Source organism: Pan troglodytes, chromosome Y (genome assembly GCF_028858775.2).
Source record: "Pan troglodytes isolate AG18354 chromosome Y, NHGRI_mPanTro3-v2.0_pri, whole genome shotgun sequence".
In the NCBI taxonomy this organism is placed as follows: Eukaryota; Metazoa; Chordata; class Mammalia; order Primates; family Hominidae; genus Pan; species Pan troglodytes.
In genome coordinates this window covers 19,431,165-19,575,343 of record NC_072422.2, presented here as the reverse complement: position 1 = coordinate 19,575,343, position 144,179 = coordinate 19,431,165, and the positions used below count along the sequence as shown (strand labels likewise).

General features: G+C 38.5%; 2 pseudogenes; one reads left to right on the top strand and one right to left on the bottom strand.

Moving 5' to 3' along the window:
* On the top strand, positions 2,509-15,692 carry LOC100615813 (PTPN13 like Y-linked pseudogene; annotated as a pseudogene).
* On the bottom strand, positions 74,891-138,134 carry LOC100608902 (centriole and centriolar satellite protein OFD1-like; annotated as a pseudogene).
* Positions 138,135-144,179: the final 6,045 nt, after the last annotated feature.

The window sequence follows — 144,179 nt, the reverse complement described above, 5'->3', positions numbered from 1 at the left end:
CTGAAGCTTGTGCATGCATGACGAAGTTCTTGTGCCACAGTTTTCAGCTCCGTCAGGTCATTTAAAATCCTCTCTACACTATTTATTCTAGTTAGCCATTCATCTCATCTTTTTCCAAGGTTTTTAGCTTCCTTGTGATAGATTGGAACATGAAACTTTAGCTCAAATAGGTTTGTTATTACCAACCTCCTGAAGCCTACTTCTGTCAGCTCATCAGATTCATTCTCTGTCCAGTTTTTTTGCATTGCTTGTGAGGAATTGTGATCCATTGCAGAAGAAGCACTCAATTTTTAGAACTTTCAGCTTTTCTGCTGTAGCTTCTCCCCATCTTTGTGGTTTTATCTACCTTGTGTCTTTGATGTTGTTGACCTACAGATGGAGTTTTGGTGTAGATGAACTTTTTGCTTATGTTGATGCTCTTCCTTTCTATTTGTCAGTTTTCCTCCTAACACTTAGGTCCCTCAGCTGCAGGACTTTTGGAATTTGGTGTAGTCCACTGCAGATTGTGTTTGCCTGGGTGTCACCAGCAGAGGATGCAGAACAGCAAATATTGCAGAACAGCAAATATTGCTGCCTGATCCTTCCTCTGGAAGCGTCATCCCAGAGGGGCAGCTGCCTATATGAGGTGTCTGTCAGCCCCTACTGGGAGCTGTCTCCCAGATAGGTTACACAGGGGTCAGGGACAGATGAGAGGAGGCAGCCTGTCCATTCTCAGACTTCAAATGGCATGCTAGGAGAACCACTGCTCTCTTCAGAGCTGTCAGACAGGGACATTTAAGTCTGCCAAAGTTGTCTGCTGCCTTTTGTTCAACTGTGCCCTGCCCACAGAGGTGTAGTCTACAGGCAGTAGGCCTTGTTGAGCTGTGGTGGGCTCCACCCAGTTTTAGCTTCCTGGGTGCTTTGTTTACCTGCTCAAGACTTAGCAATTGTGAACACCCTTCTACCAGCCAGGCTGCCACATCAGAGCTTGATCTCAGACTGCTGCGCTAGCAGTGAGCAAGGCTCTGTGGGCATGGGACCCACCAAGCCAGGCATGGGACCCACCAAGCTAGGCATGGGAGAGAATTACTTTGTCTGCTAGATGGATGCTAAGACCTTGGGTAAAGTGCAGTATTTGGGCAGGAGTGCTCCGTTTTTCCAGGTAGTCTGTCACAGCTTCCCTTGGCTAGGAAAGGGAAATTCCCCGACTGCTTGCACTTCACAGGAGGGGTGATGCCCTGCCCTGCTTCAGCTCATTCACTGTGGGCTGCACCCACTGCCCTGCCAGTCCCAGTGAGATGAACCAGATACCTCAGTGGGAAATGCAGAAATCACTGATCTTCTGCATTGATCATGCTGGGAGCTGCAGACTGGAGCTGTTCCTATTTGGCCATCTTGGAACACCCTCAGAAAAAAATAGGATGCATTTTTAAAGGTTTTTTTTTTTTTTACTTTTTTTTTTTTTTTTTTTTGAGATGGGGTCTCATTCTGTTGTCCAGGCTGGAGTGCAGTGGTGTAGAGAGTGCTTCCTCCACACACTTCCCTGTCCCTTTCAATCAACTGGCTGTGAGATCACTGAAACCAGAGATCTCAGGTTCAGGACAGGCCCAAGTGGGGTTGTGGCTGCCCGTCTGCATTTCAAGGTCACTGTGTGGCACAGTGAGGTCTTTGGCTGCAGAAAAAGGCGTTGTGTTTTCTGAGGAGGGCTTGGTGAGTTGATTTGAGAGACAACACAAGCGCCAAGATTTGGAATGTCCCAGGTTAGTGTTGGGGAAACCAGCCACATAAGACCCAGTGGGTACCCCGAAACTGGAGGAGACAAAGGTGTTAGAAAGAGACAGAATAAGCACTTAAAAGGTAGGTCCAGGGCACCAGAGCATTGGAGACTTGCTCATGGCCCGGAGCTCTCAGGCTCCACCCAATTTATTGGTTTACAAATTCTTTGTCCTTAAGGAGATGGGAGGGGGAGGAAGGAATAAGGAAAAGGATTAAGCAGTGAAGGAGAACTCATCAGCCATTCAATAAGATGTATAGCACTGGTGGTTTCTGTGAATTTCCTTGAGCAAAGGCATGTGTCTAAACTACTTAAGATCTTCAACTTATCGTGACTGAAATGGGTGGGAGTGGGTTTCAGGAGGAGCCAAGATGTTTTATTATATTCCACTGCTTCAAGGGAACGTTATCTTCCTGAGCAACCAGTGGAATGCCGCTGAGTGGTTATGCTCTGGGGGCATAAATACATGAAGGTAATAAGGAGATTTTTCTTCTCAGAGGCCGCCCATGGCTCCCCATGGGTGTCTCATACCGGGGAGACCAACTTAACTGGCACCCCAGAAACTCTGTTTCCCACAGTTAGTAATTATGGGTTGTTGGTTTAGACCAAAGATAGGGCAAGAGATGAACAAAGAATATTGGGGTGCCCCTGTGGTAACAGCATTTTCCAGCCAGCAGGCCTGCTTTACCTGCTGGGAAGAAGGATGTACCTCAGAGTCCCACAAAACCTCTTCTCCCATCTTATCTCTTTTAGAGAGACATGAATAAAATGGGCCTCAACAATCCCAAGAGACCACTCAAGGACAATGGGAGCCACTGGGCTTGGCTTTCTACTTTCCTGGAGACAAGACAATTTGAATGCCACTGACTGCCAGGTACTGTCATCATATGGGCCATGAGACCATCTCACCTGTTCAGTACCCCTCTACATTTTAGTGGGGACTAGGACATGGAATATGTGTAGGGATGATAGTGCCCTATCACTGGGATCAGGACAGACCACAGGGAAGGGGAAGCTGCCAGCAAGGAGCCTGGGTCAGGAGCCAGGTTTGGGAAGCAGTTTCCTCTGACCCAACACTTGCTCCTGCAGCTGGACACATTACCTAAATTTATGTCTATTCTGGAGAATGGGGAAAACAGACTTAGAAAAAGACACCTGTAGGCCGGCCACCTAAAGACAAACTCAGCTGTCATTGTGGTGTGTTTATTTTTAGTATTTTTTTTCTTTTGCTTTTCTCATGTTTCTGCTACATATCAGTACTTTTTTGAGCACCCTCCCTGCACTCTGTGATCTTTCCTTGGTGAGGAGGATCATTTAAGAATAAGAAAACTGGAGGCTGGCCTGCTGTGGATCTGTTCTACATTTAGGGCTGTCCTAAATCTTGTCTGGCCTTCACACCATGTGCACATTTGCTCCTCCTTTCCACATACCATTAGGATATTAGCATCTTTCTTGACACCTCTTGGGCCTGCTTCCATTTAGATCCTGCACTGCCCAGGTATGTGTCCCTAAGCAGGTTCATGTGACCTTACACCTGTAAAATAGAGATGGTGCCAGGACCTGCCATGGGGATTTTTGCAAAGCTTAAGTCAGGCTGGTTGTCAAAAGCCTAAGAGTACAATTGAGACACAGTGAGCATTCATGAAATACCAATGCTTTATTATCAAGTGCTGCCTAATAGTTCTTGAGGATCAACCATCATTTAATCCCATAACTATTAAGCTCTTGATAATTGTTTTCCTATTTTCAATACTGGAGAACAACACTTCGTTGAAGGTCATTGTAAATAAAGTGCTAATATATTATCAGTTTCCAGTAATAAGCTTTATTAAGCGCCTCAAGGGGGCCAGGTAATTCAGAGCCTGACCCAAGTCTTTGCAGCCACAGGGAAAATGGTAAAGGCATGTAATTTGTTATATCCTGGGGTCCACAGCCACCAGTAGCCAAATTGAAACAGGAACCCACATTCCTGAGCTTGGCTTCAGTTTCTTTCCAGGTCCTACTGCTCTGGCCTGAGAGAGCCTCTGCCCACCAAAATACGGTGTTCTCTGTTTCCCACAGGCCACTGCAGGGTGGCAACATGTACCAGTAGGGGCCCAACCATGATGTCGCCACCCTTCCCCTCATCTCTCCTGCTCATTACCTCTGCCCTCTGGCTGCTTGCAGTAACATGATGGACCCCTCTATGGCTGCACCTGCGTCATGGCTGGTGCCTCTAGCATTGGCATCCTCCAAGAAAATTTCCTTCCAGACTGTGCAGTTGGTCTACAGCTAGTGGCTGGACTTCATGATGCACTGTAGACACCTCTGTGGCTGTGTCTATTGATACCCTTGCTGGTGCCTACATGTGGATCTGCTTTGGACAGATCTTGAGTTTTTGAGCTGGATGTGGTGATTACTTGAGTCTTGTTTGAGGGAGTGGAAGTGTGGGTAGAGCTAGGATTTTCTGCTGGAATCTGTGGTGTTTAATTAGATGTGGAACCAGTACCCTGGAACAGAGAATCTTCCTAGAGTCTCTGACACCACAAATTACTTCCCATATATTTTATTTTGAAAATAAAAATATATGCACATGACTGAAAAATACAGAGATGAGGCAAGGGTAACTCAGAAGGAACTGCCACCATGTGCACCTAACCCTAGTCCCCTGAATTACCTGTTAACACCTGGTACAACAGAGGAAGGCTGAGTTTCTTAGACTTCCGACCTTTCCTCCACCCTCACACAATGATAGAAATATCATGATTTTAGTTTCTTTCTTAGTTATCATTGATGTTGAAAGTAACTGTAGAGTATATATATATTTATGTATATATTTTTTCAATCCAATGCAATAGAATCTTGTGACTTTCTTCTTGTAGGAAGTATATTGGCACTTTGAATTCACCTACATTTCTTGGTATTCTATGGGTATATACATATTTTTTCTTTAGCTTTCTCTTTTCTTGGACTTTCTAATTGCCTTTTCTTCTTTCTTTCTATTTAAAATTAAATTAAAATTAAATTAAATTTAAAATTAAATTAAATTAAGTTGGAACTAAATTAAAATTCAAATTAAATCTCCTTTTATCACATCCTTATCATCTTCCCTCATTTCTAACCTCCCATCTGAAAAATCACTGGTGGACACCTTCCGTTTTCCTGTTCCTATCCCACCAACATCTCTCTAGGCCTGGGGTGGAGCTGTCATTCCCAGAGCTATTATAACTGCCTCCCTGGGTTTTTACATGTCAAAGGCTATTTCGCTACTGCAACTATGGGACAAATCTCCCAGAGAGCTAACCACTTTTCTTAGGTTTATTTTGTTAATTGTATGTGGTTTTGAAATATTTTTTAGATTCTGCCTTCCAATTTTTGAGAGTTACGCATTTTAAGAGAATTTCAAGCCGTTGTTCCTAATCTCTGAATTTTCCTATTATCTTCCTAAATTTTGTTATTTTTCAGGGATGCAATATTATATACTTCTCTGAGACTACGGGGAGCATGTGTTCTGAACTTTCCTTGAACAGAGGTCTTGAGGCCAGAAGGAAGAAGGATCTTAAAGACTCATTTCTCTGGAGGTGAGTTGTCGGTTGATCATATTTGCCTTTGTTTGTTTTTTTGTTTGTTTGCATTTTTTAAAAACTGTTGATCTCTCACGTTTGCCTCTGTAATTAGCATTAAGGCTGAAATGGGGATTGTCACACGCTCATTTCACATTGGGACAAGAGGAACTGGCCTTCAAACCAGGGGCCTACAAATGGGAAGGATGATTTCCTCTGGGAATCCCTAAGCTTCCTTCTTTCCTCTGCAGAAACCTTCACCTTCAGTTGCCCTGCTGCTTCCTTGGCATGGCGATGTTCTTCCTCCACTTGCAACCTGATCACACAACTGTGGACATTGTTCTCATGGCTTTTCCCTTCTCTTTGTCTTGAAGAGAGAAGATGCAACCCGTTTCTCTACTATGGTGGAATCAGAATGTCCATATTAGAACTTTAACATTATTTCCTCTACATCAGAGGCCACATTGGCTTCTGCCTGAAAGAGGAAATTGCAGAACACAGACACAAGGATGGGAAGGTCACATTGACATATAAAGTTCCTGAGGGGCAGCTGGGTATTGTGTTAGGTGGTCACTCTTCTGTGCAGGAGGAAGGACTGTGTGAGCCTTTCCCAAAGGCCTGTTCAGTGTCTGAGCTCAGGGCCAACTTAATTTCAGTGTGCAGCCTTATAGATTAGGAAAACAAAATAATCTGCCTCATCGGGTCTCCTGCCCAACCTGATTCCTAGCTCTGGATCATGATTGCTTATTTAAAAACAGCTTTGTTGGCATGTGATTGGCATATGGTAAACTGCACCTGTGTAGATGGAAGAACAGATGGTTTCTCCATGTCAGTATTTCATTCACCACAAGGCCAGAAGTGTGATGAAGGTTATGAAAACACATCTTCCTCCCATCAATAACGATCACTCCCTGGCCACCCTAGGACCACAGATCTGCTTCTTTCACTAAAACCTTGTGGGTATTTTATAGAATTACAGGTAAATACAGTATGTACTTGGGTCTTTGTGCATCGTTCTGATCTGGCTTCTTTTATTCAGCAGAACTACTTTCAGAGTCACTCTGTTCTGAGTGCATCAACAGTCCGTTCCTTTTCATGCTGAGCCACATGCCATTGTATAGATGTGCCACAGCTTGTTCACCCTTCTTCTGTGTATGGGCATTTGGGCTCCTGGTTTGGGACCATTATGTGTAAGGATGTCATGAATATTTATCTATGTATGTAGCCTGTGAGCTTGCCTTCATTTCTCATGGTTCATTCCTAGGAGTGCAGTGGCCACATCTTGTCATGGTAGGTATGCATTGACCTTGTTAAGGAATCACTGTCCCTTGTGCTAAGTGTTTGGTCCATTGCCTGCTTTCTCTCTTGCTCCCTCTGATTTAGTCATACAAACCTCTTGTATCCTTCACCCTCCAGGGCAATAACTTCTTAGCATACCGCCCTTTCTTTACACTTGGAATCACCAGCTCCTTCTTCATGTGCTGGCTCTGATTCCCTCACTAAATTTGCCTTCTGTGCCCCATGTGTGACCCATTCCCATTGATACATCCTATGTATGAGAGGGCTTTGGGATAAGAGACTGTTTCTGATGAGTATTGAGTACTACAATGGCTCTGAATGGGAGAAAGATGACTGGGTGGGTCTTGTCAACCATTGTGCCTGGAGCTCATCTTTGTTGTTACAAATAAGTCTGGGTGCGGCCTGGGCATATGTTCAAGTACTCGCAAACCTTTTCTAAATGACAACTGGAGACCAGGCCATGGGCTGGAATGTGAGTATGAAGTTACTTGGAAGCTGTGTGATTGAAAGTGAGTCACTCAGTCACTGGATCCTGGCATTTTTCTCTACATGTGGGACTACCCATACTTTGCAGAGTTGCTGTGAGTTCACCTGAGTAAGACACCTGCACGCAGTTGTGCTCAGAAAATGTTAATTTCCCTTTATTGAAATGGAACAACCCATGGATATTATGTGCTGAGGTCTGGATCACAATAGAGGATGATACTGAAGACCTTGTAAACCCTGAGGAGGCATCACTGATCACTGGGTGTCTGGAAAGGCAGCAGAGAAAAAGTGGCCTGGAAGTGAAATTGGCCAGTGGGTTTGTTACAGTTGGTTAAACAGTCATGAGTGGGGCAGGAGCGGGTTCTCCACATCCACATACCAGGAATGTCAGGCCATCGGGTGATGGTTGGACAGTTATCATATTGCTTCTCTAAAAATAATAATTTAGTGGCTGGGGCCAGGGATAGCCTGATACACAGCTGGTAACATTAAAGTGTTAATTAAACTCACATGCCAGAGAGGAGGGAAAAGGGCGTCCCATAAAATCTCAGACATTGGATGACTGAACCCAGGAGTGCACATTAAGAGACAAAATGGTGGAGTATGACTTTCTGGGGTCACCCCACCAATAAAAGGGAGGAAGCCTCAGATGGGCATACATATAACTGCTTAAACACACTGTCTATACTTACTTCCCAAGGGTAAGGAGGGCACTGTGCCTGTGGGCAGCCCACCCTAGGGGAAGAATCATGGGAAAGGGTGTACCAGATGCTGGCGGTAGGCCAGCCTAAAACGTCCCAGAAGGAAGGTTAATGGCCACACTTCTTCAAGTCACCCATTTGGATCTCTTTCGAGTGCAATTTTCATTCTTTCCTGCTCTAAAGCTTTTTAATAAACGTCCACTCCTGCTGTGAAACTTGCCATGGCATTTTCTTCCTTCTTTATGCCCACCAGTTGAATTCTTTCACCTGAGGAGGCAAGAATTGATATTGCTAAAGACCCGGATGGATTTGCTGCCAGTAACTCAGATACTTTTCACCGGTAACAGGTCTAGGAGCTGGTGGACATAATGGCTGGAGTATGTGTCCAGAATGTGCCTGCTCAGGCCCCAGGCACTTCTGGACTGTGGGGGGACTTGAACCCCAGGTTAAGGGGACACCATGGAATGAGAGCTCAGCCTGCTGATGGAATACTGGGGATAGGATATTTTTTACTGAGGTAAATCCCCTACCTATTAAGGAACTACTACCCAATCTGTCCTCTTTCTGACCCCTGACAATTAGCAAATCTGCTTTCTTTCTCTATGAAATTACTTATTCTGGACATTTATATACATAAAATCATACACTATGTGACTTTTGTGCTTAGCTTCTTTAAACACAATGGTTTTGCAGTATCTTCACATTGTAGTATGAGTGTCTCAATCTTTTTATGGCTAGATATTATGCCATTGTATAGGTATACTACATTTTGTTTTCCTAGTATTTGTTCGTGGACATTTGGTTTGTTTCCACATTTTAGTTATTGTGAATAATTCTTCTATGAGTATATGTGCACACACAGTTTTGTTTGAATACCTGCTTTATATTTGTTGTGTATATACCCCAGGTGGGGGGGATTTGCTGGTTTCTATGATGGTTCCATGTTTAGCTTTTTGCAGAAACACCAAACTATTTTCCACAGCAGATGAACTATTTTACTTTTGTTTTTCTCCATTTCCACGTCAACCCTTGTTCGTTCATGGTTTTTAAATAATAATAATAATAATAATGGGTGAAAAGTGGTGTCTTCTTGTGGTTTTGATCTGCATTTCCCTGAAATAAGTGATGTTGAGCTAATTTTTATGTGTTTGTGTGTGTGTGTGTGTATATCTTTGGAGAAAAGTATTTTCAATTTCTCTATCATTTTTTTTAATTGGGTTGATTGTCTTTTTGTTCTTGAGTTGTAAGAATTTCTCCTATATCCTGGATACTAGGCCCTTACCCTTATATATGACTTGAAAATATTTTGTCCTATGCTGTTGGTTTTCTATTGACCACCCTGAGAGTGCCCTTTGAAGCATGAAAGATTTTAGTTTTAATGAAGTTCAATTTATCTATTTTTTCTTTTGTTTTCTGTGCATTCTCTGTCATACGCAGGAAACCATTAACAAATTCAGTGCCAATAAGCTCAGAAAGATATGTTCGACATCATTAGCCATTAGGTAAATGGATATCTAAATCACAATGAGATTATCACCTTAAACCCACTAGAATGTCTTTTTTTTTTTTTTGAAAAAGGGAGAGTTGGGGAGTATGTGGAGAAAATGGAACCCTTGTGCATTGCTGGTGAGAATGTGAAATGGTGGTGGTGGTTGCACAGTAACATGAACATACATAATGCCACTTACCTGTACACCTACAAATGTTTAGATTGGTAAATTTATGTTATGGTTCTTTTACCACATACCAAAAAGCCTTCCTGAGAACTAGGCCTGAGATAGTTCCATGTGGAAAGAAAAGGACCCTTTTCTCTCCTAGAGTGAGTAGAAGCCTTTGTTTTTTGTTGCTGTCGTTGTTTTGTGTTTGTTTTTGTTTTGAAACAGAGTCTTCCTTTGTGGCCTGGGTTGGTGTGCAGTGGTGTGGTCTCTGCTCACTGCAAGGTCCACCTCCCATATTCATGCCATTCTCCTTCATCAGCCTCCTGAGTAGCTGGGACTAAAGGTGCCCACCACCATGCCTGGCTAATTTTTCTATTTTTAGTAGAGGTAGGGTGTCACCGTGTTAGCCATGATGGTCTCAAGCTCGTGACCTAGTGATACACCCAACTCAGCCTCCCAAAGTGGTGGGACTGCAGATGTGGTGAGCCACCACATCTGGCTGAGTAGAAGCCTTCTTATCATGCTTGTACTACACACTCCTGGCTCTTCCACACACCAAGCATGACCTCACGAACCAGAGGCAGTCCAAGTCTAACTGGCCCATTTGTATCCCCTTTCCAACATCCTATTCCCCTATTCAACTCACTCTCTTTCCCCTACAAACCACTGTACATCACAGGTCTGCTTACCTTCTCTGTAGACATTTCTATAATGTCATAGAAATATGATCATAAAATACATGATCTCTTCAGACTGGCACTTTTTGTTATTATTGTTTTCTCATTATTCTATAATTGCTGCCAAAAGAAGCAGGCATGTGTTGTGCCACAGAAAACTGATCATATTCTAAGCTCTACTTAGTAAAAACTAAAAAAAAAAGAAAGAAAAAAATATGCTGGTACATATTGTCGCATTTATCCTGTTATTTTTTTTAATTCATGATTTCTACAATGAATAAATGGATGAATAAAGTACACAGATATTATGCTTTGCCAGTCCAGCTGAACATCAAGCTGCTTACAGACTACAGGCAAATTATTGCAAACAGTTTTGACTGTGGCCCCAGCCAGCTAGTGAGACTTGCATTTATTCAGTAAGGATTAATTGACCAAGGCTCTAGTTAACACCACTAAAGGGTAATTGACAGTGTGGACTTCCCAGTTAGAAAGCAATTTAGCACTGTGCTAAGTCAAATATTAGTCTTAGGACCACATGACTAAGCAAGCTACTTAGGTAAACACCCCACATTCCTTTGCTTCTACTCTAACTTATTTAACTAAAGGTAAAAGGCCATCCTGTCTAATATGGTGAAACCCCATTTCTACTAAAAATACAAAAAATTAGCTGGGCATGGTGGCAGGTGCCTGTAGTCAAAGGTACTTGGACTCAGGAGGCTGAGGTGGGAGAATGGCAGGAACCTGGGAGTTGGAGCTTGCAGTGAGCTGACATCGCAGCACTGCACTCCATACTGGCCAATAAAGCAAGACTCTCTCTCAAAAAAACAAAACAACACAAAACAAAACCAGTATTCATCACTAAAAAAATTAGCAAAATATAAAGACCAACAACACTATGAAGAAAGTGGATCAATTAATATGCAAAATAACCAGCTAGCATTGCCATGCCAGGATCAAATTGACCCATACAAATATTAACCTTAAATGTAAGTGAACTAAATTTGCCAATTAAAGTACACAGACTGACAAATTGGATAGAATCAAGACCCTTTGGTGTGCTGTATTCAGGAGACCGACATCATGGGTGAAGACACACATAGGCTCAAAATAAAAGGATGGAGGAATATTTACAAAGCAAATGGAAAGTAAAAAAAAAAAAAAAAAAAAAAAAAGCTGGGATTGAAATCCTGCTCTATCCTAAAATGACCACACTGCTTAAAGTAATTCACACATCTACAGTGATCTGATCTTTGACAAGCCTGACAAAAACAAGCAACTAGGGAAGGATTCCCTGGTCTGGGAAAACTGGCGAGCCATATGCAGAAACCTGAAACTGAATCCCTTTCTTACATCACATACAAAACTTAACTCAAGATGAATTAAAAGACTTAAATGTAAAACCTAAAACCCTAAAAACCCTAGAAGAAAATCTAGGCAATACCATTCAGGATATAGGCATGGGCAAAAACTTCATGACAAGAAGGCCAAAAAACAATTGCAACAAAATCCGAAATTGACAAATGGGACCTAATTAATCTAAGGAGCTTCTCCACAGCAAAAGAAAATATCGTCAAAGTGAACAGGCAACATACAGAATGTGAAAACATTTTTTCAACCTAACTATCTGACAAAGGTCTAATATCCAAAAGCTACAAGGAACTTAAAAAATTTTATAAGAAAATAAAAAACAAACCCCAACAAAAAGTGGGTAAAGGATATCAACAGACACTTCTCAAAAGAAGACATTTAATCAGCCAACAAATATATATAAAAAAAGCTCAGCATCACTGAGCATTAGAGAAATGCACATCAAAACCACAATGAGATACTGTCTCACATCGGTCAGAATGGTGACCATTAAAAAGTCAGGAAACCACAGATGCTGGTGAAGATGTGGAGAAAAAGGAATGCTCTATGCTGCTGGTGGGAGTGTAAATTAGTTCAATCACTGTGGAAGACAGTGTGGTGATTCCTCAAGGATCTATAACCAGAAATACCATTTGACCCAGCAATCCCATTATGTGGTATACACCCAGAGTATTATAAATCATTCTACTCTAAGGAAACATGCACATGTATGCTTATTGCAGCACTATTTACACACAAAAAGACATGGCACAAACCCAGATGCCCATCAATTATAGACTGGATAAAGAAAATGTGGCACATATACACGATGGAATACTATGCAGCCACAAAAATGAATAAGTTCATGTCCTTTTCAGAGACATGAATGAAGTGGAAACCGTCATTCCCAGCAAGCTAACACAGGAACAGAAAAGCAAACATTACCTGTTTTCACTCATAAGTGGGAATGGAACAATGAGGACACAATGGGGCCTGTCAGGGAGTAGGGGGTAAGTGGAAGGAGATCATTAGGACAAATACCTAATGCATTCAGGGCTTAAAACTTAAATGATGGGTTGATGGGTGCAGCAAACCACCGTGGCACATGTACACCTATGTAACAAAACTGCCTGTTCTGCACATGTATCCTAGAATTTAAATTACAATAAAAAAAAAGGCAGGTTAAATGAAAGACTAAATAGTATCCACGAATTTATGATGACTCCCTATTCGGTTTTTACTTAATGCTTTTTCTGTGTTTCGTGTCTGGAGGAAAGCAAAGTAACAACATATTGACCCAAACGTTTTAAAACAACTTAATACAAAGGGGTTGGAGCAAATTCTTTTATCTCTTTATGAAGACAAGTGTGAGTTAAAAACCAACTCTCCTAATGCTTCTCAGTGCCTCAAGGTGCTTAGGAAAAAAAATAAAACTTCCAACTTAAGGATACTTGGCAGCTTCCAGAACTTTAAGGAAAGCCGAGAAATAAAGTATCCAGCTTCCGGCTCTTTCTAGGAGAGTATGCCTAGTGCCTTCAGGACCCTTGGACCTTGGAGGAAGAGCGGAGGTGGGGTAGGTGGGGGCGGTCTTTGGAGCCACTTGCCGCTCTGGCAGCCACTGCTGCTCCCCATGGGACGGCTTAGAGTCTCAGCCTTCAGCAGAAGCAGCAGGCTTTCCGCAAGCAGTGTTTGGTGTGCCTGCCTGTTTTCCATCTCTGTATCTTCCTTAGTGATATATCTACTCAGGTTTTTACCTTGGAATTGGGTTGCTTATCTTTTTGAGTTTTAGAGTTTCTGCATATGTTGTGCATACAAGTCACTTTTCAGATAAGTTTGCTAAATTTTTCTATCTATGGCTGTGGCTGGTTCTTTGGTTCTTTTTTTTTTTTTTTTTTTTTTTTTTTTTTTTTTTTTTTTCTTTTTTTTCTGAAACGGGGTCTCACTCTGTCACCTAGGCTGGAGTGCAGTGGCGCGATCCTGGCTCACTGCAAGCTCCGCCTCCCGGGTTCACGCCATTCTCCTGCCTCAGCCTCCCGAGTAGCTGGAGGTGGAGTCTCATTTTGTCACCCAGGCTGGAGTGCAATGACCCTATATGGCCTTACCGCAATCCCCACCGCCCAAGTTCAAGGGATTCAGACTCCTGGCTCAGACTCCTGAGCAGCTAGGATTACTGGTGCACGCCAGAACTCACAGTTAAATTTTTGAATTTTTCCTAGAGACGGGGTTTCACCATGTTTACCATGCTGATCTGGAATTCCTGTCCTCAGGTGATCTGGCCGCTTCGACCTCCAAAAGTGCTGAGATTACAAGCTTGAACTGCCATGCCCAACAGTAACAGAGTGTTTTACAGAGTAGACATTTCAACTTTCAATAAAGTTCATATTATCCATTTTTTTTTCTTTCATGGACTTGCTAATAACTCATCACTAAACCCAAGCTCATGAAGATATTTTCCAATTACAACTTTGCAGTGAAAAAATTTAATGTGTGGGTATTTTTGACTAATTTTTTTAACTGTAAAATTTGTGTCTATGTTCATTTGTTTCCGTATAGTTTCCAGCTCCTTTCTTGCCACTTGTGAAAGAGACTTATTGTTTCCAAAGGACATTCTTTGCATTTTCGACAAAATCATTTGACTTGGGCCTGTTTTGGGGCTGACTATTCTGTTCCACTTATCTGCTTGTCTATTAAATCATGAATGCCACACTCTTGTTTATTACATTAGCTTTAGTGTAAGTATTCATATCACATCTGGCATTGCACTTCTTCAGTCTTATTTCATCTATTCTAGGTTTAGGAAGAGTTGTTGATATATTTACCTGGAATTTGATTGGAATATAGCTGAAATAATAATAAATGTGCTTCTCCAGAACAAGAAACATCTCTTTATTTATTTACTTTGTGAGAAGGAGTTGTGTCACCCAGGTTGGTGTGCAGTGGCATGATCTCAGCTCACAGATTCTCCCACTTCAACGACCCAAGTAGCTGGGACCACAGGCATGCACCACCAAGCTCAGCTTATTTTTTTTGTATTTTGGGTAGAGATGGGCTTTCACCATGTTCCCCAGGGTGGTCTCCAATTCATGGGCTCAAGGTATCTGCCTGCTGCAGACTCCCGAAGTGCTGGGATTACAGGCGTGCAACAACGTGCCTGGCCTGTCTGCATTTACTAACATTTCTTTTGATTTCTCCCAATGGTGACTCATTGTTTTCTGAATGAATTCTGCATATTTTGTTACAGTTATACTTAATGGATTCAATTTTGCGGGTAGTATTGTAAATGGTGTTTTAATATTTCAAAATCCAATTATTTATATTCATTATTGCTGATATAGAGAAAATCAATTGAGTTTTGTATATTGACCGTCTTCTTTGCTTCCTTTTATCTCCATTCAAGATATGGGAAGGTTGGCTGTATCTGACTTCCGCTTCATGAGATGACCGCCTGGATTAACCCACCCCAAATTTCAGAGATTTTCCAAGGCTACCACCAGAGGGTGCACGGAGCTGATGCACTGAGCCTGCAAACCAACTCTCTGAGAAGCAGGTTATCTTCACAGTGCCTCGGACAGAGCTTCCTTCTCCTCAGGACACTCGAGAGAGGCCGTGGTTTCAGGGCAGTTGGGGACATCTGTGGCCACGTTCATGAAGAAGACTAAGCCTACTTCATCTCAGGACCCACCCAAGAGTGGCCGTGGCTTTTGGACACCTGGGGTCGGGTCCACCATGAGGATAAAACCTCCTTCTCTTCTGGACATGTCCAGGAGTGGCCGTTGCTACAAGACATCTGGTGCTACGACCAGGGTGAGAATAAGGACGTCTCCTCAGGACCCTCCCAGGAGAGTACATGGCATTGAGACATCTGGCTGCCAAGTGAGGAAAAGACACCCTGTCTGCAGCACCCAGAACTGAGGAGGGGCACTGCCCTGGGCCTTACTTCCCAGACCTGGCCTCCAATTCTGACCTTACAAAAGTGTCCCTTGAGTGAGGCAGTGACCACGCATTGTCACAGCTACCAAAGTGTGGTTTGCAGATGATCTGGGCTTGTTTCTGGCGGAGATTCTGGTACAGAGAAAGGAGAGGCGCTGAGTGGAACCACTACGACGGGCTGAGGCCAGGGGAGACACTGCAACCTCCAACAACACTTTTTTTCATGCTTTAATAACTCATTTTTCTTAGAGAACTAAAGTAGTTGAAACAATATAGAAACATTTTTTAAGTAGGCATATTAGAACTTGAATTATTATGTAAGTTTAAATATATGATATATGCCTGGTTAGCAACATTTTTTATTTTCCTGAGACAGTCACAGTTTAACTGAGAGTGCATTTGTAATGGTAATGTAAATGTCTGCTTTATACATATTGACATCCTACATTAGCTGAGATATACTAACAATATCAAACGTTGATATTATGCCATAAAATTAGTTGAAGAATTCTGATCCAGTTATGAGTGACAAATGGTCCATGACACATCCCTACTCAGGAGATCCTGAGAACATGTGCCCCAGGTGATGTGTTCACAGCCTACATTTATGCATTTTAGAGAGACCTGAGACATCAATCAAACACATGTAAGATGTACATTGGTTTGGTCCAGGAAGGATGGACAACTTGAAAATAGTGATGGTGTGGGGCTGGGCTTTCAAGTTACAGGTAGATATAAATATGTTTTAATTGGCAGTTGGCTGAAAGAGTTAAATTATTATCTAAAAACATAAAATCAATAGGCAGGAATGACTGGGTTACAATAAATAATAAGGGCTGTAGAGACCAAAGTTTTATTATGATGATGAAGCCTCCATGTAGCAGGCTCGAGAAAATAGGTGGTAAATATTCCTCATCAGATTTAAGGCATGTGTTGCTGTTAGTGGTGGTCAACTTTTTCTAAAGTTCAAAAGGGAATAGTATGTAATGAAGCATGTGTGTCCCTCTTTCTTGTCAGGAAGTGAAGCAATTTTGGAATGCTCTTGATCAAAAGGAGGGGTCCATTCAGATGGCTGTGGTTGGTGGGGGGACCAGGAGAGTTAATTTTTTTTTAACAAGTGTTTCACTTCTGTTTACAAAAGTATAACCTATTAAAGTGTTATAAATTATAATTATCTAAGAGAAAAAAGGGATTTCTTCAATCTAAAAACATAGAAAATAACCTAACCCATCAAACCTTACGGATTTTTTTTTCTTTCTGTTTTTAAAGTTGCCAAGGATGCTTTGCTTGTAAGTCATATATTTGACTTGTTGACCATCTGAGTATAGTTCTGTTGCTTCTTCAAAAATTGTACCCAGCAACCTTCCAAAAGTGTTTTTAAGTAAATTTCTTAAATTGTAGCAATAAACAAAATGAAAAGACAATATTAAACAATACTGAGGTTTATCAAAGGACATACAAAATTTCAACTCTTATTCCTTTCCTTCTTCTTCTCCTTTTATTTTTATTTTGAGACAGGGTGTCATTCTTTTTCCCAGCCTGGAGTGCAGAAGTGCTATGATGGCTCACTGCAGCCTCTAACTGCTGAGCTCAACTGATCTTCCGCCTTAGCTTCAGTTATCATATCTGGCTAACTTTTTGTATTTTTTGAGAGAGACAAAGGCTTGCCATGTTGCCTGGACCTGTCTTAAATGCCTGGACTCACATTATCTGCCTGCCTTGGCCTCCAAAAGTGCTGAGATTACAGGCATTAATATAACATTTATGTTAGGGTTAGATAAAAATCAATCTTTTGGCTAAGTTATGAACATGCATATTATGCAATTATATATGCCTAATTTTCATCATTTTCTATGTCAACATTACTCATTTTAAAGTCATATTCAAGGGGTAAGGCAAAACCGCCTATGAATTGGCATATTTGTTTATTTCTCTGTTTGTGAAAATGTCCATAGTTTTTTCAGAATACAAATAAATTTCAACTCTGTTATGCAAAAAAACAGAATAGAATCTTCTTTGCAATTAATTTTTTTTCTTTTATTATTATACTTTAAGTTTTAGGGTACATGTGCACATTGTGCAGGTTAGTTACATGTGTATACATGTGCCATGCTGGTGCACTGCACCCACAAACTCATCATCTAGCATTAGGTATATCTCCCACTGCTATCCCTCCCCCCCTCCCCCCACCCCACAACAGTCCCCAGAGTGTGATGTTCCCCTTCCTGTGTCCATGTGATCTCATTGTTCAATTCCCACCTATGAGTGAGAATATGCGGTGTTGGGTTTTTTGTTCTTGCGATAGTTTACTGAGAACAATGATTTCCAATTTCATCCATGTCCCTACAAAGGACATGAACTCATCATTTCTTATGGCTGTATAGTATTCCATGGTGTATATGTGCCACATTTCCTTAATCCAGTCTATCATTTTTGGACATTTGGGTTGGTTCCAAGTCTTTGCTATTGTGAATAATGCCGCAATAAACATACGTGTGCATGTGTCTTTATAGCAGCATGATTTATAGTCCTTTGGGTATATACCCAGTAATGGGATGGCTGGGTCAAATGGTATTTCTAGTTCTAGATCCCTGAGGAATCGCCACGCTGACTTCCACAATGGTTGAACTAGTTTACAGTCCCACCAACAGTGTAAAAGTGTTCCTATTTCTCCACATCCTCTCCAGCACCTGTTGTTTCCTGACTTTTCAATGATTGCTATTCTAACTGCTGTGAGATGGTAACTCATTGTGGTTTTGATTTCTGCAATTAATTTTATAGTTACCTTGCATACAGGGAATGTGCTACCTATAAAAAATATGAACTGAACCACAGGCCTTAAACACTAAAAAAAATTTAAGAGTTTATTCTAATTTATTTTATCCTATAAATCAATTGTATTTATATACAATATAGAAAGTTCACAGCCATCAACAGTTCTACTGCAGTTTCAGGTGAAATGGGAATTTAGGAATTTCTGTGGAGCTGTAGGCGTAGTGAAACATTTAGGTAAAATATGTGCATGCCTTTAGCAGCACTTGTGAAGGGACGTCTCTCAAATTAAACTCAATGCATTTCTTCTCAGCAAAATGACCTGGGCCACTCTCCCTGGCTTTCACTGTTGCTGATGTTCATGCATGTTCTCTTTTTATCATTAATTTATGACTCTGAAGATATCCATTTGACATCGTGGCATTAGGGCTTTCAAAACCACTGTAGATTTTCTACTCTTCATCCATTATGTACTTAAGTATTTCTACTTTGACTCCCCAGGAACTTGAGTAGTTTCTGGTTAGCCCATGGACAGTGCAGCCCAGGTCCCAATAAAGCAGCACAGACCCCACTCCAAGGCCACCCCCAATCCCAGCTGCCTGCTCCTGTGCGTTCAAGGGAAGTTGGAGAACATGCAGCTTCTCGTTTTTACAAATAAAATTGTTGTGTTAGTTTCATTTTCATATCGTTTATTGCTAGTGTATACAAATAGATTTTAGTGTATTGATATATATACTGTATGTTTGTTTAATTTGTTTATTAGATTTTATTATTTCTTGTTGATTTCTTATGATTTTCCGTATATGAGATCATGAGATCCATGAGTAGGTAGTTTTATTTTATTTTTTGAAATAGGAATGGCTTCATATATATTTTTCTTTTCCGATTATTTTGGATGGAACTTCTAATACAGTATCAAATGCAATGATGAAAGTGAGCATCAGTGCTGTGTTCCTCATCTTAAAGCTTTTGTTCCCAACAATTCAGATGCTGATTGTTATGGGTTTTGTATAAAGACGTGTTATCATGTGAAAGACATTTGAATCACAGTTTATTGGATGTTGTTATCAGTAAACATGTTGACTAACTTTAAGTATTTTCTGTAACAGTTGAGATATACATGTACTGTTTTCCCAGCATTTAATTTACATGGTATATTGAAGAGGGATGGCTTCAGATTGTTAAAACAAGCCTCAATTTTCTAGAAAAAGAACGTAATCATGTAGGTGCATAATATCTTCCTCGTGTAGTTAATTCCATGTACTATTATTTGGTTACATAATCTAATGTCTCTAATTATCATATTTGTTAACATTTAGTGTTTCGTCCCAGTGACATCATCTGTTTAATTCAATTTTCAATTGGAGTTAAGAGGTAAGGTTAAGTGTACTCTTATGGGCATTAGGGGTTAGAGTCATAGATGATATATTTAAAATTCTTTGAAGGGTGATATGATAATATTAAGAATGGGATAGAAGTTTGGGATTAGGAATAGGGGTTTACAATTGCAGAAAAAAGTTTAGATTGAGGGTTAGATCTGGGGTTGGGTTAGAGGTCAGTGTTGTGGTAGGATTAGGGTTATGATTAGGATTAGGATTAGGGACAGGGGTAAAGTTTAGTGTTATGTTTAGGGCTGCAGTTAGAATCAAGATTAGATGTTAGTTTTAGGGTCAGGTTATGTTTAGGTTTAGGGTAAGAAATAGGCCTACAGTTAGAGGTTGTTGTTAGTGTAGGGTTAGGTTCTGGGTTAACTTCATGGTGAGGGTTAGAGTTAGTGCTTAGGATGAGAGTTAAGGTGACGGTGAGGGTTAGGGTAAGAGGGTTAGTGCATTAGCGTTAGGGTTTGCGTTTAGGGTTTGTGTTAGGATAAGAATAAGGATTCGGCTTAGGGTTTCAGGTTAGCATTAGGGCTAGTGTTTAGGGTGCAGTGTTATTTTTAGGGTTATTGTTTAGCATTTAGGCTAGGGTTAGGGTCACTTTAGGGTTAGGATGAGGGGTTACTGTTTGGCCTAGTGTTAAGCTTTAGGGTTAGCGTTAGGGTGGGTTTAGTTTTAGGGTTAGAGTTCAGGGTTAGAGTAGGGATTGGGTTTATTATATATGATTATAGTTAGCATCTAAGTTTTAGTGTTAGAGCTCTGGTTGCGGTTGCATTTGAGGTTGTGGGTTAGAGTTAGGGTTAGGGTTAGTGTCAGGATTAAGTTTAGGGATATGGTCAGCGTATTTTTAGAATTAGGGTTGGGGTAGAAATTTGGATTAGGGATGTTGGTTAGGTGTTATGCTTATGTTTTTAAGGTTAGAATTTTAATTTTCAGGTTAGAGTTAAGGGTGCTTTTAGGGTTAGCTTTGAAGGTAGCTTTAGGGGTCAGAGTTAGAGTTAGGGGTTAGGGTTCAGTGTTTAGAGGTAGTGTTAGAGTTAGGGTTTGGTTTACTACTTCCGTTAGTGTTTTTTTGAGTGTTATGTTTAAGGGTAGATTTAGGGTTTGGGGTAGATTTAGGGTTAGGGGTAGGTGTAGGTGTATGTTTAGGGTTATGGGTTGCGGTAGGGTTATATTTATGGATAGGGATATGTTTTGTTAATGGTTCAGGTTGGGTTTATGTGGAGATTAGGGTTAGGGCTTGAGGGTTATTGTTAGTGTTTTAGTGTTAGTAATAGGGGTTATATTTAGGGTTAGACATCTTTTTCACCCATCTTCACCCGACTAATCAGCACTCTCTTTCTGACTTCTGAAGTTCATATGCATTCCATACGTATTTAGATTATTTATTTGTTTATTTATTTGTTTGTTTATATATGTTTGTTTATTTATTTATTGGAGGCGGAGTTTCACTCTTGTTGCCGTGACTGGAGTAGTATGGTTTGACCTCAGCTCACACAACCTCCGCCTCCCAGGTTCAAGCGATTATCCTGCCTCAGCTCCTGAGTAGCTGAGATTAAAGACATCCACCATCACACCTAACTAATTTTGTATTTTTATTAGAGACACGGTTTCTCCATGTTTGTCAGGCTGGTCTCAAACTTTCAACTGCAAGTGATCCATCTGCCTTGGCCTCCTGAATTGCTGGTATTATAGACAAAAGCCACCATGCCCTGCATCAGACTTTGAAATAACCTGACTTAAAGTGGATCTACCAACAATGTGCCACCTCTTCACTGTGAGTTGTACACTTCTTGGGATTGCACGGCTGCAAATGGATATGTCTTCTCCAAACCTAAAGCTGCAGATACATCTCAACAACCTTCCTGCAGATAGAAGCTACCCACGCTGAAACTACTCTCCACTGAAGCCTTCAGAGATGTTTTAACAACCTGCTTCTTCATCTTGTCTCTCTTGGCCCTGTCTTCACTGAGTGTTGCAGAGATGCAGGTATTTCCTGTTTTTGAAATGGACTTACCCACTTTCTGTCTCCTGAAAGCTGCGCCATCACTCAATAAAGCATCTATTTACCCTAATTATTCTCCTGTTTTCCACATACATAATTCTCCCTGGATATGCATCAAGAATTCAAGACCCACTTAATGGAGAACCTGAAGATTAGTAACAGAAACAAGGCTGAAACACAGAAACCCACACTTACGACATTGTTGATTACAAGGATTAAAAAAAAAAAGATAGAAGAGATTCAGCACTTAAAGGAGCTCAGACTGAAACCTTTTCCAAGCCAGGGCTGTAACGCCATCTTTGGGGCATTGCAGTTTCTGGCATTTCTAAGCTTCTGGATGCCACTTCATTCCTGAGTGCCTCTGGAGGAAACAGCTTGTGGTATACCTGATTCAGCCAAAGATATGCAGGCACCTGGCACCTGATCTGACACCTGGAACTTCTCACCTTATCACAGCTGACATGCCTAGAGGTGGGAAGTGGCTGGACTCAACAGTTGCTCACTCAGGCATGTGTCTCTGCTCTGTGCCTGGCTCAAGCATAGCAGGAATGGGTGCTACTCTTTAGGACTATTAAAATAAATTAGTTTATCTTGCTGCTAATGATGTATTTTGCTTAGCTCCATTCTTGTGTCCTCAGCAGACAGACTGACTGTTAAAACTTATCAATTTTCCTTTGCATATCCTTCAACACAGATTCTATTCCTTGTGCTGAGATCCAGATTTTTTCCAGCACACCACACTCTCTCATTGACCTGTTTTAACTTCATCTTTAATGTTACAGTAAATAAGGGCGTTACTTTTCTCTAGCACAACTGAATTATATGAGGCAAATTCCTTAATTTGAATCATAACCACTTGGGGGAAAAGTTGCAGTCCAAGACACCTGAGAGACCAGGTCTCTGGCACATGCCTCCCATGCTTTCAGCTTTCTCCCACCAATCAACATTACATTGGCCTATGCTTCACCCATCATCTTGGGAAATTTAATGGTAAAACAGCAACCTGGACTCTGTCCAAAGGTCATAGAAGCAGTTTAAAACCAAGCCTTTTTGTTAGCCTAAACCAAATCACAAAGAGGAAGTATGGATGCATCTCGTCAAATGGCTGGGCTATTGGCTGATACAACAATAGGCTTCTTAAACTGAATGAAACTATTCACAATGTTCTTTACAGTATCCACTCTTTCAATGCTTTCTCTGTTTCTGTCATTTCTTAAAAGCAAACAAAATCAAGACCTCAGCAAGGGACGCAGCCGGCTGCACTAGGCAGCATAAGCTTCCTGTTCTGCAGCAGCCCTATACAGAGCATTCTTGATTTTTTTCATTACTTCAATATTTAGTGAGTTGTCCTCTGTCAATCTTATTAATAGCACTTTCTGGGTAAAGCCGCCATTTTCCCTCACCAAAATGTTTCTGAGTCTACTGGCACTTTCTATTAGCCTTATGGTTAAATACATCCTTTTGATAAAAGGCTGGTCTTTTTCATCATCAATAATCTCTCTTTGCCCCCCTCTCATGCTTGGAACAAATGTATGCATGTTTTTTTCTTCCATTGGCTGTTTATGGAATTGCTAATACCAATGTACCTTCCTTGATAGCTGAGCCCGTAACCATGGAAGTAGTAACCGAGCCAGACCCCTGAGACATTAGTGAGTGTATCTTGCACCTGTTCTCTCCTCCAGTCTGTGCTGCACCAGGATATTTATCTTTACCTTAATCTTTGTTTATTTGTACTGCTGTTCGGTGTCCTTTCATTTTACCCTGGAATAATACATAAGGCATTTCTTAAATGGTTGTCTACTGGCAAAAGAATGTGGCTTTTATTTGAGAATTTCATAATTTCTCCCTCATTTTTGATGGACACTTTGTTTAAACATAACATTTGTTTGAAATTTTTTTTCTTACTGCATTTGGAATATATGAGTCTACCCTGAGTTTTCAGATAAGAAATTCCCTGATTATTTATGAGGGGTTCTTTCATACATTACTAGTCAAAATTTCTTTTGCTGCTTTCAAGATTCTCTTTGTCTTTGTTTTAGACAGTTTAACTATCATGTATGTTTGAATGTGCCTCTTTGAGTTTATTTTACTTGGAGTTTGTTCAGTTTCTTTGGTATTTATTATCTTAAATTTGTGACAGATTTGACCACATTTTTTTAGTCTCCCTATTTCTTTGTTTCTTCTCCTTGAACTTCCAAAATGGATAAGTGGGTCTGCTTGATGGTGTCACACTGGTTTCTAGACTGTTTTCATATTTATTTATTTATTTTTTCTCTTCCTGACTTAATAATTTCAATTGCCCCTTTTATTCAATTTGGTGACATTTTCTTCTGTATGCTCAAGTCTCCTTTTAAATGTCTGTAGTACTTATTTAGTTAGTTATTTATACAATTTTTTTTTTTTTTTTGAGATGGAGTCTTGCTTTGTCACCAGGCTGGAGTACAGCGCACAATCTTGGCTCACTGCAACCTCTGCCTCTCGGGTTCAACTGATTCTCCTGCCTCAGTCTCTTGAGTAGCTGGAACTATAGATACGTGTCACCACACACAGCTAATTTGTGGGTTTTTAGTAAAGATGGGGTTTCATCATGTTGGCTTGGATAGTCACAACTTCTTGACCTTATGATCTGTATCTTGGCATCCCAAAGTGCTGGAATTGCAGGCCTCTAGTCAATTTTAATGTCAATTGTTTTACTTTTCATCTCCAGAATTTTTTTTTTTTTTTTCTGAGAGACACTGGAACTGGCCCAGAATTTCTTTTTTTTATGTTTGAAAATAAGTTGTCATGCTTTTCCAAGAAACTGTATTATTTTAGTTTCAATCCCTGTTTTTTCGAACCTAAAGTAAGACTTGCATAGAAATCACAAGTGAATTGTTCTTTTAAGGGTGCATTTGTGCCAGTCTGTGTGTTTTGTGTAAGAGCTCACATTTAAAGTTATTACAAGTAAAAAATTACTCTGACATTTTACTTTTTTTCTATATGTTCTTTATTTTATTGGATCCTCAATTTCTCCTTTGTCCATTAAAAAATGTTAACTTTTTAAAACTTTTTTCTGTATTTTTATGTTATAATTCATTATATTTGGGACTTTAATTGTATTCTAAACTTATTAGAGCCTTCTTTGAATAATATTAACTTATTTGAATAATCTAAATTTTAATTTCAACAATATAAATATATGCTGCTCTTGTACTTTTCTTTCTCAATTTATATTATTGTCTCAGATTTTATCTGCACACACTGAGTGTCTATTAAAGTAAATTTGTAATTTTTATGTAATAGCTGCCTACCAGAGCTGTAATAGTAATAGCTAACTTTGCCAGAATTGTAATAGTAATAGCATTTCTTTTTTTTTTTTTTTTTTTTAGAGAAAGGTTAACCACACATTGAATGCATTCCATTAGCATTATGAATAAGAGTGATATATAAACTATTATTTTTTAAATACTGGATCTGTATTAACAAATCTGTTATATTGTCTATTGTATGAAATAACTGTATTCTTTGCTTTCAACAACTTAAAATTTTGTTTGTGACCAATTCCTGGCATTTTCAACCAAGAGTGACTTCTGAGTTTGGCAAAACAGTAATAAATATGTTTCATCAATTGTTTATTTATCTTCTAGAAAGACTAGAACAAACACAACAAATTAACACACAAGTGCTTCTTCACTCCTCCCAGAATTAGGAACCAGGGTTTAAAATGGAAAACGTGGATTTCAATTTTGAAGGCTTCATCTGTGCCTGGGAGGCAGTATGGCAATCCAAAAAACATTTACTACTTTAAAATTGTCTCTTTGGATGGATTCCTCGGTTGATACAAACAATTGATTTACAGGGTTCAGACAGTGTTTGATTGGTGTGATGTTTCTTTGAATGGTTCAAAGCTGCCAGGCCTGCAGTTTTGTCTGCGTTTTTATTTGGGAAGCACTGATTGTTTTGTAATCTCAGAGTTTATTTTTATTTAGGAGATCTATGTTTTTGTCCCATGAAAATGTTGTTTAAAACACTTAAATTGATAGTTACACTTTTAATTTATGTTTCCAGTTGTTAGGTTTTTCTTTTAGTGGTTACGGTATGAAGTTTGTTGTTTGCTTTCTATTAATTGATATTATCAATTTAATATAAAGGGCAAGGGGCAATATTCTCTATTATGTAGTACATCTTGGTTTTATGTAAAACATGTATATATGTAACAAACCTGCACGTCGTGCACATGTACCCGAAAACTTAAAGTATAATAAAAAATAAAAACAAACAAAAAGTATAAAATAATTTGTTTCCAAAGTGACTTTCATGTACATATCTAAATAAAACAATAAGGGAATAATTATGTAAGCATGCAGCAAGATCTACAAGTGTGATGATCTCTGGCAGAAGCCTGTATAAACAGTTTGAAAAACGACCAGGTCACTGTGGATGGAGCAGACTGTGGAAGGAAAACGATTGCAGACAATGAGCTCATGGGGGTAACACAAAGTCCATGTGATTGTCTAGGGTTTCTACAGGTCAGTAGATTTTACTTGAGTTTTACTCTAAGCCAAGTTCATGACTGGAAGTGGAACTGGTGAGGTTGTTACTAGCATCTAGTGCCAAGAGGCTAGAAATGCTGTTGACTATCTTAAAATCTAGTGTCAGGCACCTTTGAGCAATTAACAGTATTGAACCATCTCTCCAGAAAATTGTAAACAAAAAAATAGGAGCACACTTTTAGAACAATTTGATTTTATATATTCACAGTCACTTAACTCAAAATCCCTGGTTTCTGTAAATCGGAAGGATGTTAAGAAGCTCTTTTAAAGTTCAGTTGATTCAAGTTAGGGTAAGCGTTAGTAAAGTCAAGTCAGTTCAGTTAATCAATAATTAGAAATTTTAAACTATAGGCCGGGTGCGGTGGCTCACGCCTGTAATCCCAGCACTTTGGGAGGCCAAGGCTGTCCAATCACCAGGTCAGGAGATGGAGACCATCCAGGCTAACTTGGTGAAACCCCGTCTCTACTAAAAATACAAAAAGAAAAAAAATTAGCTGGGCATGGCGGCAGGCGCCAGTAGTCCCAGCTATTCCGGAAGCTGAGGCAGAATGGCGTGAACCCCCGGGAGGCAGAGCTTGCAGCAAGCTGAGATCGCGCCACTGCACTCCAGCCTGGGCAACAGAGCGAGACTCCGTTTCCAAAAAAAAAAACAAATAAAAACAAAAAGGTAAACTAAATATTTCCTTTTTCTCCCCTTTTCTTTTCCATTATTTTTAAATATTTATGTAAAACGCTAATATAGCAAAATAAAACCCTAGGCACACTCTATTTTTGAGATACCATGGAGAAAACTGAATGAAAGCCTTTTGGGATAGAGCTAATCTGGAATACGACTGGAAGGCATACAGAATACAGATGCACACATGTGCATTGGTACACTACATTATGCATACACATCGAGCATAATGATTGCCATAAGACAAATATTAAATGTCTCTTATGACAGAAAAGTTGTGAAGATTTTACAATAACCAAGCCAAATGAAAACCAAGATTTCAAGGATTATAGCCAGGGTTAGATAATTCTAGGTGTTGAGTAGAATGAATACTCAAGCATCTTCTAGGGGAGGCCATCGCTGTTGCCATAACCAGCACAGGGATTATCTCTACAGACACAGGTGGAAGGGCTGATGGCAGCATGAATCTCATTTTTCCTGGATGCAGGAAAATAATATGAGATCACCTGAATGGCAGGGCTGAATGACCTGGAACACAAACAGGTAGAAAACATTCCCCTTGCTTATCACATTGTGGTAGACAAAAACAAAACGAGAGCTGTGGCCCTTCAGGGCGCACAGACCAAGGAGCTCTCAAAGCCAGGGAGGGCTGTCACACCTTCCTTGGGGCTTTGCCTTTTCTGGCATCTCCAAGCTTCTGGGCATCACTACATTCCCCAGTATCAGCTGTGGAGGCTGCTTGCAGTAGGCTTGGCCCAGTTGCAGCTTTTCAGTGATCTAGCAGTTCTGTTGGCACCTAAAACTTCCTGACCTGACACAGCTGGCATGACTGACCATGTCTAGAGGCTGGAAGCCACACTTGCTCATACACCTCTCACCACTCATCCATGTTTGCCCTTGGCAGGTGATAAATCCTAGCCAGTAACTCCAGCTGGGTGTAGCCTGCCAGGTAGTGTGGGTAGAACAAACTTAGCAGGCTTGATTAAAGCTCAGGGAAAGGCCCCACTGGCCACAGAGGATTTCATCTGACAAAGTGACTCCCCTAAAATCCCATGGCAAAAGCAGCATAGCTGGTTGTGTTTAAATGACTTACTTCTTTTAGTTCTTGAAATACTGAAAATTCAGTGTCCTACATTTTGGATTTTTTTAATCTTATTTGGAAATGATTATGTTTCAAAATGTTTACAAAATCAAATTTGAAAGATTATTATTTGCGTTGAACCACCTGATCCATCTTATGTACACTGCATTTTTTTTTAAAGACGGACTTTCACTTTTGTAGTCCATGCTGGAGTGCAATGGCATGGTCTCAGCTCAGTGCACCTCTGCCTCCCAAGCAGCTGGGATTACAGGCACCCACCACAGTGCCTAGCATGGCATTGGGCTTCAGATTAGCATTCTTTTAGTAGATTATGAAGCTTGCTTATGAAACAGTATTTCTAATTCCTGGACTTTGACATTTTGTACTTATGTAGTTTCTGTTTGGGAGGCACTTTTGCTGGGCATTGTAAGATGATGAGCGCATTTCTGGCATTTTCTGCTAAATGCAATAGTAACATCATTTTTCTGTAGTTGAAATACCCTAATACGTTTGTGTCTCATGGAATCTAAATTGTTGACATTTACTATTCTCAAGCGTTCCGAAGAATAAATTAAAAACCACTTTTTAAAATGTTGCAGATGCCAGGAGGGGTGGTTCACACCTGTAATCCCAGCACCTTGGGAGGCTGAGGCAGTAGGATCAATTGAGGTTAGGAGTTCTAGACCAGCCTGGTCAATAGGGTGAAACCTCTTTTTCACTAAAATTACACACACACACACACATAGAGAAAGAAAAATTAGGTGGGCATGGTGGTGGACAGCTGGAATCCTGGCGACTTGGGATGTTGAGGCAGGAAAATTGCTTAAATCCAGGAGGTGGAGGTTGCAGTGAGCTGAGATCACACCATTGCACTGCAGCCTGTATGACAAGAGCAAAGCTCTGTCTTAAAAAAAAATCGCTGAAATTTTATATGAGATCTCATTTTTCTCTAACTTTTGGCTATTCTGCCATCCTGACATTTTCTCTAACTTGCTGCTGTTCTAACATTCTGTCATTTGTGAAATAAACCAGGATGTCCTGCATGTACTGTGGAACTTAATATAAAACAAAATTAAATTAATTAAATAAAAATAAATCTTTTTTTCTGGATGTGGGGTTGTAGTAACTTTGAAATGTGTGCACACGTTATTTAAAACATTTTGTAATTAAAAATCAGAGTTGTCACAAACTGCATTGAAAAGTTAAATAAGTAGTACATCTCAATTTTTAATTGATTGAATTTATTTTCTTTTATTTTTAGAATGATATCTCACATTGCCTCTTTGGCTGCAGTGCACTGGTGCAATCTTAGCACACTGCAGCACCCTGCTTCCCAGCTTCAAGTATTTATTCTTCCTCGGCTTCTTGAATAGCTGAGATTACAGGTGTGCACCACCACAACTCATGTGCTTTTACCATATTGGTCACGCTTGTCTCAATATTCAGACCTCAAGTACTCTGCCTGCCTTGGCCTCCAAAAGTACTGGAATTACATGTGTGAATCGCCATGCCTGCCCCTGATTGAATTTCTAATTGAATAAAAAAGTCCATCTTGCAAAACCTTATTTTCTACATCATATTTTTGATGAGTTTCTTTATATGTCTCATAATTCAAGAAAAATAATATAATTTTAATGTATTATACTTGGAAATTAATTTATTTTTATTAATATGTAATTAAAATAGTAGGTATATTTAGAATGTTGTTTTGCTTTGGTGTAAAGTTCTGAGGTTTTAGAAATTTCTTTAAAAATCTAATTTGGATAATTAGTTACATTAATTGATTGCACTCGGTTTTTTTTCCTCAGGATTTTCTTTTGTAAGAAAATTCAAAATTGTTTCAAGATACATTGAGATGTTTAATTATGTGAAATAGACTTAAAGGTATTTTCTTTGAAAAGAAAGTTTTTATAACCTGTCTTTTCTACTAATAATATGTGAGTACTTCTTCTAACTTACTAGAAATTAATTCATTTTCATCTTGCCTTCATCTAAAGTTCACCTGCAATACATAAGAAACGAATAACTGCTAGCAGAGAAGGCTGTTCTTGTCTGTAACTGACCCACTACCATCAACGCTGGTTTTGAGCTGCTTGCAGCACCAGCTATTGGCTGTGTAAAAAATCTCACAATGATGCTAGACTGTTTGACCGAAACATATTACAAAGACAAAGCAATAACTAGTGAATATTTTAAATTATAAAGCAGTTTTTGTTCATTAATCACACTTTAGCTTAAAATTCTATTATTTCATTTGCAAAAATTAACTTATGGGTTTTTTCTTTTTGATCAACTAGTTTACCATTTTGTAGCCATCAGGTATATCATTAAAACCATGTAAGTAAGAGAACATTATTTTTCAAAATAAGCATGTATTTCTTAACTTCTCTCCTATAGCTGGTTTTGGTAATTTACCACAGTGGGTTTTATTTAGCTGTATGTGAAAAAAAAAATACTAACCCTTTAGAATAACAAGAAGCCAAATTTAATGCTACAAAAACTTTATATTTAAACTGTATGCATTAAAAAGATTTTCATAACCCAAACTTTGAAGTTGTTTCATGGTATTTTAGTTATATTATAAGAGAGGTATTGTTTTAAAAATCATAATGTGAGAAGAGAACATTTGAGTTCATTTTATTACTTTTAAATGTCCATATTAGTTAAGCAAAATAAGTAGCAATGTTGAAATCTTACACAAAACTGAAACTCAGAGTGGGAGCCAATGTAAGTAAATTAACAAGTAATAACATGAAATTTAGTTGATTTCAAGAGAAATCTGAGGGTTAAGTACATAATTAATAACAGCATTCTGTACAGATATTTAATTGGAAAATGTGAAATTATATTTATGTTTTTCTCTGTGTGAGTATATTTTTTAGTACATTGTAGGAGTTTCTAGCTAAACTCATTACTTAAAAGGTCAGATCATTCTGTGTCCTGTGGGATCTATGTAGAGAGAAGAGTTTCCTTTTTGAAAACACTTTTTTTTGTTAATTTGTTTAACTATTGTATTGGAATAGTAAATTTGTATTTTCAAAAGAGATTTTTTAAAATAAACACTATTGTTGTTAAACTATTTAGCCAATGTTTTCTTGTGATTAATATATATTTTCAAATATACAAGAAGACATGCACTAAAAACTATTATCTTGCCACCAATATTATATTTCTGGTACAGAGATTTTCTTTGAGATATATGCACATCTTCATACAATTAGCTATTTTTTTTACAGAAATGATCATATTTCTGATCAAAGTAAAAAAATCTTTTGAAAATATATATTTACTATTCTAATACAATAGTTAAACAAATTAACAAAAAAAAAGTGTTTTCAAAAAGGAAACTCTTCTCTCTACATAGATCCCACAGGACACAGAATGATCTGACCTTTTAAGTAATGAGTTCATATACAATATGGTTAACCTTGTTTTGTACTTAGTCACACACCTGTCAATACATCAAGATCTGTTTAATTCTGTTTTGTAGCTACATAACTTGCAGTTCAATGTGCTCTAATTTATGTAATCCATCTCTAAGTTGGATTTATGTGTAAGTCATATTCAGTTTTACAAAAAGTAGCATTTACAATTTTCACAGGTATTTTAAAGACACCTTCTAATTGACTTCATCTCACAATAAAACTATGAACGTAGATAAAACAATTGTCACTATTAGCTGAGGAAGAAAGTGATATTTATGTGAAGGTTATAGTTTTTATGAGTCAGAACAATAATGTAAATATAGTGCTCAATTAAAACTGAGAAAACTCTAAAGTTCTATTTATGTAAAGTTCTGATTAAAGTGTATTGAATACACTTTAATACACTTTTTAAGTGCAAAAGTTTTTTAATATGTAAATTTGTAATGATTAATGCTAAGTCTGTGTGTAACACATTAGAATTTAATATTATACCATCATGCGTGACCTTTTCTAAGAAAATTGTTACAGAAGCAATGTCATTAAAAATGTGGACTTAAGAAGTCTGTGGTTAATAATTCTGTGATCCAGCAACTATACATAATCCCAGTCATCAGAAACAGTATTTCTACAATTGAAAACACAGTTAGTGATGAACTCGATGATCGTTCAAAGTTGAGAAACAAAATTGTGAGGTAAGTTTTAATTATCATTTTTTGAATATTCTCATAGTAGATACTGTTGTTCTTCCTCAAATTAGTATAGTTTCATGAGGTTTTATCAGGACTGCATTTTGATGATATGGCTATAATATCTGAGATACTATGACTGGCATATTTATTGTGATCACTATCTAGTAAGTTGAAATTTTAGTTAATAATATTTATCACTGTTTTTTGTTGTTTTCAAAGCATGGTTGATATAATCACATTTGCACAGCATGGTAAGTGCAATTCATTCTTTGAATAATGAGAAATTTTTGTTTTTAATAATTATATACTCATCTTGTTTTATAAAGTAGGCTTTTTTACTGTTGTTCTATCTGTGTTATATAGGTTGTGCTTATTTTTAGGATTCTCTAAATATTTTTCTCAAATTAGGGTTTTTTCTGCTAAGGAAGAAAATTGATTTTCAGATAATGCTACATGGACCTGTTAGCAACATGATGTAACTATTACAATCAGGCTGCTAAGGGTATAAAACATCTGGCTGAAAATAAATAGTATCTGGTTGAAAATAAAGCAGCAAAAATATTAGGTTTTAGTGGCAGATTACATATTTAAGATATAGCTATTAAATAAGTGAATACCAAAAACTTGAATTTTGGAAATGTTTGTACTCAAGTAGTTCCTTTACTTTTTGCATAGGTATTGATAGAAACTAAATAAAGAAATTAGAATATTTTAATTGTAATAAATAATTCTTAAATTTCTACATTTCTCTTCCTCAGTGATCAGAAATAGTTTGGTTTTCAAATAGCATCTCAGCATTTATCATTTATGGAGATTAAAAACACACTTGCCTCTCCCTTTCTAGATCTGATAGATCACACCATGCAGGCATTAGAACCTTGGTAGCATTTCTTTTAGTAGAATGTCCATATGGGACGTTCACTAACACTTGGTTAATAGTCACTAATAAACAACAACAACAACAAAAAGTAAAATTTAGTTCCTTGTACTGTAATCAGTTTTACCCCTAGGGTTTTGAATTTCAAACAGATAGAGATGGTTAATTACACTGGCAAGAAGTGAATGAAGCAGACAGAATATAAAATTCAAATTAAATCCCCACCTTTGTGCTTCATTGCTTGTGCTTTATGATGTCTTAGCACTTTACTGTGGTGTGCATGTCTGCCTAGCTGCTTTTTCTATACAATGAACTTCATCAGGGTACAAACTGGATATTGTTCATTAATGTATCAAAAACCTCAGATGTAGAGATAAACATACAAAAACATGAGAGATATGTGTAAAACAACTGTATTTTGCTCTGTAGCTATAAGGAAATTATGACCTTTGGCATTCCTGTGTGTGCTCTCATTCCTTCCACAACTACTCTTAATAGCTGTACTTATTGTGCAGTAATAATTCCAAATACATCACATAAATTATATCATGAAATCTGTAAAAATGCATTAAAATCACAAAAGACACTGAATTCTAGGAGAACAAAGTATCTTATTCCTCATATGGCAGAGCACTGATTTGTTTTTAATCTTGTCTACTCGACAACACTGTAGTATATTTTATTACCTGCAATATATGCTATTGTTTTATTATTGCTAAGGATAATTTTTCTGTGATCTCTTTCTGATGGTCCCCCTGTGAAATAATCCCTAATCCTAAACATTAAAAACAATAAGTTCTTTGAAAATAATATTAAAACATGCATATCATTTTATTAACTAAGTTTTGGTATTTATTTCAACTTCTTTTATTATATTTTAAAGTTAGATTAGTGCATCACCAATGTATTTTGGTTTCTATAGCAATGCTCATCTCCAAAATGATGTATGTAGTTAACGTCATAAATTTAAAGATGAGCCCACATTAAACAAGATAGAAGATAGGAAAGAGAACAATATTCGTGTCCAAAGACACCTTCAAGTCTCTTTTACATTTAGTTGCCTTCTGACTAAAATACTAGGCACTGAAAATTTTTTGGAAACACTTCAGGTAAATTATGGGTGATTTATCAATTTAATTTTGATAAAATCATCTGTACATTAACTAAATTTTTAAAATAGATCTTTAAAATACATAGTTTATTTGGCGTGTAATATTTAAACAATAGTAATATCCTAGCTGCATTTCTTGATCATTTTTATTATTGTCATACAAATAGAAAAAGGTTAAAATTGTCACAGCAAAGACAGGCCACTGTATTCTTTCATCTCTTAAGGTATAATTGACTTCTTATAGGAAGATTTATAATCTATATAATCAAAATATTAAAATGAAGTCATCTCCTTGATTTAACAGTTCTCAAATGAAGCAAATGTCAAGTACATTTTTTAAGTGTACAGATATTTTAATACATCCCTAAAGTTTTTTCAAAAATATATGACCAGGGTACTGTTATCACACATAATACAAATTATTTTACAACCTTGGGCAACGTAGCAAAACCCTGCCTCTATGAAAACAAAACAAAAATTATTCAGGTGTGGATATATGAGCCTGTAGTATCAGCTACTTGGAAAGATAAAATACCACTTATTTGACTAACTTTGATATTTGATTACACTTTCCTCATTATACTGTTCAATTTAGACTAGCACATCAATGATGTCTTTTAGTTTCTAGAGTAATGTTTATGCCTGAGATTATGTATAATAATCACCTCAGAAATCCATATTACTCATCATCAAATAAGCATTTTTATTATCAAATAAACCTTTTAATCACTGACAAAAAAGTACTGCTTCCTAGTCCTGCAAGATAAAATTATATGATATACGTTTATATAAATATATAATGTATAACTTCATGTAATATACACATAATTTTTGCAAGCCTGAATGTAATCTCATAGATTTTGAGCCTCTTACAAAAGTTACCAATAACACTTGGTCCGTTTTTAGATTTGAAAAAGCTCAACTAGGCCAGGCCCTGTCACTCACACGGATAGCCTTAGCACTTTGGGAAGCCAAGGGAGTCAGATTACTTGATTTCAGGAGTTCAAAACCAGCCTGAGCAACATGGTGATATCCCATCTCTACTAAGATGCAATAAATTAGCTGAGTGTAATGGTCTGCACTAGTCCCATCCACCCGGGACACTAAGGCGAAAACATCACCTGAGCTGTAACCATGTTGCTGCATTGCAGACTGAGTAATGAAGAGAAGCTGTGCCACACAAACACACACAACCACACATGCACACAAAACCACACACACACACACACACACAGAGAGAGAGAGAAAGAGTTTAGTGTTCTTTCAAGAAGGTATTTCTTAGATAGCTGGGAGGTAAGGAAGAAAAAGGGATCTTCTGATTTCTGGGCTGCCTTCTGTTTTACTCACAGTAGTTCCCTTTCTATGTATTAGCATATCACTTAGATTTCCTTTAAAAGTCTTTAGTGCACATGTAATTAACTGACTGCCCATTATAGCTTTCAGTAAAAGTTTCCAAATTTCATAGCTAAACTGTAAACCTAGGTTATAAATATGATTTGCATATATAATTCTAATTTACATATTTCAATTCTTTATCTGCACATGTCCCTCACTCTCATTTTTTCTTGTGTCAACAATTTATTTTCATTAGCTTTCTCTACTCAAAACATTTCTTTTTCTGCAATCTAGTCAACATTTCTGTTCTTGTTCTCTCAAATTATTATAACTCTTTGAGCTTCTGTCTTCAAAACTTTCACTCAATAATTTATGTGTGCATGCATCTATATGTGATCATCTGCGATCACTTGGCACCAGAGCCTGTTTTTGTGAAAGACAAGATTTTCATCAACTGGGGTTGTGGAGACAGTTTTGGGGAGTTTGAGTACCCTCCATTGATTTTGCCCTTTATTTGTCTTATTATTACATTATAATATTTAACGAAATAATTATACATCTCACCATAATGCAGACTCGGTGGGAGCCCTAAACTTATTTTCCTGTAGCTAGATGGTTCTATCTGTGGGTGATGGGAGACAGTTGCAGGTGATCAGTTGTTTTGATTCTTATAAAGAGTGCAAAATCTAAATTTCTCTCAAGTGCGGTAAATAGTAGTTCCCTCGCTTCTATAAAAATCCGATGCTGCCACTGATCTTCAGAAAGCGGATCTCAGGCAGTACTGTGAACGATACTTAGTGTTTTAAATAGAGATAAGGTTTCCATGCTTGGCCACCACTCACCTGTTGATGTGTAGCCCCAGTTCATAACAAGACACAGATGGATACTGATTAGGGAAACCCCAGCTCAAGCCAAAGAGTTTGAGACCACAGTGAACTGGAATTGTGCCACTGCATTTTAGCTTCAGTGACAAAGAACCTGTCTTCACAAATAAAAGTAAAAAATACATTTTATAATGTGTACTTTAAATAATATCTTTTGATACAAATGTGAGAAATCTTTTACAACTTTAAATGTGGACATGAACAGTCTTCAAAATCTTCTTCATTCTTTGTAACAGTGTATCAAATTGAATGTGCAAATGCACATCATTGTAAAATGTGATAAAAAGTTTGTTTTGTTCAGTTTTGAAAAAAATAATTATCTCATTGAAAACAACCAGAAGACAATTAGAAGTGTTTGTGCTCATCCACAAAATTAACTTCTGCTTTCTCTTTAGTATTTGCATGGTATCAGAGAGGTAGTCAAGATGATAACTGGCTTAAAGGAGAATGTTATTGACAAAATCGAATGACTGACTAGGAAAAAAAAAGTTACTCTCATTAGGTGAATAATTTGAGATGTAAAATAATCTCCCAGATTGTTTTCATCTCTACTCTAAAATAAATTGCATTTTAATGATTGAATCTTGATGAGTTGGTAGAAGAAAGCATTATTCTTTTTCTACTACAAAAATCTCTTGAAGCAAAAATGTTCCTTCATTTTACGGGCTTCCAACAGATTTTAACGACCACTTGTAGTTTCACAAACAGGTCTCTTTCTTTAGGCCTAACCAGCTAATTTTATTTCTTTGCAATTTGACTGGGATATATAATGGTAAAATGTCTTTGAAGATATTATATATTAAATGACAGGTATGTCTTTCTTGACCTTCATAACATCTCACCTCCAAGCTGTCTGCATTATCTTGCACTTAGCTGCCATTTAAATTGTGGTTTATTTTTAACAGCATCCTGCCTGCTATTTTCACCTCTGAGACTTGGAACAATTTCTTTTCACCCTGCCTGCCACTCTTAATTCACACCGTTTAAAGTATTATGTATAGGTTTTACCTTTTTATAAGAGAGAGAGTCCAGCTTTGCCAACAGGGTGAAGCCCCATCTCTACTAAAAATATGAAAATTAGCCAGGCGTGGCGGCAGATGCTTGTAATACTAGCTACTGGGGAGGCTGGGACAGGTGAATCGCTTGAATCTGGGAGGTCTAGGTTGCAGTGAGCCTAGATCCTGCCATTGCACTGCATTCTAGGTGAAGAGAGTGAAACTGTCACACAAAAAGAAAGGACAGTGAGGATTAAATTTATTAATACGTGTGCAGCTCTTAGTGTATTACCTTGACTTTAAGCACTATAAGTATTAACTGCTATCATTATTGCTTACTTTGTATCTTCAGTTTACACCAAATTCTGCTTAATTGCATAAAAGAAAATATTAGAGAAGTAACACAGATAGTAGTGGCTATATGGAACCACATAGCCATCACTCTCTGTGTCAGTAATGTTTTCTGATTTGCAACAAATAAGAGACCTTTTGCATATACAGGTTCTGCAAACAGATTTCCCTAGACATATATTAAAGTGTTTGAAAACAAAAACAAAAAAATCAATACTATGGTAAAATGTAACAAATTTAAAGTCATTAGAGTAAAATATCTGTCTACATAGCATTTACATTTTATTAATTATTTATGTAGAGATAAAGTAAACTACACAGGAGGATGGGTGTGCATTATACTTACGTACTGCATCATTATAAAGCAGAAGCTTGAGCAGACACAAATTTTGGTATTTGAGATGTTTCTGGAGCCAATCCCCTACAGATACCAAAGGATTGCTATATATAAATATGTTAAGCTTTGATAAGAAAGTATTGCTTAAGTTAGTTATGGCATAATTACCATGATGATGTTAATGATTATTTACTCACCATTTTATAAATAAATTAAAAAGATTATAAGCTTTAAAATTATCATTACATTGTTTTTGATATTTGCTGGGGAAATGAGAACATTTGTACATGGGGACACATTCTCTGTTTATGGTATGGTAACACAATTAAGCACTTGCTATTTAAATAATTTCCATTTTTTGTTTTGTTTTGCAATTACCTATGCTCCTGTCACCAATCTAGTAAGTGTGTGTGTCAGGGAGAAAATTACATTTATTTCTGGGATTGAGGACATTATTTTCTTGTTTATTTAAATCATGCTGAAGGGATGAGATTTTTGCAGCTGACACTGTGTAAGTTAGCAGTGTATATTTGATTTTCAGTGGATACATTTCTCAGACTGGGAAGGAAGCACTTTTGGTCAGATTTTTTGTTGGTTGCTAGGAGACCAAAATCCTCTTGTGATGTCACTGCTACTCAGCTTGGGAACATCGTGATGGTCTAGATTTCTTTACCTGCCTAGGCCTTCTGAAGCAGCATTTGTAGCCGCAGTCTTGAAAACCATGCAGGCTGGAAGAGTAGCTAAAGAAATGTTTATTTGAGATGGCACATGTTTCTTCAGAAACTCAAGATGTTTCTCCCAAAGATTAGTTAACTGGTTCAGAAGCCTCCAGTAGGTCTCCGTTGCAACAGAATTTTCAAAGATCTGCCTTTCTAGCCACCTTTCTGGCAGAAGAGAAAGAATCCGATGCCTTAAGCAAAGCATTTAATGTATTTCAGTTACCACTCTATGTAAAGTATGTATGTAATTTTACTTTGAACATCAGTAAATATGTTAATACATGCAACAAGACCAGATTTTGAAAATTATATAAAATATTAAGGTAGAAATTATTTATTTTTTTGAAATTATTGAGTTCAGCTTGAGCATCAACCTTTCAGAGTTTTCAGAAATGTTGCTAAAACTTTGAATCTTACCAGTGAACTCCAAATAAATGTATCAAAGCCACTTAATGTAATGTTGCTATTAATATATAACATGTTTTCACCTGAGGGCTTAACAATTTGAGTGCTTTTTTTCCCCAACAAGCACTTTCTTAAAAATAGCAAATAATGTTCATGAATTATTTGATGTCATTAAGTATGTGTGACGAAAGAGAAATCTGATATTTTATGTGTTATGTTTGTTATTGTCACTTGTCTCCCGGTTTAAAATGGCACTGAATTACCTTTTTCTTTGGTTTTAGTTAAAGTTTTATTATAATCCAAATTTCAAACGTGGCTGTCCCCAACTTTTAGTAAGGGTGAAAAGAAGAATTGGTGTTAAAAATGCTTCACTTATACCTACTTTATTCAATGAAGATTTCAACAAGAAGCATTTTAGATCAGGAGCTAACATTAACAGTACACACGTTTGATCTTACATTAAAGGATTCCAACATGTTTGTGCCTTTAATTACCTCCTGTTAGAGTCCATGTTTCATGTTTTCTAATGCACATTTCCTTGCTTCTTTTTTTCTTTGAGATAGTCTTACTGTGTTATCCTGGCTGGAGAGCTGTGGCATTATTTCAGCTCACTGCAACCTCAGCCTCTGGGTTCAAGTAATTACTGTGCCTCAAACTTTTGAGTAGGTAAAATTATATATGCCCACCAAGCTGGGCTAATTTTTGTATTTTTTGTAGAAACGGAGTTTCACCAAATTGGCCAGGATGGTCTTGAATTCCTGGCCTCACGTGATCCACCCACCCTGGCCCCTAAAAGTGCTGGGATTACAAGATTGAGCCACCAAACCCCTCCTCTAATACAGATGTTCATCACATTGGTTTCATCTATACAAAGTCAGATTTCATGGCTTTTGTCAGGATTTGATACCTTTTAGATTCTGAATCCATATCCTCAGCATGGCTGAACAAATCCCTTCCAGACCTAATATTTATTTTCCTGTCAGCTTCATGTCTTTCTGTTTCACCACAGTCCAGTTGGAACAACATCTGGACAACTCCACTTTCAGCTGTGCCCTTTCCTATCTTGTAATTTGGGCCCCATTTTTTCTTGGAGATAAATGCTCTCTCCCTATTTGCCTACTTAAGACTCCTACAACACAGACATCACTCCTTCCAGGAGGTGCTTCTTATCTGTCACATTAGTTTTCTTGTCTGTCTGTCTGTCTCTCCTGGACACCCAGCACTGATGTCACACAGTACCTAATACATATATGTACATTTGTGTGTGTATATGTATACACACACACACACACACACACACATATGTATGTGAATTTGTGAATGTTGACTGTGGACATACAACCATAAAATCTATTTTCATTGTCAAAAATGAACATTATTGGTCTTGTGGTATTACTTGTTATTCTTCATTACTCACCACAACTTTTCATAAAAGGGTAGGTCAGAGTTTTGTTCACTAGAGGTGCAATAATTTTGACTTACTGAGATTAACATCCCTGGTTATCATTTCAACTATCACGCTTTCTTTTTCGGTATAGGTATTTTTTTTATATATGTATATATTTGTATATTTTTTGTATATGTATTTTTTTATATTTGTATATGTTTATATTTGTATATTTTTGTTTGTATATTTTTGTATATTTATTTGTATATGTTTGTATTTTTTACATTTTTGTAAAAAAATTATATATTTATATTTATATATTGTAAAAAAATTTATATATTTATATATTATATTATTTATATATTATATATTTGTATAATGTGTATATTATTTATATATTTGTATATTTTATTTTTTATATTTGTATATTTTTATATTTGTATATTTTTGTATATTTATTTGCATATTTTTCTAAATATATTGTATATATTTTTATATATATTTGTATATTTTATTATACTTTAAGTTCTAGGTTACATGTGTACAACGTTCAGGTCTGTTACATATGTATACATGTGCCATGTTGGTGTGTTGCACCTGTTAACTCGTCATTTACATTAGATATATCTCCTAATGCTATCCCTCCCCCACCATTCCACAACAGGCCCCAGTGTGTGATGTTCCCTTTCTTGTGTCCAAGTGTTCTCAATGTTCAATTCCCACCTATGAGTGAGAACATGAGGTGTTTGGTTTTTTTGTCCTTGCAATAGTTCCCTGAGAAGGATGATTTCCAGCTTCATCTATGTCCCTACAAAGGACATGAACTCATCCCTTTTTATAGCTGCATAGTATTCCATGGTGTGTATGTGCCACATTTTCTTAATCCAGTCTGTCATTCGTGGACATTTTGGGTTGGTTCGAAGTCTTTGCTATTGTGAATAGTGCCACAATGAACACACACGTGCGTGTGTTTTTATAAAAGCATGATTTATAATCATTTGGGTATATACCCAGTAATGGGATGGCTGGGTGAAATGATATTTCTAGTTCTAGATCCTTGAGGAATCGCCACACTGTCCTCCACAATGGTTGAAGTAGTTTACAGTCCCACCAACCGTGTAAAACTGTTCCTATTTCTCCACATTCTCTTGAGCACCAGTTGTTTCCTGACTTTTTCATGATTGCTATTCTAGCTGGTGTGAGATGGTACCTCATTGTGGTTTTGATTTGCATTTCTATGATGGCTAGTGATGACAAGCATTTTTTCATGTGTATGTTGGCTGCATAAATGTCTTGTTTTGAGAAAGTCTCTGTTCATATCCTTCACCCACTTTTGGATGGGGTTGTTTGTTTTTTCCTTGTAAATTTGTTTGAGTTATTTGTAGATTTGGGGTATTAGCCCTTTGTCAGATGAGTAGATTGCAAAAATGTTCTGCCAGTCATGTAGGTTGCCTATTTGCCTTGCTGGTACTTTTTTTTGTTTGTTTTTTGTTTTTTGTTTTTTGTGTTTTTTTTGGTCTGCAGAAGCTCTTTAGTTTAATTAGGTCTCATTTGTATTTTGGCTTTTGTTGCCATGCTTTTGTTGTTTTTGACATGAAGTCCTTGCCCATGCCTACATCCTGAATGGTATTGCCTAGGATTTCTTCCAGGGTTTTTATGGTTTTAGGTCTAACATTTAAGTCTTTAAGACATCTTGAATTAATTTTTGTGTAAGGTGTAAGGAAGGGATCCAGTTTCAGCTTTCTGCATATGGCTATCCAGTTTTCCCAGCACCATTTATTAAATAGGGAATCCTTTCCTCATTTCTTGTTTGTGTCAGGTTTGGCAAAGATCAGATGGTTGTAGATATGTCGTATCATTTCTGAGGGCTCTGTTCTGCTCCATTGGTCTATATCTCTGTTTTGGTACCAGTACCATGCTGTTTTGATTACTGTAACCTTGTAGTATAGTTTGAAGTCAGATAGCGCGATGCCTCCATCTTTGTTCTTTTAGCTTAGGATTGACTTGGCAATGAGAGCTCTTTTTTGGTTCCATATGAACTTTAAAGTCGTTTTTTCCAATGCTGTGAAGAAAGTCATTGGTAGCTTCATGGGGATGGCATTGAATCTATAAATTACCTTGAGCAGTATGGCCATTTTCACAATATTGATTCTTCCTATCCATGAGCATGGAATAAACTTCCATTTGTATGTTTCCTCTTTTATTTTATTGAGCAGTGGTTTGTAGTTCTCCTTGAAGAGGTCCTTCACATCCCTTGTAAGTTGGATTCCTAGGTATTTTATTCTCTTTGAAGCAATTTTACATGGGAGTTCACTCATGATGTGTCTCTCTGTTTGTCTGTTATTGGTGTATAAGAATGCTTGTGATTTTTGCACATTGATTTTGTATCCTGAGACTTTGCTGAAGTTGCTTATCAGCTTAAGGAGATTTTGGGCTGAGATGATGGAGTTTTCTAGATATGCAATCATGTCATTTGCGAACAGGGACAATTTGACTTCAGCTTTGCCTAATTGAATACCATTTCTTTCTTTCTCTTGCCTGATAGCCCGGGTCAGAACTTCCAACAGTATGTTGAATAGGAGTGGTGAGAGAGGTCATCCCTGTCTTGTGCCAGTTTTCAAAGGGAATGCTTCCAGTTTTTGCCCATTCAGTATGATATTGGCTCTGGGTTTGTCATACATAGCTCTTATTATTTTGAGATACATCCCATGAACACCTAATTTATTGAGAGTTTTTAGCATGAAGGCTGTTGAATTTTGTCAAAGGCCTTTTCTGCATCTATTGAGACAATCATGTGGTTTTTGTCTTTTTTTCTGTTTATATGCTGGATTGCATTTATTGATTTGTGTACATTGAACCAGCCTTACATCCCAGGGATGAAACCAACTTGGTCATGGTGGATAAGGTTTTTGATGTGTTTCTGGATTTAGTTTGTCAGTATTTTATTGAGGATTTTTGCATCAATGTTCATCTGGGATATTAGTCTAAAATTCTCTGTTTTTGTGTGTCTTTGCCAGGCTTTGGTATCAGGATGATGCTGGCTGCATAAAATGAGCTAGAGAGGATTCCCTCTTTTTCTGTGGATTGGAATAGTTTCAGATGGAATGGTACCAGCTCCTCCTTGTACCTCTTGTAGAATTTGGTCGTGAATCCATGTGGTCCTGCACTTTTTTTGGTTGGTAAGCTACTAATTATTGCCTCAATTTCAGAGCCTGCTATTGTTCTATTCAGAGGTTCAACTTCTTCCTGGTTTAGTCTTGGGAGGGTGTGTGTGTCAAGGAATTTATCCATTTCTTCTAGATTTTCTAGTTTATTTGCATAGAGGTGTTTATAGTATTCTATGATGGTAGTTTGTACTTCTGTGGGATCAGTGGTGATATCCCCTTTATCATTCTTTATTGTGTTTATTTGATTCTTCTCTCTTTTCTTCTTTGTTAGTCTTGCTAGTGGTCTATCAATTTTGTTGATCTTTTCCAAAAACCAGCTCCTGGATTCATTGATTTTTTGAAGGGTTTTTGGGTCTCAATTTCCTTCAGTTCTGCTCTGATATTAGTTATTTCTTGCCTTCTGCTAGCTTTTGAATATGTTTCCTCATGCTTCTCTAGTTCTTTTAATTGTGATGTTAGGGTGTGAATTTTGGATCTTCCTGCTTTCTCTTGTGGGCATTTAGCGCTATAAATTTCCCTCTACACACTGTTTTAAATGTGTCCCAGAGATTCTGGTATGTTGTGTCTTTCTTCTCATTGGTTTCAAAGAACATCTTTATTTGTGTCTTCATTTTGTTATGTACCCAAGTGGTCATTCAGGAGCATGATGTTCAGTTTCCATGTAGTTGAGTGGTTTTGAGTGAGTTTCTTAATCCTAAGTTCTAGTTTGATTGCACTATGATCTGAGAGACAGTTTGCTATAATGTCTGTTCTTCTACATTTGCTGAGGAGTGCTTTACTTCCAACCATGTGGTCAGTTTTGGAATAAGTGAGATGTGGTGCTGAGAGGAATGTATATTATGTTGATTTGTGGTGGAGAGTTCTGTAGATGTCTATTAGGTCTTCTTGGTGCAGAGCTAAGTTCAATTCCTGGATGTCATTGTTAACTTTCTGTCTCATTGATCTGTCTAATGTAGACAGTGGGATGTTAAAGTCTCCCATTATTATTCTGTGGGAGTCCAAGTCTCTTTATAGGTCTCTAAGAACTTGCTTTATGAATTTGGGTGCTCCTATATTTAGGATATATATTTAGGATAGTTAGCTCTTCTTGTTGTATTTATCCCTTTACCATTATGTAATGGCCTTCTTTTTCTCTTTTGTTCTTGTTGGTTTAAAGCCTGTTTTATCAGAGACTAGGATTGCAACCCCTGCCTCTTTTTGTTTTCCATTTGCTTGGTAGATCTTCCTCCATCCCTTTATGTTGAGCCTATGTGTGTCTCTGCATGTGAGATGGGTTTCCTGAATACAGCACACTGATGGATCTTGATTCTTTATCCGATTTGCCAGTCTGCATCTTTTAATTGGAGCATTTGGCCCATTTATAGTTAAGGTTAATGGTGTTATGTGTGAATTTGATCCTGTCATTATGATATTAGCTGGTTATTTTGCTCGTTAGTTGATGCAGTTTCTTCCTAGCATTGATGGTCTTTAAAATTTGGCACATTTTTGCAGTGGCTGATACCAGTTTTTCCTTTCCATGTTTAGTGCTTCCTTCAGGAGCTCTTGTAGGGCAGGCCTTGTGGTGACAAAATCTCTCAGCATTTGCTTGTCTGTAAAGGATTTTTTTTTCTTCTTCACTTATGAAGCTTAGTGTGGCTGGATATGAAATTCTGGGTTGAAAAATATTTTCTGTATGAATGTTAAATATTGGCCCCCACTCTCTTCTGGCTTTCAGAGTTTCTTTTGAGAGATCCACTGTTAGTCTATCGGGCTTCCCTTTGTGGGTAACCCGACCTTTCTCCCTGGCTGCCCTTAACATTTTTTCCTTCTTTTCAACTTTGGTGAATCTGAAAATTTTGTGTCTTGGAGTTGCTCTTCTCGAGGAATATCTTTGTTGCATTATCTGTATTTAATGAATTTGAAAGTTGGCCTGCCTTTCTAGGTTGGGGAATTTCTCCTGGATAATATCCTGCAGAGTGTTTTCCAATTTGGTTCCATTCTCAACTTCACTTTCAGGTACACCAATCAGACATAGATTTGGTCTTTTCACATAGTCCCATATTTCTTGGAGGCTTTGTTCATTTCTTTTTATTATTTTTTTCTCTAAACTTCTCTTCTCACTTCATTTCATTCATTTTATCTTCAATCTCTGATATCCTTTCTTCCAGTTGATTGGATTAGTTAATGAAGCTTGTGCATTCATCATGTAGTTCTCGTGCCATGGTTTTCACCTCCCTCAGGTTATTTAAGGACTTCTGCACGTTGGTTATTCTATTAGCCATTCAGCTAAACTTTTTTCAAGGTTTTTAGCTTCTTTGCGATGGGTTTGAACTTCCTCCTTTAGCTTGGAGAAGTTTGATTGTCTGAAGCCTTCTTCTCTCAACTCATCAAAGTCATTTCCATCCAGCTTTGTTCCATTGCTGCTGAGGAGTTGTATTCCTTTGGCGAGTGAGAGGTGCCCTGATTTTTAGAATTTTCAGCTTTTCTGCTCTGTTTTTTCCCCATCTTTGTGGTTTCATCTTCCTTTGGTCTTTCATGATGGTGACGTACAAATGGGGTTTTGGTATGGATGTCCTCTCTGTTTGTTAGTTTTCCTTCTAACAATCAGGACCCTCAGCTGCACATCTGCTGGAGTTTGCTGAAGGTCCACTCCAGACCCTGTTTGCCTGGTTATCAGCAGTGGAGGCTGCAAAACAGTGAATATTACTGAACAGCAAATGTTGCTGCCTGATCATTCCTCTGAAAGTTTCATCTCAGATAGGTACCCAGACATGTGAGGTGTCAGTCTGCCCCTACTGGGGCATGCCTCCCAGTTAGGTTACTTGGGGGTCAGGGACCCATGTGAGGAGGCACTCTGTCTGTTGTCAGATCTGAAACTTCATGCTGGGAGAACCACTACCCTCTTGAAAGCTGTCTGACAGGGACATTTAAGTCTGCAGAGGTTTCTGCTGCCTTTTGTTTGGCTATGCCCTGCCTCCAGAGGTGGAGTCTGTAGAAGCAGTCAGGCCTCCTTGAGCTGGGGTGGGCTCCACCCAGTTCGAGCTTCCTGTCCACTTTGTTTACCTACTCAGGCCTCAGCAATGGTGGGTGCCATTCCCCCAGCCTCACTGCCACTTGCAGTTGGATCTCTAACTGCTGTGCTAGCAATGAGTGAGGCTCTGTGGGCATGGGATCCTCCAAGCCATGTGTGGGATATAATCTCCTGGTGTCCTGTTTGCTAAGACCATTGGAAAAGTGCAGTATTAGGGTGAGAGTGACCTGATTTTCCAGGTGCCATCTGTCACAGCTTTCCTTGGCTAGGAAAGGGAATTCCCTGACCCCTTGTGTTTCCTGGGTGAGGTGATGCCTTGCCCTGTTTTGGCTCATGCCCAGTGCGCTGAACCCACTGTCCTGCACCCACTGTCTGACAAGTCCCAGTGATGTGAACCCCGTACCTCAGTGGGAAATGCAGAAATTACCCATCTTCTGCATCAGTCTTACTGGGAGATGTAGATTGGAGCTGTTCCTATTCCACCATCTTGGAAAAAAAGGTCTGGTTGTGATTTTTCCCAGCTTCTTCTAAAAATTATTTTTCATCTTCTGTTTTGACTGGCAGGTCCTTGCCTGAAAGAATAGCTTTATCCTTACCCCTCCTTCCTTTATTTGCTGTAGAGATTCCCAGTTGTTGTGCTGAAATGGCTTACACTGGGGATCCACCTGCACAATTGTTCAGAAGGAGCATTCACTGTGGATTTGGTATATTATGCAACATTTGGTGTCACCAGCTAAGGCCTGACAAGATTCATCACTCAATTTTCTGGGACAACTGAAATTGGAATGGAGTATGGATTTGGTCAGACAGATTCCTTGGTATGGAAACCTAGTGGTGCCATCTTACCCTATGCCTATATTTTCAGATTGTGCATAAGTAGAAAAAATTTAGAATCAATGCTCTAAAAAGGGAATCCTGATTTCCTTTCCTGGCAGACCATGACACAAGACAAAGATCATTTCACCTATGTCCACATACTATTAACTTTTTAGTTCTCAAGCTGGATTTTCAGAGGGTAGTGCGATGGACATGGTTAAATAGTTAATATGAAGAATGTTTAAAAAAATTAGGCCAGTGGTGATGGCTCAGGCCTGTAATCTCAGCATTTTGGGAGGCCAAGATGGGTAGAACACCTGAGGTCAGTGGTTCAAGGCCAACATGGTGCAACCATATCTTTTCTAAAAAATCAACAATTGTGAAGCCTGGTGATGTGTGCCTGTAATCCAAGCTAGTTAGGAGGCTGAGGCAGGAGAATCACTTGAGCCTGGGAGGTGGAGGTTGCAGTGAGCTGAGATCCTGCCTTTGCACTCCAGCCTGTGTGATAGAGTAAGACTTCATCTCAAAAGAATGGACAACAATAAAATGGATAATGCCAAATAAATAAAAAGTGAAAAGATTAACTTGGGTGAACCCCAAGACAACAAAGAAAAAAGAAAATGACATTTTAGAAAGTGAGGATAAAGTAATGAAAGATGGACTGAGACAGATTAAAATGTGGAATACATTATTGTAAATTTAAGGCCAGAATAATGCAAGTGTCAAAAAAACAACAAAAGCAACAATAAAACAAGCACAGGGAGGCGTAGAGAGAGGTTGAATGAGGAAAAAGAGAAAGCAAATGCAAAATGTAAAGTAATCAGCATGATTAGAATATCTGTTCATTCCCACTCTCTGCAAATTCTTTGTATTTTGAGGAACATCCTGACAAGATTTTAATGTAATCAATCACGGAGTAGTCTAACCCAGAAAATATCCTAGCTTCCTCTAGGATTCAAAGACCTTGTACCTTCTTAGGTATTCTCTCTCCATCTAGGTTAAACTAAACTGTTTCAACAACAAAAACTACTTTGAATTTTCTGCCCAAAAGGAACATCACGGACGTTCTTCATCTTGGGTCATCACTTGAGTAATGAAGTAGATGGAGCAAATGTACTTTCCCCCTTACATAAATACAATTAATAGCACCACATAATGTATATAAAGCAAACATAAGACTGAAGGATGGAGCAAGAAGATAAACGGGTGAGGAAATTTAAGATGCAACAAGTGATAAGATGGGTGAGTTCCCTGGATTCTTTTTGCCTGGTATTATCACAGACTTGATCCTGATGGAGCTGGTACCCAAAAATGTAAATAAGTACAGGCAAAAAGTTCTCCCAAAACCCAACTTCTATAGCCACAGGGCTAGGAAAGGGACACCTTACAAAGAGAAAAATATTTTTACAATAGCCTTCCTACTTTAGTCAAACATTACAACAGAAAACAAAGCAAACCAAAAAAGCTAGCCAGGACAAAAATGTTTAAGTTGAAACATAGAGAGCACCAGGCAGTAATGAGGCACCCCAACCCTCTGCTGGAGTGGAATCACATAAGGGAAAGTAGAGAGTTAGAGTTTTCAATGCTGCCACATGGGGACACCCTTCTGCTTCTAGCCAGGGAGGTACAAGTAACACCCAGGTTGAAGCTGGAATCTGCATATTTATTTATCAGTAACTAGAAGGGCTGCCTTGGATGTCAAAGGAAGTGAAGAAGAGAATTTGGAATTGTGCCCTTCCTTTACAAGCATACACTTTCCTTTGTTAGGGTGGTGTCAGACAAAGCCAGCTACAAATGAACAAATAGGATGTCATAATATGGTTCAGAGTTTCCTAACATTTCCCCAAATGTTTAACTTTCAAATAAAAATCTCACACAGAAATGTTAGTGCTACTGTTAAAGGATCACTATGGTGTCAGTTTTTCTTGCCAGAAACTTCTGTGGCCATGATGCCTTTGCTTGACTTCTTGTCCTGTTTGCAGGAAGAATGAGGTACACAGACAGGTGATGGGTAAAGAAGAAGCAGAGTTCTATTTAGCGTTAAAACGGTTCAAAGTGTTGGGATTCATTCAGTACGGTGGCAGAAATATGAAATGGAAATATTACGGAAAGGTATAAGGAATAGTCACAAACTTTTTGGAAGGCCGAAAGATTACATAGCTTGTAATAATTGAACAATTATTCAATTGGAGGGAGGTCGACCAAGGATATTGCCCCTTACTGTAATTTACTTTAGACCACGGTAGCTGAGCTTTAAACATTCACAGGTCTACTCTCTCAGCCAGGTTCATTATCCACAAGTGTGCTGACTCAAAGCTTCTGTTGTTAATTGTATACTAAATAAATGCCTGGAGTGCGAGCTGCTCAGGGCCGGCCTCAGTAACAAACTTTTCTTGTCATGCAGGTGCTCAGACACTCAGCTAAGAGTATCTATGTGCTAGTGTGTGGTTTATCCATCTGCAATTTGGGTCAGGGTCTGCGGGCAGACCCCTGCAGCTAGTGCCCTCTTGTGAGGAGCAATACCTCACAAAGGAGTGGGTAGCTCACCTCTATAGGCACGTCTTCCTATGGTGTGTTCACTCTAGAGAGAGAGGCTCCTGTCTGTCGGCAAGTCATTTAGATGTCTCTGCAGGTCTGTGAAGCTCTCTGTTGCAGCTGCTGCTCTCAGCGGAGAGGGTACTGCTCTCCTCCTGTTGTCTACAGCAATCAGCAAGAAGGGTACTCCTTTCTTTAGCAGATTGGCTTTTGAATGTCTTCATAAGATCCTTCACAGAGCAGCAGTTTTTAATTTTGATTTGATACAGTTAATCTTTTTTTTCCTTTTATGGCTTATGCATTTGGTATCAAATATAATAACGTTTTGCTACAACTAAGAAGCTTGAATTTTTTTACGTTCTTTTTTTCTGAAAATGTTTTATAAAATGTGTTGTAATTTTATATTACATTGAAATTCATGAGACATTTTGAGTTAATTTCTGTAGTATAAGATTTATGTTATGGCTTTATTTCTTAAATTTATAAATATCCACGTGCCCTGGCACCATTTGTTGAAAGGCTGTTTTTCCTCCACTGATTTCTGCTTGCCAGATTTGTGTCATATCACTTGGTCATATCCACACCAGTGTGGCTCTATTCCTGGGCCTTCTCTTCCACTCCATTTTTATATGAATCTATTTCTATGCCAATACCAAACTGTTATGTTCATTTTAGCTGTGTAATAAGTCTTAGAAATGTTGATGAATTTCTCCCACTATATACTTGTATACTCATAATTGTCTTAGCTATCATGGTGAGTAAGTTTGCTTTGTTTGCAAAAATTCTTGCTGAGATACTGATAGGAATTTCACCAAATATATAGATCAAGCTGGGGAAAATTAACAGGATATATTGTCTTCATATCCATGAACATAGTGTATCTCTCATTATCTCTATTTGATTTCTTTCAACAGTGTTTTACATGTTTCAGCACATAGATCTCATACATGTTTTCTTTTGTTTAAATGCATATCAAAACATTTGATGTTCTTTGGAGCAGTTGTAGATCATACAGTTGCTAATTTGGGGTCCTGTTGACCTGCAGTGTGGGAAAATAGCAGAGTGCTAATTAGTTTAGATTTACTTCAGTTGTTCAGTTCCTAGGAGGGTGGGTGGTAGTAGATGGTTAACTCTCCACTAAAGCCCACTGACAGGATAGAATAGAGGAGGGTGGTGCGGAGGCAGTCAAACCACACAGTGCAATCAGTCCTAATCAGCTCTAGCCCTTTAAAAATTGTTGTTGTTGAGTCAACCTAGATGATCAGCTTGCTACCAGAGACTCCTGACATAAGGGAATTGGAATGCTCTCCTCTGCTTTCTCCGGGAGGGTGATAGAAGATTCCCTCTGGCCAGACGTGGTGGCTCACGCCTGTAATCTCAGCATTCTGGGAGGACGAGGCAGGTGGATCACCTGAGGTCAGGAGTTCAAAACCAGGCTGACTAACATGGAGAAACCCCGACTCTACAAAAAATGGAAAATTAGCTCAGTGTGGAGGCACATTCCTGTAATCTCAGCTAGTCAGGGAGCTGAGGCAGGAGAATTGCTTCAACCCAGGAGGTGAAGCTTGCAGTGAACTGAGATTGCATACCATTGCACTCCAGCCTGGTCAACAAAAAAGAAACTCCAGCTCAAAAAAAAAAAAAAAATTGCTGCCTACTTTGACTTTATGGAGAATCAAGCATTACTGCCCCGTGAGAAGATTGTCTTTGTATATGGCTCCACACAAATGGCAATACTAGCTTTTTTTTTTTTTTTCTCGTAGCGTTTGTCTGGAATAGCTTGGTTATTACCCCTAGAAATGTTTTGTGTGATTGTGTATGGTTAGGCCATCGTCTCCTGGTCCTTTGGCTGAGAGAGAATAGGATTTGCTTGAAGTCCTTTTTATCTGTGCCTATTGGAGATTCTGTGTTGGAAGCTTCTACAGTCCATCATCTGTGATATATGGAAGAAAATAGGAAAACCCAGTAAAGTGACAATGTTATCAATCTTTAAGTCCTAAAGTCCCTAGACAAACTGCCTTCCTCTTTCTGCCTTTCAGAGCCTGTCCTTGTTTTTTTTTCTCATTATATCCATGGTGTTTTAGTTGTTTAGAGGAAACACTGGGCTGTTGCATTGTAACTGGAAATCCTAGGAAGTGAATGGTTGAGAACGGCTTTGAAAGTTCCATGCAAACCAAATCTCATAACGCAAAACATGGGAAGATATGATTATAGAGAATGACATGATATGATTTACCTACAATAAAGTGGTTTTATAAAATAAAGTCTTCACCAAAATTAAATATTCTTAGAGAAGTCTGCTGAGATCAGCTAGGTCGTGAAGACCCTAACCCAGTGGCACTAGAGGAATTAAAGACACACACACAGAAATCTAAAGTGCAGAGTGGGATCAGTGGGCTGACAGCCTTCAGAGCTGACAGCCATGAACAGAGTTTTACCCACATATTTCTTGACAGCAAGCCAGAGATCAGCGTTGTTTCTATAGATTATAGATTCAGTAAAATGGAAGACAAAGGGAGGGGTTCTCTTTAGTTATCTGCAGCAGGAACATGTCGTTGAGGCACAGATCACCCATGATATTATTTGTGGTTCAAGAACGCCTTAAGCGGTTTTCTGCCCTGGGTGGGCCAGGTGTTCCTTGCCCACATTCTGGTAAACCCACAACCTTCAGTGTAGACGTCATATCTATTTTGAGCATGTCATAGTGCTTCAGAGATTTTGCTTATGGTCAGTTTTGGGGCCTGTCGATGGCCAAATTTGGGGGCCTTTTCCCAACATGTCTTCTTTTTTTGTTTTTCTAAGACAATAAAAGCAAATGCAGCTTTACTACTCTGAGCTACTTCTCGCAGGAATCGGGATCTGCATCTGCAGACTATACAAAGACAAACAACAGAGGCTAAAAGCACAATCATCATTAAAATCACAGAACCTCCAAGAGTTCTTATCCATTTTATTGGATTAGTAGCTGCTAATCCATCTGCAGCTCCTTCAAGTACCCCTGTTCCTGGCATTAAGGTCAAGTGTGCCTGGGATACTTCAAATAATTGTTATTTTAATTTACAATATCCAAAGACATGTGCGTAGAGTGTCCTTCTAGATGCTTTTTTATTCTTTCCCAAATGTTTATACTACGAAGAGCCATTAATAGTTTCCACAAATCCTTATTTTTAGCTCCTAGAGCGAGCCATATCATTTGAGGTTGAGGTGCCATTATACTGCCATGTTTCCAGAGGAACTCTTGCGGTACTTCTTACCATTTTTACCATCTGATGGCTATGTTCAGACCAGCTGAACATAATGTGGCCGTGGCACACAGACTGAGAGTTGCAATTTAAGGTAAACATCCCCTGAGGGGGCCAAACAATAAGGATTCCCTAGGAATTGTTACACAGCACCTCAGTCTGTTCTGCAATGCAATTTTCCCAAACAAGTACATTCATTTTCTCTGGCCACGTCCAGCTCTGTTTACAAATAGGTTTTTAAGGGTGGTATGCCTCAATTATAGGAGCAGATTTATTATGAAATATACTGAGACCAGAAAGCATGTGTGTCAGCATGGACAGGACTGTGTCAGTTCTGTTAAAGAAATACTCATGGCAATGGTGATCACCGCTTTGATAGCTATCATTAAATTACTCACTGGGACTGGTTGTCCCACCTCAGATTTTTGCCCGCCATCTGTGACAGCTTCTTGATCTGTCCTCAGGTGGGTGGCTGCTTTTGATGGGTGTTGCTCATGATATTTGGGGTCCTCCTCAGGGTCAACTTAGAGAAGACTGCCACCGATGTGTCTTTGGAATCCTCTCAAAACCACTTTCTTGGTATCTGGCTCATAGCAGGGCTTTAGATGTCTCAATGGCATGCACATTGGCAGTTGATTTGGTACTGGAGAAACACAAGCATAACCTCCACCCAATGTTATTATTTTACCTATTTCCCAACTTTCCATTATTGGATCTCTCCACCAAACCAGTTTTTCTGCTTCTGTCTTTGCAGCTGGCTTCTGTAGATGCTGTTTGGCTGCAGATAGCATCTGGTCCTAGACAGCCTCAAAAAATTTAGAGTAAATCATGCTAGATTCAATTTCATGTGTGGTATCCCACAGTCCCTGTTTCCACCTTTTGCTTTTGCAACTGTTGTTTAAGGGAGAGATTCATTCTTTCCACTATGGCTTGTCCTTGAAAATTATATGAGATACCAGTAATGTGTTTAATATTCCATATAGAGAAAAATGTAGCTAGAACTTGGCTACTATAGCCTGGGTCACTGTCCTTTTTAATAGAAGCTGGAATGCCCATCACCACAAAACACAGCAAAAGGTGACATTTAACACAGGCAGAAGACTCTCTTGATTGGCAAGTAGCTCAGACAAAGTGAGAAAAGGTGTCCACACATACATGTATATAAGCTAGTCTCCCAAACAAGGGAAAATGTGTGACATTCATTTGCCAAAGAGAATTAGGTCCCAATCCTCGAGGATTAACTCCTCCTGTAAAAGATGAGGAACGCACCATTTGGCAAGTTGGGTGTCGCTGGATAATAGCTTTCACTTCTTTCCAGATAATGCTGTAATGTGTTTGAGACCAAAAACATTAACATGGGTTGAATTGTGAAAGTGTCTGGCATTAGATATTGTAGTAGCAACTGGCGGATCAGCCATTTGATTCCCTGCAGTCAAATGTCCTGGAGGAGGTTTATGAGCTCTAATATGAGTAATGCAAAAAGGGTTCATTCTACTTCTAGCTGCTGTGTGTAATTAGGTAAATAAAGCTCATCTGTGTGGAGTCATAGCTGAGCATTTTCAAGTAACTGTGTAGAATGAACCACATATGAAGAATCAGAAATCACATTTATAGGCATACGAAAACAAGTCCATACCTCAATTACAGCTGCAAACTCCACCTTTTGAGATGAAATATAGGGCATTTCCTGAGCTGGAAATGCCCTGGTTTAGAAAGCGGCCTGGGACAGCCCCTCATGGCTTTTCCCAAAATCAGGTTTCCATCTTTATCAAACTTAGAGTGACACTTATTATCCGAGTAATTTTCTTTTTGCATTTTGGACATATTCCAGGCTCAGCAGTTTTCCTTTTATCCCTCAACTTGTGGCCTGAGTCACTGATTTTTTTCACATTCTTTTTCAGTGTGTCCATGCTTCCCACAGTTAAAACAAGCTCCAGGAAATGGAGTATTTCCTTTACCCACTTTCAGTCCTGTCATGGCTTGCACCACCAAAGTAGCTTTATGCAGATTACCTCTGATACCATCACAGGCCTTGATATAGTCAACTAAATGTGCTTTCCCTCTAATAGGTCACAGAGCCACCTGGAAATATGGATTTTCATTGTCGAAAGCTCATAACTGCAACACTATATCCTCAGCAGCTAAATCTGCAGTCATTTTTTAAGAGACTCCTATCACCAAGCTATAAAATCTGCATATGGTTCCTTTGGTCCCTGTTTTATAGCACTAAAGGAAAGATATTGTTCTCCTCCTGACGTTATTTTTCCAAACTCTAATGCATACTCCTCTAAGCTGTTCTATGGCATCACCCAGCATGACCACTTGTGCATCCAAACCAATGCAGCTGCCTACCCCCAAAAGATGGTCTGTAGTTATATTAATTTGAGGTTGGGCCTGTGCATTGTGAGAAGGCTGAAAAAAGCTTCTTCTCCTCACCAAGTTTTAAACTGTAAAAAGTGAGCGAGAGTCAGGCAAGCTCAAGTAACAGCATCCCATTCAGTAGGAATCATCTGACTGGGGACAGCAACATTCTTTAACAGTACCATTACCAAAGAAGAACCTGGTCCATATTGATTAATAGCTGGTTTAAATTCTTTGAGTAATTTAAAAGGAAAAGGCTCAAAAGTAGTGATAATATTTCCCTGTTGACCTGGGGCATGTATCCTAACAGGGAGCTGCCAAGCCTCTATATCACCCTCTCGTCTAGGTTGCTGAATTCCTGCCTGAATAGAACAAAGAGCAATTGCTCACGGCACTGCTTGAACAATCATGGGGCAACTAGTTTTTGGTCAGTGGGTTCCAGAAAAGAAAGATCTATAGGGTCAGACCACTCTTTTTCTTCAAAATAGTGAGGGAGTGAAGAAGGGCAGAGACAAACCTCTCTCTCCTTTGCCACTTTAGCTTTAGCTGGCAAACAAACCTGTTCTGTCACCTCTTCTGTTACTTGGCTATACTCTCCTTCCTCCTAATCATCAATGTGAAAATGTTTCAAGGTGGAACAAACCAGAACCTGGACTTGTCCCATTGTTAACCTGATGCTTCCAAACTCCCCTTCTAACTCACTATGGGGATTGCTTAAGAGTAGCCAGATGTCCTCCAGTGTAGTCCTACATTCTCCAACCATTGCTCCGGTGACCTTTGACCTGGGTTTGAGACCCCATATAGTCACCACTTGCCGAGGCCAGCTCGGTCATGGAAACCATAACCCAATGGCACTAGCAGCATTAAAGACACACACACACACACACACACACACAAATATAGTGTGCACAGTGAGAATCAGGGGGCTAACAGCCTTCAGAGCTGAGAGCCATAAACAGAGTTTAACACACATATTTATTGACAGCAAGCCAGTGATAAGCATTGTTTCCATAGATTACAGATTAACTAAAACAGGAGACAAAGGATGGGCTCTGGCTAGTTATCTGCAGTGGGAACATGTCTTTGAGGCACAGATCGCTCATGGTATTATTTGTGGTTCAGGAATACCTTCAGTGATTTTCTGCCCTGCGTGTGCCAGGTGTCCTTGGCCTTCATTGTGATAAACAACCTTCATTGTAGTCATCATAGCAATCAGAAGCATGTCACAGTGCTATAGAGATATTGCTTATGGCCAGTTTTGGGGCTAATCTATGACCAGATTTTGGGGCCTGTTCCCAACAAAGCCTTTATAATATATGTAAAATAGCCAATGATTTAGAGCATATTAATAATATAGATAAATGAAAAAATTATAAAATACATATCCTACCCTTCAAAATAAAACAAAATTGGGAAGACTTCCAGAAAATATAAGCAAAAATGTGTTCTTCCTCAAATGGTGAAGGGTTATAGTAGAAAGACCTTTCTCAGAGATTTTATTTGTTAAGTGACAAATGATTTAATAGAAATCAAGCATTTATTTTCAGTTCACTGGAGCAAAGTTAAAAGCTGCAAAAACAACTCCTATGAAAGCCAGAGCTTCTAAGTGTAAGATAAAATTTTAAAAAAGAATAACACACTGACTATCAAGAAAAGAAACATCCCTGAGGTTTGGACTCCAGCAATATTAGTGTGAGATTAAACCTGACAGTTCATTGATACAGTAAACTGAGGAGTAAATTTAGATATATTTTCAGGAAAGAGACCATTTCTGTGTCCAATGGGGTTGGGCACCCTGCCTAAATAATTGGTGGAAGAAAGCATGATTCAGACATTTTGGTAAAATACTTAAGTCAGCACAGAGAGTCATGTCTCACAGATACTAGGATCTAACACAGAATGAGGTTTGTATTCAAATACATGAGAGAAAGATTTATATCTCAACCTCTATCCTGTGGCATATTCAAGACTGAGGTTAGATTTTTTCATGTTGCCTACAAAATATAAGGTCCCCAAAGGCAGAAATGGGTATACAATACTAGATTGAACAATCAAGTTCCTAAAAACCTAAAAAGGTTAACACAAAACTGCCCCACTAAGAATCACTTTACACTCAAGAACTAAAGATTGCTTTATCACTTCACAGACGACATTAACAATTCATAGATGGATGTTCCATGTCCTAAGGGGTAGCCAAGGAAGACACACTTAATGGTCATACTCAAGGATAAAAAGTTGAATCAATAAAGTCTTCATAATGAGTAGGTTTAGGTGTTCTCTGAGATGAAGAAATGGAATCTAAAGGAAAAAAGATGTGGGTAGGAGGAAAAAAATAATCTTTTTTAAATAGACAATTATACATTATTGAAAAATCAACCATATATTAAAGGAACTCAAATAATATTTTGTTTGTTTGTTTCTTCTGCAGTAGACCCCAAACAAGTACAGTAGGAAAAGTACTTTCCTATGTTGATCTGTAGTAAGTTTGCCAGGTGCAGGGACATAACATTTCAATTTAAAATTTGATTACTTTTTGACAAACAATAAAGAATTTGTTTTCAGTATGAGCGTGTCCCATGAGATAATGAGAATTTTAGTAAATTACTAGAATATTGAGAATTATACTAAAATGCTATTTGCTTATTTAAAATGAAAATATAACTGGTAATCCTGTATTATATCTGGTGACCGTAAATGAAACAGAAGTCAGGAAAGTGGAACTCAGTGGTGGAAGGTTTTATATACATTTACAAGAAACAAAAGAAGACAAAAAATATACAGAAAGGGAAACACACAGATTATGAAAATAATCTCTACGGGAAATATTTATCCACATAAATTATCATTTACTAGAAACATATTTTTAACTCTCAAAGATTATGCCAATATTAAAGACTTATCAAAAGACCAAGAGAAAGAAACATAAAGCTTATTTTATTTTAGCAAAGAGAAAAATAAATCTCAAAATAAAAGAGATAGGCAGGAAGTTTTTGTTTGTTTGTTTGTTTGTTTTGTTTTCCGAATGGAGCTAGAAATAGGTTTTACTTTGTTTAAAAAATGCTATCGAATTTTTTTAATTTGATTCTTTAATTTTTTTAATTTAATTTTTTGATTTTTTAAATTTGATTTTTGAATTTGATTAACTACAGAAACTGTAGAAATTTGGTGATTAATGTCAAAAGCACAAAAAGAAAAAAATACGAGTAAGAAAAGTAAATGACTACAATTAGAAAAACAGGTGACGGGTGGGGAAAGGGAGAGAAGAACAAAGGCAGATAGGAGGCAAAGGCAGAGCCAAAGAAAATCTAGGGTAAATGAAAAACTGACTAAGCAGGTGTTAGTTATTTAGATAAGAGAGTAACCATATTAGATGTAAGCTGTTTAAACTCATGTGTTAAAATATAAAATACTCTAGCGTTAGATTGATAAAAATTTGCTTTCACCTAGGAATAATCACACTGAAATATCGAAAATAAGGATTTAGAGAAAATTAACAAGTATTTATCCAAAAAAATTAGGCCACTGTTATTATATAAGGAAAATGAGAATTTTGGAAAAAATGCAAGGAATAAAGATGGAGAACTATAGATACAAGGCAACAGACAAAATATGAAACATCAAAATATTAAAAAATTTTAAAGATAATATAACAGTCACAAACATAAATTCCTCAGTAGCATTATCACAATATACATCTGAGGCAAATTTTATGAATATCTATTTATATAGACAAGCCCCAATTGTAGTGAGATGTGTTATACATGTGACTCATCTAGACTAATGAGTATACAGACATTTAGTCATCAATAGAAACACTTTGCAATGTTTGTGTGCTTACTTTTCTTCAGTTTCAAAATGTGAAGCCAAGTAGTAGAGCATGTTTTCTGAATTTCACAGCTCTGCAATAGAGCAAATATTAATACAGAATAACACTTTTCCCCTTCAACGTCAACTCCATCTAACCTAACTAGCATGATGCTTTGCCTTCTCACATGCTCTCTAGACATCCTACTCACCCTTCTTTTCTAGATCCACATTCTCATGATACTGTCTTCTAACAGAGCTTACTTGGATGGCAACACAATGCAGGCTTGTGAAGATATCCAAGCAAAGAAGGAACAGGAACTGCAAGATATCAAGTCGTAGTAAAATGAATAACTCAATTCTTACACATAAATATTTGGCAGAGTGTTTCAGCTGAAGCATTTACAGCTCTGACAAATCATCGCACGGCTGCTCTGCAGTAAACATATGTATTCCACCAAACTAATGTAAATGTTCAAATACCTCACTTTCTGTCTCAAGCTACTGGGATGTATCTCCAAGGAAAACTTCCCAGTGGTTAAATCTTTTTATTCAGAAAAAATATGAGAGGTTTTAAGTTAGCAATTTTAAAAGGCAACCCTTTGTTAAAATGATTGTTCATACTTTGGAAATTTGTGGCATGTTCACATTTGTTGCTAGAGCAGTTCTAAGACACTCATTGGAATATGTGATGCTTCTTGATAGGGACCTGTAACATGCCAGCTTTCAAGGGATGAAACCACGAATTCACATATATGCCATCTATCCTCAAATAACTGCTATCTACATAGGAAATAAAATGGAATAGGGGTGAAGTTTCAATTCTTACAGCTGGCATCTATTAAACTTTGCTTCAAAGATAATGTGATTTTTATGACTGACTTTTCAAATTAGCTTTTCTTCCCAAGTCCAGGCTCCCTTAATTTTCTCAGCCAATAAGAAAATATTTTTCAAAAATGCAAAAATTAGCAACAATTATGCTGACTCCACTACAGAAGAATTTGGATTCTGACTCATTGATTAGCTTTCCAAATGCAATTTTATAATCTACTCCTAACAGATCTGGATTAAGACTCATTCACAAGATTTCCAAAAGCAATTTTATAATAGGTTATATTCCAACAACATACTCATCCATTTTTCATTATCCTTGGGATAAAAATGTCAGCTCCATCTTAAGGAGGATATGTTTAAATTTCTAAGAATTTGTATCACAACCACAGACCCAAATATGTTTCATGTAATTTTGCTCCATAAATATTTTTCTTAAATAGAAAATGTTACTTTATTAAAATGACCCCCCAGTTTTAACCATTTCAGTGGTCTAGTTAAACAGTTTCATACCAACTCTCTAAAACCTAAATTCAAACTGACCATAGGCCACTAATCTCTTACTTTTATAGACTTGAAGACAGAATTTAAATTAGGTTTAGTATTTATTTGTTTAATCTAAATCTTAGTTTCCTGGAATAATAAAGTTTGATGTTTAGCAAGAAAAGTACTTGAGTTTAAGCCAGTTTCAATACAAGCTTGCCTTCTGCATTATTATTGAGTAGCAGACATTAAGTGACTACAGTTACTGGGTATTAGTGATGGTAAACTTTGTGTTTTTCATTATGAAATAATCTGTGTAACTGTTGGGTATATCAGTGCTTTCAAATGTGCTGCTGCTTAGAATAGGATTAACTGTGTAAATTCATGTCAAGAATTAACTTGTGATTTGGCTGTTTCCTGAATTTTATAATATACATGTGCAGAAATGTATTCAAAGTTGAGTAAGGAAGCACACCTCTATCAGCGTGCTATTAAACTTGAACATCAAGTATCATATATCGGTAGAGTTTTGGGTTTTTTTTTATTATTTGGGATTTTTTTTTTTAATTGAGAGAAGCTCTCTTCTCTGCAGAACGGCTATTTCAAAATATATCACTGTTTGTTTTCCTGTTCCATGACTATTTTTTCCAGCAGTGGTGATGCATCGAAGTCCAGTTTTCTAGAAGGGGAGTGTCTCAACCCTAATTTTACTTTTCTAATTCTGGTAGCTGCAGGAATTTTTGAAAGTTTTGTTTAAGTAGTCTAATATTTTTTATGTAAAGAGCATTAAATTTTGCTGTGTATAAATTGTCATAATCTAAAAGTGAATCAACATTTTCAATCCTTGAATCCTAGAACTTTTGGGAGGCCGAGGCATGTGGATCATGAGATCAGGAGATTGAGCCCATCCTGACTAACACGGTAAAACGCAGTCTCTACTAAAAATACAAAAAATTAGCCGGGCGTTGTGGCAGGCGCCTGTAGTCCCAGCTACTCCAGACGCTGAGGCCAGAGGATGGCATGAACCCGGGAGGCAAAGCTTGCAGTGAGCCAAGATTGCACCAATTCTCTCCAGCCTGGGCAACAGGGCAGACTCCATCTCAAAAAAAAAGAAGAAAAAAGAAAAAACTTCCGTCAGTGCCCAAGTGCCAAGCGCTTCCTATAGTCCTAATCAAGCGTTACAATAAATACTTGTAGAAAATAGTCAATATTTATGCATGCTTATTTTACTGACATCCATAGGTGGAAATAGTTGTAGATGTACTAAGAGTAATGAAGTAATATTATAGCTTCATTTACTTGCCTTTTTACTATATATAAATCTATCTTTGTCCCCAGTATGGTGTCACATTTGAATAATGTGCATAGTAAAGATTTCATGTTGTTATAAAAATCAAGTCTGTGAGTGCTACTTGTTTTATTTTTGGCAAAAATCTCTTCAGCAATTTAAGAAAATATTATAATCCACTGGGCTGTATTGGGCATAAAAGTGCCACTAACACTTCTGTAGTTCTCTGTATAAAGTTATACATTTTATGACCAGTTTTGCAACAAATAAAATCTATCTACCAGTAAGATTAACAAGGCTTAAACTTGGGCAAAGTACAACAATAAGGTTCCCTGTGTAGTTGGTTATTTTTTCAAATCAATAGTACAAAATTCTATGGAAAGGTTTACTCAGGAATATAAAAAAGAAAAAAACCTGGTTCTAACAGTTACTCTCTAGAGTAGCAGAGCTAAATATGTTACTCAGGATTTTATTTAATAATCTGTTTGAACTCCTTATCTGTCAACATGATTCTAAATTTGGGTTCTCTGCATCTGACATTTCTTAGTGCCTCATAGTCTTTATCACTATTGACACATGGCCATCTCTAATTCAGGTTCTGACTCTGGATCATCTCCTTTCATTCATGCATGGCAGGAGAAGAGTCCACAGTTCAATTGGTGTACTATTTGTTACACTACATACTACCTTCTGTTTAAGTAACAATTTGTGCAATTATTTAATTCACACAAATCAACAGAGGAAAGTGTAAGTAATAGATAGGATCACCAGAAGTCTCTAAATTGTCAAAAGTGATCTTGCCACCTGGGAAGGAACCCTATATTTATAAACTAATGAAATACTTGAAGCCAATTCATGAAATATTATGACCAAAGTTTCCACAATAGAGATGCTATCTCAGTATCTTCCTGTTCCTATAACACAATACCTTAGACTGGGTAAGTTACGAAACCAGAAATATGTTTCTTACCGTTTTAGAGGTTGGGAAGCCCAAGGTAAAGGCACTGGCAGGTTCAATGCCTGGTGTAGGCCTAGTTTCTGCTTCCAAGATGGTATCTTGTTGCTGTGTTCTCCAGAGAGGACAAATAAAGTGTCCTTAAATGGTGGAAGGGCAAAAGGGCCTAGTTATTTCCATTGAGCCCTTTTATAGGGTTGCTAATTGCACTCTTAATTGCCTCCAGAAGCCCCCACCTTTTAATTCTATCACACTGGAGGGTTTAAATTCCAACATATGAACTCTAGAGGGACACACACATTCAAACCACAGGTATCAAATGTAAAGATCAGAGGCAATATTGTACTATTCATAAAGCCTAGGAATTTCTGTGTGTTTTTATGTTCCGGGAGAAAACTGAAATGTGCTGGCAAAAGATGACCTCATTTTACAGATGGCGGTCCTTCACTGGAGAGGAAAGAAAATAGCTTAATCTTTAAAGAGTAGGCCTGGAGTTGATCAATATGATAGGTTATACTCATTTAAAATTTAGGAAATATAAGCTTACAAAAACAGCTCTTTTTAGTGTAATGAATGAGAAATTCTGTGACTGGAGAAGCTGTCGAACATCTTCATTGATTCCAGAATCATCGTCTCTAAAACAGATGGGCATGAAAGCACAAAATACACAAACACATTTATAAAACCTTTTAAGTGTTTAAAAATGCAGTACTATAATTCCAACGTGTATGCCAGTGAACTAATTTTTAAAATTGGAATCATTGCTATCATCAATGGAAAACAAATAGGTCATCTCAATGAAGGAAGTGATTAGTTTCCCTCAAGTGTCCTGTGCTTCAGATTTGAATTAACCAGGAATCTAAGGAACATTCATATGTTGCTGTAATTCAAGCAAGACTTAGCAGGTCTATTAATTGGACAGATAAATTTATCTGCTAGGCCAGAATCAGAATATGGAAGGGAAGCAGAGAACCAGAGGAAGGAGGGAGGCAATGTATGCCCCTGGAAGCAACCTTGGACTGGCAGCCACCTTCACAGTTTGGTTCTTCTACAGCCAACTAGCTGACATTGACAGCCTCTTATTTCAGCTCTTTTTTTAATTTATTATTATTCTTAATTTTTTGTTTGTGTTGAAACTGAGTCTTGCAAATGGATGGCAGCCCTTCTTAGAGTTTCAGCGATTACTCTGATGTGGATCCTTTTCATATCTTTTACTCTACTCCTGATCTCTATACCTAGCCTCCCATCCACATTTCTGAGAGTTTCCTTCCATACACATGTAGAAACTCCACAGCACCAGCTTCATCCCAGGAGTGATCATCCCAGTCCTTTGCTCATGAGCCATCTTCCATCCACCCAGTAACTAGCCCTGGCACATTCACACTCTCTGTCCTGTGGCTGCAAGAGGGGTCTTCCTCATCATCTGCCTGGAATACTGAAACAGCCCTGTCAAGGCTCTCTGTGAATTCAGTCTCTGCCTGTGAGAAACCTGTGCTCATCTGCACCAGGCATTCCCTGAGGGGAAGATTGTATCTCATGTACAGTGTCTCTACTCTGGTAGAGTCCAATGCCATGGTATTCTGGGCTCTGATAATCTGCCTTTTTCTTTCCAGATTGATTTCACATAACACCACCAACATTGTACTACAAATGTTTCATCTGTACCAACCCATTTTCTGGGGTCTGACTATGGCTGTAGCTTCCTTGCTTGGCATTTGCCTTCACTATCTCCTCAGCTGGTGACATTTCCATTCTGACATAAAGGGTGATATGCTGTTGGAGACCAAACTGAAATTCCAACTCTTCCTTATTTCTGAAGTGAAAAGTAATCACTCCAGCACATTAATTGTGCAATATCTTGTACCTGCTTCTTGAAAATATACACATACTTGTTTCTTCTATTTCTATTTCTTCCAGGGAAGGCCCATATTTCAACAAATTGTCTGTTCCCTCTGCATCATGGCACGGGTCCCTACATCTCAAATGTTTAAATAGACTTCATTCTCAGAAACAATTATGCTGACCTTTCTCTTCCAGTTCTACCCATAACCTATTTTTTTATGAGTAAGCAATGCAAATATACAGAAGAATTTATAGATTCACCAGAGGGTCATGAACCTTTTTGCTCTGCCTTGTTCTAAAGTCATCAGCAGAGACTGAGTTAGTTTCAAAAACAGGAGAAAAGCAACACAGTTTTTTCTCTGTCTCCACCCGCCATCTCTTCTCAATCCTTCTCATGAAATTAAAATACCTTAAGAGACAGTTGATCATTTCTGCAAGTAGAAATGCAACTTTCTGTGTGCTAGAAGAACAAGAAGAAAAAAGTTACTTATAAATGAGATTGCTTTCTTATATGAAATAGTAATTTCAAGATAGTAATATTATTTAAGCACCTCTTTATTAAGGAAGAAAGGAAGCAAAACTACTTCACTGCTCTGGTTTATATTTTGTACCTACGTGGTGGAATACTGAAACCTCTTTGGACACAATGGAAAGAAATGAAGTATGTCCATTGTGCCCCTTGCATCAGAGAGAGCATATTTCAGCCTTTTCCATTTCCATTGAGCCTAGAAGAAGTGAAATGATGAATATAAAAAATTCTCAGTAACACCAATGTTACTCACTATGCTGCTTAATAATTTATTATTATTATTATTATTATTGAATCTCACTCTTTCACCTAGGCTGGAGTGCAGTTGAGCAGTCAGCTTAATGCAACCTCCACCCCCTGGGTTCAATTGATTCTCCTGCCTCAGCCTCACAAGTAGGTGGGATTACAAGCCCGTGACACCATGGCTGGTTAATTTTTGTATTTTTAGTAGAGATGGTGTTTCACCACGTTAGCCAGGATGGTCTCAATCTCCTGACCTCGTGATGCACTCATCTCAGCCTCCAAAAGAGCCACTGCACCCAGTAAATAATTTCTAAATCCAGTATTATAATCTACATTCCACCTCAGAGGCAGAACACCAAGTTATTCAGTTGAATTCCTTTATCTTATTACCTTGTTTTAGTCCCTTTCCCAGGTCTGTGAGAAATGGCTGCCGGTCAAAACTCCCTCTTGTAGCCATGGCCCCTACTCATCTGCTTCAGCCCAACTCTACTGCAGTCTTGGGTAATGGTTTGCTGACCATCTGCCTCAGTGTCTAGAAATTCAGGATGACACGAGCTTGGTTTGATTCACTGTTGTATCATCAGCCCCAAGGAAACTGCCCAGCAGAGACAGGCTGTAGATCAGGTCTTACAGAGTGGTTTCCAAAACGCATTTATTCTGGAATAAGCAAAATCAAACTTCTCAAAATCCCTTGCCTCTTTAAGTAATTCTATATGTTACTGAATGCCATGACTATACCCAAGAAACTGCTAACCAGACATTTTGGAAATATTTTTAAGATGTATTTCCAATGTTTGGGAGGGACTAAGAGGTGGCTTTACTTGAGAAAATTACTTTCATATTTGAGGATGAAACACTTTGGTCCCAAAAGAAAAGAGCCTGGCTGTTTGCTCATCCCTGAAACAAAGGACAAAGCTCCCACTCTTGTGGGAATTAAGGGACAGGAGAGACCAATGGGTGGAACAGGAGGATTTTATTGGGCGTACGTTGACTTAGCGGAATAACATTTAAAGACTGAGCCCTGAACAAAGATAGGGCTTGACTTTCATACATGCAACTGAAGAGGGTTGGCCAGCTAATGGCATGAAATCTGCAGGATGGGCAAGCAAGCTTATAGAAGTAGAACGAAGAGAGTTTTTTAAAAAGTGACAGGTGTTATAACTCAGGCATGTATCATGACTTTCAGTAATATACGGATGGGAAAACAGAAACCTACAAAATTTTTGTCAACTTCCAGAAGTAGTTATAAAAATATATGTGAGAGCAGATCAAAGAATAACGGTATTGGGTGAGAGTACTATAGAGGGGAAACAGATAAGAACGTGTTATTTTCACTCCTGCTCCTGGAACCCATTCTTTACATCTCTGCTGATAGTGCTATCAGAGCCCCAACAGGGCCTGGCTTATCCCTGGGTTTTTGGAGTGAGTCAGCTCAGTACACAGAATATGTTTTTTTTTTTAACATTCCCTGTTTCATTTCCACCTTTCATGCTTTTTGTAAATGAGGATTAATAGAGAGAATCACATAGTAATTCTTCAAGGGGGAGCAGTTCCCTATTTGGCAGGGGTTGATGTTTAGTTAGAGCCATTAGTTGAGTAGTCATGTGTTTGTTTACAAGAGCCTCTATGGCTGCTTGAATGTTTTTAACAAGGAGGGTAAGAGACAAATTAGAACAAGGCAGAATCCTAGTATGCCTAGAACTATTTTTACTAAGATCTTAAATTCTTCAAAGGATGAAAACAAGCCCCCAAAGAGGGAAACTGGAGACTACCCTTTAAAAGGCTGGACTGTAACATGGGCCAATTTTTGGATTTTGGAAGTTGTATTCTTAATGATCTTTCTGTTGGTATTAATTCCTAGGCAGCATTTAGTTAGATTGAACTTTCCACATACCCTTCCTTCCTGGACTAGGAAGTAGTTTAAAGACAGTCTATTTTGATGAATAGCATTCTTCATTTTTGTGGCTTGTCAGGCCTGCAGATTTAGGGTCTTTGCAGTGTTATTAGTAATAATTTTCAGCACTGCCTGTAACCTTATGTTGTGGTAGAATATGTAAATGGGAGTGCAGTATCCCCAAATTCCATTTTCTGTCCAGGTGGCTGAGCCATGGTGTTGGAACTTTTAGGGGGTCATTTATTGTTTTACCAATTTCTTATGGTTATGTCTTTTGTTTGTTTGTTCTGTATTTGTTTTATAATAGACCGGATACCATAAAGGTCCTCCCTGTCCTAAGGCGATTAGAAAGGAGACAGCCTAATTTTTTCCAGTACACTGGCCCCTGACCATTTAGCCAGCAATGGGCAATACGCCCATGGCCCACAGATCCAGTAGAGCTCAGAGGGCACCTGACGGGTATTAGGAGCGTTAAGTTGGTACAAACAATGCTTTAAAGAAGGGAATCAGGAGAATGGGCCTGGTTGGGGCAGTTTGGAATTATTTTTACCCCAACATACAGTTTTTCCTACTCTTTTATTGTAATATTATTGTTCTAGGCAAGTTGACTTTCCTACTGGGCCTGTAAGGTTTTTTCTCCAACAAGAAATGCATAATATTATGATAATGGAGGTCTTTAAGAATCAGATGCTCTGGCTTGTGAACACAGGTTCAGGGGAAGAGACAATAAGTGTGAAGTTATCTTGGGGCATTACCTTTCTTGCCTCCCATGGCCATTGGTGTCCCATGTTGGTCCAACCACAAACATAGCATGAGGAGATATGTAGGCTGCTGGCTATGTTTTCAGCCAGTTGAATATACATCAACTGAATAGGCTTCCATATACTTCAGCTGAATAGGCTTCTGGCTAAGAGAGAGAGTTCAAACAGTTCCTGGTTGAAATTTTTACAGAATGATTTTAAAACAGAGTTTTCAAGTGTAACCATCCGAGATTTCTTGATAATATGTAAATAGGCTTTTGAGTCTGTTTTCTGGCCACTAACTTGTATTCCTAGAGGAGCCTTTAAACTTGTAGCCCATACAGCCAGATACGGTTTTAAGGTACTGAGATTTTCCAGGTAGCAAGTGCTTGCCTTACAGTTTGTTTTTGATGTAAGTATGACTCACCCCAGTGATTGCAGGTTACAGGACTGAATTATGCAGTTCCAGCAAATTGTCTCTGAGAAACTGGCAAAGAAAGCAAGGGGTGAACATATATTTTTGTGGCAACTATTATAGTGCTCTTCGGAATTAGAGATTATGGGAAAGGTTGAGCCCTTGGATGTTAACTGGCATATATTAAAGGATAAGGACATAACTCCCCAATAGGAGGATGAGACCTTGGTTTGGTGTAGCAGGTTTCCTTCTATTGACCCGTGAATTTTAAAAGAGGTCTCAGGTAGGAATTTGGGGTTATAACATGTATAAGTCTAGCCATTTCCTGGGTCACAGACTGAGTAGTTTCATTGTGAGTACAAGTTTCTAGGCGGGTCCCTGTACACTTTTAATAAGTGTGACATAACAGGGTTTTGGTTATGGTGCTCCCTGACCATATTGTTATTTCAGTGTGGGCACTCTTCTCTGGTCTCCTTTTCTGAAACAAATAAGGGGAGTATTATAGTTAGGAGGAAAAGAAGTGGGCTTAGCTTTCCTTGTGCCTGGAATAGGAAATAAGTAAAGAGTAACATGTTTATACCAGGGAGGAAAAGAAGAAGTTTTTACACGGGGGAGGAGGGTGAGCAAAGTGACAGAACAATAGTAAAACAATGATTGGATTTAAGATTTTTATCACTATTTTATTATATTTTACTCCAGCTTCAAACGTATGTAGAGTAGTCAGCTTCCAGGATGACTAGAGCAGGGCTGTTGACTCCTGAAGTTTTAGCTGAGAACAGACTAGTCAGCTTTCGGAATGACCAGAGTAGGACTTCATCATTTCTCATGGCAACTTGGTCACAGGATTAGCCAGCTCAGATGGTCTGGGTCATGTTTGCTGGTCCACTTGTCTTGGGCTGCAAGTTTTAGTTGACTGTGGTGGATCCAACGCACAATTTCTGCAATGTTAACAGCAGTGGAAGTGGACAAGGTTGCAGGATGGGGCCCATCCCATATGGGTTCTAGAGTGGTTGGATTTTATTTCTGACCTACACAGAGTCCCCAGGTCTAAAGTAGTGTGCTGTGTTTGTTGGGCTTATGGACAATCTTTCCCATACCCAGCCATGGACCTCTTGCATGGCTCTCTTTAACGCCTGCATTTGCCTTCTTAAAGTTAATTCCCTGGTTTGCAAAGTTCACCCCTAATTTGAGCTATGATTGGGGATGGCCAGTGGAAAATAGTCCCTGAACTGTCTCGGTCACAAATTTCAGTCCATTTTCTGACCCTAGAGTTAGAGGCATTCTCAATCTGGGGATATCGTCTCTTAACAGTACTTCTGTTACTTCTCATGATTTCTCTGTTAGGGTGGGCAAAGCCTCAACTCATCCTGAAAAGGTACAGAAAATCACCAGTATGTACTTACAGCCCACTGATTGGGGCATCTCAGTGAAGTTTCTAAGAAGGTTTTCACAGGGTGTGGCTCCCATTTCCTGAATTCCCAGGCGCCAAGTGGGCCCTTGTCATGGAATGTTCTGGGCACAAGTTAGACATTGTTTGCAGACAGATCAAGTGATGACAGTGAGCTGCGGCACATAGAAATGGTGTCCTAACAGTGTTTTCAGTGCCATTTTTCCCATGTGGGTTCCTTGATGGAATTGTTTCACAAATTTTGGGGCCAGCATTTCGTGGTTGGCTAGCCTCCTATTGGAGAATTTTCACCATCCCTTTTTATATATTTTCCAGACCCTTGGGAAAAGCAGAGCTTCTCATTTGGAGGTAACTTGAAACCTCTGAGAGGTGCATATTTGGGAGGAGAGTCAGCTATGGCTGTCTGTCTGTCTATGGGTAGTCATTGCTGCCCCTTTTGCATACCTGTCTACCTTTTTGTTCCTTTTGGCTTCCAGTGATCCTGGCTTTTGGTGCCCCTTGCAGTGCATAGCAGCTGTCTTCTTTGGAGTCCATACAGCATCTAAGAGTTGCAGAAGTTTTTCTTTGTACTTTTTTTTTTTTTTTTTTTTTGGCCCACCGCAGTTAAGAATCCTTTTTCTTTATATATAGCCCCATTATCAGGCAGCGTGGCAAAAGTATATTTGGAATCAGTATAAACATTGGCCATTTTACGTTTTGTCAGCAGAACGCTCTCATTGGGGCTATTAGCTCTGCCTTTTGGGCTGATGTTCTGGTGGGCTGAGCTTCTACTACTGAATCTAATGTTATTACTGCATACCCAGTTTCATGGACCCCTTTCAGTATATAGTATTTACCATCTGGGTCCCAGAGGGGTTGCTCTATAAGGTCTTTCTGGCTTGAGAATACATCATCTACTGTTTCCACAGAGTCATGAAGGAGGACCCCCGCTTTGATTGGGACTAAGGTAGCCAGGTTAAGATGTTTATTATTTCCAAAGTTATGTCGGGATTTTTGCTTATGAGCCCCTGGTACTGAGTCACTCTTGGATTTGATAACTAATAGTGCGCTGTCTAATCCAGTAAAGTTAGAACTGACTGTGGTATACCCAGATGGTCAGTTGTTGTCTTAGAGCTAGTTTTCTATCTTGTTGTTCCAATAGGGTGGTGGCAGCTAGTGCCCTAAGGCAAGGAGACTATGCTAGGGCCAAGGAGTTCAATTGTGTGGATAAGTACATCACTGGGCGAATTCATGATTTCACAACTTGGGTCAGGACACCTATAGCCAATCCCTTTTATTCATGGACATGTGGAAAGAAAGGCTTACTTATATTTGGCAGTCTTGTGGCTTGGGCCTGTGTTAAGGCTTCTTTGGCTTGTTTAAACACCTTCTTTTCCTGGACAGCCTCTCAAAGGAGGGGTTTCCTTTCCCCTCTCTTTGTGCCTTTATATAAGGGCTTGGCAATTAGTGAGAAATTTGGGATCCAGATACAGCAGAACCCTGCATTCCCCAAGAATTTTCTCATTTGGCACTGGGTGGTTTGAGTTGAGAGTGCATAAAGACATGGCTTTTGCTCACTGCTGAGCTGGTGTTCCCATTGGCTTACTATGAAGTCCAGATATTTGACACTTTCTTGGCAAATTTGGCCTTCTTTCTGAATACCTTATAACCAGTTTTTCATAAAGGAGATGGAGGAAGTCTTGGATTCCTTGGTAGCTGCCCCCTGGGGTTGGGGCTGCTAGGAGAAGGTCGTTTATGTATTGTAGCAAGGTGTAGTTGTCATTTGGTGTGGTGAAGGCCTTGATGTCTGAGGCCAGTGTGTCTCCAAAGATTGTAGGAGTGTTTTTGAATCTTTGTGGTAGTCCATGTGAGCTGCTCCCCTGTGCCTGTGACTCAATCATCCCATTGAAATGCAAAGATGGACTGACTAATTGGTGCCAGGCAAAGACAGAAGAAAATATTCTTTAAGTCTAGTCAAGTAAATTAGGCAGCACTTGCCAGAATGAATCTTATTAGCATGTACGGATTTGGTATCACCAGGTGGAAGGTTACAGCAGCCTGGTTCATTTCATGTAAGTTTTGCACTGGTTTAGATTTACCAGACTCTGTATTTTGTTTTGGCAGCAGTGGAGTGTTCCAGGGTGACTCACACCAGACTAAGATTCTGTGTTTGAAGGGTCACTTTAAATGTTTGTGAATACCCCACGTGTCTTCTCAGAGAAATAGGTATTGGTGAACCTGAACTGGAGTTGCTCCTGGTTTTAGCTTTACTATTATCAGTGCCTGATTTACAGCCTTTACAGCCAGGCTCAGTGGGTTATTGTTAGCCCATATTCCAAAATTTTTACTCAGTAGTGTAAACACTTTCTCCAGCCCTGGCTTATGAGACAGTTCTGGTGACTGTTTTGTCTATATTCTTCATTCCTCAGCCTGCAGAATAATGAGGGTTAACACCATGACCTTTGGGTGAGTTAGGCTTAAAGTTATAGCCTCGTGTGGCCCAAAAGAAATCTGTGCTGTCAGTTTCTGGAGCAGATCTCTTCCAAGTAGGGGATCTGAGCAACTTGGGAGGTATAGGAATTCATGTTGGACTTCTTGTCCCTCTATGACATACCTTCTAGGCTAGCAAGATGGCCTCCTTTCTGGATCCCTTGTAGCCCCAATAATAGTTGTATCATGTTTAGATAGTGGCCCTATGGGCTGTGTCACTACTGGTGTTCACCATAAAGTCCATCTGTTGCTCCCCTACTTCTACTGTGATCATGGGCTCCTGGGGACTTGGGAGATGGAGCCCGGTCTTGCATAGTCTTCCTATTTTTCGGTCTCTGCCAGCCCAATTAAGTTGATGCCTGGCTCCCTCATGGTGTGGTGGTCATTGGCTGGCTGTTTGATAGTTTTGTGTCCTCTGTTATTTCTTTTACTACCCTCTAAACACTTATTTTTCCAGGGACCCCCTTTTTTTGCAGTGCAAATATTGATCCCTATCTAGTCTCAGCTGACTTTTGGGTCTCTGCCCTGCTTGGCCCCTTCCACATCTGTGTCTGCATCTGCATCTGCTTGTGATGATAGCTTCCCTTTCCATGAGCGCTGCCACTAGCAGATCGGCCTTCTTCCTGAGTCTCCAATCAGCCTCACTTTGTGCTTTCTGGTCACAGTTAATGTACACCTTGGTGGCCAATTCTGAAAGCTGGGTGGCATTCATGCCTGCAAAACCATCTAGCTTTTGCAGTTTTCATCTTATGTCCCCCTGGGCTTGTCCTACAAATGCTGCATTTACTATCTGCTGGTTCTTATCCTTGGGGTCAAATGGAGTGTAAAGCCAGAATGCCTCAAACAGTTTTTAATAAAACTTGCTAGGGCTCTCGTCAGTTTCTTGAAGCACTTCTGAGATTTTTTCTGTATTGATTACCTGTTTTCTGCCTCCCTTTAGCCTTTGCAAGAGTGGTTTTCAGTATGCCTGCAGATGCTGAAACTGGTCAAATCATTTGGGTCCCAGTGGGAGTGCGCTTCTGGGAACTGGACCTGAGAGTATGCCCGGAAATTAAATGTGCCTTCTGGCACAGGGGCTTCTGGCCAGTTGAGGGCTGAATGAGCCATCCTTCTGTGCTCTTTGGTGTTAAACAGCATCAGGAGAAGATGTTTACTATCTGGACAAATTGAATTATGTGTCTGGAAAATGGACTGTATCAGATCTATGAGGGCCAGGGGCTTCTCCATGTAGGAGAGAATATGGTGTTTCCAGTTAGGGGATCAGTGATTGAAATAGGCTGGTAGATAAGGGTCCATTTCCCCCCTTACGTATGGCCATATTCATCAAAGTAGAGGCCTCCCCAAGTCTCCTTGAAAGGCATCTGCAGAACCAGGGCATGGCCATAGCAGAGGCAGCTCACTTGATTATTCTGACACTCCTCCTTGACCTCCTGGGGCAGGGGCTCTGATTTCTCCCTTTGGGGTGAAACCCGGGGTGTGTCACCATCTGAATTTGACTCCTCATGGGCCATTGGCCTTGGTAAAAGGGGGCTAATTGGGGTACAGGAGGAGGGATTTCTGTCTCTTCTGGTGGTTTCCACAAAGCCAGTTTTTCTTGCCCTTCTTATGGCTTTCCCTTTTTCTCCATTGCTGCTGGTGAAGCTGATTCCTCTTTCACTTTAGGCTCAGCTTGAGCAACAAGCGTTTTGCAGTAAGCCATCAGGAAGGACTGTAGCCATGCTGGTTGGGATGATATTTAGCCATAAGTCAATATAAAAAAATTGGTCTGGATACCCTGGCTATTCTCTGACCCCAGTCACCACTTGATGTGCATGGCCAATTATTCCCCATCTATTGTTCCTTCAGCTGGCCACCCAACACTAAAATAGGGCTACTCTATTTTACAAAGACTCTTTTACCTCTGGGGAGTCGACTTGATACTACAATTCCCAGTGTAACTTTTCTTAAACTTTTTAACGTGTATTCTAATATGGTGGGTTTTGACAACTTCCCTCACATTTCCTCCCAGTTATAGTGTCATACACTTACTCTTTTACTTTTGCTTCAGAATGATTAGACAACCTCTCTTGTGGGAGTATTTCAGATGATGCTTAGCTTTAATGGATGGTTTGTATAACCCCTGAACCCAGACCACCACAATCACTAAATTGTGTGGTGCCTGACTAAGCCATATGTGGTAGTTCCGGAGGACATTTGCCAGTAATCCCGGTTGGTCCCACACTTCACTTGGGACATATGGTCTATGCTAAGAGATTTGCAGCCCCACATACATCACCCTACTCTTGCACATGCATTCACACAGTTTCCACTCTCAGTTCCTCTTCAGAGGTTGTGGCGTAGGTTTCATCTGAATTAGAGAGCAAATCTTGTGTCCTGGTTTGGATAACTAGATACACACTGGGAGGTGATCAGACTCCCATTCCATCTTTATGGTATGGGTCCTTCCTTGGGCCCCAAACCTTCCCATGGTTCAGCTGCATGCTGTCCCTGGAATTGTCCTGTAGCCCCTTAAGTTCCATTGTGCTTTCGGGGGCTGCATAGGGTCACAGGACATCTGGCCTCTCTTTCAGGTTGAAGTTCTTCTGATGGTGCACCTGGGGTCACAGGTCTTTCCTGGCCTGGGGCTCCAGTCTGACAGGCAAAAGAAACAGCATACCTGTTGTCTCCAATCCTGGATGAGCTCCCAGAAAATGTTGCAGGAATTAAGGAATAGTAGAGACCAGTGGGTGGAAAAGAAGAATTGTATTGTGTGCACCCTGATTTAGCAGATTAACGTTTAAACACTGAGCCCCAAACAAAGACAGGGCTTGACTTTTGAGTAGCTTGGATATTCTCTCTAGAAGTGTTCTTTGGATTTGTGTATTGGTAGGTCATCCTCTTCTGGTTCATTGACTGGGAGAAAACAGTATTTCCTTGAAGCCCTTTTTATCTGTGCCTATTGGACTTTGTCAATTAGAAGCTTCTACAGTCCATCATCTGGGATACATGAAAGACCTAAAAATCCCAGTAAATTTACATACTGTCACTCTTCAAGTTGTGAAGTCCCTAGAGAAAATGTCTTCCTCTTTCTACTTTTCAGAGTCTGTGTTTCCCTTCTGACATTATGTCAGAAACATTGGTATGTTGCAGTGTAACTGGGAATTCTAAAAAGTGAAAGTTATAGAAAGGCTTTTAAAGTATCATGCAAAGAAATCATAGGATGATAATATTACAGAGAATGGCATGATTAGATTTACCTACAATGAACTGATTGTATAAAATAAAGTTTTCACCAAAATTAAATAATCTCAAAGAAGTCTTTATAATATATGTGAAATATATGTGAAATAGCCAATGATTTATAGCATATAAATAATATAGGACAGTGAAGAAAAGATAGAATACCTTCCATACACTTGGAAAAATAATATCGTTGGCAATGCTTTCAGAAAATGTAAGCAAAAATATGTCTTGCCTAAACTGCAGAAGGGATATAGTAATAACACCTTTCTCAGAGGTTTTCTTTGTTAAGTAACAAGTGATTTGATAGAAATCAAGCACTTATTTCTAGCTCTCTGGAGCAAAGTGAAAATTTGCAAAAGCAACTCTCATGACAGCCAGAGACTATAAGTGTAAGACAAAATTATTTTTTAAAAATTCAAACTCACTATCAAGAAAAACATCATTTCTGAGGTTTGGACTCCAATAATATTGGTTGAGATTAACCTTAGTAGTTTGTTGAAGTAGTCAATTGAGGAGTAAAGTTGGATATACTCCCAGGAAAGAAACCATTTCTTTGTTCAAGAGGGCTGGACCCCCTGCCTAAATCATTGGTGAAAGTTCGTATTGCTCAGACATTTAGTGGGAACATTTGAGTCAATACTGAAAGCCATGCCCACAGATACTGGGATCTAACACAGAATGAGGTTTTTACTCAAAGCCATGACATAAAATTTCATATCTCAACCTCTATCCAGTGTGATATTCTAGACTGAAGAGATGATTTTCATGTTACCTGAAATATACAACCACCTTAAAATAAGAAACTGGAATAAAATACTAGATTGAACAATTAAGTTCTTAAAAACCTGAAAAGATTAATATAAAACTGCCCACCCACCAATAATAACTTTACATTTAAAAGGTTAACTTTTATTTACCACTTCAAAGACAACATTGCAAAATCAATGTTGGAAGTTCCATGCCCTAAGAGATAGTCAAGATGCTTAGGGGTCACCCTCAAAAATGAAAAGTTAAATCAAAAGAGTCTTCATAATAACTAGGGTTAGGTGTTTTGGGGGATGAAGAAATGGAATCTAAGGGAAAAACAAGTGGGTAACAGGATACAAATTTTTTAAATAGACAATTATTCATCATTGTCTAAATGAAGCATATATTAAGGGAAATCAAATAATTTTTTTTTTTTTTTGACATGGAGTCTCGTTCAGTCACCCAGGCTGGAGTACAGTGGCACGATCTCGGCTCACTGCAAGCTCCGCCTCCCGGGTTCATGCCATTCTCTTGCCTCAGCCTCCCAAGTAGCTGGGACTACAGGCGCCCGCCACTATGCCTGGCTAATGGTTTTTGTATTTTCAGTAGAGACGGGGTTTCACCGTGTTAGCCAGGATGGTCTTGATCTCCTGATCTTGTGATCCTCCCGCCTTGGCCTCCCAAAGTGCTGGGATTACAGGCGTGAGCCACCGCGCCTGGCCTGTTTGTTTTTTATACAGAAGATTCAGCATAAATATAGCAAGAATAAGTAATTTCCTAAGTAGATGTGAAAGTAAGGTTGCCAGATGTAGGGGGAAAATACAGGAATTTAAATATCACATTTTAATTTGAAATTTGGCAATGTATTGACAAACAACAAAGAATTATATTTCAGTGTAAGTCTGTCCATGCAATATTGAGAATATTACTAAATTACAAAGCTATTGAGAATTATACTAAAATGCTGTTTGTTGTTTATTTAAAATGAAAATGTAACTGGGAATCCTTCATTTTATCTGGTGACCATACATGAAAGGGAAGTTATGAAAGTTGAGCTCAGATTAGGAAACTTTCATCTGCATTTAAAAAAAACACCATGAGACAAAAATGTTTAGAAAGGGCAACAGGCAGAATACAAAAATAATCTCTACACAGAATATTATTCCACATATGTTTTTGTTACTTAGAGATACATTTTTCAACTTATGAAGACTATGCAAATATCAAAGACCTATCAAAACACCAAGGAAAAGAAGAATAAAAGTTTCCTTGTTTCCTTTTTTTAGCAAGAAGAATAAATATCCAAATGAAAGAGGTATTACAAGAATTTTTTATGAGGCTAATAAATGTTTTACTTTGTTAGAAAAAAGTTAACTGGGTTCTACTGATTAGCTAACAAAGTTTAGAAATATCGTGACAAATGTCAAAAGCAGGAAAAGAAATAAATATGAGTAAGAAAATTAAATCAACACAATTAGGAAAATAGGTGGCAGGTGGGGAAGGGGAGAGAAGAACTAAGGCAGATATGCCAAAGCAGAGACAAAGAAAATCTAGGGTAGAACAACTCTCTAATCAGATATTAGTTAGAGAGATATGAGAGTAACCATATTAGATGTAAACAGTTTATATTTCTGTGTTAAAATATAAAGTACTCTAATATTAGATTGAGAAAAAATTACTTTTACCTAGAAATAATCACCCTGAAATATTGAAAATAAAGGTTTAGAGAAAATCAACAGGTATTTATCAAAAAAGTAAGGTCACTGATATTATACAAGGCAAAGGAGAGTTTTAAGGAAAATACAAACAATAAAGAGGGATAATAAAATATAATTTATGAGGTAACAGACAAAATAAGAAATATCAAAATATGAAAATATCTTTTAAAGATAATATAACAGTCACAAATTTAAATGTCTCAGCAGCATTGTCTCAACCTACACCTGAGGCAAATTTTATGAATATCTATTTATGTAGACAAATCCCAATTGTAGTGAGAGGTGTTTAATATATTACTCACTTAGACTGATGAGTATACAGAAATTTAATAGTTAATAGATATACTTTGCAATGTTTATGTACTTACTTTTCTTCAGGTTTTTAAAGTGAAGCCTAGTAGTAGAGCACATTTTCAGGATTTGACAGCTCTGCTAGTAGAGAAAGAATTAATACAGAATAACCCTCATCCCCTTTAACATCAAGTCTATCTAATCTAAGTAGCACCTTGCTTTACCTTCTGACATGCTCACTAGTCATCATGCTCAACCTTCTTTTCCAGATCCACTTTCTCATGATACTGTCTTCTAACTGGCTTACATGGATGCCAGCAAAATACAGGCTTACCAGGGTATCAAAGCAAAGAAAGAACACAAACTGCAAGATATCCAGTTTCTCTAAAAGGAGTAACTCACTTCTTACACATAAATGTTTGCCAGAGTGTTTCAGCCAACGCATTGACAGCTCTGACAAATTATCAGACAACTGCTCTGCATTACAGATGTGTATCCCACCAAACTAAAGTAGATGTTCAAACACCTTTCTGTTTCAAGCTGCTGAGATGTAGCTCCTGGAATACCTTCCAGTGAGTACATCTTTTTCTTTAGAGCAAATATTGCAGGTTATATGTTAGCAATTTTAAAAGGTAACACTTTGACAAAATGACCTTTCACTCTGGAAATTTGTGGCACATTCACATTTGCTGCTAGAACATTTCCCTCAAGACACTCAATGGAATATGTGATACTCTTTGATAAGGACCTGTGACATGCCAGCATCAAAAATTGAGACGATAAATTCATATATATGCTATCTATTCTCAAATAAGTGTTACCTACATAGGAAATAAAGTGAAATTGGTGTGAAGTTTCAATTCTGACAGCTGGCACTTATTAAACTTTGGCGCATAAGTAACGTGATTCATCTCACGACTTTTTAAATTAGCTTTCTCTCCCAAGTCCGTGTCCCATTAATTTCCTCAGCCAAGAAGAAAATATTTTTCACTAATCCTAAAAGTAGGTACAATTCTGCTGACTCTACTAGATACTCTAAAAAATCTAGATTCAGACTCATTGACAAGAATTCCAGAAGCACTTTTATAATAGGTTTTATTTCAACAAAATACTGATCTAGTTTTTATTATCCTTGAGAAATAAATGTCATCTCTGCCTTAAAGAGTATTTGGTATACATTTTTCAGAATTTATGTCAAAACCAATGACCTAAGTATCTTTCACAGAATTTCGTTCTATGTATTTTTTTAAATTAAGAATTTTTACCTCACCAAAACAACCACCAGTTTAAACTATTTTTTAGTGGTCTGGGTAAACAGTTTCACATCCACTATCTAAAACCTAATTTCAAATTGGCCAAAGACCTGTAACCTTTGACTTCTATAGACTTGAAGATGTAAGTAATTTAAATTAGGGTTGGTATTTCATTTTCTTCTTATCTAAATCTTAATTCCTTGGAATAACAAAGTTTGGTGTTGCATAAGAAAACTTCCTGAGTTTAAGACATTTTCAAAAGAAATTTGCCTTCTGCCTTATTGTATTCCAGATATTCAGTGACCATAGTTACTGTGTGTTAGTGATGGTAAACTCTGTGCAGTTCTTTATGAAATACTCTATATAACTGTTAGGTACATCAGTGTTTTTCAAATGGGCTGCTTAATACAGGATCCATTGTGTATATTCACCTTAAAATTTAACTTGTGATTTGGCTGTTTCCTGGATTTGAGAGCACCACATGTGCAGAAATGTACTCAAAATTAAGAAAGGAAATACAATTTTATATGGATGCTATTAAATTTGAACATCAAGTATCACATGTATCAGTGGGTTTTTCTTTTTTTTTTTTTTTTTTTGTGGTTACTCTATAAAAATGCCTGTTTGGGATTTTTTTATTTTAACTGAGAGAAGCTCTCTTCTGTATAGAACAAATATTCCAAAATAGTTACGTGTTTTGTTTTCCTGTTGCATGACAAAATTAACTATTATTTCCAGCAATGGTGGTGCTTTCAGAGTCCAGTATTGCAGAAGATGTAGTGCCTCAAGCCTAATTTTAACTTTCTAATTCTGGTAGCTATTGTCAGAAACTTTTGAAAGCTTTGTTTATGTAGCCTTATTTTTTATGTAAAGAGAATTAAATTTTGCTATGTATAATTTTTTGTAATCTAACAGTTAATCCACATTGTCAATCAGTGTCAAGGGCTTCCTATTGTTCTACTCAAGTGTTACAATAAGTATTTGTAGATAATAGTTAATACTTGTCTATGCTTATTTTAAAGATCTATATTGGTGAAAATAGTTGTGGATATATTAAGAGAAATGAAATGAAAGTATAGCTTCATTCACTTGCCTTTTTACTTTATACAAATCTTATCTTTCTTTTTCCCCAGTATGCTGTGACTTTTGAATAATGTGCATAGTAAAGATTTCACACTGGTGTGGTAGTCAAGTCTGTGAGTGCTACTTGGTTTATTTCTGGAAAATTTTCTTCAGCCATTTAAGAAAATATTATAATCTACCGGGCTGTACTGGGTATAAAAGTGCCAAAAGCACTTCTGTAGTTTTCTGTATATAGTAAGTACTTTCCTGACTAGTTTTGAAACAAATAAAAGCCACCTACCTATGAGATTAACAAGGCTTAAACCTGTGCAAATTACAAGCAATCAGTGCCCATGTGTAGTTGTTTATTTTTCAAATCGATGGTATAAAAATTGAAAGATGTACTCAGAAATATAGAGCAACCAGTTCTAACAATTACTCTCTAGAGTTGCAGAGCTAAATATGTTACTCAGAGTTTTATTATATAATGTTTTTCAACTCCTTATTTGTCAATATAATTCTGAATTTGGATTGTCTGCATCTGACCTTTTTTAGTGAGGCCTAGCCTTTGTCACTATTGACACATGCCCACTCCTAATTGAGGTGCTGACTCTGGATCACCATCCTTTATTCATACATGACAGAAAAACAGTCAGCAGTTCAATTAGTGTGCTATTTGTCACCTTCCTTTCTGCCTACTTTTAAGTAGCATTTTGTGCAATTATTTAAGTCACATGAATAGACAGGAAACTAAATAATACATAGATGTGATCACAGGCAGCCTCTAAATTATCCACAGTGATTCTGCCAAAAAACCTAGGACAATCTACAGGTTTCAGTAGAGATTTTTTTTTCCAGTTCTGCATTGTAAACGTTGATTTTTAGAAAATAAAAATGAAATCAATTGTAAAGAAGGAGCCATGTGTTTTAAAATTAATGAAACACTTGAAGCCCATTCATTAAGTATGAGGACCAATGGTTCCACAATAAAGATGCTATCTCAGTACATTCCTGCTGCTATAACACAATACATTGGACTGGGTAACTTATAAAACCAGAAATAAATTTCTTACAGTTTTAGAGACTGAGAAGTCCAAGATCAAGGCATTGATGGTCTCCATGTCTGGTGAAGGCCTAGTCTCTGCTTCCAAGATGGCCCCTTGTTGCTGCGTTCTCTAGAGAGGACAAATACAGTGTCTCCTCTAATGGTGGAAGGGCTAAAAAGCTTTGTTAGTTCCATTGAGTTCTTTTATAAGGTCGCTAATTGCTCTCTTATTTGCCTCCCAAAATCTTGAATTTTTACTTCTACCATTCTGGGGTGTTTAAATTCCAACATATAAATTCTGGAGGGACACAATTACTAAAGCCACAGGCATCAAATGCAAAGACCAGAGGCAATATTGTACTATTTCTAATGCCTAGAAAAATCTGTATTTTAATGTTCAGGTAGAAAACAGAAATGCGCTGGGAAAAATGGCCTCTTGTTTTACAGAAGGCAGCCCAGCTCTTCAGAGGAAAGAACACAGCTTACCCTTCCCAAATATAGGCCTAGATTTGACAAATAAGATAGGTTAAACACATTTAAAAATTTGAGACCAAAATAAGAATGTTTTTTAAAAAGAACAGCTCCTTTTAGTGTAATGAATGAGACATTTTATGACTGGAAAAGGGGTTTCACTTGACTTGATTATTCTTGGTTCATACACTATAGTATCAAATACAATTAGGAAAAAACAAATACACTGGATTACACAGTGATTTCTATCGAGAGTTTTGTCTGATGACAGAGAAACATTTACAAAGGGGTAAATGTTATGTATCTTCTCATTATATTGCAATAGAAGCTGGAGAGCAAACCTGGTTTTCAAGAGTCATCTGGTCCTTCATGAGAAAATCCTGTTCAATTACCAAAGGGGAGACAAAAATTAAAATGTAAAAATTTTGAAAATTTGTGTCAGATTTATTTGGTTTCTTTGTAATGTTCTCAATTTATTTTCTGGGGAGTTTCTGGTCTTGCTTATCAATTATATTAGGATCAATTTCACAAGTTAGAAAATCCAATCCTTTCCTTTTATAGTCAGTAATTCTGACTGATTCAATAACTTCTTACAGGCAACCTCAAATTTCTAACCATTTCTTTTGGCTGAAAAAATAAGCAATTAACCGTTCACATATAAAACACAGTGTGGGGAAACCAAGTCCATTTCAACTTTGTCACTAGATTGAAGCATGTCTTTAGGGAGCCTTCCTGAACCACCTTTCTTGAGCTCTGATTACCTGGGGGAAAGGGAAGAATTTTGAAATTAGGTATGCATTAATTTTATGAAACACTTGGCTAAGAACCATTTTTGAAACATATATGTAATTTGAAAGCCTAAAAAAGCAGTGACTTATAAACACAAAATTTAGCAAGCACATCAAAATAAACCATAAGGTATGCATTTAACACCATGATGCTTCTGACATATAAAATATTAATGTCAGTACTAATGTCCTTGTTATATGATAATAGCTTTTTTCTCGTGGTCCTTAATCAGTGAACCACCCTACCTTACAAATTTTGACAAACTAAAATCTCTTAAATATTTTGTCTTAAGAATGAAATATTTTATCTTAAATGTTTATCAAAAGAGTAATACCTTTAAAAGACTCGAGGTTCCATCTGAACTTTCGATTTTTTATGCTTTTCACCTTTTTGTCTTCAACGGAGAAGAACGATTACTTGGATGTGCATTCTTGTTTCGAGAAGTAAAAATAAACCACAGAAGCCCTGTGTGTCCCCGCCCACAGTGTGTGTGCCAGTGAACTAATTTTTCATAATGGAAGTCATTCCTATCATCAATGGAAAACAAATAGATCATCTCAATGAAGGAAGCCATTAATTTCCCTCAAGTGTCCTGCGCTTTAGATTTGAATTAACCAGGAATCCAGGGAACATTCTTATGTTACAGTAATTCAAGCAAGACTTAACAAGGGTGTTAAGTGGACAGAGTAATCCATCTGATAGGACAAGAATCAGAATACAGATGGGAAGAAGAGAACCTGAGGAAAAGGGGGTGCAGCATACGCCCCTGGAAGCAAACTTGGACTGGCAGCCATCTCCACCTTTGGGTTCTTCTAGTACCAGCTAGCTGACACTGACAGCCTCTTCCTTAAACTCTGATTTCAAAGCAACATTCTGAAGCAAAGCACAATCTACTTTTTTACAGCCTTATTTAAGGATCAGATGAGAATGCACAAAAATTACCTTCAAAAACAACCATTTACTACCAAACTCCTAAGCTGCATATTCTACACAGCATTTCTCACTGCTTGTAAGACAAGAAGAGGACAGGGATTCCTTTTCGGGCACCTGCCACTCCTCTGAATTTGGACACTAATTGACTCCCTTCACTCACCTCAATGTAGTTACTAAAGGTGAACAATGAAGCAACTTGTACAGAGAATTAGGTCATAATTATTACCCTTTCTTGATCCAGTTTTTCTAGTTCCCTCTGTTCCCTTTCTAAAATGTAGGTTACTCTGCCTTTTTTTCTTCTCTCTGCCTTCATTCTTTCACTTGCTGTTTCCACATTTTTTTCTTCTTCCTTTTGTTCTTCAATTTCTTTCTGATCTAGATCTAATAGAACAGAAAATAAAGAATTGCTGCCTGTATCACATTGTTCAAATGAATGCAGGACCATTCTGCAGGAGTCCTTGCCAAGATCCAGAGAGACTCTGCTGGGCTTTTGGTTGACATGTGACCTGCTTCAAGTTGCTCTTCCCTGTTCATTGACTTCAGGCCCCCAATCCCAACTCCTTGCCACTGCATTCCACTTCACTTGGCTGAGATGAATACAAGTCACCCTCATCATGGCCGACTCCAACTGACATAGCCTCCCTCCATGTCACAGGTTCTTGTCCTTTACACAGATCTCCTTTCTCTTCTTGAAAGCAAAGCCTACATTTCAACCTCTGCCTTTCATTATAATACCTCTCCTATCTGTATGACCCTGACTGAGCCACTGATCCCTATTTCTATACAGAGCAGTTTTATAATTCTTACTCCCATAAAGATGCTCAAGTCTGTTCTACTCTGAAAAACAGAACAGACATCAAACCCCTGTACTCCCCCAGCCATTCTAGCCATCTCACTGTTCATTTCCCACTTCCTCCAAATGGACGGCAGCCCTTCCTGGGGTTTTCACTATTATTCAGATGTGGATCCTTTCCATATCGTTTCCTCTATTCCTGCTCTCTTCACCTACCCTCGCATCCACACTTCTGAGAGTTTTCTACTATACACATGTGAAATCCCCACAACACCAGCTTCATCATGGGCGTGATCATTCTAGTTCTTTTTTTTTTTTTTTTTTTTTTCGGTCATGCTCTTTCCATCCTCCATCTGCCCAGCAACCAGCACTGGCACATTCATATTCCCTGTATTTCAGCTGCAACAGGTGTCTTCCACACCATCTCCCTGAAATACTTAAACAGCCCAGTCAGGACTCTCTTTGAAGTCAGTCTGTACCTTCTAGTAACTTGTGGTCATTTCCACCAGGCATTTCCGGAGGGGAAGGTGTGTATCTGCTGTGCAGTGTCTGTGCTCTGGTAGAATTCAACACCATGGTAGTCTGGGCTCCAATAATCTGCCTTTATCTTTCCATATCGATTTCCTGTAACACCACCAGCTTTGTACTAGAAATATTTCATCTCTCTCAACCCACTCACTGGGGCCTGGCCATGGCTGTGTCTTCCTTGCTTGGCATTTGCCTTTACTGTATCCTGAGCCTGTATTAATCCCATGCTGTCATAAAGCCTGATATGCTATTCAAGACCTAACTGAAATGTCATCTCCTCCTTATTTCTGAAGGGACAAGTAACCAAACCAGTCCAGCACCTTACTTGCACGATATCTTGCACCTGCTTCTTGAAAACCTACAGATACTTGTTTCATCCACTTCTATTTTATCCATGGAGTGCCCATGTTTTAATAAATTGTCTCTTCCCTATGCATCTTGGCACAGATCTCTGCATCTCACATGTTTAATTACATCTCATGCTCAGAAACAATTTTACTGACCTTTCTCTTCAAGTTCCGACACGTAACTTATTTTTTTATAAAGCTAGCAATGCTAATAACAAGAAAAATTCATAGGCTTACTGGAGGATTCTGCACCCTTTTGCTCTTCCTTATTTTAAAGTCATCAGCAGGGAGTTAGTTAGTTTCACGAATAAGAGAGAAGCAACACAATTTTTTCTCTCATCACCACCCATCTCTTCTCAATACTTCTGATGAAATTAAAATACAAAAAGGGACACTTGATCATTTCTGCAGACAGAAATGCAACTTCCTCCTTGTTTAAAGAAGAAACAAAAGTTACTCTAAAGTGAGATTGCTTTCTTATGTGGAATAGTATTCTCAAAATAGCAATGTTGTTTAAGCACATTTATATTGAGAAATAAATAGCAAGAACAAACTACTTTTCTACTCTGGTGTGTGTTTTGCACCTGTATGGTGGAATACAGAAATGTCTTTGGACACAAAAGCAAAGAAATAAAGTATGTTTATTGGGTACCTCATATCAGAGACAACAAATTTCAGCCTTTTCCATATCATCTGTGCCCAGATGCAGAGGTGAAATGATGAATATAAAAATTTCTCAATAACAACTATGTTACTCGCTATGCTGCTTAAAAATTTTAAGGCAAATATTATAATGTACATTCTCTCTCAGAGGTAGAACACCTTGTTACTCAGTTGATTTCTTTTATTCTAACATGTTATTTTTATTCCCTTGCTCAGGCCTGTGAAAAATGGCTGCCTGTCAGAAACTCCCTCTTGTGGCCATGTCCCCTGTGCATCAGCTGCAGCCCGTTTCTTCTGCAGTCCTGGGTAATGGCTTGCTGACCATCTGCCTCAGTGTCTAGAAATCAGGAAGACAAAGGCTTGGTTTGGTTCACTGTTGTATGTTCAGCCCCAAGGAAAGTGCCCAGCAGACAGAGGCTCTAGATCAAGTCTCAGTGAGTGCTTTCCAAAGCAGATTTACTCTGGAATCAGCAAAACACAATTTCTCAAAATCCCTTGCCTATTTAAGTAATTCTGTGTGTTCCTGAGTGCCATGACTACACCCAAAAAACTGCTAACAGACGTTTTGGTAATGTTTTGAAGAAGATGTATTTTCAATATTTGTGGGGGACAAAGAGGTGGCTTAACTTGAGAAATTATCTTTCATATTTGAGGATTAAACATTTTGATCCCAAAAGAAAGGATCCTGGATGTTTGCTCAGCCCTGGAACAAAGTGCAAAGCTCCAGCATCTCTCTTCCCATCTCCCTCCACCTCCAGCAAGGAAAGTTGATAATCTTAAAGAAGGCTGGAATAAGAAAGTGGGACAGACAAGAGAAGTCTGATGGCCAGTTTTTGTATAGTGCTAAGTTAAACCAGTGTTACAGCTTTTCCAAAAATTGAAATACGAAATCTATTTCCCCAATTCCTTATTTTTTTTACTTTTTTTAAATATTATACTTTAAGTTCTACAGTACATGTGCATAATGTGCAGGTTTGTTACATATGTATACATGTGCCATGTTGGTGTGTTGCACCCATTAACTCATCATTTACATTAGGTATGTCTCCTAATGCTATCCCTCCCCGCTCCCCACACCCCAAGACAGGACCTGCTGTGTGATAGTCCCCTTCCTGTGTCAAACTGTTCTCATTGTTCAAGTCACACATATGAGTGAGACATGTGGTGTTTGGTTTTTTGTCCTTGTGATAGTTTGCTGAGAATGATGGTTTCCAGTTTCATCCATATCCCCACAAAGACATGAACTCATCTTTTTCTATGGTTGCATAGTATTCCGTGGTGTATATATGCCACATTTCCTTAATCCAGTCTATCACTGATGGACATCTGGGTTGGTTCTAAGTCTTTGCTATTGTGAATAGTGCCGCAATAAACATACGTGTGCATATGTCTTTACAGCAGCATGATTTATAATCCTTTGCGTATATACCCAGTAATAGGGATGGCTGGGTCAAATGATATTTCTAGTTCTAGATCCTTGAGGAATAGCCACACGGTCTTCCACAATGGTTGAACTAATTTACTGTCCCACCAACAGTGTAAAAGTGTTCCTATTTCTCCACATCCTCTCCAGCACCTGTTGTTTCCTGACTTTTTAATGATCGCCATTCTAACTGGTGTGAGATGCTATCTCATTGTGGTTTTGATTTGCATTTCTCTGATGGCCAGTGATGATGAGCATTTTTTTCATATATCTGATTGTTGCATAAATGTCTTCTTTTGAGAAGTTTCTGTTCATATCCTTCACCCACTTTTGGATGGGGTTGCTTGTTTTTTTTCTTGTAAATTCGTTTGGGTTCTTTGTGAATTCTGGATATTAGCCCTTTGTCAGATGAGTAGATTTCGAACATTTTCTCCCATTCTGTAGGTTGCCTGTTCACTCTGATGGTAGTTTCTTTTGCTGTGAAGAAGCTCTTTAGTTTAATTAGACACCATTTGTCAATTTTGGCTTTTGTTGCCATTGCTTTTGGTGTTTTAGGCATGAAGTCCTTGCTCATGCGTATGTCCTGAATGGTTTTGCCTAGGTTTTCTTCCAGGGTTTTTATGATTTTAGGTCTAACATTTAAGTCTTTAATCCATCTTAAATTAATTTTTGTATAAGGGGTAAGGAAGGGATCCAGTTTCAGCTTTCTACATATGGCTAGCCAGTTTTCCCAGCACCATTTATTAAATAGGGAATCTTTTCCCCACTTCTTGTTTTTGTCAGATTTATAAAAAATCAGATGGTTGTAGATGTGTGGTATCATTTCTCAGGGCTCTGTTCTGTTCCATTCATCTATATCTCTGTTTTGGTACCAGTACCATGCTGTTTTGGTTACTGTGGCCTTGTAGTGTAGTTTGAAGTCAGGTAGCGTGATGCCTCCAGCTTTGTTCTTTTGGCTTAGGATTGACTTGGAAATGTGGGCTCTTTTTTGGTTCCATATGAACTTTAAAGTAGTTTTTCCAATTCTGTGAAGAAAGTCATTGGTAGCTCAATGGGGATGGCATTGAATCTATAAATTACCTTGGGCAGTATGGCCATTTTCACAATATTGATTCTTCCTACCCATGAGCATGGAATGTTCTTCCATTTGTTTGTATCCCCTTTTATTTCATTGAACAGTGGTTTGTAGTTCTCCTTGAAGAGGTCCTTCACATCCCTTGTAAGTTGGATTCCCAGGTATTTTCTTCTCTTTGAAGCAATTGTGAATGGGAGTTCACTCATGATTTGGCTCTCTGTTTGTTATTGGTGTCTAAGAATGCTTGTGATTTTTGCACATTGATTTTGTATCCTGAGACTTTGCTGAAGTTGCTCATCAGCTTAAGGAGATTTTGGGCTGAGACGATGGGGTTTTCTAGATATACAATCATGTCATCTGCAAACATGGACAATTTGACTTCCTTTTTTGCTAACTGAAGACCATTTATTTCTTTCTCTTGACTGATTGCCCTGGCCAGAGCTTCCAACACTATGTTGAATAGGAGTGGTGAGAGAGGGCATCCCTGTCTTGTGCCAGTTTTCAAAGGGAATGCTTCCAGATTTTGCCCATTCAGTATGATATTGGCAGTGGGTTTGTCATAAATAGCTCTTATTATTTTGAGATACATGCCATCAGTATCTAATTTACTGAGATATTTTATCATGAAGCATTGTTGAATTTTGTCAAAGGCCTTTTCTGCATCTATTGAGATAACCATGTGGTTTTTGTCGTTGGCTCTGTTTATGTAATGCATTACATTTATTGATTTGCGTTTGTTGAACCAGCCTTGCATCCCAGGGATGAAGTCAACTTGATCATGGTGGATAAGTTTTTGATGTGCTGTTGGATTCTGTTTGCCAGTATTTTATTGAGGATTTTTGCATCGATGTTCATCAGGAGTAAGGGCTAAAATTCCCTTTTTTGTTGTGTCTCTGCCAGGCTTTGGTATCAGGATGATGCTGGCCTCATAAAATGAGTTAGGGAGGATTCTCTCTTTTTCTATTGATTGAAATAGTTTCAGAAGGAATGGTAGTAAATCCTCTTTGTACCTCTGGTGGAGTTTGGCTGTGAATCTGTCTGGTCTGGACTTTTTTTTTGGTTGATGAGCTATTAATTATTGCCTCAATTTCAGAACCTGTTATTCATCTATTCAGAGATTCAGCTTCTTCCTTGTTTAGTCTTGGGAGGGTGTATGTGTCCAGGAATTTATGCATTTCTTCTAGTTTTTCTAGTTTATTGTATTCTCTGATTGCAGATTTGTATTTCTGTGGGATTGGTGGTGATATCCTCTTTATCATCTTTCATTGTGTCTATTTGATTCCTCTCTCTTTTCTTCTTCATTAGTCTTCCTAGGGATCTATCAATTTTGTTGATATTTTCAAAAACCAGCTCCTGGATTCATTGATTTTTTGAACTGTTGTTTTTCTCTCTATCTCCTTCAGTTATGCTCTGATCTTAGTTATTTCTTGCCTTCTGCTAGTTTTTGAATGTGTTTGATCTTGCTTTTCTAGTTCTTTTAATTGTGATGTTAGGGTGTCAATTGCACATCTTTCTTGCTTTATCTTGTGGGCATTTAGTGCTATAAATTTCCCTGTACTTATTGCTTTAAATATGTCCCAGGGATTCTGGTATGTTGTGTCTTTGTTCTCATTGGTTTCAAAGAACATCTTTATTTCTACCTTCATTTCGTTATGTACCCAGTAGTCATACCGGAGCAGGTTGTTCAGTTTCCATGTAGTTGAGAGGTTTTGAGTGAGTTTCTTAACCCTGAGTTCTAGTTTGATTACACTGTGGTCTGAGACACAGTTTGTTATAATTCCTGTTCTTTTACATTTGCTGAGGAGTGCTTTACTTCCAACTATGTGGTCAATTTTGGAATAAGTGTGGTGTGGTGCTGAGAAGAATGTATATTCTGTTGATTTGGGGTGAAGAGTTCTGCAGATGTCTATTAGATCTGCTTGGTGCAGAGCTGAGTTCAAATCCTGGATGTCATTGTTAACTTTCTGTCTCGTTGATCTGTCTAGTATTGATAGTGGGGTGTTAAAGTCTCCCATTATTATTCTTTGGAAGTCTAAGTCTCTCTGTATGTCTCTAAAGATTGCTTTATGAATCTGGGTGCTCCTGTGTTGGGTGCATGTATATTTAAGACAGTTAGTTCTTCTTGTTGAGTTGATCCCTTTACTATTATGTAATGGCCTTCTTTTTCTTTTTGAAGTTTGTTGGCTTAAGTCCGTTTTGTCAGAGACTAAGATTGCAACCCTTGCCTTTTTTTGTTTTCCATTTGCTTCATAGATTTTCCTCCATCCCTTTATTTTGAGCCTATGTGTGTCTCTCCATATGAGGTGGGTTTCCTGAATACAGCACACTGATGGGTCTTGATTCTTTATCCAATTTGCCAGTCTGTGTCTTTTAATTGGAGCATTTAGCCCATTTATGTTTAATGTTAATATTATTATGTGTGAATTTGATCCTGTCATTATGATGTTAGCTTGTTATTTTGCTCGTTAGTTGATGCAGTTTCTTCCTAGCCCTGATGGTCTTTAAAATTTGGCATGTTTTTGCAGTTGCTGGTACCAGTTGTTCTTTTCCATGTTTAGTATTTCCTTCAGAAGCTCTTTTAGGGCAGGCCTTGTGGTAACAAAATCTCTCAGCATTTCCTTCTCTGTAAAGGATTTTATTTCTCCTTCACTTATGAAGCTTCATTTGGCTGGATATGAAATTCTGGGTTGAAAATTCTTTTCTTTAAGAATGTTGAATATTGGTGCCCACTCTCTTCTGGCTTGTAGAGTTTATGCTGAGAGATCAGCTGTTAGTGTGAAATGTCCTTAACATTTTTTTCCTTGTTTTCAACTTTGGTGAATCTGCCAATTATGTGTCTTGGAGTTGCTCTTCTCGAGGAATATCTTTGTTGCATTCTGTGTGTTTCCTGAATTTAAATGTTAGCCTGCCTTGCTAGATTGGGGAAGTTCTCCTGGATAATATTCTGCAGAGTGTTTTCCAACTTGGTTCCATTCTCCCTGTCACTTCCAGGTACACCACTCAGATGTGTATTTGGTCTTTTCACATATTCCCATATTTCTTGGAGGCTTTGTACTTTTCTTTCTATTCTTTTTTCCCAAAAGTTCTCTTCTCACTTCATTTTACTAATTTGATCTTCAGTCATTTATACCGTTTCTTCCAATTGATGGAATCAACTACTGAAGATTGTGCAATCATCACCTACTTCTCACACCATGGTTTTCAGCTCCAGCAGGTCATTTAAAGACTTCTCTACAGTGATTATTCTAGTAACCCATTCCTCTAATCTTTTTTCCAGGTTTTTAGCTTCTTTGTGATGGGTTTGAATTTCCTCCTATAGCTCAGAGAAGTTTGATCATCTGAAGCCTTCTTCTCTCAGCTCATCAAAGTCATTCTCTATCCAGCTTTCTTCTGTTGCTGGGGAGGAGCTGTGTCCCTCTGGAGGATGAGAGGTGTTCTGATTTTTAGAATTTTCAGCTTTTCTGCTCTGTTTTTTCCCCATCTTTGTGGTTTTATCTACCTTTTAGTCTTTGATGATGGTGACATACATATGGGGTTTCAGTGTGGATGCCCTTTCTGTTTGTTAGTTTTCCTTCTAACAGTTGGGACCCTTAGCTGCTGGTCTGTTGGAGTTTGCTGGACGACCACTCCAGACCTGTTTGCCTGGTTATCAACCGCAGAGGGTGCAGAACAGTGAATATTGCTGAACAGCAAATGTTGCTGCCTGCTCATTCCTCTGGAAGTTTCATCACAGAAGGTTACCCAGCCATGTGAGGTGTCAGTCTGCCTCTACTGGGGTGTGCCTCCCAGTTAGGCTACTTGGGTTTCAGGAACCCACTTGAGGAGGAAGTCTGTCTGTTCTCAGATCTCAAACTCCATGCTGGGAGAGCCACTACTCTCTTCAAACCGGTGAGACAAGGATATTTAATTCTGCAGTGGTATCTGCTGCCCTTTGTTCTGTTATGTCCTGCCCCCAGAGGTGGAGTCTACAGAGGCAGGAAGGCCTCCTTGAGCTGTGGTGGACTCCACCCAGTTCCAGCTTCCAGGCCACTTTGTTTACCCACTCAAGCCTCAGCAATGGAGGGAGCCCTTCCCCCAGTCTCGCTGCTGTGTTGCAGTTTGATTTCAGACTACGGTGCTAGCAATGAGTGAGGCTCCATTGGCATGGGACCCTGTGAGCCAGGCATGGGATATAGTCTCCTTGTGTGCCATTTGCTCAGGTGGTAATGCAGAAATCACCCCTCTTCTGCACTGTTCACGCTGGGAAATGTGGACTGGACCTGTTCCTTTTCGGCCATCTTGGAACCACAACCTCTTTTCCCCTGATTTCTTAAGACACAAAGGAAGCATATAGATGGAAAAAGAAATAATATTTAAATATTTCCATCACACTAAAGTTATATAATGGGCCTTAACTATTATTTCAATGTTTCATAATGATTTCTCCAGATCATAGGCCCACATGGGATAGTTTTTGCAGAAGAGTTATGGGGAAAAGTCCACCTAGTATGCTAGACACTGAATAGTTAATGAAAATAATTTTAGGCAACTGATCTAGAAGCCAAAATGAGAATTCCTTCATGCAATGTGTCCCTTCCTCAGCAGGGTCTTTACGTGTTAACACAGAAATTACTTCAGAAATGTCATTAACAACATAATGACACTATAAGACCCAAGTCAATACTTTGACTAATTTACACCTACAAAAAGACCTTCAGGGATACATGAAATATTCACAGAATACACAGTACACAGAGTACACAGTCCTGACCCTGCTGATTTTTTTGTTAAAATAAAGACCTTCCTTGGGTGCTGATATGAGATTGGCACAGCAGCTGCAGCAGTGCCCACATGAGACATACCTCCAGATATGCATCCACATGAGGCATACCTCCAGAAGAGAACGCATCCATTTCAAGACACCTGGGCACGTTTCCTGCATCTACATGAGGCATAAATGGTTCTCCCATGAGTCCTTCCTTAACAATAATAGCAAGAAAAAGGAGAGCAGTGACATGGGGAGGCAACTAGCTGGAGCATGGGAACTGCAGCCAAAGTAGTTAGGTGCACCTTTTCCTAAGAGGATTTTGTGAAGTTCCACACATAACCACTTGCCAAAGTACTTGCTTGTCAGAGTGTTCTTGTACTTGAAATAATTAACTTTGTTTACAGAATTGGATTGCTCAACAGGAAAGTCAACTCAGTGACGGTGAAGAATTCAAATGGTTTGTTGATAATCATTAGAATTCTATTGAAATGACAGTGATTTAACCAAAGACTTTAACAAACATTCACAAAATTTACTAAGCCCGCTCATTTAACTTTGCAAAATATTATACTTCCAGATTTGAAGATAACTTTTACAAGACTAACCAGTGGGTTACATACAAATATAGATTTCTCAAAAGATTTCTCAAGCTGGAAAGAATCTTAGAGATGATAAGCTCTACATGCTTATTTTACACTTACAAAGTGATGACAAAGAGAAACAGTCTAAGGCAGGGCCATAGCCAGGACACCAGATTCTGGACTCTTAATATTCTTTTATCTCCACTCTTTCACTAAAAAATGAGGTTTTCTAAATCTGAGGAAATCAACATAATCAGTAAATTTAAAGAAAAATAACACCCTTGTATTCCATATAAAGGAAGATATATATATATATATACACATATATTTTTTTTTCTGCACAAGATCTTCAGTTTATTGTACATATTAAAACTTGAGAGGTGCCTTCTTTTTTTATTATTATACTTTAAGTTTTAGGATACATGTGCACATTGTGCAGGTTAGTTACATAGGTATACATGTGCCATGCTGGTGCACTGCACCCACTAACTCATCATCTAGCATTAGATATATCTCCCAATGCTATCCCTCCCCTCTCCCCTAACTCCACAACTGTCCCCAGAGTTTGATGTTCCCCTTCCTGTGTCCATGTGATCTCATTGTTCAATTCCCACCTATGAGTGAGAATATGTGGTGTTTGGTTTTTTGTTCTGCGATAGTTTACTGAGAATGATGATTTCCAATTTCATTCATGTCCCTACAAAGGACATGAACTCTTCATTTTTTATGGCTGCATAGGATTCCATGGTGTGTATGTGCCACATTTTCTTAATCCAGTCTATCATTGTTGGACATTTGGGTTGGTTCCAAGTCTTTGCTATTGTGAATAATGCTGCAATAAACATACGTGTGCATGTGTCTTTATAGCAGCATGATTTATAGTCCTTTGGGTATATACCCCGTAATGGGATGGCTGGGTCAAATGGTATTTCTAGTTCTAGATCCCTGAGGACTTGCCACACTGACATTCACAATGGTTGAACTAGTTCACAGTCCCACCAACAGTGTAAAAGTGTCCCTATTTCTCCACATCCTCTCCAGCACCTGTTGTTTCCTGACTTTTTAATGATCACCATTCTAACTGGTGTGAAATGGTATCTCATTGTGGTTTTGATTTGCATTTCTCTAATGGCCAGTGATGATGAGCATTTTTTCATGTGTTTTTTGGCTGCATAAATGTGTTCTTTTGAGAAGTGTCTGTTCATGTCCTTCGCCCACTTTTTGATGTGGTTGTTTGTTTTTTTCTTGTAAATTTGTTTGAGTTCATTGTACATTCTGGATATTAGCCCTTTGTCAGATGAGTAGGTTGTGAACATTTTATCCCATTTTGTAGGTTGCCTGTTCACTCTGATGGTAGTTTCTTTCGCTGTGCAGAACCTCTTTAGTTTAATTAGATCCCATTTGTCAATTTTGGCTTTTGTTGCAATTGCTTTTGGTGTTTTAGACATGAAGTCCTTGCCCATGCCTATGTCCTGAATGGTAATGCCTAGGTTTTCTTCTAGGGTTTCTATGGTTTTAGGTCTAAGGTTTAAGTCTTTAATCCATCTTGAATTGATTTTTATATAAGGTGTAAGGAAGGGATCCAGTTTCAGCTTTCTACATATGGCTAGCCAGTTTTCCCAGCACCATTTATTAAATAGGGAATCCTTTCCCCATTGCTTGTTTTTCTCAGGTTTGTCAAAGATCAGATAGTTGTAGATATGCGGCGTTATTTCTGAGGGCTCTGTTCTGTTCCATTGATCTATATCTCTGTTTTGGTACCAGTACCATGCTGTTTTGGTTACTGTAGCCTTGTAGTATAGTTTGAAGTCAGGTCGTGTGATGCCCCCAGCTTTGTTCTTTTGGCTTAGGATTGACTTGATGATGTGGGCTCTTTTTTGGTTCCATATGAACTTTAAAGTAGTTTGTTCCAATTCTGTGAAGAAAGGCATTGGTAGCTTGATGGGGATGGCATTGAATCTGTAAATTACCTTGGGCAGTATGGCCATTTTCAGGATATTGATTCTTCCTACCCATGAGCATGAAATGTTCTTCCTTTTGTTTGTATCCTCTTTTATTTCCTTGAGCAGTGGTTTGTAGTTCTCCTTGAAGAGGTCCTTCACATCCCTTGTAAGTTGGATTCCTAGGTATTTTATTCTCTTTGAAGCAATTGTGAATGGGAGTTCACTCATGATTTGGCTCTCTGTTTGTCTGTTGTTGGTGTATAAGAATGCTTGTGATTTTTGTACATTGATTTTATATCCTGAGACTTTGCTGAAGTTGCTTATCAGCTTAAGGAGATTTTGGGCTGAGACAGTGGGGTTTTCTAGATATACAATCATGTAGTCTACAAACAGGGACAATTTGACATCCTCTTTTCCTAATTGAATACCCTTTATTTCCTTTTTTTTTTTTTTTTTTTGAGATGGAATCTTACCCTGTAGCCCAGGCTAGAGTGCCGTGGTGTGAACCTGGCTCACTGCGAGCTCCACCTCACAGGTTCATGCCATTCTCCTGACTCAGCCTCCAGAGTAGCTGGGACTACAGGTGCTTGCCACCATGCCCGGCTAATATTTTGTATTTTTAGTAGAGATGGGGTTTCACTGTGTTAGCCAGGATAATATCAATCTCCTGACTCATGATCTGCCCACCTCAGAAGAAATACGTTCTCTAAAATCACTCATTTTAAATCTGATAAGTTAATGATGTATTTATAAGCTTAGCCCAAACTCTGAAATTTGTCATGATGAGATTTTTAAAAGTAAACAGACACAACCATAAAAAGTTTCATGATAGGAAAATGAGGTGATACAGCTGTACTTGTAGTTTTATCACAGAATAAAAATGTTTCAATTTGTAGCTGCTTTTTTTTGATACCAATAGATATGTTTCACCAAAACTAATTTTTCTACATCTTCAACTTATAAAAACTGGTACTTATGTTGAAACTTACCTTTAAAAGGTGAGTCAAATTAGTCATTGTCCTTAAAATTTAGCTTGTTGACAACTGAAAATTCACTTTTGTCTTGAAGTTCCCTCTGTCTGTGGTAAAGGCTAGATTGGAAAAATAAAATTCATGAATATGAAGTTCTAATAATGGAAAACCCAAGAGCATCAGGTGGCAAAAAGCCTTCTGTTACTCAAGAAAATGCTCTGAAAAATTTCTTTTCTCTTTTTTTTGTAAAGATTACTCCACCTCACCACCATCATGAGGCACTGTTCTCAGCAATTAATACCTGCTTACTCAGTTACTCACTGTAACTATGTTATGCTGTGAAGTGGGTACTACAGTTGTTAAGGAAGAATAATGTTGGACTCTGAATGCTACTCCTAGGAGTTTACTTTTTCAATAATAATAAAACATTTCCAAAACAATTTCTGCATATAATCAGCATGAGCCAGATGAGGAGGCATTAGCAGAAAATTGAGTGACCAGAGTGCCCTACTTGGCATATGTGTGCGTCTTATCCTTCCTTTTCACTTATCACAAGTACAAAAAAAAATAATAACAACCTGGCCATGTGTGGTGGATCATGCTTGTAATCCTGGCACTTTAGAAGGCTGAGGCTTGCAGATATCTTGGTCAGGAGCTTGAGACCATCCTGGCCAACATGGTGAAAACCCGTCTCTACTAAAAATATAAAAATTAGGTGGAGCCAAGATGGCCAAATAGGAACAGCTCCAGTCTACAGCTCCCAGCAAGAGCGATGCAGAAGACGGATGATTTCTGCATTTCCAACTGAGGTACCGGGTTCATCTCACTGCGAAGTGTTGGAAAGTGGGTGCAGGACAGTGGATGCAGCATAGTGAGCATGACCCAAAGCAGGGTGTGGCATCACCTCACCTGGGAAGTGCAAAGAGTCAGGGAATTCCCTTCCTAGTCAAAGAAAGGGGTGACAGACAGCACCTGGAAAATCGGGTCACTCCCACCCTAATACTGCACTTTTCCAATGGTCTTAGCAAATGGCATACCAGAAGATTATATCCTGTGCCTGGCTCAGAGGGTCTTATGCCCAAGGAGCCTCACTCATCGCTAGCACAGCAGTCTGAGATTAAACTCCAAGGGGGCAGCGAGGCTGGGGAAGGGACGCCCATGATTGCTGAGGCTTGAATAGGTAAACAAAGAGGCTGGGAACCTCGAACTGGGTGGAGCCCACCGCAACTCAAGGAGGCCTGCTTGCCTGTGTAGACTCCATCTCTGTGGGCAAGGCATAACCAAACAAAATGCAGCAGAAATCTCTGCTGACTTAAATGTCCCTATCTGACAGTTTGAAGAGAATAGTGGTTCTCCCAGCATGCAGCTGGAGATCTGAGAATGGAAAGACTGCATCTTCAAGTGGGTCCCTGACCCCCGAGTAGCCTAACTGGGAGACACTCCCCCACTGGGGGCTGACTGACACCTCATACAGCAGGGTACTCCTCTGAAACAAAACTTCCAGAGGAACGATCAGGCAGCAATATTTGCTGTTCACCAATATCCGCTGTTCTGCAGCCTCTGCTGCTGATATTCAGGCAAACAGGGTCTGGAGTGGTCATCCAGCAAATTCCAACTGACCTGCAGCTGAGTGTCCTGACTGTTAGAAGGGAAACTAACAAACAGAAAGGACATCCCCACCAAAACCCCATCTGTATGTCACCATCATCAAAGACCAAACGTAGACAAAACCACAAAGATGGGGGAAAAAACAGAGCAGAAAAACTGAAAACTCTAAAAATCAGAGCACCTCTCCTCCTCCAAAGGAATGCAGCTCCTCACCAGCAATGGAACAAAGCTGAATGGAGAATGACTTTGACCAATTGAGACAAGAAGTCTTCAGACAATCAAACTACTCCAAGCTAAATGAGAAAGTTCAAACCCATGGCAAAGAAGTTAAAATCCTTGACAAAAAAAATTAGATGAATGGCTAACTAGAATAACCAATGCAGAGAAGTCCTTCAAGGACCTGATGGAACTGAAAACCAAGGCAAGAGAACTATGTGATGAATGCACAAGCCTCAGTAGCAGATCAGTTGGAATTTGCTGGATGACCACTGCTGTATGAGATACAGCTACTACTGGATCTGTACTGAATCTGCTACTGGATCAACTGGAAGAAAGGGTCTCAGTGATGGAAGATGAAATGAATGAAGTGGAGAAGAGAAGTTTAGAGAAAAAGGAATAAAAAGAAACAAAGAAAGCCTCCAGGAAATATGGGAATATGTGAAAAGACCAAATCTACGTCTGATTGGTGTATCTGAAAGTGACGGGGAGAATGGAACCAAGTTGGAAAACACTCTGCAGGATATTATCCAGGAGAACTTCCCCAATCTAGCAAGGCAGGCCAACATTCAGATTCAGGAAATACAGAGAACGCCACAAAGATGCTCCTCAAGAAGAGCAACTCCAAGACACATAATTGGCAGATTCACCAAAGTTGAAAACAAGGAAAAAATGTTAAGGACAGTCAGAGAGAAAGGTTGGGTTACCCACAAAGGGAAGCCCATCACACTAACAGCTGATCTCTCAGCATAAACTCTACAAGCCAGAAGAGAGTGGGGGCCAATATTCAACATTCTTAAAGAAATGAATTTTCAACCCAGAATTTCATATCCAGCCAAATGAAGCTTCATAAGTGAAGGAGAAATAAAATCCTTTACAAAGAAGCAAATGCTGAGAGATTTTGTCACACCAGGCCTGCCCCAAAAGAGCTCTTGAAGGAAGCACTAAACATGGAAAGGAACAACCAGTACCAGCCACTGAAAAACATACCAAATTGTAAAGACCATTGAGGCTAGGAAGAAACTGCATCAACTAACAAGAAAAATAACCAGCTAATATCCTAATGAAAGGATCAAATTCACGCTAAACAAAACAAAAGCCAAAATGGACAAATGGGATCTAAAGACACTAAAGAGCTTCTGCACAGCAAAAGAAACTACCATCAGAGTGAACAGGCAACCTACAGAATGGGAGAAAATTTTTGCAATCTACTTATCTGACAAAGGGCTAATATCCAGAAGCCACAATGAACTCCAACAGATTTACAAGAAAAACAAAAAAAAACCCCATCAAAAAGTGGACTAAGGATATGAAGAGACACTTCTTAAAAGAAGACATTTATGCAGCCAAAAGACACATGAAAAACTGCTCATCATCACTAGCCATCAGAGAAATGTAAATCAAAACCTCAGTGAGATACCATCTCACACTAGTTAGAATGGCAATCATTAAAAGTCAGGAAACAACAGATGCTGGAGAGGATGTGGAGAAATAGGAACACTTTTACACTGTTGGTGGGACTGTGAACTAGTTCAACCATTGTGAATGTCAGTGTGGCAAGTCCTCAGGGATCTAGAACTAGAAATACCATTTGACCCAGCCATCCCTATTACTGGGTATATACACAAAAGATTACAAAACATGCTGCTATAAAGACACATGCACACGTATGTTTATTGTGGCACTGTTCACAATAGCAAAGACTTGGAACCAACCCAAATGTCCAACAATGATAGACTGGATCAAGAAAATGTGGCACATATACACCATGGAATACTATGCAGCCATAAAAAATGTTGAATTCATGTCCTTTGTAGGGACATAGATGAAGCTGGAAACCATCATTCTCAGAAAACTATTACAAGGAGAAATACCCAAACACTGCATATTCTCACTCATAGGTGGGAATTGAACGATGAGAACACAGGGACACAGGAATAGGAAAATGACACACATTAAGAAATACACCTCCCTAGCTACAAGTTTCATTTGAATAACTTGATTTCCATAAATAATGCCAATGCACTTACACCAGTTAAAATGTACCAATATCTGGATCTCTGACTCATTGAAAAATTACTGAGCCAAGTAAAAACTCCAACAAATATATTTCTCTACATACAATTTAGCCCGGAATAACTTGAATTCTATCGATAATGCCAGCCCACATACACCACTTAAAGTCTGCTAATGTCTAGATTTCACATTGTCTGCCTGGTCCCAAGAATGTGCCTAACTAGCATAGCTTTTCCTTCATATATTAAATAACTTTTTTTTTTTTGTATTGAGCAGCAATCTTTTAATCTCAGGGAGAAAGCAAAGTCTGTCTCTGTAGGGGTTTTGCTTTGTGGATTACTCTCTAGCATTAAGAAGAGAATCTGTACGTCAGGTGCTTATTTGTTTGGATTCTTTTAAAACAAGAAAGAGCATAAATATATTGAATCCTAGATGTCTACTTTAAAATCATCTATCAAATATCTTTCTTAAACAGTAGAGAGTACTTGATGGTTATTTCTGTTTAACAGCTTCTGCAAAAGAAGAATTATCTAGCCCCAACTATAATTCTTGAAAACCTGGTATTTGCTTGGCTTCTTTATTACAAGATTCTAGCAACTTTTGTATCATAAGACACATTCATTTACTTAATCCAGTCTATCATTGTTGGACATTTGGGTTGGTTCCAAGTCTTTGCTATTGTGAATAATGCTGCAATAAACATACGTGTACATGTGTCTTTATAGCAGCATGATTTATAGTCCTTTGGGTATATACCCAGTAATAGGATGGCTGGGTCAAATGGTATTTCTAGTTCTAGATCCCTGAGGAATCGCCACACTGACTTCCACAATGGTTGAACTAGTTTACAGTCCCACCAACAGTGTAAAAGTGTTCCTATTCCTCCATATCCTTTCCAGCACCTGTTGTTTCCTGACTTTTTAATGATTGCCGTTCTAAGTGGTGTGAGATGGTATCTCATTGTGGTTTTGATTTGCATTTCTCTAATGGCCAGTGATGACGAGCATTTTTTCATGTGTTTTTTGGCTGCATATGGCACATATACACCATGGAATACTATGCAGCCATAAAAAATGATGCGTTCATGTCCTTTGTAGGGACATGGATGAAATTGGAAATCATCATTCTCAGTAAACTATCACAAGAACAAAAAAACAAACACCGCATATTCTCACTCATAGGTGGGAATTGAACAATGAGATCACATGGACACACGAAGGGGAATATCACACTCTGGGGGCTGTTGAGGGGTGGGGCGAGTGGGGAGGGATAGCATTGGGAGATATACCTAATGCTAGATGACGAGTTAGTGGGTGCAGTGCACCAGCATGGCACATGTATACACATGTAACTAACCTGCACAATGTGCACATGTACCCTAAAACTTAAAGTATAATAATAAAAAAAAGAAAAATGTTCACACACACACACACACACACACACACAAAAAGACACATTCAGTATCTGTCTTATAAAAATGGTATGCATAATGTGTATGCATAATGTGGTGTGCCAATATACATATGTTTATGTGTATTGTGTATGCCTTCCAGCTGTAGTGAAATTTAGCTCTTCACCAATCATCAGTGACTGAATTTTCTTTCTTGGGACCCCAGACACTTAGATTGTCTAGAGTTTCATTTGCTATATTAGCGTTGCACAGAAATTATAAAAATGTAATGAGAAAGAAAAGGGGAGAAATATAAACTCTATGGTTTAGCTTCTAATCATAAATCAACATAATTGACTTCACCCCATTTATCTCAACTTGAACAACCAAATTTTTCAAAAGCTTCTTAACATCTCTGTGATTTATAAAAAACACAGATTGGGTTAAGAAACCTTGAAAATATAATATCAGAAAGTTCTACACGTATGCCTTTCTTTACAATTTTCAGAAGATATAGTCCAACGCTATCAATTTTTTATAGGCACCTGAGACTCTAGATATTAAAATACTTAGATTTTAGAATATTTATCTTCATTTCTAGCATCTAACCACTAGATGTTAAAAGCAACCTTAAGAATTCCACTCCCAGTCATGAATCAGGCTTAGAGTAAAATCTATTGATCTATAGAAAACCCTAGAAAATCACAAGGAATGTGTGTCAGCTCCACGAGCTCATCAATAATTGTTCCCCTTCCACACTATGCTTCAGCCATGGTGATCTTGCCATTTTTCCTAACAAGATAAGCAGGCTTATGCCAGGAGTCTTTATACTTTTTGATCCTACTGCATAATTACAGGCTTATTCTCTTGTTCTTTCATTTAGATATTGACAGTCTCCATGTAAGCAAATTATTTTATAAGTTTTTTATATACAACCAAAACGTACTTGGTAATATAGAATCCTGCCTAATGTATTTTATATGGAATTGATAACCTTATTTAAGAACAAAGCAAAAACAAAACAAAACCGACTTTATACTATTACCACCTAATATTCAGGAATCCAAATTAGTAGATTGACTTACTTTACTCAACGTTAGTAACAGGTAAAATTATAAATCTTCTAAATATAAATAAACTCATGTGAAAATACAATTATCGCTTCATAAATAACAAGTAATTAAAAAATTGTCTAGACCTTGGAAACCAATAATTATTTATATCAACCAATCAAAGAGTTAATCAAGAAAGACAAGTTGAAACTGCTGGGAAATTTTTTGCAGTCTTTCCATTCAACCATCCAGGCACAGATGACGTTTCAAAAGTTAAATTCCACATTCGCACAGTGAGGCTGGGATTTCTGATCTAGGAAGGTGTGAAGAATAACATCTGCGCTAATTTATTGAGTTTGTTCTACCCTTTAGGGGTTACATAAATTATTGATGAGGCACACTTATCTCTGTTTTGTCTGATGCAGAACTGATTTATGGTTAAAAATGTTAAGCACAGGAAACTAACATTTAAGTCCTGGGAGCAAAGGATACAGTTGATGTATAAAATAGACAACGTGTAAAATGTAAAAAAGTAAAAGATGAATAGATCTTTATTTCAAAAACAAATCTTGATGTTCAAAAGTATTAAAATAACCTGAGGTATTTAAAAACTTAGTTACATAAACATAACAGAAGATATTTTCAAAAATGCACAAAACTCTAAGCATTAATTCAGAAAATTAGCTATAGTTTTAATGTGAGAAGAAGGTGAAGGCTAACGCAGAATTTTAAGCTATCTCCCTACATGATAACGGGGAGTGTTAATACAGACCCAATTTTAAAAATTGATCTTTTTATATTACACTCTGTCAAAACGCTGTTGGAATTCCAGCTAAGCCTTAAACAACAAAGGGCACATCTTGAATAAATAAAGAATACCTGACTATCAGAGTTAACATCTTATAATATTTTAAATATAGTGTTCTAAAAAATAAAAGCACAAAAAATCCCACAAAATTATGGCTAATGTGAAGTAAAAATACAAACTGAAACTGTCCTAAACTTTTTAGACAAAAACTTTAAACCTGCAGTTTTAAGTATGAACAAATAAAAAATGACAGATGAAAGATAAAAGATCAACATGGGAATATCAGTGAGATTGGAACAGGAATTAAAAGAAATTAAAGAATGTGTAAGCAGAAACTCAGTTGTATGTAAGAAAACCAATCACCCCTTATTCAGTCTGTGACCCAGGAAATAATCAGCTATATGTATATTATGACCCTAAGTGCTTACCCTGTGAATTCTGGTTTGAGGTATATATTAAATCAGAGGGAGAAAAAGAAGGAGAGTTTATAGATCAACATGAAGAAGCCCCTCCCTCCTATAAAGGGCCTATTCTCTTGTACTTTGATGCCTGCCAGGGCAGGGATGATCATAATCTTAAAACAAAGCAAAACAAAACAAAAACAGAAGCAGTCCGCGGTGGTTTGACACAAGAAAGGTTTAACAGCAGCAGTCTCAAACATCTAGATGGAGACCACAAATCGGATACCCAGACTGTAACATTCAGTGATCTATACTAACACAGCTCCTTAAAGCCAGAGCTACCTTTTTGGTCTAAAGGATGCACAGCACTATTACGAGTTGATAGACAAGGAGCCGGCCCTGGAATTCTGCTGCTAACTGTCAAAAAGGCTAGAAGTAAGCATTTTGATCAGTCAATGCCTGAGCTTTCCCCATCAACCAAAAATGTGTTTGTTCAACTAGCTGAAAACATAGCTGGCGGCTGAGGAATTTCCTCATGCTATGTAAGTGTAGGAACTAATACGGGGGACCAGTGGCCATGGGGGGCAAAGGAATTAATGCCACAAGATAACTTCACTTCGCCAAACCCTACCAATAAGCCAGCAGCCTCAGCCAGTGTTTGCTTGTTGCAAATCTCCATAATTGGAAAGTCTTGTATTGCCTGATGGGAAAAGGCAGAATGCTCAAAAGGTAACTTAACTCTTTGTTCAGGGCTCAGTCCTTCAGAAGTTAATCTGAGTGGGCCGGTGCATCTACATAATAAGTATCCTCCTCAACCCCATCAGTCCCTCTGATTCCTTAAAAAAGTCCTGCCAGAAGACAAATTAAAAAAGAAAACCTGAAAAATCTAGAGATAAGAAGCACAATTACTTGGATTAAAAAAAAAACTATTAAATAACTTTAACAACAGATTGAGCTTCAGTAAATCTGAAGACATAAAAATTGAAACAGCCTAAAATGAGAGCAAATATCTTTGTGTCTTGTCGATGAAAATACTTTAAAATTTCCTATTCTGGAGTGTTCTGAAGAAGAAATAAGAAACCGCTTGAAAAGAAAGGTTGGTGGAAATTTTACAGAAGTGCTGATTTTTCACCAACTGTTTCCTGTTCTAGTTTCCAGCCCCTTTGTATCTCCATCTTATAAGTTGGGCAAATAATATTTTTCTTTCTCCAGAACAGTGTTAAAAACTCAGGTGAAATGGCTACTGAAGAGCTAATATTGGAAGACCAGGTTAGAGTAAGAAAAGAGTTATTGGTCCTTCAAACTTCAGAGGAATATGACACATGTACTGTAAAACAGGTGCTAATCTTATTTTAAAAAGTTCTTAGCTTTGGCACTAACACTATTGCTCATGGCCTTATAAATGTTTGTTATCAAATCTATCTAATTAAACCCTGTATGTGGTGTCTTTGAGTAATCATCTTGATTGTTTTCTTGACCTATTTTCTCTTAAAAGGTTTTTTTTTAACTCAGAAAGCTCAACATCATTAATCAGTAGAGAAATACAAATCACAGTCACAATGAGATACCACCTCAGGCCTGTCAGAATGGTGACTATTAAAACGTCAAGAAATAACAGATGCTGGAAAGTCTGTGGAGAGACAGGAAGACTTCTAAACTGTTGGAGGGAAAGTAAATTAGTGTCAACGCTGTGGAAGACAGCGTGGTAATTTGTTCAAGGATCTAGAAACACCATTGACCGAGCAATGTCATTACTGGCTATCTACCCCCAAAATACAAATGTTTCATATTTGAAAGATACCTGCACGTGTATGTTTATTGCAGTACAATTAACAGTAGCAAAGACATAGAATCAACTCAAATGCCGACTTTACTCAGAGAACATTATCAACTAGATACAGAAAATGTAGTATATATACACAAAGAAATACTTTGCAGCTTCAAAAATCAATTAGATCATGTCCCTTGCAAGGACATGGATAAAGATGGAACCATCATCCTCAGCAAAGTAACACAGGAACAGAAAACCAAACACTACATTTCCTCACTCATGAATCAGAGCTGAACATTGAGAACACCTGACACAGAAAAAGAAACCACACTGGGGGTGGAGCCAAGATTGCGAATAGGAACAGCTCCAGCCTGCAGCTCCCAGTGTGAGTGAAGCAGAAGATGGGTGATTTCTGCATTTCCAACTGAGGTACCGGGTTCATCTCACTGGGGAGTGTCGGAAAGTGGGTGAAGCAAGAGTAAACACATTCAGAAGCTAGCAGAAGGCAAGAAATAACTAAGATCAGAGCAGAACTGAAGGAAATAGAGACACAAAAACCCTTCAAAAAATCAATGAATCCAGGAGCTGGTGTTTTGAAAACATCAACAAAATTGATAGACATCTAGCAAGACTAATAAAGAAGAAAAGAGAAAAGAATCAAACAGATGCAATAAAAAATGAAAAAGGGGATATCACTACGATCCAACAGAAATACAAACTACCATCAGAGAATACTGTAAACACCTCTATGCAAATCAACTAGAAAATCTAGAAGAAATGGATAAATTCCTCGACACATACCCCCTCCCAAGACTAAACCAGGAAGAAGTTGAATCTCTGAAGAGACCAATAAGAGGCTCTGAAATTCAGGCAATAATTAATAGCTTACCAAACAAAAAAAGTCCAGAACAAGATGGATTCACAGCCAAATTCTACCAGAGGTACAAGGAAGAGATGGTACCTTTCCTTCCGAAAGTATTCCAATCAATAGAAAAAGAGGGAATCCTCCCTAACTCATTTTATGAGGCCAGCATCATCCTGATACCAAAGCCTGGCAGAGACACAACAAAAAAGAGAGAATTTTAGACCAATAACCCTGATGAACATCGATGCAAAAATCCTCAATAAAATATTGGCAAACCAAATCCAGCAGCACATCAAAAAGCGTATCCACCATGATCAAGTGGGCTTCATCTCTGGAATGCAAGGCTGGTACAATATACACAAATCAATAAACATAATCCAGCATATAAAGAGAACCAATAACAAAAACCGTATGATTATCTCAATAGATGCAGAAAAGGCCTTTCACAAAATTCAACAATGCTTCATGCTAAAAACTCTCAATAAATTAGGTATTGATGGGAATATCTCAAAATAATAAGAGCTATCTATGACAAACCCACAGCCAATATCATACTAAATGGGCAAAAACTGGAAGCATTCCCTTTGAAAACTGGCACAAGACAGGGATACCCCCTCTCACCACTCCTATTCAATATAGTGTTGGAAGTTCTGGCCGGGGCAATCAGGCAGAAGGAAAAAATGGTATTTAATTAGGAAAAGTGGAAGTCAAATTGTCCCTGTTTGCAAATGACATGATTGCATATCTAGAAAACCCCATTGTCTCAGCCCAAAATCTCCTTAAGCTGACAGACAACTTCAGCAGAGTCTCAGGATTCAAAATCAATGTGCAAAAATCACAAGCATTCTTAGACGCCAATAACAGACAAATAGAGAGCCAAATCATGAGTGAACTCCCATTCACAATGGCTTCCAAGAGAATAAAATACCTAGGAATCCAACTTACAAGGGACGTGAAGGACCTCTTCAAGGAGAACCACAAACCACTGCTTAATGAATTAAAATAGGATACAAACAAATGGAAGAACATTCCATGCTCATAGGTAGGAATAATCAATATCGTGAAAATGGCCATACTGCCCAAGGTAATTTATAGATTCGATGCCATCCCCATCAAGCTACCAATGACTTTCTTCACAGAATTGGAAAAAACTACTTTAAAGTTCATATGGGGCCCAAAAAGAGCCCGCATTTCCAAGTCAATCCTAAGCCAAAATAACAAAGCTGGAGGCATCACGCTACCTGACTTCAAACTACACTACAAGGCTACAGTAACCAAAACAACAGGGTACTGGTACCAAAACAGAGATATAGACCAATGGAACAGAACAGAGACCTCAGAAATAATGCCACATATCTACAACCATCTGATATTTGACAAACCTGACAAAAACAAGAAATGGGGAAAGGATTCCCTATTTAATAAACGGTGCTGGGAAAACTGGCTAGCCATATGCAGAAAGCTGAAACTGGATCTCTTCCTTACACCTTACACAAAAATTAATTCTAGATGGATTAAAGACTTAAATGTTAGACCTAAAACCATAAAAACCCTAGAAGAAAATGTAGGCAATACCATTCAGGACATAGGCATGGGCAAGAACTTCATGTCTAAAACACCAAAAGCAATGGCAACAAAAGCCAAAATTGACAAATGGGATCTAATTTAACTAAAGAGCATCTGCACAGCAAAAGAAACTACCATCAGAGAGAACAGGCAACCTACAAAATGGGAGAAAATTTTTGCAACCTACTTATCTGACAAAGAGCTAATATCCAGAAGCCACAATGAAATCCAACATATTTACAAGAAAAAAAAGAAACAACCTCATCAAAACGTGGATGAAGGATACGAACAGACGCTTCTTAAAAGAAGACATTTATCCAGCCAAAAGACACATGAAAAAATACTCATCATCACTGGCCATCAGAGAAATGTAAATCAAAACCACAATGAGATACCATCTCACACTAGTTAGAATGGCAATCATTAAAAGTCAGGAAACAACAGGTGCTGGAGAGGATATGGAGAAATAGGAACACTTTTACACTGTTGGTGGGACTGTGAACTAGTTCAACCATTGTGAATGTCAGTGTGGCAAGTCCTCGGGGATCTAGAACTAGAAATACCATTTGACCCAGCCATCCCTATTACTGGGTATACACACAAAAGATTACAATACATGCTGCTGTAAAGACACATGTACACGTATGTTTATTGCGGCACTATTCACAATAGCAAAGACTTGGAACCAACCCAAATGTCCAACAATGGTAGACCGGATCAAGAGAATGTGGCACATATACACCATGGAATACCATGCAGCCAGAAAACATGTTGAATTCATGTCCTTTGTAGGGACATGCATGAAGCTGGAAACCATCATTCTCAGCAAACTATGGCAAGGACAAAAACCCAAACACGGCATGTTCTCACTCACAGGTGGGAATTGACCAATGAGAATATACAGACACACGAAGAGGAACATCACACACTGGGGCCTGTTGTTGGGTGGGGAGAGAGGGGAGGGATAACATTAGGAGATATACCTAATGTTAAATGATGAGTTAATGAGTGCAGCACACCAACATGGCACGTGTATTCATATGTAACTAACCTGCACGTTGTGCACATGTACCCTAAACCTTCAAGTATAATAAAAAAAGAAAAAATAAATAAATAAAAATACAAAAATTAGTCAAGCATGGTGGTGTGTGTGTAGTCCCAGCTATTCAGGAGGCTGAGGCAGGAGAATTCCTTCATCCCAGGAGGCAGTGGCTGCAGTAAGGTGAGACTGCACCCCAGCCTGGGTGACAGAGCAAGACTCTGTCTCAAAAAAAGATAAAAACTTTGGAAATATGACTGGTGTTGATGGAAACAGAGTATTATGAGTGAGGCTGATATGGGGAAACAGGAGGATTTATTTAGGTGCACCAGCTCAGTGAGCTTATATCCAAAAAGGCTGAGTATTGAATAAAGACTGAGCAGGGTTTTTATGAGCAAACTTACAGAAGCAGACCTAAAGCACCTAATTATACAATGAACAGTTATGTAATTTACAGCATAATTGTTGACTTGCATAACTTCTTGCCTTGCATAGCTGGGTTTTGCACCTAGGTTGAAAGAGAAACAGGAACATACAGATTTTACAAAATACAAGCATTGGTAAACATAGTCATAATTAATGCTTCAGAGAAGGAGAGACAGTAAAGTAATTTGCTTTCCTTTTGAACTTTGCTTCAGTGTGGGGTATTTGTGACCCATTCCCTTGGCCTCAACTTTTTAGACAGTGTTATTTTATAACTGTCCTTGGAGTGAGATAGCTACACAGAGAAAAACATGTTTTCTTTTCATTTGAACCCTTGTCTTGCCAAATTTTTCTGTTTTTTTAAAAAATCATTTTATAGGATAAATTTAATCAAAGGCATTAGTATCATTTTATTCTTTATGGGAAAGCATGTTTTCTTCTTTTGGCACAGGTTGACATTTAGTTAGAGCTATTAACTGAGTAGCAGTGGGCCTGGCTATGTTGTTTTGGGGCTATGTAGTATGAGTAGAGGGTGGGCATCATTTTTTGGGTGCTTTTTTATATCAAGGTTATGTGGGGAAAGTGTTAGCTTTCCTGTTTCTTTTGGCTTTTGATGTCCCTGCCTTTTGGTGTTCCAGATAATGCACTATTGCCACTTTTTCTGGAGCATATACAGCTGCTAAGAGCTGTAGGATTTTTTCTGTCCACTTTATTTATTTGCCTCCAGTTGTTAAGAAATTTTCTTTTTATATATAGTTCTATGAACATGTAGTGTGGTAAAAGCATATTTAGAATGTGTTTAAATATTGACCTTTTTTTCTTTTGCAGCAAAAAGGCTCTTGTTAGGTCTATTAATTTTGCCTTTTGGTCTCATGTTCCAGTAGGCAAAGATCGAGCTTCTATCATTGAGTTTAATGTTACCACTGCATACTCGGCTTGTTGGATTTTTTTCTAGCTCAAAACTCTTTCAGTTATGAAATATTCAACATCTGGGTTTTTGAGGGATTGATCTGTAAGATCTCCTGGTTCAGAAAATACGTGATCCACTGTTTAGACACAGTTATGGAGGGGAGCATCAAATTTGACTGGGAGAAGGGTGGTCGGGCTTAAGTTGTTTGCTGTATTTTAAGTAATGTAAGGGTTTTCATATAGAAGTCCTTGGTACTGCGTTATTCTCAGATTTGACAACTAGTGATGCCTTATTTGTTCATCAAAGTTTTGACTGAGTGTGGCACATGGACTGTTAGCTGCTGTCTCAAAGTAAGTGTGTTATCCTCTTGCATTAGCAAGGCAGTGGTGGCTAATGCCTTAAGGAAAGGAGGCCATCCTAGTGCCACAGAGTCTAATTGTTTAGATAAGTATTTGACTGGACAATGCTATAATTTTATAATTTCAGTGAAGAACCATATAGCCATTTCTTTTCATTTATGCAGGTACAGAAAGAAAGGCTAAGTTACATTTGGCAGACCAAAGGCTGGGACTTGAGTTAAGGGTTTTTTTTGATTTTTTTAAATGATATTTGCTGTTTAGTTTGCCAGAGGAGGGTTTCGTTTTTACCCCTTTTGTAATATTATATAATGGCTTAGCCATCAGTGAAAAATTTGTGATTTAGATATGGTGGAATTTTTCTTCTTTTAAGAATTTTTTAATGTAATGCCTAGTGGTTTGTGTCAGGAGTGCACAAACGGCCTGTTTCTGCTTATGGCCAAGCTGGCATTCCACATGGCTTACTATGAAACCTACATATTTGACATTTTTAAGAATAATTAGTCCTTTTTTAAAAGATAATTTTAGCCTGTTTTTCATAGGAGATGGAGGAGGTCTTGAGTTTTTTGATAACAGTCATCCTGGGTTGGGTCTGCTAGAGGAAGGTCATCCACATACTGCAACAAGGAACAGTTAACATTTGGCAGGTTGTAGGCTTCAAAGTCAATGCTTCCTTAAAGACTGTGGGAGAGTCTTTGAACTTGCGGGAGCCTGGTCCAGGTGAGTTGAACAACTTATTTGTTTTATTGAAATGCAAATATAGGGTGACTAACTGGGGCTAAGCAGATATAAAAGAATACATTCTTTAAATTTAGGACTGCAAATCAGGTAGCACTTGCTGGAATGAGATTTATTAAAATACACATGTTCCAAAAGTGGAGTGTTTTAGAGCAATTGACATCGAGCTAAGATTTCATGTTGGTAAGGCCAGTTTAAATATTTACAGATACCTGGAATAGCTTCTCAGGGGACTGGGTACTGATGAACCCAAATCAGAGTTTCTTTTGGTTTTAACATGACTACCACCTGTGCATGATGTACAGCTAATCCAAGTGGGTTGCCTTTAACCCATACTCCAGGAATGTTATTAACTAAGTGAAAGAATTTTTTTATCCCACCTGCAATTCTAATTTGCTGCTTGCACTTTCTTTCTATAAATTTTCCATTCCTTAGCCTGCAGGATGATAAGGGTTAGCACCATGCTTTTTTGGAGAGTCAGAAAGAAAGTTTTTTGTTGTTGTTGTTGTTGTTGTTGTGTTTTTGCAGCTGAAATGTAATTGGTGCTTTCAGTTTTTGGAGTAATTTTTTTTCCTTAACAAGGGAACTGGACAATTCAGGAGGTATAGGAATTTATGTTGAACTTCCAATCCTTTGATGACACACCTCCTTACCAGAACAGCTTTTTTCTCTGAGATTCCTGTGGCTTTTATAATAGTTTTATAGCTTCAGATAGTGGCCCTAAGGGTTCAGTCAGTACTGAATGTGTAGCCCTGGTGTTTACATAAAGTCCATCAGCTGGCCTTCAACTTTTAATGTGACCATGGGCCAATGGAGTTGTAATAAGAAAAAGCCTGGTCTGTCCTAGTACCCATATCCTTTAGTGCCAGCCAGCCTGTTTAGATTCGTATTTGGTTTTCCCACAGTGAGGCAGCCCTTAGCCGGACTCTTTTATACCACAGTCCTGATTATACTTTTTATTACCTTCTGGACATTTATTCTTTCAGTATTTTTCTTTTCCATCACACACATTGTTTTCTCTCTAGCCTCGGCTGGCTTTTAAATTTTTGACTAAATTGACATCTTTCACATGCACGTGCACGTCCACATTCTTGTATATTGCTAGTCATTTTTTTAATGAGAGCTGCTGCTAAGAGATTGGCCTTTTTTAAACCTCTGATTTGCTTTTTTTTTTTTTTTCTTTGCTTCCTGGTGATGGTTAACCTACATTTTGGTGGCCATTTCTGTAAGCTGGGTTGTATTCGTGCCTGCAAAACCATGTATATTTTGCAACTGGTGCACTGGCTTCTAGCCCTTGATGGGCTGCCTGAGTTATCCTCTGGCACTCCTCCATGTTAAACAATGTTAACATAAGTTATCTTCAATTTAGCCAGGTTGGATTGTGTGTTAGAAAGGTGGACTGTGTTAGATTTATGAGAGCTTGGGGCTTTTCCTTGTAGGAGGTAGTGTGTTGATTTACATTTAGGAGATCAGTGGTTGAAAAGGGCTGATAGATGAAGGTTTGCTGCCCCCCACACCAGGATGTGGTACTGGTCATTATAACAGTTGAGTCCTTGCATTTCCCTGAGAGGTATTTATATAGCTTGACCATGATCAGATTTGAGGCAGCCTGGTTCACTATCCTGAATTCCATCACTGGCCTCTCAAGGCTCCAATTCTTCCCTCTGGGGTGAAACCTGGGGTGTACTGGCAATGGAACCTAGCTCCTGGGGGGCTGTTTGCCTCAGCAAAGGGAGGTAGGCTGTGAAATATGGAGCAGAATTTTTTTTTCCTTTTGTAGTTTTTTAAAACTGGGTTTCCTTTCTGTCCTTGGGACTTTCCTTTTAACTCAGTGTTTGCTGGTGAAGCTGCTTCTATTTTCACTTTTGGCTCGGCCTGCGCTACAAGTGTTTTGCAATAAGCTGTGAAGCAGGGCTGGATTCATGTTGTTCTTGTTTGTATTATATTTAATTATGAGTTAATATAAGAAAATTGGTCTGGGTACCCTGGCTATCCTCAGACCCCTGTCATTACCTCAAATTCATGACCAATTCTTTCTGTGTGTATAGTTTTTTGGGTCACCTATTTAATACCAAAAGGGGGCCATTTTAGTTTACAGAGAGTTTTTTACCTTTGCAGGGTTAGCTTAATTTTATAGTTACCTGTAAACCTTTTCTTAAAGTTTTTTTTTTAGCATATATTTGAATGATGTATGTTGTGACAACTCTCTTCCCATTTCTTTTCAGTTATGATGCAGTGTACTCATGCTCACTTTTTACCTTTGTTTCCAGCCAGTTAGACCATCTCCTATTATGGGGGCTTTTAGATACTACTTAGCTTTGGAGAGTTTCTTAAGCCCAACACAATTGCTGAAGTTGTGGGGTAGCTTCTTTTAGCCATATGTGGATCACCACTAGTCTTGATCAGCCCCACACTTGGCTTGGAACACATTCTTCACTAAGAGACTTGTGGTTCCTCACTTTATGGCCGATTAGCCTAGTTAGGCCTCACCACTCACACATCATCCTTCTACCAGTTCTCATGTTCCTGATTGGGGTGGCGAGTCACTTTCACCACCTCCAGTTTCCTTCTGAGCTGATTTAGTGAGCCACTGTCACATGCTGTGTTGGTTGAGGTGTAAGTTTCTTCTGAATTGGTGAACCACTCTTGCGGCCTGCAGCACCTCTGGGTTGGATTACCAGTTATATCCTAGGAGGTGATTAGGCTCCCTTTTGGTCCTTGTGGGATGTGTCCTGCCTTGGGTCCCAATACCTTACTGTGGTTTCTGAAGTGAGCTGTTCCTGGAATTGTCCTATAACCCATTAGGTACCATTGCACTGCTTGGTAGGGGCACGAGGTCACAAAATGGCTGATCTCCCCTCCAGGCTGAAGTTCTCCCAATGGTGCTCCTTGGGTCACAGGACTCCTGAGACCCAGGGCTTAAGCCCCAGGGGCAAAGGAGACAGGAAACCTGTCATCTCCACTCCTGGCTGACTGGCCAATAATGTTGTGGGAAGCAGAGGACCACAGAGATTAATATGGGGAAATAGGAGGATGTATTTAGGTGCCCTGGCTCAGCAGACTTATATCCAAAAATGCTGAGCATTGAACAAAGACTGAGGGGGATATTTGTAAGCCAAATTACAAAAGCAGAACTACAGAAGCTAATTTGACAATGACAGGTTACATAATTTATAGCATAACTGTTGAGTTAGCATAACTTTCGCCTTGCAGAGCTTGTAGCCTTGTAGCTGCATTGAAAAGAAAAAAAAAACAGTAAGCTTCAAATCTTACTAAATACAAGCATTGGGAAACATAGTCATAATTAATGTTTCAGAGAAGAAGAGACGTTATAGATATTTATTTTTCTTTTCTTTTCAGTGCAGACACTGAAGCTTGAGCCTGGAATTGTGGAGTCAGTTCTCTCTGCTGTGGGGCCCATGTATGGGTAGAAGTCTCCTCATGACTCAAATCACAGCCTTGGTAACCCACTGGTCCAGTTCCTAAAAACACCCACTCCTTAGTGTTTCAAGAATCATGCTCTAGAGTCCACTGCCACGTTTGAATTTATTGCAATGTTATGGAAATGAGAACTTTATCTAGGCCTGGCACTGTGGCTCACACCTGTCATCTCAGCACTTTTGGAGGCAGAGCTGGGCAGATTAACTGAGATCAGGAGCTTGAGACTAGCCTGGCCAACGTAGTGTAGTACCATTTCTACTAAATATACAAAAATTAGCCGAGTGTTGTGGCCTACTCCAGTAGTCCAGGCTACCTGGGAGGCTGAGGTAGGAGAAACACTTGAACTCAGGAGGCAGAGGTTGCAATGAGTGGAGATCATGTCTCTGCACTCCAGTCTGGGTGACAGAGTAAGACTCTGCCCTCACTCACCAAAAAACAAAAACATAAACAAAAACAAAAAACAAAAATGTATCTGTTTATATTTCAATGCCAAAATATTTTAAATGACTTTTTAATGTTGCGTATAATTTTTCCAAGTTTAGAAATAACCTCCATTTGTTTGTTTTCACATATTTTGTACATTTGTTTTTTTCTTAATAAACTGAGTCTATTGACAGAACTATGAAGATGCTTATTTATACCATATCTCATGTTCTACATGTCCAGTGTAGCAAATATGCATTATCCACTTATTTGCTAAAAGCCATCCTTTTTTCTCTTCATAATTTAGATGATTCTCAAATATCACACATCATTTTGCAATCTGATTCTAACTTCTATACTGCCAAATGGTCTGCAGAATTAATCTAAAAAAAAAAAAAACGAACAAAATCAGTGAAGGCTGACAGAGTAAGTAACGTGATTCAGCTGAAGCTAGTCAATCAGAAAGTTGTACTTACCGAAACTTTTGGTCTGGAGGGATGGAGAGGCTGTGCCTTGACTCAGTGGGTGATTGCTGGGGCATTCTGTCGGAACAAGGACTGGGGAAACCACATGTAATCTATCCAGACCTAAGGTTCAGAAGGAACCAAGGCAAGAATATTACCAGGTGCATGAAGATACCAAGAGGTTTCTAAAGAGCTCTATTAGTTCAAAAATAAATTGTTATCCTTGCAAATAGCAAATTATGATGCATAAGATCCACAAAACTAATGATTCAAACACCTAAGTTAATTGCACTGGCAATAATAAAATGCATGAAAGTAACAGGCAGCAAAGGAAAGACAGCTCTTAGTATCTAAACACCTCTGTGTGTAAAGGAGACACTAGACCTTGCCAGTCTGTCCTGCTGACTCTCACAGCAACCCTCTATCATGGGTGGAGAGATGGAGGGTAGCTACCCAACTCCAGAGCAGCACAAAACGCTTTGTCCAGGTGGCTAACCTTCCAGATACATTTCACTTTAAGGTTCCTTTTTGCTTTCGGAAAAGGGGTAGAGAAGACTTGTCTGGAGGAACTGCCACTGTGTAGCCTCAACACTGCACTGCCCATGAGTGCTTCCAGGTGCCATTCCTTTAATCTTTAAGTTTTTTCACTTGAGGCTGCTCAGAGACAACTCTGTCCTCTGCAAACATACGGCTTTCTAGAGAACTGGAAGTAATGTTTTTGAAAGCTTTCAGCAAGCGCAGAGATGGTGAGCTCTTTGCTGGTAGTGGGCTTTTGGTATGATGTTAACGACTCTCAGATAGCAACTTCTGAAAGCCTTTTCCAAGGGTCTGTCCTCTTACTTAAGCTCTTTGCCTCTAGCTTAAGCTCTTTGCCTCTTGCTTAAGCTCTTTGACCCTTGCTTAGTATTAACTACAAACTCAAGGTCAGAATTGGAAGGACTACCCTCCACAGCTCCATTTGGATAATTTGGGATCCTTGATGTAACCATACCTCTTTTCTGTTTAAGAGATTCGTTCAAGAAATCCTCATGTATAGCACCATTGCAAGGCACCATATTGCCATTTATTAATCCACTGACAGAATGATGGATCAGATGCTGCTTTGGATTACAGTACACTTTATTCTCTAGGGCTGCAGAGTACAAAATGCTAATTTCAAAAGTGAGTGGACACAGAAGAGAAGAAAATTCGTATAATTGAGAATATTATTGTTTTGAAAAGTTGAAGAGAGCAATAATAAGGACAAACTTCCACATTAAACAGTTTCTGATGCCATGGTAGTGATAACCACTAACATTTATTGAGGGCTTATTGTACCAGCTACAGCTTCATGTGTCTTTTGTAACACGGTACAACTTCAGAATCCATTATGCTCAATTTCCACATCCCCACAGCTCCGAAAATTGAAAATTTATTCATAACTTAGGGGCATAGCCTAGCCAGACATGAACTCATTTGGTTAAATACTATGACCTGAACTGACGTGAACCCATTTATTATCTTTATTTGCCCCGGCATGAATATTCATACAGTTGACTGGAAAATAACTAATGCATTTCACTACAGCAGGTCCTACAGAATTCACATGCTGTGGATTTCGTGTGCTGTGAAATCCACAGCATACGGCATGAGTTTCAGACAAAAAGTAAGAACCCGCATTCACAACACCACTGTGGTCAAGGAATTCTCACAGCTTCCATTTTATAGACGGGAGACTAAAGCTTATTGACCCTGGGTCACACCATTAGCAGGTTCAAGAGCTACTGGACTTTCCTAAGGCAAAGCCAGTGCATGTGTCTCACTGTCCTGAAATGCCTTCCAATGAAGCTGTGAGAAAGAAGCTTGCCCTCCTCATTGCATGCAAGTGCAAAAGTTCTATTCCCATTCAACTATTTTTATTAACATGAGACTATGGTTTCAGCTGTGAGAAGTTTCACAAACAGAACTGAAAGGAAAATGAGACCAGAAAGGAGAAGAAATGTGTAAAGAGTTAAAAATAAGTCAAGTGCTGGTAGAAGAGAGCAAGGAACTTGTGAGGAAAAAGTGCAAAGGGGAACGAGGAAGGCTGAGAACAAGTTTGAGAAACCAGTTAACTGGTAACACAAACACACTTTCTTTGACCTTGAAAGCAACTGAAGAAGAAAGCATCTAAGCTTCAATATCCTTATTATGAAGTAGGAAGGGGCGCAGATGTATCCACAGTGAACACACAATAATAAAATCATACCAATCATACCAATCACCATTTATTGAGTGTTTTCTTATGTCCCAGGCACTGCGTTGTAACCCATCTCCTTTCATCACTTTCATCATGGCTCAATAGGCATTATTTTCCCCATTAAAAATGAGGAAACTGAGGCCCAATGAAGTTAAGGTAACATGTCCAAGATTAAACAACTAACTTCAAAACAGGGATCCAAAAGAACAGTTGTCTGATTCTGAGAGCAATGTTCTCTTTGCTAAACCGCCTTGCTCCTCCTGTGTGTGCATATATCTATCAAGGAATCCATGAAACTACTGAACTGCTGTTAACATTGAGGTAACAAATAGAAAAGAAAATTCTAAGATAAACCTGGAGACTTCTATGTCACCACCACGCCTTTCCCATTTGAGACACAAGGCTCTCCCAAGCCATGAGGCACCTATGAAACAAGTGACTTTTGCTGATGATCCAGATGGTATTACCAAAGTGGATAGGGAGTTTTACTTCTAAGATGACACACGTTTCTGTGGCTTTTCCTCTAACATAACAATTACTTAATATTCAATAAATTAGGGTCATTCCATTTTCACAAGCATCAGAAGCTTTACACACAGAAAAATATTCATAGATTTAAAATGTCTCTAACCTGTCTGAGTTTGCTTCAGTTGCAATACAAAATCGGCTACCTGAATACTTAACTTTTTATGGAAGTTTGTAATCTAGTATCTGGGCCTTCAGCCATGCAGAATGCTCATTCTGAAAAGATTCGGAATCAGAAAAGAAATTATCGCAAAACAAATCACGGCTTGCTTCACAAGGAGACGTTTTCTTATCCTGTTTGTACTCTTTTAATTGAGAATATGTATGCCAGTAAACAACAGGGTCCCTATTTTAAAAATGACAAACAGAACACAAACTAGGTGGGTTTAACAGATTTCACCATCTTTTTCAGTCATATCAAAACATTCTAGGGCATGTGGGCAGAAGACACGGTGAATGTTTGTAATCCTTAGGGTGAGAATCCAGAGATAATAGTGGAAAAAATCTGGCACTCTGAAAATTTTACGTTTAGGTGTGTTTGCTTTCTTCTCCATGTTATTGCTATTATGAATGTAAGATCATATTATCACTAGAGAATTTTCTCAGATGACAAAGAGGAACTTTACTATATTTGGGAGAGTAATGTTTGATATTAAAATAAATCTGATTTGCACAGGTGTGACTTGGGCCAAGTCTACATATTGAAGAAGTGTATTTGTATCAAAGTGGAACTGGCAAGGAGCAAGACTCACTGCATCTTGCAGTTGTACTGCAGAGCTGGCCTGTGGTTTTCGAACTCCTCATGCTCAGCTATGATAGCATTTCCTGCTTTCTGCAGTTCTTTCTGAAATACCACAATTTCACGAGCCAGTGGAGCCAGATATAAGAAGGTCAAAAGAAATCCTAGTCATTATCTACCTTAAGTTTTCTTATTTCATTTAACAGAAACATTTAAGCAGGTTTTACATTGTTGTTTCTTTTCTTGGTACTCATGCAATAAATATAATATTAATTCTATTTAATGAGCTCAGAGTAGTCCTGACACTCAAATTTCAGAACAAAAGTATTTAGTGCATTTTATTGCAAACGTTATTACTCTTGGAGTCCTACTCCAAGTAAAAGAACTCTTTCAAATCCTCAGATTAACCTAAATAGCTGTTTCTCTTCTATACCATGAACAGAAGGAGCTCTCTGTCTCGTCTACCTGTTGATGACATCCCCAACATCCAAAATAATCTGTGCATCTGTCAGCAGCAGTTGGGATCCAGGCAGAAAGCAGATGGCTCCCACAGACAAAGTCATCTAAGAGTCCTTTAATAAAGGGTGACTTATGCAGCATGCCCACAAATGTTGGGGAAGTTCCCTTACATAGTAACAGGGCAACTCTATTAGCACTGACTACTCTAAGGAAAGTTAAAGGCGCTAGGTATTAGCTCCCTCTGCTGGCAATCTGGAAGGCCATGGAGAGGTAAAAACTACATTTATTTTGTATGTATCCTGAGAGAGAGGAAATAGCAGTAGAGAAAATTGAGGTAGGGAAGTGATAAACTGTCTGCCAAAATGTTGTTCCTGATTTTTTTTCTGTCTCTCTTGATTAACTTACTTTTTCATTATTGCCAAAAGAAGAGTAAGGTAGGCAGAGGTTAGAATCAAACAAATCAAATCTAAAGAAGGGAGAAAACAATATTAAAGAATATGGAGGCACATTTTTTAATGAACGAAGATTCCTGGCATATCTATTTTTGTCAATTAACAAAACATTCCCAGTGGAAAATAAGGCTTATTGCACAAACTACAGACAGATGAGCTTTCAGTCAATCCCAGGTAAGATCTGAAAAATGAAATATTTGTGAGCACTTAAAAAAGGTGAATAACACAAAAGAAATAGTTTCACCCAATGCAAATAAAGTCAGACTACCATACTTTCTTTGTTGAGCATATAGCTGGTAAAAGCTGCAGGTGTAGAACTCAGTTCTGGACATATGGAACTCAGTTACTGGACATAAACAAAACTATCAGAACTGAAGGATTGAAATTAACTGCAAAATGTATGATCTGTTCAAGTATTGGTGGCCTCTCAAAATTTTCTGTCTGGTCTTACTGTAAGCTGGTGATAGCATCTCAGTCTCTTTTTCATCTTAATATTTAATATGTCAAAAGCAAAACCCTAGTGTTTTTTCCTCTTAATTTGTATTTTCTAATTATAGGTGATATCACCTTTATCAAGAAGAACTCTACTTGGCAATAAACATTAGAATATTGTGATTATATATATATATATTTATCATGGTTACTGTGTATACATATATACATATATATGCATATATATAGTAATTTTTTTAATCTCATAATTCTGAATTTCAAAAATAAACATGCATACTTAAAATTCAAAAGCTTCAACCCAGTGCTTCAGCACTACTTCTCTTCCTCTTAGCAAATCCATGGCTTTTACTTAAAGTTGCCTTTGGCCATAAATTTCTTTTATGTCAATCTACATAGAAAATTATTAATTTTTCACAAGAAAACTGATGAAAGCCAAACTGATGTAAATGAATATACTGTTTTCTAAATTCCACAAAGCAACAATTTCACCTTCAAGAGACTCCAACTTGGCTGGTTACTGTGGCTCACAACTGTTATCTTAGCACTTTGGGAGGCCAATGTGGTAGGATCACCTGAGGTCAGGAGTTCAAGACCAGCCTGTGTAGCATTGTAAAACCACATCTCTAACAAAATGCAAAAATTAGCCAGGCATCATGGCGGGAACCTGTAGTTTCTGCTACTCAGGAGGCTGAGGCAAGGGAATCACCTGAACCTGGGAGACAAAGGTGGTTGTGGTGACCTGATAATTACCATGGAACTTCAGCCATGGTGACAGAGTGAGACTCCATCTAAAAAAAAAAAATTCCAGACTTGAGTTTGAATTTTTTCAACCTATTGGAAAGCAAAGTTTCAAACTTATACAACTAGATATTCTAGCTGCATACAAATTGACTCTCCTAATTACTGTTTACCTGTATTTTCATATGTTCCTAACATCCCTTATGTAATATATGCTACTTAGTGCTTTAAAATCTCCAGTCCTTTATCTAAAAAAGATTTTTTGACAGGTTCCTGCCCTATTGCCTAGGCTGTAGTGCACTGGTGTGGTCTTGACCCACTACAACCTCTGCCTCTTGGCCTCAAGTGATCCTCCTACCTCAGCCCCTCGAGTAGCTGGGACTACAAGCACACACCACCAAGTCCGGCTAATTTTTTGTGTTTTTTATAGAGAAGGGCTTTGTCAAGCTGCGCAGACTGCTCTTGAACCTCTGGGTTCAAATGACATGCCCACCTCAGCCTCTCAAAATGCTGGGACTGCAGGCATAAGCCACCACACCTGGTCCCGTTAACTAAAAATTGATGAGTTCTTCAGGAAGAACCATTGAACAAAATGTGCATTCAGCAATAAAACTGCAAAAGAATATAATCCCACAGTTTTTAGTGATGGTGCTCTCTGTATGTTTCAGTTCATGGGTCATTCTGACCCAGAGTTAGCAAGCTCTTATGAACTCCTAAATGAATGGGCCATCCTTCCATTTATGTTTTCACAGAGCAAGAATTTACTAACTACTTAACACATATCAAGCAGCATACTGGGAACAAGTTAGACAAATGTAGACAGATATAGTCACTGTCTCTAAAGACCTCACAATTTAATCAGGGAGAAATAATCACAATAAGGTATAACTTCATAACTGAGGTAAATAAAGACTGCATGCAGGAATGAGACCTAAATCATTTGCTCAGTGGGAGTCAGGGAAGATATCACCAGGGTGACAGTCCAGCTGTGTCTTGAAAGACAGTATGGTTTTATCAGGAAGAGAAAAGGATTGACATTCCAGGTGAGGAAATACAGCCATGGCGGTTTGTGTGAGGATGACAATCTTCCTCAAAGCCTTCAGAAACTCACAGTTAAATAAACAGGAATCTAGCCACTCCCGTATCTTGCAGATGAAGTTATTAGTCTAAACACAATCCAAACATCTCAAAAAACTGTGCTTCCAACATTCATTTTTATAGCTGGAGCAAGCCCAATTCCCAGCAATGCTATACAAAATTGTAAAGGGTGTGCACTTAACATTAAACAAGTAGGTCTCATTGAGAAGCCCAAAGCAAGACTTAATGCTAGGGTAAAGCCTTGCTACTTTTAACATCTGGCAGCAGCAGTTCACGATGTAGGCCAAAAATACTGCTGTAAATCCAGTGTGGTCTAAGACATACACTTAGAAACAGAATATGAGTTCTTAAAAAATAGATTCAATCCCACTTGCTGAAATAGACTCCCTGCCACTCCTCATCCTCACTTTCTCTTGTCCAGTTACTTCCCAGATGACCAGATCAAATGGCCACATGGATGACCTTTGCAGCCCTGGTGACTCCTTCACCCCAGGGACCTTGAACTTTGTTCATTTCCATGACTCCATCCAATGGCAGCACAGTGCATTTGCTTTCCAGTATCCACCTGAAACCTAATCCTGCAATTCTGTACTCTTGGACAATTGTTATAATTCCACCTGCCAGTCTCTCCAGATCTAGTCCTTGATCCCTGAGACCGCTAATCCACCCTCCCTTTCCCCCTGGGTTAGCTGCCACTTGCCCTCTCCTCTGCTTCCCTTCACTATGCAAGATAAGCCCAGAATCTTCAGTTAAATAGGCTGCCATTCTCACATCAAATAAGGTAGGCTCTGCAAACCTCCAATCCTTAAACATCTTCATCTTTCCACCCTCACTGAAAGGTGAAGAAGAGATGGATGCTTAGAATTCCTCCACAGACCTACCAAAAGTAAAAATAAAAATGAAAAATAAACTCCCCTACAAGCACATGGTTTGGGCGTACTTAATTTCAGGCTCCCCCAACTATAGCTGGGCCCTCAATACAGGTGATCAGTCCTCTGTGCCTTAAAGAGCTGTTCTTCCGTTACACACTTGAGCTGCTCTGTACCTCTGAGCTGCTCCTAAAACCCATGATCTAACCCTCTAATCTGCCTGAGAAGATGGAGCTTATTTAGAGTGTGTTTCTCATTATCCCAACTTGACTGTTTACCTCTGACATTCTTCCTTTTCTACTTGTCCCAGAGGAAGCAAATGTGTTTACGTTTCAAGGCCCATGCTCCTTTTTCTTTGCAATCTTGACCCCAGTTCCTATTGCTCTTCTGGGGCCTTGTTACCTCAATTGTATCATCTCATTCCTGGATCTTGAGCCAACCTACTAATAGCTGCAGGAAATAGGTACACAGTAAAATATTTGTAAATGCCACCTGTTGGGAACAGTCCCCCAAAATCTGGCCATAAACTGGCCCCAAACTGGCCATAAATAAAATCTCTGCAGCACTGTGACATGTTCATGATGGCCATAACACCCACACTGGAAGGTTGTGGGTTTACCAGAATGAGGGCAAAAAACACCTGGCCCACCCTCGGTGGAAAACTGCTTAATGGCATTCTTAAACCACAAACAATAGCGTGAGCAATCTGTGCCTTAAGGACATGCCCCTGCTGCAGATAAATAGCCAAACCCATCCCTTTATTTTGGCTCATCCCTTCATTTCCCATAAGGGATACTTTCAATTAATCGAATATCTATAGAAACAATTCTAATGACTGGCTTGCTGTTAGTAAATAAGTGGGTAAATCTCTGTTCAGGGCCATCAGCTCTGAAGGCTGTGAGACCCCTGATTTCCCACTTTACACTTCTATATTTGTGTGCGTGTGTGTGTGTGTGTGTGGTTTAATTCCTCTAGCACCGCTGGGTTAGGGTTTCCCCAGCTGAGCTTGTCTCGGCAAGGGGCACCCATACGCAAGGGGTTGAATCCAGGTCAAAGGATCACTGGAGTGATGGTTGGAGAATGTGGAACCAGCTGGAGGACACCCGAGGACTCTTAAAGCAATCCCCTTGGTGAGTAAGAAGGGGAGTTCAGAAGCATCAGGGTAACAATGGGACCAGTGAGGGCTGTGGTTAGTTCCACCTTGGAACTTTTTCACACTGATGATGGGGAGGAAGGAGAGTATAACGAAAGTAACACAGGAGGTTTCAGAGCAGGTTTATTTGCCAACTAAAGCTAAAGCGGCAAAGGAGGGAGAGGTTCATCCCTATCCTTCTGCACCCCCTCATTATTATACTGAAGAAAAAGGCCCTCCAGATCTTTCTTTTCCAGAGGACCCTGGGTGAAAACTTTTTGCCCCAGTGAGTGTTCAAGCAGTGCCTTGAGTGCTCTCAGTTCTATACAGGCAGTAATTCAGCAAGCTAGAAGACAGGGTGATTTAGAGGCTTGGCAGTACTCTGTTAGAATACACCCCCAGATCAGCAGGGAAATATTTGAGGCTTTTCCTTTTAAATTACTCAAGAATTTAAACAAGCTATTCATACTAAAAAAGAATGTAGAAAAAATCAGTGAGTCAGCCTGCCAGATAGCAGGAAAAAGTAACTGCTGAGTCTGAAATGTGTCCAAAATGTAAAAAAGGAAAACATTGAGCTAGTCAGTGTCACTCTAAGTTTGATAAAGATGGGAACACAATTTCAGGAAATGCCATGAGGTGCCAGCCCATCCCAGCCCCCACTCCAGACTGGGGCATTTCCAGCTCAGGCCATTCCTTCACCTCTGTACAATATCTGTCCCCTGCCACAGCCAGTAGTGTGGCAGTAGATTTATGCTGCACAAAAGCTGTGAGCCTTCCGCCTGGGGAACACCCACATAAGGTCCCAACAGGAGTCTGTGGACCCTTGCCACTGGGAACAATAGGATCACTTTTAGGAAGGTCTAGTTTAAGTTTAAAAGAGGTACAAATACATACAGGAGTCATTGATTCAGACTACAATGGGGAAATTCAAATTGTTATATCTACTTCTGTTCGCTGGAAAGCAGAGCCAGGAGAGTATATAGCACAGCTCCTGATTGTGCTGTATTTGGGAATGGGAAAAAGTGAAATTAAATGAAGAGGAGGATTTGGAAGCACAAATAAACAAGGCAAAGCTGCCTATTGGGTAAATCAAATTACTGATAATTGTCCTACCTGTGAAATACGTATTCAGGAAAATAAATTTAAAGGTTTGGTAGTTACAGGAGCAGGCATTTCAAACATTTCTCTTCAGCACTGGCCATCTGCATGGCCAATTCATTGTATATGAAACTGACTAATGAATGGACTCTTTTTAAAAGAAAACAATAAGCATGTATTTTCTATTTCTCAGTTACTTTTTTTAAAATTGGAAATTAATGTGGGATTTTATTCATATCCTTCTATTTTTCTTTTCCTTTAGCTAATATTAATTTTTTGTCTCCTAGATGACAGGCAGTCATATATTGTAGGTATCACAATGAACAAAAGACAGTGAGATAATTTGTAAGCTTTAATGAAGCTTATAGTCTTTATCAGTCAGGGTCTTAGCAAATAACAGATGGCATACTCAAAAGTTACTACTACTCCTAGGCCTAAAGGGTCAAGGGGAGGAAATCCTTTCTGGAACCCACAGTGAAAGTTCTATCTGTATGAAAGATTTGACCACACGAGCTATTAACAGATAGACAAATCAGCCCAGACAACTTGCAGTCTCTAAGGGAAGGAAACAAAGGAATTAGTACTTCATTCTCTCCTTCCACCCTCAGATATCTTGCCAGTAGTTTCCTTTGGCCAAATCTAGTTGGAATCCAGAGGGTAAAGAAACCCAAGCAGGCCAGCTTCATGGAAAATACTACAATATGAAACTAGATAGAGAATCAATCTATAGCAGATATCTAGCCAGTATTTTCCTTTGGCCAAATCTAGTTGGAAGCCAGAGGGTAAAGAAGCCCAAGCAAGCCAGATTTATGGAAAATAGTACAACATGGAAACAGATAGAGAATCAATCTGTAGCAAAAACTAAAGAATAAGCAGCACACAATATATGGAAACTGGCATTTAAGTAGGTAAGTATTATATAGAGTGATAAGTGCTATGTTAGAGGAAGTTCTGCATGGCATTACAACTTTTAGAAGGGGCATCCCTGATTTGCTACTCTGCAGTGTACCTCTTGGACAGGTGTTGTCCACCAATTCTGCTCTAGTCAGATCAATTCATATTCAGTAATTTTAAAAAGCATTTTATTATGCAAATTTTTGAATTCCATATGAAAGCAAAGAGAACAGTAATTAGTTGCGATGTATCCATCATGTACAGTCAACAACCATCATTACTTTGGAATATTGAGGCTTCTATCGCCCAACTACTCTTTTTAATTTTATTTGAGAGGAGTTTATAAAATATTACAGCATTATGTTATTTTACCAGAAAATACTTAAATACACATCTCTGACAATAATATTTTAAATAGATTTTACATATCACCATGTCACTGGCATACTTAATAACATTAACCTATTATGCTAAGAAAATTAATTAAATTCTTTAACACCATCTAATATCATCTATACTCAAAAATCCCTCAGATCATGCAATTGATTGAGAGAGAAACCGGACCGTTTGTCCTATAGACCATCCCACATTCTGAATATCACAGATTGGTTCCTTATGACTTCATTTAATATACTCCTCTTTTTCTGGTATTTCCCTTAAAATTGTGTGTAGCTCCAGAGCCTTAATTGTATTTTGTTCCAATTTTAGGCAATAATATTTAGTGAGTTGTGGTGTATACTTTCCATTACACTGCCTTGGAGGCATATAATGTCTGATTGTCCTACTTCCAGTAATGGAAACTGTCACTGTGGGTTCAGATGATGTCAACCTGACCCTTCCATCATCAAATTTCTCACCAACACTTCAACTAAGGTTTTTAGAATTAATTGATTATTGTTGTCAAGTTACATTACGCTTTTAGGGGACACAAAATGGAGATTTTCTTCTTCTATCATTCCTTTTGAATCTATCAATTCAACAAAGAATAACTTTCTCTCCATAATTATCAGCTTATCTTAAAATGCTCTTCATCTGGAAAGGGACGATGAATGCTTTAAAATTTCCCCTTCATCTCTTTTCAGAAAAATGGGTCGATGTCTTAGCAACTTCCAATGATATCTAATAAGTTTTTATCATTCTGAATTTATTTACTTTTATACATGTGATGTGTTTTTGACGATTGAAGTTATTGCTCAAATTATGTCTTTTTCTGTCCAGTGGGAGTTCACTAAGTTAACATGTATGTTAATATTTTGCTTAACTTGAAATTGAGATGCTTGAATTATACTCACTCCCAACATCTCTCCCTTTTAAAATACTATATGTTGCTACAAGACTTTGACGGAATATCACATGAATACACTTGAACCTCTAATCACTAGCCACATATTGGATAGTGTTCAATATTCATTCTAACTTTTCAAGATATCACCAATTAACTCCAATTCAATTCTATGTCAGACATGTCACTTAACTGAAATTTGAGGTTCTATCACTCTTCATACCTACGAATTCTGTTTATACTCATTGTTATGGAATTTGGAGTTCTCCACGATTTGTCCTTAAACTTATTTCTCATTACTACTTCACCCTACCTCATTGCTGCCCTATTTGTCTTTTTCAGCTTCTGAAAGGCAGATCCTTATTGAATACTTCCTGCAAGTCTAGGCTCGTGGAAGTTTCTGAGTGAATTTGGGAAAGGGTAAAGGGAGTTGAAATCAAAACAGTAAGAGATGTATTCAAATTTTTTTGCTAATTCCCCTAACTCCCTTTGCTATGGCTCTAGGCTCACCAAAAGAATACTGTCAGTTATGGGTCCTTCTAGGTAGATCTTACTTTCAAAAAGAGATTGCTCTCACCAAAGTAATATATTGCCTATTTCTCTTTCAGTTATGTTTTTTTTCATTATAAATAAGTTCCTGGCCTTTTCATTACAGGTAGCTTTCCATGCTGTATCTTTTACATACAGTCGATAGAAAAAAAGATGCCTCATCTACAGTTCCTACAGTTATTATCATAGTCCTGTTTTTCACTGCAAACTAATTATTTGTATTTCTGATCAGTCTTGTGAGCCAGCACAATGTGAATCTACCCACTCTCTGAGTGCTGATAACTTAGATCACTGAGTCAAAAAGGCTGCAGAGTAGATCTGAGGCCTTGGCATCATGATAATGAATATAACCGTGTGAGATGGTCAACAGCCTTTCCCCTGGTGGCACAAGTCTTTGTGTTAGCCTTATCCTCATCTATCTTATTTGAACTTCTGCAGGCACAACTCACAAGGCATCACAGATTAGATTATGCTTTGATCCAATTATTTTATTTTACACATGAGAAAACTGAAGCCCTAAGAGGAAAGGACTTTTCTGAGATTACAAAGTCATGAAAAAGCCACGATTTATTCCAAGTCTCCTGATACTCATTTGGGCATTCTTTGCCTTGCCTGATGCGTCTAGATGGATAAAAAAGCATTTTCTTATTATCATTTGGATTTCATAAATATTCATGGATTATAAAAGTCTAGTGATGCCTGAGACCTCAGAAACCATATAATCTATTGTATCTCAACGGGGATCTATGGACTAGATATATTGGAATGATCCCTGGAAATTTTCATTCTATAGGACTGGGATGAGGATAAAAAACTGTGCTTTTTATACAAATAAAAACTTCCCAGGTGATTCTGCACAGTAAGACTTGGAAACCTCTCCTATTTTATAATTCCTTACTTTTGCTGATGAATTAACAGGCCTAGGAAAGAGAAGAAATCTTTTCTTTACACATAATTTCTTGCTTAGGGTCTCGATCATACCACAGTTGACTTTTGAGCAGTTATTTACAACTCCAGCACTATGTACTAAAAGAGATTGAAGCGGTTCAGTTTGGAAGATCTACATTAGGGAAACAACACCTAGAGTAAATCCTGGAGCAGATTGTGAAGTCAGTCCCAAATGTCATTTGGGCACAAGTGTTTTTTTGCTTCTATTGCTGAAATGCACATAACTTATGCCATGGGACATATTCAAAGAGGCAGAAAGCTACAATTAGAAGGTGGCAATAACACACATTGCCATCAATGAATTTAGAGAAAACATAATTGAACTTGTCATTAAAGTCAAAGCTGGATGCATTTTGGAAGGGTAATCAGTTTCTGAAGGGCCCTAGTGCAAACTATTCACATCGTTGGAGGTTGTTCTCAGCTACATGCTACAATTAGGCAAGTAGGTTGTACTTTAATACTAATGGGTAGTTCTTGTTCTGTGATATAAACCCATTTTCGAGACTTCTATGCCTATATCAATTGTATACGCCAATACCTCCTCAGATGTGTATCTGTACATTATTTTTCTTAATGATACTGAACACTTTCATATGTGAGGCAAAACCATTAAGCATTTTATTGTCAGATAAGGGAGTACGACAACTTGTATAGGTTTGAATTAAAAGATAAGTTTACTTAGTAGTATTGGTTCAGAGGCAAGAATTATCACATTCAATTTGTGGAAGATAATGAGAAAGATTGATGGCATACGAGGTGGGCCTTGGAGAATGGGGTGGGTGGAGACAGATGAGAAAGATGAGGGGAGATGGAGGGAGGGAGGGAGAGAGAGAGAGGGAGAGAGAAAAGCAAGAAAGGAGAGAGAAAGAATGAACAAACGCATTCATTCCAGGTTTCCAGGCTTCCAGGCTCAGAGAATTGTATGAATAATGCTACAGGTGAATGAGAGTACAAAATAGATCAGGCTAACCCAGAGACTTATCCTTAGCAGACATTATTTGAAAGGACAGTTCACCCTCTAAGTTTCCTTAAGAAGTTTTCACTGGAAAGCTCCTGTCTTCCGCTTTCATAGTTTGGTGGTAAACAGAGAGGTGTAGTTGAACATCACCTGTAGACCAAATAGGGTATTAACAGAAACCTAGAACTCTGACAATGATGCTATAATTATGCGGAAGGAGGGTCAGTAGTGTTAAGGAAAAGGGAGTAAAGGATTTAGAAACTGAAGGGTAAATTTTCAGCCTCTTCCTTGCTACAAATTAAGCATATCACCTTGGGTTTTTACTCAATGTCTTTTGCACCTTGCTTTCTTTCTTTATAAAAATAGGATGAAAATGCCTCTTCTTTCTAGGTCTGTGGATTGCTGTGAGGATCAAATAACATAAATGCAAATTTTGGTGTTATTATTAGAAGTAATAATGGTAAAATGGAGTATTTCATATCATTTAAAGATTTTTTATATATGCTAAGATTTTTTTCATACTTTTTCAAAATATCAATTCAGTAGTGCCATAAATAATTGTATTAAATGAATCGCTGGTACAAAGATCACATTCTGGTTCATAAGTCCTGTCTGGATGACTTAGAAATATTTAACTGTTAATATGAATATGGAAATCCAGCAGACTGAATCATTAAGGAGGAAAAAGGACCCGTTTTATGCATCAGACAGATTTCAGTAGCTTATATTGTCTACCTACAGGAGCTAGACACAATGATTCTTGCATATTTTGGATTCAAATGCATTTTTATTATTATTTTACCCCTGAAGCTAGGTTTGGAAAGACAACATTTGTTACTTAAGACAACTTAGAAAAAAAAAAAAACAACTATTTCTAAGTTATCACATTGAAAGGGTTGTTATGAGACCATCACGTTATTTTATTTGCCAAATATGAATATGTTTCCTCAGTAATGTACTTTTGAATTTGTGTAGTTGTTATTGTTTTTAGAGAAAGAAGATACTGTTCTCAATAAAATAAAGAGCATGCTCAAATAACGAACTAATAAACGGATAAAAATAGTCAACATTGAGATTCTTGTTCACTGTCACTAGTAATCAAATAAATACAATGCAAATAAATCATTGAGTTATTATTTCAAACTATCAAATTTGCAAACATTTAAAAGAAAAACAGCTGGCAAATTCATAACCTCCTTTAAAAAGGGAATACTTAAATGAATTATAGTAGAGTGATTCAAGTACATTCTAAAGAATAGATGGCAGTGAGGAAATAATCATTATAAATACACAAAAAAATCTGATGTATAATTGGTGATCTGCAAGAAAATGTGGGGAAAAGGTAGTAGCATTTACTTCTGAATGGTTGTACAATTTTTAGAGTTTTAAAAACTCCATTTCTGAATTTTCTGCAATAATTATTACTGTTATTATCAGTAAAAATGAGAAAACAAAAATATGTGTGTGTGCACTCATACATGAATGCACACCTACTTCTTCTAGAGTTGTTTGGTTCTTAGTTACAGTAAAACTATAATCTACCACAAAATGACAGCAGCATGCTTTATTGAGCTGCAGTTGTGCATATGGCCTGTTTATTCTTTTTTTTTTTTTTTTTTTGGTCAACCTATACTTCTTGTTTGGCTTTCTGTATTATAGATATTTGATATTATAAATATAAATATTATAGATGTTTGCAAGTTACATGTTTCTAATTGCCCAGCTACAAATATCAGTGGTGGTATATGCACTATCTACTACACTCATTCGGGACATAAATTTATATAACAGAAAGGCTGCTGTTTTTGTAATTTAAATACACAGGGCTATTTTATTCTATGGGAGCAAGCAGAATTTAATTTAAACTGGCGTTTTTTCTGTAGACGTGGGAGTAGAATTTTTTTTTTTTTTTTGAGATGGAGTCTTGCTCTTAATTTTACCCAGGGATGCACTATTTTATTATTTTATAGTGAATAATATCTGACAAGCATACATTATATTGCTACCTGCTGAGTCATGAATACATGAATACTACCAAGTAAATAGCTCAAATTTATAAATTTTAAAGCAATTTTTATTTTTGAATTGATCATGTGTTTTTGATAGAATATACCTAATAGGCTTAAAGTGCATGTAACTGAGCAATTTTCTTTTATGTAATGACGCAAAGTATATGAATAGTAAGTAATCTGACTCAGCAAAGAGACAAGAGTTCATACCCAAGAGATTTGTGCTTTGAGGTTTGGAAATAGCTCTTGTTATGTATTTTTGATCTTGGGTGGGCTATTGGCTATAAGTCTTGGTGTCTTCATCCATAAAATGGTATTAATAGCACCTGCCTTTTCTGCTTTTCAGGTGTAGAGACTTGAAAAGTAAATAATAATATGTGGAAGTTCTCTAACGCCTTCTGTGCCCAGCTTGACCACATATTCAGGTTTTTGATAATTAGCACAATTAAAGTGAACCAAGGGGGAACAAGTTGCTGATTTAATTTTGGGTTAAATTGTCTTCACCCTGTGTCATAGGCTTACTTAGTCCAAGTATTCCTTAAGTATGCGTGTCTATTTAAGAGATTAGCTGAGGGTGGCTGATATTCAATCTCAATTTATCTCAGCTTTGGGAAAACAATCCCTGCGTGTACCCTATCTGTGCTTGTGAGTCCACAGTGGGATTTTGTATAAAGAACAGCATGTTTATATTTACAAGATTGAAACTGTAGGTGAAGTTCATAAACATCTGAAATAATTCTTTTTTCCTGAAATATTTCCTGCTCTTCTGGCATTCTTCTTTGTAATATTCAGTTTCACATATACTTTCCTAGTTACATTGCAAACTCCATGGGGTCAAAGTGTGTGCTAGTTTTGCATACTACTGAGTCTGTTGTGTCCATTACAGTGCTTGACACATAGCAGATGCTCAATAATTATAACAGCAATTATACACACACACATATATAAATATATATATTTATATAAAATATATAAAAACAATGGACTGACAGACTCATTAAGTCCCACCACCCACCTCCTATTTCCTAGCATAGTGTCAGGTACTTATTAGGTGAACAACAGATAGTGACTGTATCTTATTTATATTATTTAGGATGGGCCTCTAGGAGTTCAGTAACTTATTGTTTTGGAGTAAATCAAAATATTAATCCTTACATGACACTTAAATGCATGAATACAGTATTGTGCTTAAGTAGGATACTGTCCTCAATAATTTAAAAATACATGCACCTATTTTTTTTCCATGCATTGAAAATGACTAGTCCAGAGATGAATATGAAGGCAGTGATAAAAGTCTGGGAGCAATATCGTCTAACTTAGGGCTTGAGGCTCATTTGGATTCCCACTTAGGGCTGGAGGCTCATTTGGATTCCCTAATTATGCTGATCTAGATCTTCAGGCTTGTAGTTCTCCCTGAGGGTCTTGGTTATTTTTCCTAATAGACTCACCAGTCTCGTTAATCAAACAAGTCTTCAACACTAAATATAAATCTCATCATAAAATCAAAGTTGCATTTATCCTAGTAAAAGTCTAAATCTACTTCTACTAATTACTAACTTTGGGGAATAATTTGCCTAGACACCAGCAATGTGCTGGGCCTACATTTGGGCTACAGTGTATTTACTTACCATAATTAGTGATTTTTTAAAAAGGTAATTTTCCCACTTGGAGTAAAAGAACATCAAAAATAAATGCTATAATTCAGTGAAGTTTGTAAAAAAAGGGTCTATGTCTATATATCCATCCATACATATGTATGGTATTCATGACACCTTCTAAATTAGTGCAGCAATACATTATATTTTATCTCTGATTTAACTGTTCTTATAAAATAGCAAGATTATAAAAATTCCCACTTAACCAACATTAAAAGCAGCATTAAAATCTACAGTACTTAAAGATCATAATATCAATAACTTCCATGATATGTGCTTACAAATTTTTTCCAAATATTAGATGATTGATACTTCATTTTCTAATAGCTTTCAGACCTGACAATCTGGATGGTAAACTGTAATTCAATATCTCCAAACTTACATTTGGCCAGATTATCATCTTGTGTATGTGTGTGTGTGAAGGAGTGTGTGTATGAAGGGGTGTGTGTGTGTGTTTGTAGCAGAGAGAAAGATAGAGAAATAAAAAATAAATAAATAAAACAAACCTGGTAAAAGAAAAATTATGCTTTGGAAGATAGGGCTTATTTCCCTCTTGGTATAGCCTCTTCACAATATTATTTATTTTTATTTTTTTGGGGGGGACATAGTAGGTGTGTATATTTATGGGGTACATGCGATGTTTTGATGCAGGCATACAATCTGGAATAAGCCAATCATGAAGAATGGGGTATCCATTCCTTCAACACCCATCACTTGAACTACAAACAATACAATTACACTCTGTAATTATTTTAAAATGTGTAATTAAGTTATTATTGACTACAGTCATCTTGGTGTGCTATCAAATTGTAGGTCACAATCATTGTTTCTATGTTTTTTTAAAACCATTAACTATCCCCATCTCCCTACCAGGCCCCCATTACCCTTCCCAGCTTCTGGTAACCATCCTTCTACTGTTTATGTCCATGAGTTCAATTATTTTTATTTCTTGTCCCACAAATAAGTGAGAACGTGCAATGTTTGTCTTTCTGTGCCTGGCTTATTTCACTTAACATAATGATCTCGGTTCCACCATGCTGTTGGAAATCACTGGATCTCATTCTTTTTGTACGGCTGAATAATACTCCATTGTGTATGTGTACCACATTTTCTTTTGTTTTTTTTTTTATTATACTTTAAGTTTTAGGGTACATGTGCACATTGTGCATGTTAGTTACATATGTATACATGTGCCATGCTGGTGCGCTGCACCCACTAACTCATCATTTAGCATTAGGTATATCTCCCAATGCTATCCCTCCCCCATTTTCTTTATCGCTTGATCTGCTGATGGACATTTAGGTTGCTTCCAAATCTTTTATTTTTTCCAAAAATCTGAAATTTGAGCTACCATATGATCCAGCAATCTCACTGCTGGCTATATACCAATATCAAAGTAAGCCACAAAAGTCATGTCCTCTATATCATTAATATAATTTAGAGGTGGACAATAAAAAGAAAATTAATGGAGAAATAAAAGCAGAAGTTTATAAAAAATGTATAAACAAATGAGCCCACATTACTCAACTTTATATGGGTAAAAATGGAAGTAAAGTCACAATATCAGGCATTGAAATTATTCTGTATTCTGTTACTTGGTGTAAGGTGATTTGCCACAATCCAAGAGTCTATGAAGTAAGTTTGTATGAGATAGGATGGAAGGAAAGGAGAATTTGAACTATCTCAGGGATATTTTTTAATGATTGAAAGCTATGCTATAAAATCTCTTAGGAAAAACATGCTATCAATTGCCTGATGGAGTAATGCATATCTCATATCCTTCTCATCTCTATTCCTTCAGATCACAGTAGCTTTGGCAGCAATATCGAGACGTTGTCAGTTAAGCTTCTAGATCCCTCCATCTGCCACCATCAACATAGTCACATGACTAGAAATAATAATTTATGTATCTAGAATCAGCCACAAGTAGACTGCTGAGTACTTACTACATAAAGGCAAAGCTAGCATTTTTGGGTTGGGGGGGCAGTTGTAGAAACACGTTAACAGTTCTGTAAATACACATAAAGACATGCATTTTCCTTAATCACAAATAAACCAGAAGCATTTTCAGTGATTTAAAAAAATTAAGAAATAGGGAACTTAAGAAGCCTTTGAAGCCACAGTGGCTCTTGCCTGTTATCTCAGTATTTTGGGAAACTGAGACAGGGCCTCACTTGAGGCCAGGAATTCCAGAGGAGGCTGGCAAACAGAGTGAGATGCTGTCTCTAGAAAAAATAAATAAAATTTAAAAATTAGCTGCTTATTTTGCAGTGTGCCTACAGCCCTAGCTACTTGGGAGGCTGAGGTGAAAGAATTGTTTGAACCAGGGAGTTTGATGTTGCTGTAACTTATGATCTTGTCACTTCACCCCAGTCTGTCCAGAGGATTATCTAATCATACTGTGGACTATCGCCAAATCTGCAGCAGTGAATCTCTGGACACATTCTGTGTCTGGTAAAGTCACACTTTGGAACCAAGAAGAATTTCCAGCCTTACTTCCCTTGACAGAGCCTATCGCTAAGACAGTCACAACATAGATCCAGGATAGAATTCCAACAATAAATCCCTGAGCAAAAACTATAGCTGAAACTGCCATACCATGGATCCTCGATGAAATGCCACCAACAAATCCCTGGAAAAAATACAGCCTGAATATTTAGCAGTAAATACCTGGCACTATCTGAATTTAACCCAGTCTCATTGTGGATCTTGGCTTATTTGTCAGTAGGAAACTACTCTACACAGTTCCATACTGAAACAATAACACTGTGAACCCACATTGAGTCTCCAGCAATACTTTCCTGGAAACAGTTGGGAACTGATATAATCACATTAGGGACCCATGCTGAATCACTAGTGATGAATTCATGGATATATTCTTCTATATGTGATACGGTCACAACACGTATCCAGGCTGAATCAGTTATTAAATCACTGGACATACTCTGAAACTGATATACTCACAACATGGATTCTGGCTGAAACTCTAGGATTAAGTCCCTGGGCACATGATATGTTCCTACCATGGACCCAGGCTGAAAGTCCAGCAGTATCTTGGATTCAACCATGGATTCTGGGTAGAATGCCAGCAATGAATCCCTGGAGAGAGGCTACAGCTGACATTGTCCTACCCTGGAACCAGGCTGAATTTATGTAGAAGGAAATGCCTGGACACCGTCTGAAACTTATACAATCACAAAGAGGATCCTGAGTGATTCTCCAGCACTAAATTCATGGACATGGGCAATAGCTGATGCAGACCAGCTGTGGACCAAACCTGAATTTCCAGCAGTAAATCCCTGGACAAAGTCTGTAGTTGATAGTACTATACCATGGATACAGGATGAGTCTCCAGCAATAAATCCATGGACACAGTACGTATCTTATACGATCAAACCATGAGCCCAAAATGACTCTTCAGCAGTAAATCTCTGTACACTACCTGAATCTGATACCATTATCCTGTGGACACAAGCTGAGTCTCCAACAGTAAATCCATTCACAGAGGCTGTAACTTCCACAGTGACACCATGGGCCCAGGCTGTATCTCCAGCAGTAATTCCACGGACACAGCCTATACTTTCCATAGTCGTACCTTGGACCCAGGTTGAATGTCCATCAGTAAATACCTGGAGAACGTCCATAGCTGATGCCATCACACTGTGGATAGGGGCTGAATTAACCGCAGGATATCAATGGATACTGCCTTGGGCTGCTACTGTCACACTATGGGCACAGTCTGAATCTCCAGCAGGAAATCTTTGGACACAGTCTGTGTATGACACAGACACACCATGGCCTCAGGCTGAATCTCCAGCAGTAGTTTGCTGGACAGAACATGTAGCTGATACACACCGTGGACTCAGTTTGAATTTTTAACCGTAAAGCCTTGGATCCAATCTGTATCTGATACACTCATACCATGGACCCAGGCTGAGTCTTCAGCACTAAAGCATTTGACACAGGCAATAGCTTATACAATCAAGCTGTGGAACCAAGTCAAATCACCTGCCGTAAATCTCTGGAAACATATGAAACGAATATGTTCACATGGTGTACTGAGGTTGAATCTCCAAAAGTAAAGGAGGGGACACATCCTATACCTGCTACAGTTATACCGCTGAACCAAGCTGAATCTGTAGGAGTAAATCCCTCCACAAAGCTTGAAACAGAAATACTCATACTGTGGAACCAGGCTCATTCTAAAATCAACAATCTCTATACATATACTCTACTTGATAGAGTGACATCATTGGCTAAGAATGTTTGTGTAGCAGTAAACCCATGGAGACAGTCTAAAACTGAAATAGTCACATCATGGGCCCAGGATCTGTTGCCAGCAATAAATCCCTTAACAGTGGCTGTAACTGGTATAGTCACACTGCAGTACATGGCTGTATCTCTAGTAATAATTCCCAGGAGAGAGGCTCTAGCTGATACAGTCATAATATGGACACAGACAAAATCACCAGCAATCAGTTTCTGGTTGTAACCTCTGCCTGGCACAGTCAAACTACGGACCCAAGCAAAATATACACCAGTTATCACTTGGAACCAGGCTGAATTTCCAGCTAGAAATCCCATGATACAATCTTAGCCTCCAATTGTAAAGATCTGAACAGAGTCTGAATCTCTAGCCCCAAGTCCTCTGTTATAGGTGGAGACTGATATAGTCATACCATGGACCCAGACTGAATCTTTGGCAGTAAATCCCTGGACAAAGCCTGTTGCTGATACACTCACACTGTGTACACAGCCTGTAACTCCATCATTAATCGTTTTTTCACAAACTTTTCATGGTACACTGAAAGCATGGGCTCAAACTGAATGCTTACCAGTAAATACCTGGACAGAGGCTGTAGCTTCCAAAATTATACCCTGGACCCAGGCTGAATTTCCAGCAGTAAATCCTTAGACAGAGCCTTTTGCTCATACGGTAACAATTTCGGCACAGGCTGTATTTTCAACAGTAAAGATCTGGCCACAGCCTTCATTTAATACAACCACCTTATGTATTTAATACAACCAATCTGAATCTGCAGCATTAATTACATGGATACAGCCTGCATCTGATACATACATAGGATTGATCTAATCTGAATCTTCACCAGTGAATCCCTGGAGACTGCCTATATCTAATATATTATCATTGTGGACCCAGCCTGTATCTCTAGCAGTCAATCTGTGAATAAAGGCAATAGCTTCCATAGTCATACCTTGGACCAAAGCTTTGCTTTTAGAAACAAAACCCTGGACACATCCTGTATCTGATATACTTATGCTGTGGACCCAGGTTGAATCTTCTGCAGTGATTACCTCCACACAGGCAGTATCTCACACAACTATACTGTGGCTGCATGCTGCAGGCCTCCAGTAGGAATTACCTGGATACAGACTGATCTGATCTTCTTATATCTTCTTATATCATGGAACAATGATGAATCTCAGCAGAAAATTCAGGGGCATGGGCTGTAGTTTCCACCGTGTTACCATGCAACCAGTTATCCCTTCAGCAGGAAAAACCTGGACATCTACCTGTGTCAGAATCAATCACCCCGCGGACCCAGTCTGAGTCTCCAGTAAAGAACACATGGACAGACGCTGCAGCTTCCACACTCTCAAAGTGGACTCATGATGATTTTCCAGATGCAAATGCTTATACACAGAGCGAAATGGGCACATACTGGACAATGCGTAAAACTGAAGCTAAGAGGCCGGGCGCAGTGGCTCACACCTGTAATCCCAGCACTTTGGGAGGCAGAGGCGGGCGGATCACGAGGTCAGGAGATCAAGACCATCCTGGCTAACCCAGTGAAACCCCATCTCTACTAAAAATACAAAAAATTAGCTGGGCGTGGTGGCGGGCACCTGTAGTCCCAGCTACTCGGGAGGCTGAGGCAGGAGAATGACCTGAACCCAGAAGGCGGAGCTTGCAGTGAACCGAGATTGTGCCACTGCACTCCAGCCTGGGTGACAGAGCGAGACTCCATCTCAAAAACAAACAAACAAACAAACAAACAAAAAAAAACACTGAAGCTAAGAAACTCTGAACAATGCCTGAAGCTAAAATATTTAGAGTTTCATTACCACCTCAACCTGATACTCATGACCTGTGATTCATGAAGAAAATCAAGCATCTATTTTATGGACACATCATGAAATTGAAAATATCAATGCATAGACGTTGTCTGAATTTGGAACACTTATATCTTGGACAGTGCTTGTACCACAAGCAGCAGAACCATGGCCCCAGCCTGAAGCTCTGCTTAGCACACCTTTGTTTAAAACTGGATCAGAAGAAAATGAAACCTTGGGCTCAACCAGAATTTCAAACACTGAGCACATTTACTCCATTTGGACCTGGTAAACTAGAATCCTGGGCCAAACATAACACTACTACATTGAAAACAAGGATCTAATCCGAAACTGATGTCTTCTACCCGTGCACCCAATCTGAAGTAGGTACAATGAGATCCCAGACCATTTCTGAAGAAGATACAGTAAAACTATGGAACTGGACTGAAGCAGGCACAATCCACCCCTGGACTCAACCTAAAACTAATACAATCAGACTTTTGACTCATGTGAATTTCAAGCAGTCAGACCCTGGACCCTGTCCTTGTCTGATACACTGTTGTATCAGGCTGAAATGCAAGCTGCAAAATGCTTGACCATGCCTGACATTAATACTGTGAGTTCTTGGTTTCAGACTCAAAACAATGTAAGAATAAATGTTACTCAACCTCATTCTCGAGCAGGTACTACCTGGATGCAGCCAGAATGGCAAATAATCCACCCATGGAACCAATCTGAAAAGAATGCAGTCAGACCCTGGACCCAGTCTGAAGGTGATGTTCTGCAACCTTGGATCTATGCTGAAAGCAATACAGTCAGACTCTGGGCCCATTCTGAAACTGATAAAATAAAACAACGTACTGAGCCTGAATCTCAAGCAATTAGGATGTGGCCTGAAGAGGATATGTTCGCACTTTGGTCCCGAACACAAAACGATGCAGTTTGGCCATGGACCCAAGTGGAATCACAAATGACCCACTCCTGGACCCAGAATCAACTTAGTATAAATTACCCTTGGACTCAGCATGTACCTGCTGCAATCAGACCATGGACTTACTCTGAAATTCAACCCTGCACCCACCCTGAAGCCAATACAGTGATAAGATACTGGTTCCAGACTCAAATGAGTTCATTAAATCCTGGGACCAACCTGAAACTGAAGTATTCCAAATTTGGACTGTAAGCCAAGTAATAAAACCCCAAAACTTCATTGAAATTGATACAGTCACATCTCGCTTACAGACTCAGTGTGATACAATTAGACCCTGGGTTCGTCCTGAAAGTCAGCCACTCTCTCCTTGGCCCCACACTGAAGCTGGTGTCAGGCCTCTGAGCCCAAGCTAAGCCATCATATCCCTTGTGACCTGCACGTATACATCCAGATGGCCTGTAGCAACTGAAGATCTACAAAAGTGAAAATAGCCTTAACTGATGACATTCCAACATTGTGATTTGTTTCTGCCCCACTCTAACTGATCAATGTACTTTGTAATCTCCCCCACCCTTAAGAAGGTTCTTTATAATCTCCCTCACCCTTAAGAAGGTTCTTTGTTATTCTCCCCACCCTTGAGAATGTACTTTGTGAGATCCACCCCCTGTCCCCAAAATATTGCTCTTAACTCCACTGCCTATCCCAAAACCTATAAGAACTAATTATAATCCCATCACCCTTTGCTGACTCTCTTTTTGGACTCAGCCTGCCTGCCACCAGCTGAAATAAACAGCCATGTTGCTCACACAAAGCCTGTTTGGGGGTCTCTTCACACGGACACGTGAGACAGTTTGTATATTTCAGCCCTGGACTCAGCAAAGAGTTACTACAAATCGTTCGTGGACCCGCCCTGAAACCCAAGCAGAGAGACTCTGGATCAAGCAGAAACTGAAGATAGAGACAGATCTTCGTTTTACATTCAAATGAATAAAGGCAGACCATGGGTTTATTTGAAATATCAAATAGTCGGCGCCTGGATCCAGCCTGAACTTGATGTAATTCACTCTTTTATCCAGTCTGAAACCTTCCTATTAAGATTCTGGCCCAAGGTTCTATCTCCAGTAGTCAAACCATGGATCTTGCTTAAAGGAAGAACACTCATATCTTGGATACTGCCTGTAACCCGAGCAGACACTGGATCCAGTCTGAAGTTCATCTTATTGAATCCTTCGGTGTTTTTAAAGCCGGCAAAGTGAGAACCTGGATCCAGCCTGAAACAGAAATACTAAGACCCAGAACCCTATAAAGCTGTTATAATTGCATCATTTTCTCCTCCTGAAATTGAGCCGAACAGAGAAACACTATTAACGAGTCATTTTGGCTGCTTGTCCAAACGTGTACCCTTTTTGCTAGTAAAAACCGTTTATTCCCCAGATCGGTATTTTATAGCTTTGTCAACTGAGATAACTGCCACACAAAGCCAATATAAAATCAATTCTATCCAACCAAGCCAGTTTACAAGCATTTGGCTTCCTGGAAGAGTTGTTTACCAGCTCTATGGCAGGAAATTAAAAATTATCAAGACAAAAGAAAGCCCTCATGTCCCAAGTACCTCTCTTATCTCTCTTTATGCTTTTTCTTTATTCATTCTTGTTCTCTTCCATCTGTACGTACACTGACCCCTTCTTGTTCTGTCTTTTCTTCTTGTACTTTCCCTTCATTCTGTATTTCCCATCTTGCTCAGGTATTTCTCCTCTGGTCTCCTCTCCTATTCTGCTATCCATAGGCTCTTTTGCTAATCCTCCTCAGAATATATTTCCCTCAGCATTTACTAAAGAGTCAATTCTTTCTCATTCTTTTTCATCCTTGCATACTGCTCCAGCCGCACTTTTAACAAAACAACCTCTCCTGATGCCTGGGTGTCAGTCTGGACCCAAGCCTGGACAACAACCTCTTAGGCATTCAGAACTCAATGTTTCCCTGGATGAGTGTCAACTAGCTGTGATTTGGAAAGAAAGTTTCCAGGCTTTCTGGCTCTTCAGGACAGCTGTTATTTCCCATGAAACCACAGGCAGCTTTAGTTGAGTCAGATATTTGAGTTAATGTACTTGGTATGAAGACTCTTGTTGAACCCTAAAACCAGAGTTTGTAGCAACAGAGGTTATGTTCTCAGACCGTTGCAAAACCAAAATTTAGGTTATTGTGTGAATCAGCAGAGATGTGTAAATATTGAGAGAATATCTTTTTTTTTTTTTTTTTTTTTTTGCCAAACAGGATGTATGAGCTATGTGTTATGAACACAATTCTATTCAGAGAGCAGTATTTTAAAGATAGCCTTACTCCTTAGAAAGGTTTTATTATTTTCACTTGAGGTATATACATATATACACACACTATTGGATAATAGTATAACATCTTGGATACTAGTATCAGATATAAATAATAATATACTACATATATAAACTATATATACATATATTTATATATAGCATCTATATAGTATATATGTGTATATATGTAGTATATATGTAACTGTGTGTGTGTATATATGTGTGTGTATATATATATATATATACGCTTTATTGTTAGAAGGGGAAGTATGAAGATAACCTCTGTACTATATTTA